The 112,330-nt window shown below is 37.9% G+C and overlaps 10 protein-coding genes and 1 long non-coding RNA gene across 15 annotated transcripts; 6 read left to right on the top strand and 5 right to left on the bottom strand.

Moving 5' to 3' along the window:
• Positions 1-1,293: 1,293 nt before the first annotated feature.
• On the top strand, positions 1,294-14,812 carry sesn4 (sestrin 4). Its single transcript, XM_058798545.1, has 8 exons — positions 1,294-1,536; positions 8,649-8,846; positions 8,923-9,351; positions 10,251-10,365; positions 10,570-10,694; positions 11,449-11,615; positions 11,788-11,932; positions 12,378-14,812. The coding sequence occupies exons 1-8, from the start codon at positions 1,471-1,473 to the stop codon at positions 12,465-12,467; spliced, it is 1,335 nt and encodes a 444-aa protein (XP_058654528.1). The 5' UTR covers positions 1,294-1,470; the 3' UTR covers positions 12,468-14,812.
• A 931-nt stretch (positions 14,813-15,743) lies between these two features.
• foxo4 (forkhead box O4) lies at positions 15,744-23,662 on the bottom strand. Its single transcript, XM_058797426.1, has 3 exons — positions 21,604-23,662; positions 19,459-20,928; positions 15,744-19,091 (listed from the first exon to the last, which is right to left on the bottom strand). Exons 1-2 carry the CDS (start codon positions 22,033-22,035, stop codon positions 19,483-19,485), a joined length of 1,878 nt encoding a protein of 625 aa, XP_058653409.1. The 5' UTR covers positions 22,036-23,662; the 3' UTR covers positions 15,744-19,091; positions 19,459-19,482.
• A 495-nt stretch (positions 23,663-24,157) lies between these two features.
• On the top strand, positions 24,158-32,016 carry si:ch211-126c2.4 (uncharacterized). Of its 3 annotated transcripts, none has more exons than XM_058797422.1 (8): positions 24,158-24,402; positions 26,154-28,107; positions 28,210-28,252; positions 29,385-29,540; positions 29,693-29,782; positions 31,275-31,337; positions 31,426-31,497; positions 31,606-32,015. In XM_058797422.1, exons 1-8 carry the CDS (start codon positions 24,290-24,292, stop codon positions 31,671-31,673), a joined length of 2,559 nt encoding a protein of 852 aa, XP_058653405.1. In that variant the 5' UTR covers positions 24,158-24,289; the 3' UTR covers positions 31,674-32,015. The 3 variants fall into 3 exon arrangements, with proteins under 3 accessions (XP_058653405.1, XP_058653406.1, XP_058653407.1); XM_058797424.1 differs by lacking the exon at positions 24,158-24,402 and adding an exon at positions 25,585-25,713 and having other exon boundaries at positions 31,606-32,014; XM_058797423.1 differs by lacking the exon at positions 29,693-29,782 and having other exon boundaries at positions 31,606-32,016.
• A 305-nt stretch (positions 32,017-32,321) lies between these two features.
• On the top strand, positions 32,322-43,421 carry slc7a3b (solute carrier family 7 member 3b). Its single transcript, XM_058797425.1, has 12 exons — positions 32,322-32,418; positions 35,864-36,273; positions 36,566-36,727; positions 37,074-37,245; positions 37,909-38,027; positions 38,110-38,332; positions 38,642-38,781; positions 38,883-38,985; positions 39,693-39,925; positions 40,065-40,231; positions 40,322-40,430; positions 40,770-43,421. The coding sequence occupies exons 2-12, from the start codon at positions 35,904-35,906 to the stop codon at positions 40,913-40,915; spliced, it is 1,944 nt and encodes a 647-aa protein (XP_058653408.1). The 5' UTR covers positions 32,322-32,418; positions 35,864-35,903; the 3' UTR covers positions 40,916-43,421.
• Positions 43,422-43,825: 404 nt separating this feature from the next.
• Positions 43,826-55,674, top strand: ubl3b (ubiquitin-like 3b). The gene is made up of 7 exons (XM_058798341.1): positions 43,826-44,134; positions 44,236-44,335; positions 44,732-44,885; positions 48,178-48,286; positions 49,012-49,098; positions 49,346-49,423; positions 54,054-55,674. The coding sequence occupies exons 3-7, from the start codon at positions 44,859-44,861 to the stop codon at positions 54,104-54,106; spliced, it is 354 nt and encodes a 117-aa protein (XP_058654324.1). The 5' UTR covers positions 43,826-44,134; positions 44,236-44,335; positions 44,732-44,858; the 3' UTR covers positions 54,107-55,674.
• Positions 55,675-63,707: 8,033 nt separating this feature from the next.
• LOC131553078 (uncharacterized) lies at positions 63,708-66,063 on the top strand. The gene is made up of 3 exons (XR_009274115.1): positions 63,708-63,831; positions 64,837-64,900; positions 65,053-66,063. It is a non-coding gene; the product is annotated as an uncharacterized LOC131553078 (long non-coding RNA).
• Positions 66,064-70,339: 4,276 nt separating this feature from the next.
• prss23 (serine protease 23) lies at positions 70,340-84,770 on the top strand. Of its 3 annotated transcripts, XM_058797442.1 has the most exons (3): positions 78,450-78,670; positions 78,760-78,813; positions 80,495-84,770. In XM_058797442.1, the coding sequence occupies exon 3, from the start codon at positions 80,507-80,509 to the stop codon at positions 81,635-81,637; it is 1,131 nt and encodes a 376-aa protein (XP_058653425.1). In that variant the 5' UTR covers positions 78,450-78,670; positions 78,760-78,813; positions 80,495-80,506; the 3' UTR covers positions 81,638-84,770. The 3 variants fall into 3 exon arrangements, with proteins under 3 accessions (XP_058653426.1, XP_058653425.1, XP_058653424.1); XM_058797443.1 differs by lacking the exons at positions 78,450-78,670; positions 78,760-78,813 and adding an exon at positions 70,340-70,382; XM_058797441.1 differs by lacking the exon at positions 78,760-78,813 and having other exon boundaries at positions 78,450-78,726.
• Positions 84,301-89,564, bottom strand: cfl1 (cofilin 1). Its single transcript, XM_058797444.1, has 4 exons — positions 89,406-89,564; positions 86,166-86,464; positions 85,912-85,988; positions 84,301-85,268 (listed from the first exon to the last, which is right to left on the bottom strand). The coding sequence occupies exons 1-4, from the start codon at positions 89,406-89,408 to the stop codon at positions 85,150-85,152; spliced, it is 498 nt and encodes a 165-aa protein (XP_058653427.1). The 5' UTR covers positions 89,409-89,564; the 3' UTR covers positions 84,301-85,149.
• A 1,141-nt stretch (positions 89,565-90,705) lies between these two features.
• Positions 90,706-103,461, bottom strand: atl3 (atlastin 3). The gene is made up of 14 exons (XM_058797439.1): positions 103,286-103,461; positions 101,983-102,210; positions 101,687-101,821; positions 98,094-98,198; positions 97,951-98,001; positions 96,227-96,283; positions 95,695-95,787; positions 95,445-95,583; positions 94,176-94,303; positions 94,036-94,092; positions 93,872-93,943; positions 92,695-92,886; positions 92,365-92,604; positions 90,706-92,267 (listed from the first exon to the last, which is right to left on the bottom strand). The coding sequence occupies exons 2-14, from the start codon at positions 102,184-102,186 to the stop codon at positions 92,199-92,201; spliced, it is 1,542 nt and encodes a 513-aa protein (XP_058653422.1). The 5' UTR covers positions 102,187-102,210; positions 103,286-103,461; the 3' UTR covers positions 90,706-92,198.
• Positions 103,462-104,605: 1,144 nt separating this feature from the next.
• si:ch211-145o7.3 (forkhead box protein N2) lies at positions 104,606-108,463 on the bottom strand. Its single transcript, XM_058798785.1, has 5 exons — positions 108,290-108,463; positions 107,207-107,813; positions 106,998-107,119; positions 106,807-106,862; positions 104,606-105,616 (listed from the first exon to the last, which is right to left on the bottom strand). The coding sequence occupies exons 2-5, from the start codon at positions 107,765-107,767 to the stop codon at positions 105,324-105,326; spliced, it is 1,032 nt and encodes a 343-aa protein (XP_058654768.1). The 5' UTR covers positions 107,768-107,813; positions 108,290-108,463; the 3' UTR covers positions 104,606-105,323.
• A 283-nt stretch (positions 108,464-108,746) lies between these two features.
• Positions 108,747-112,130, bottom strand: yif1a (Yip1 interacting factor homolog A (S. cerevisiae)). Its single transcript, XM_058798786.1, is given in 10 exon segments — positions 108,747-109,383; positions 109,469-109,562; positions 109,681-109,836; positions 110,111-110,168; positions 110,393-110,436; positions 110,438-110,469; positions 110,852-110,956; positions 111,129-111,370; positions 111,748-111,783; positions 112,083-112,130. Coding segments are annotated over 9 exon segments (921 nt in total). The 5' UTR covers positions 111,779-111,783; positions 112,083-112,130; the 3' UTR covers positions 108,747-109,224.
• Between the last annotated feature and the right edge of the window lie 200 nt (positions 112,131-112,330).

Raw genomic sequence — 112,330 nt, 5'->3', positions numbered from 1 at the left:
TAGATATGAAACTTCAAATCTATTTTAATTCAATATTTCACATATTCAGTATTAGCCAATGCAATCTTTGTTGCTGTAAATGAATAGCATGAGAAAGAACATAGAAATATAGCTGTTTACCTTTGAAAGATGTGGGGATTTATATTCACCGAATGACTAAATATGAGTTTAAAGCAGTGTTTTTAAAGTCCCGGTATATTTATAGAGGGTACGGCTGTTTTCAGGGAGGGAACAACCGGGAACATTGTCCTGGATTCTGTGACAAGGCGCCCACTTAGGTCCTGGATAAAGCCTACTCAGTTGGCACAGGGGACAGAGTTACACCCATGAAAGTTTGTCCTAGGCCCCTTGATTTTAAGCAATGGGCCTGCTGTATTCACAAGCTCCCAGAATTGTCTCTTTGTGCATTATTGTGCAATTTTCCAAATGCATGATTACTCAAGCATATTTCAGTTATGGTAAAATAATAATAATAATAATAAAAATATGTGTGTATTACATAATATCAACCCTAAATAGTATTACTAATCTCAAATACTAGTATGCATATTGAGACACAGGGATAGAGGATTCTTTTTCTCCCAATTACTAAAATAAAAATCTTTAATGTTCTTCAAATTAGTGCTTAGATTATGACAGTGCAGGATATATAGCTTCAAATGAGTTCATTTAAACAGCAGTAAGATTTTCATGTTTGTTGTTTTTTTGAATGTCTATGACATTTTTAGACATCTTTGGTCGAGTGAAATAAGGGCCAAATAATTCATTCAAAACAAGCTATAAGTTATCCTCAGACAGTGCAGTAATGTAGCCTAATCTGTGGTCATAAGCAAAACTTTACTGGCTCTAAACCTTTCTTTTCTTTATTCAGAATTGACCTTGACAAATATCTGGAAACTATACAAAGTTCTATTAATCCAATGAAAACTGTATCTTTATATTCTTCCTTTGTCTCTTTTTAAGATGTAATTGTATTGTGCTGTTGTTATTTGTCTCTATGTATATTCTTGTATATTTTTATTTTATTTCTATTTTGCTTTGTCTCAATGTTTACAATTGTTATTGTTGTTTTTCTTTATATTAATAATAATAAAAAAAAAGAGTAATCAGTTGTCAAGCTGCGTTGCGTTGCGTCATGAAAGTGGGCGGGCCTAACGTGTTTAACAGACAGGTACTTTTCCACCACATGACAACGCTCATTGGCTCGGATGTCGGACAAACGCAGCCGTCACAATAAAACACAGTTCTAAAATTTGATTGGCCTGCTCTGCACTCTTAGACCCGCCTTCCTGGCTCTCTGATTGGACGCCGTCGCTGTGGAAGTGTCAGTCAATAGTTTTTTCGCCCAGTGACACTGCAGCTCTATGTCCGGACATGTAGAGCTCATAGCGGCTTGGCCTTTGTTAGCGAGTCGCTGAGAAGACCCAAGAAAGCCAGAGGAGCCGCATTCATGCACATACAGGGAGGAAAATGATCATCTGCACGAAAAACATGGACTATCGCCTTGGAACCCAGTGCCAGTTTGTTCAAAATCAGGTAACATAAATGCCTGAAGTGAAGATAATAACTAAACCGTAGTTTTAGGTTATCTAGACTCTTGCTGGGAAGTTTCAAAGTTGACAGTTCATCTACTTAGCAAAAGCATCGACTCTTTAATGTCGTTCATTCATTCATGTTTAAAACATTATTTTTTAATACATATTCAAAAGTCCCTCTTTGAAAGAAAAAAAAACCTCACTGGTCGCCATAAGTAATATCCGTTATTTTCTAGCATACACGAATGTCATTCACATATATTTGCAGAATCAGTCCGCTTTTGTATTGTTACTCTGATCGCCACTTTTCAACCAATGACTATTTTCTTCGAGTTTTAAACGCTAATTATTTATTGTTCCTGAAATTACCTTCATTTTTGACAAGACAAAAGTGTTTTCACCATGCAAAGCTGCAGTCTTGCAGTTTAATTTTCTTGGATTTAACGTTTGTGCTGCAATTCATCTGTAATCTAAGGCAGCTTTGAACTCGCGTAACAATAGTGATAGTAGGACACATTTTGTCATTTTGTTTGGTATTTTATGGAATGAAAAGCGGTGCAAATCCATTGCATTCATGACAAAGAGTAAAGTCAGCTTAATAAGCCTCTTTGTCGTGCATATGCTTAGTTTATACTTCAATTTGGTTTAGATAGCCATTGTTTCGTGTTGCAACTATTATGTTGACTACTCATAAAGGTATGCATTTGTTGAATATTCCAAGTTTTAACAGTAAAAGCTTCACGAAGAATTAAGACTGCGGTCTGGAAGTCTTGAAAGCCTTTGGTGCAGATTAAGCCATGGTTATGGGTTTACCAATAATCTAAACCTACATGACAATACGATTTTCTAGGATGCTGGCATGTTGAAGTTTTGTAGGTTTGACGCTGACCGTCACGTCTGAGGTCTTTGTTGAGTTGTTTGTAAGATGAATCTCCTGTTTTATACACGAAGACAACCGATTTAGTATTTTTGGGTTGTATCGACATAGTAGCATTCATTTCTCGAACATTCAACGCGTTATTTTTTCCTGCTTTTTGTATTTATTTTCATGTTTAAGTATATTCTTTAAGCAAGTGATTGCGTATAAGCTTTTGTGAAAATGAAAATCTGTCATTAGTCTGTGTCGTAGTGTAATTTTTCGCAGTTCACGTCGGGCAAACACAAAGCCCTTTTGTAGTTACAACCGTAAACCGTGACACGACAATCTGCACGGGAAGATGTATTTAACATTTCTTCATGCTTGACTTTTTGGTCTTGTTGTGTGAGTGTTTTCTCTTTCTCCCGTTTGTGTGATGTGATGCTGATATACTGCCAATCAAAGTTGTTTTTCTCCCCATTCGCCTGCAGTATCTCCTGCAACCTGAGGGGGCGCTGTTGTGATGGCGCTGCTGCGCATACAGGAGAACAATAGAGGAATGTGTCATTTAAACATTTCTCAGAAATATGCTCTCATTTGCCAGCCCATTAAAAAAAAAAATCCCCTAGGCTTGTTAACATTATAAACTCGTTTTCTTTTTTTCCCCCTCAATTAACCACTGGTCCATTCGTAAAAAGATACTCTTCAGAATGAGGTCTGTAGGTGATAAGTATTATAATGGCAAAATATGTGTTTCAAAGCTCCCTGATGTGTTTCACATAGAGAACATTTTTAATATCCTGACTCCTGACTGTGCTGCTTTTGTAACCTTGTCGGAACAGGATGATGAAATTTAAACATGTTTTGCAATCCATAATCTAGTTTATATATAGATATATGTTTGAGGCATAGCTGAGCATGATTCACTTCCGAATATGAAGACCACAAAAGCACAAAGGTGACAAAATAACAGAAAACTGATTTCACCAGCAAACCAAATCTTGGACTTCCCAAGCGGAAATGTGATTCATCAGTAAACTACCTTCCCTTCACTATCTGTCATATGCAAGCTGCTGAATGTATGTCACACTGTCTGCTTATGTAAATGTCAGTCTTCCTGGTCGTCTGACTGCATCCATATGTGGCTTGCCGTGTTTGTGTGTGTGTGTGTGTGTGTGTGTTTGCTGCAGGCCTTGTTTCAGTCCAACCCCCAGTGAGGTGCAGCTGGCTGTTTTGTTCTTCCTGGCTTCCAGGTTGGCAAGCCAAAATAGTGTTTCCTTTGTAGAGAGGGAGAGAGATGGGTTTTGTGCAACAGCAGTTGGGGCATTTGCGCATGTCACATACTGAGCCCTCCAGGCCTTCTGAGAATGCAGATTGAATATCGCATCTTGCTCTTATTCTGGACTCAGGCCCTGAAATGAAGCCCCCCGTCAGTTTAGAGCCTCATGTTTAGACCGTCCTCAAATGACAAAAGATGAGCAGTGGGCTTATGTTTGTCTGTTTTATTTAAGTGGTGATATGTTACACAATTAAAGGGATCGTAAACCCATAAATAAAAATTCTGGTGTCACTTACTTAAAGAGTTTCAAAGATGTATGACTTGACTTTTCTTCTCCAGAACACAAAAGATGATATTTTAAAGAACGTTGGTAACCAGGCAGTTTTGGTGATCATTGACTTTCTTTGTATGAAGAAAGTCAGTTGTACAGTTTTTGAACAACGTGACAGAATAAAATTTTTGGGTAAACTAACCCTTTAAGGCCCTTATAGATATTTTTTTTGTATTTGACCAGCAAGAATAAACACATGAACTCATTCAAATCTAAACGCAAGTGTACATGCAAATATATTCAAATCTAAATGCTGTTTTGTTTGTTCGTGGAGCGATCTTGCACTTTTTTTGTGTCTATAACATATCACACAGATGCTGTTTTGTGTTGCGCCTTAACTTGTTTTAATCTAACAAATAACTGAATTATTATGTAAAGGACGTGTATGCTGTCATTGTTCACGGAAACAGGAATTATGGTTGCCGAAAGTGGCACCTTTACCCAATAAACAAGATTTCAGCTGAATTTAAGGGACTCGCCAAGAGGATATGAGACTGACTTCCTGTTTCGTGTTGACTGTTGGTAAAGACATGTCGCTGCATGTTGCTGGTGCTGATGAGGCATCCTGTATTGACAAAAAATATTGCCCCAAGTTTCAAAATAACCTTACGCTGTTGACCGTGAACTGTGCTGGTGTTGTGTATGAACTTTATGCACTAATTGACAAGTTTAACCAACATCTTTTGTTGATCGCAGCTTGATATATCCACAAAACCCTCAGTTGACAGCATCTGCTGCAGTGTTTCATTGAACCGTGCCTGTGTGGGTGTGTGAGCGTCTCTCAGCTTCTCATATGACTTGCATTAGTCTCTAATTTCCCTCTGAAGTTTCATTAGTAGTTAATTGCAAGTTGTTTTGTCTCGTTCCAGGGATACAGACTCCCCCTTGCGATTTTCTTCGGCTGCTGATACGGGCTATGAAATGAACACACTGTATTGAACCACGACAGCATGTTGAATATATCTGTATTTGCAGTTGCCTGTTTTTCTGGGTCACCGCTGAGGAGTTTTGGGCATTGCGACCAGGCTCGGAGACATGTGATCTGTTTACCAAGGAAAGTGCACTTGTACTTGCGTCCCAATGGAGAATAGTGTTTGAACTGTTGTTTGAGACTGACCTCAACATCTTAGTCTTGTTTAAATGACTTGTCCCTATGTGGCTTGTGCTTTATTGCCAATATGGCTCTTGGTTGACCGTATTTTCACTTCTACATTCTTAGAGTTTTTCCCAGTGCAAAATGCTTAGGTATCGAAACAATAGGTAGATCCCACTTCACGTACTCATGCACTATTCTATGCCATTTTATAGTAGAAATACTAGCTAGTAAATTTTACAAACAATAACAAAAAATTGGCAAGTAACATTGAGTTAAACATGAAATTTCTAGAAAGACTGCAATAGTATTTTCCTGTAAAAATGTATCCTGGTAATCTTTGTTTTAATTGAAAAAGCATTTTTTACAGTACACTGGAAATTCCAGAAAGAAAAAGTGCACTTAATGACTTCATGATGCACTTAATTAACCAAAAAAATGAAGTGTGTAATGGACTCCAGTGTTGGATGACAAAATAACTTTATAAAGTTCATATATTAGCAGTAGACTACGTAGTGTAGTGTGTCATTTGGGACACAGCAAATGTATGAAAGTTGTGTAGAAATAGATCTGGATAGGCATTTGATCTGGAGTATAAATGCCAGACTTTCTAGGTAACTGTAATGTTAGTCCATGATGCTTTGTATGGCATGTTTTGCTTGCACATGTTTCGCAAGCCTCAACTGAATTGAATGACAAGACACCTGTATCTCGGGCAGAAGCATATCACAGCTTTCAGCGCGCCTTGACACGGTTCTTTTTCCTTGATGGAAGAGAGTGTCTTTGTTCCTGTTTCAAGTTGCCTCTTAAAATTAGTCATCAACCAGATGTAGTGTCTTTTTTTTTTTTTTTAAGTGACTTTATATTAAATGTTAAGTTTCAGGCATTCGAATACCTCAGTAAACGGGTTAGGCTGACACATTTTCCAACAGAGGACAACCCACTGTCTGCACCTCAGTGCAAAAGTACTTTTCATCGGAAATGCATGTTAAATTGGATTAAGAAGCATTAAACATTAACTTCATTCCCTTTCATGAACATTTACTTGAGGAACCTGTCTGGAGAGATGTTTACAGTATGACATCCCGCAAGTAAAATGCTGTTTTCTTTGTTATTTCATGGTGTCCCTTGTGCAGGAATGACGTTTCTTTCTTATCTATGCATGTGCTATCTCAGCTGTCCTCTAGGACTATTTATAACCCTCTCTTTTCTGTCAGACACTGTATGAAGAGCTAGGACCGGACAAGCAGTCCATGGGCCTGGGTGTAATTTATTACCCACATATAAGATTCAGCACTGTAGAAAGTGAACATATTTTAAGTTGGCTCATTGCTATCAGTTTTTAAATGTGATTTTAAGTGGTATTTGGAGACCCAAAATGTATAGTGGCTCAAAGGGATTGTAGGCGCAGTACGTGCCGTGCTGTCAGTGTGAATCTTCAGTACTGTCAGGAAGAGTTATGATGGCCCAGAGCTGTTTTGGCCACGGCTCTCAGTTGTCCCCCGTAACTATGTAACAAGATTTCAGTCAATACGTGACCACGTTCAGTCAGAGCTCATCCTCTTCTCTCCCCCACCCCAGAAAGTGTAACTGACCCGTTCATCGCCATGACTAACTATAGCCAGATCCACGGAGCAGCGGTTTACTCGAAGGAAGTACGGAGGCCACCCTCTCACGGTCAAACACTACAACTGATCTCATATCACATACTAGAAATGAGAGCCAAGACAAGGGGTAGACAATAAATCGATATACATTGGGAAACAATCCACAATATCGATAAGAAACTTGAGCAAATTAATATTTAGCCTAGACGATCAGGTCAATATCACTTAAAAGTCTGCATGTTCTGTGTGAATGAGCGACACAGTTTTGTCATGGTGTTTTCAGCGTCTGTCGTCTCATTATATGAGGACAGTTCAAATCAACTTCATCTGCGGAGCTGCATGAGAGTCACTTCACCAACTTTTCGCCATTTCACTTGAGAAAAGCTATCGAATGCAAACTGAAACTCAGATCTTCATGACAAACTGACTGAAAAATAAAAGTTTGGTTTAACTTGAAGAAATTCAAGTTATATTACTATTGTATAATAAAATGTTTTACAGCTGTCGTAGTTCTATTGCTGTTAGTTGATCAAATCTACCACTATTGTGTCAAAATGTGTCGCTGACCTTTAAAATGGCCTTCAAATTGCATTGAACTTCAGTAATGTGACGCATTTCTGTGTGGAATTGTGAAATTGTATTGTTTCATCAACAGTAGATGAAGTAGAGATTGTAACCACAGTTTGGTGCACAATTCTAAAAACATTTTCTTTAGAATCATATACATTTACATTTAGTCATTTTGCAGACGCTTTTATCCAAAGCGACTTACAATTGGGGAATACATAAAGCGATTCATCTTGAAGAGGCAATCAGACAGACGAAGTGCTTGCAACACCAAGTCTCAGGCATTGTTCAAATAAGTACAAACTACCAAAGGAGGGAATAAGTAAAGAGAGTTTTTTTTTTTTTTTTTTTTTTATATATATAAAGTTTAGGATGAAGTCAAGTGCTGTCGAAAGAGATGAGTTTTCAGTTGTTGCTTGAAGATTGACAGGGATCCAGCATTCCGGATAGGGGTGGGAAGATCATTCCACCAGCCAGGAATGGTGAACGAGAATGTTCTGGAGAGTGATTTTGAGCCTCTCTGTGATGGTACCGCGAGGCGTATGCACTGATAAATGGCGGAATATGATTAATACATTTTTAAATGTATACTCTAGTCCAATAAAACCGTTTTTCACCAGCTCTGCTTCTGTTTGCTTCAGTTGCTCTCTCACTGCTCTCCAATTTCCTGTTTCTTCTTCTGCTCTCTCTCTGTGAGGCGCTTGAACAGGAGGAGAGTGGGCAGGATTTCCATAATCCCACAGTCAGACACAAAGCAGGCCAAAGGCGCAGGCACAAGGCCTCGGTTGGCCTTCACAGTCAGCATTTAAAAACATGAAGACATGAATCAGCAGATCTCCTCAACACCAGTCAAACAAGGACTTTGGGACAATGTATTTGCCATTTTCACATCGATTTCCTTTCCACAAATTGTCTAAAATAGTCTCCTATGCTAAATATGGACGATTGAAGCACAACTCCCAAGTTGTGCCTGTGATTATACATGGGTATGGTGTCCATTGCCATTTTTATAATCTGTATGTATTTTAAGCGTCTTGGGGAGTGAAAGTAGGAGATTGAGGTCGACAGACGTCCGTCTGGTCTGAAACAGCAGTGGGTCGCTGTTACTGTGGAATGTCTATTACTGTCCCTCGATACCCGCAGGACCCGTGGCAGACGGCGTGCTTGTTTGCTACTATTCCTTTACTACTTTATTTTTTTGTTGGGAACTATTTGAGGAATGCTGCAAATGCTAGTGAATGTTATTTTAAGGTGATTCCTTTGAGATTAACCTAAAAAAAACCACATTGAATCGGTGTTTTTCGTTCATGAAGTGCTTTTTTTTGTAATTTGTCTTTGGTTTGTCAATTTCTCATTCCTGTGTTTTATTCTTTTTGGCAGGTGATGGTGAATTCTGAGAAAGACCGTGCTTCTCTCTTGTGTATGAAGGCTCTGGCCAACAGGGGGCGTCTGGACTCGGTGTCTCAGCAGATGGCCTCTCACCCACAGTACCTGGAGAGTTTCCTGCGCACACAGCACTACATCCTTTATATGGATGGCCCATTGCCCCTGCACTACCGCCACTACATTGCCATCATGGTATGGACATGCTCTACAGTCAATCATAGGCTCATATAATATCTCCGGTTAACTGATAAATGTATTTGTGTTTCAGGCTGCGGCACAGCATCACTGTAGGTATCTGGTGTCTCTGCACTCGGCTCAGTTTCTGCGGGTTGGCGGAGACCCGTTATGGCTTCAGGGGTTGGAGGCTGCACCCCCGCGTCTACAGCACCTTGATCACATCAACAAGGTCCTGGCCCATCAGCCTTGGCTCACGGCACGCTCGCACATACAGGCTCTGCTCAAGACGGGTGAGCAGTGCTGGTCTCTGGCTGAGCTCGTCCAGGCCGTGGTTTTGCTGGCCCACTGTCACTCCCTTTGCAGTTTCGTTTTCGGTTCTGGTTCTGACTCAGACACCACTCCCACTCCCAGAGTGCATCACGGCACGCCCCCTGGCTACTGTCTCTGTGACGCTGCCAACGGCAACACTGCCTTATCGCCACCCAATGCTGGACCCACAGAGAAGGTGCCGCGGCGAAGGGTACGGATGATCATTCATTTCAGTTGGTAAACGAGGTTAGGTTTAGGTTTGTTTGGGTTTGAATAAAAAAAACAACAACTGGTAAATAAAAAAAAAAACCAGATAAAATTCATAATCTGTAATTGGTAGTAACATAAAGAGCAAATAAAAAGCCAACATATAGGCACATGAAGTAAACAGTGCAATTAAATGCACTATGTATATTTTTAAATTATTTTAAATTAAATATGTATATTTTTTACATTAAAAAAAAATGTAAAAAATATACATATTTAACTGCAGTATTATTCACTTTGGAGTAAGGAAGATTTAAAAAATAATAATAATAATAATACTTTTATTCAGCAAATCAGCATATTAGAATGATTTCTGAAGGATCATGTGACTGGAGTAATGATGCTGAAAATTCAGCTTTGCATCACAGGAATTAATTACATTTTAAAATATGTATGAAAAAAGAAAACTCATTTAAAATTTGGATATTTCACAATAATACTGTTTTACTGTGTTTTTGATGGGATAACAGCACCCATAGTGAGCATGAGACACTACTTTCATAAAATATAAAACAAATGGTAGTGTACAATAAAATTACTTGAATTATATCACAAAAACTACAAATGAATTCTACCAAAAACAAAAAAAAAAACATGCATCAAAAGCACAGTCTTCCTGCTCTTCTGTAATTTTTATAATAGGCTGGCTTTGATCATGATGATACCACTTGACACTATCAGCACTGTTATCAAGACTGCTATCATTATTTATTTTTAACTCAAATATCAGCTTGGCACTTAAGTAACAATATTTTTGACATCCCTAATACAGCACTGTGCAAGCCACGTGAAGTCGGTTGTAATACAGGCATAACCTGCATTGTCTTTTTTTTTTTTTTGTAGTCCTTAGACTCCAGCTGCGAAGTCGCTTGCCTTCGAGAACAAATACAAAAATCCCAGGAGGAGATCAAGGAAAGAAAAGGAGACCGACTCTATTCACAGACACTCCTACATGCAGGTATGATGTTCATCGGTCTAAAGCCAGTGTGTCGTGTAACCATGTTTCCCAATGCTGCTGTAAACAGGATGTGTAATTTTGGATTGGGATGAGTGTTTAGAGAGTTATTTTTACACAAGGGCATTTTCTTGTGTATATATCGCTCCCTCATGGACCCTCTTTCGTAACCTGCTTTTCGCTTTCTCAAATGCAACTCCATATCAGATGTGGAGGAGGAGGACGAAGCGATGTTGGACGCAGACCCCTCCCGCTTCGTCACAGACCCAGAATTCGGCTACCAGGAATTTGCCAGACGGGAGGAGGACCATTTCCAAGTATTCCGGGTGCAGGTGGGGACAGAGACTTTGCATTGGGTGTCACCTACCAAAAGTAGTAGCATAAAAGGGTACTAAGGTTCAGAATTAGAGCTCATGCCCTTCCTTCTTCAAGACTGTCAGCACTTAATGTTACTCTCAAAACGCTGTGCCTCTCAAATGCCAGTTTCATTCTAGTAGGCTTTCTACATTTGATTTTGAATGGGAGTTGTATGCAGCTCCTAGAGTTAAAAGCAGTTTGTTTTATCCCAACTTATATTGAAATAAATATTTATATTCATGAAGGATGCATTATATTGATCAAAAGTAAGATTACAGACTTCAGTATCATTATAAAAATAATTTTTAATAAATGCTATTCTTTTGAATTTTCAATTAATGAAAAACTTGATATTATATATCATTTTTTTTCTTGAGCAGCAAATCAGCATATTAGAATGATTTCTGAAGGATCGTGTGACACTGAAGACATCATAACATCACAGGAATCAATTACATTTTAAAATATATTCAAATAGAAAATAGTTATTTTATATTAAAATATTATTTCACAATATTACCGTTTTTACTGTATGTTTATCAAATAAATGCAGCCTTGGTGAGCATAAAAGACTTCTTTCAGAAACATGGAAATCTTACCAGTACCAAATTTTTGAAAGGTAGTTTATAAGCCATTGTAGAAATTGCAGGAATTATGCACTTTAGCAGTCTTTAAAACACCACAGTAATGTTTGTTATGAGTGCTATATTTATTCGTCTTTCTATGCAGGACTATTCATGGGAGGATCACGGCTTCTCGTTGGTGAACAGGCTCTACTCTGATATAGGGCACTTGTTAGACGAGCGATTCCGCAATGTGGCCTCCCTCCCTTTCCCTCACAGCCCCGATCTCAAACGAGCCATCTGGAACTACATTCATTGTATCTACGGCATCAGGTACCCTGGTTTTTCACACTTCTGCATTTTGGCACTAGTTTGCATTTTGAATGCAATAAACCCATGAAATTAAATCTAATGCCAAGTTTTCAACTCCACACTCACACATCGTCACTCAACGACAATAAAGGCAAAAAAAACGAAGCACTTACAATGACACTTTTGCCCTCAGATACGATGACTACGATTATGGGGAAGTCAACCGGTTACTGGAGCGTGGATTGAAACTTTATATTAAAGCTGTGGCCTGCTATCCTGACGCCAGCAAGACCCCTCTATGCCCACTGTCCTGGGCCACTGTCAAAGCTTCAGAGAAGGTAATTCCTTATCAAAACTTGCAGTGTACACTTCATTTAGCATCTACAAAGCCTAATGTATCGTATTTGATGTGTAAATTCTCTAAATTATCATCATGAACAACTGGAAAACATGTTGCACTCAGTCTACTTCATGCATTCTGTCATTTGACCTGATAGTTCATATTTTTTTAGCAAGTAAAAGGCCATTTAGTAAAACTGAGATGTTTTATCCTCCTGGAGTATGAGTTCCATATTATCCTATCATATGTATCAAATGATACTCAACAATAAACACATGCTTTTTTTAACCATTTCATTTGATAATTGTACGACTTTTGTTATTTTGTACTTGCCATGAAAATGCTACTGACATGGCGTTATAAAATGTACCATCTACTTAAAATGGCTATTCTGTATTTCATAAGCATTTTAAAACGAATCTTTCTGTCGTTTTGTCTTCTAGGTTCATGTAAATTTGTTAGTGATGGAGGCACGTCTGCAGGCCGAGCTGCTGTATGCGCTCAGAGCCATCACTCAATACATGATCGCATAGGACACGAGCGTTCAGCGAGGGACATGGTACAACGAAAGTCAAGGCAAAGAAATACAAGCAGAGATCTGTCTCTCCGTCTCTGTATTTGTTGTCTCTGAGTTTACCGGTGTGATGTAAGGTACTGCTGTGAAACGTTTCTTTGCCAAAGGTGAAACTTTAGAAGAAAAAAAAGGTGCAAAGCAATCGCTCTCACCCCTACTGTCATTTTGCATGTGTTTCTCCTACTTCATTTTGTTTCTGTATTTGTCCTTTTGTGCGCATACTCTTCTTTTTCTACCTTCTCTTTTTTTTTTTTTTCAGTATCTTTATCTCAGATGGTTAATGTGCAATTATTTTTATTCAGTTGTGGTTGTTGTTGTTACTAATATTTTTCCCGTTTGTTTGTTTTGTTTGTTTTTTGCTGTTGCAATTCAACTGAGTGAGAGAAAAAGTGTACAACTGTCCATTTCCAAGGTATCCAACTCTGGAAAGTTCATAGCCAATTTGAGTCACTGTTTACAGAAAATGAGTGATTGGACAAAGGCTCTTGCTTAACATGGCTTCCAGATATTTCATTTGAATGTGGAATAGTGAGACCAGAGCAAAATTTAACTAAGAGTAAGAGAAGGTTCAGCGGCTGTAACTTTCTTTTTAAATTAGCACTTTTAAGACAGTATCTATCTATAGAATATCTCAATAAGCTTTCGGCTGTGGCTTCGTTCTGCACACAGCAGGTTATCGAAGTACTGTTTTCACTCCTTTCTATCGATTATTAGCATTGATGTTTTCCGAAATCTTCCACACTCTCTTCTCTCTGCATGGGCGCTGTAAGTGATTTAAAATGGGTACATTTATAGGATCCATAATTATCATCCAATTCATCTCAGTAGGCATCTAAACCGCTTTACAATGTGAAGATCTAAATTTGACGGGTTCAAAGCAGTGAAAAGGAATCGCTTTTTCTAAACTACTTTTCTTTGTGGTAGCGTTCTCAGTGTTTCTCAGTTACTTATGAACTGGCCAAATCAACACAGTATGTATTTGAATTACATCATCTGCTAACTTGGAAGACAGTTTAAATATCATTTACAAGCAGGTCTTTAATTTTGAAGTAACTGGCCCACTGAAGTGATTCTGAAAGGACCAGCATTTAGCGTTTAGGTTAATGTTGTGCTGGCGTCTCCAGTGTAGACATTTGGATCAGCAACAATTAGGTTTTTTTTAAAAATATTTTACCATGTAAAAATAAAAAGTCACCTTGTGATGTGAGAGAGAAGGAGCTCAAATGAGAATAAGCTTAAAATGTGATTTTAATGTTGACACGCTGGTATAGATCAAATGAAGGACTTCTGACAGAACTATATAAGATATACAGAACTACGTAAAGGTTCGCAGTCAGCCTGTCGCTATCCTTCCCATGACTGACTGGCACAAAATTGTAATTTTCTTTCTTTTTTTTTTTTTTTTGGTTTTGCACTGAACCTTTTGCACAAAACCCTACAAGTGTGGTTGCAGCTGGCAGCTGTCATTGTTACAAACCGCTTGGAGAGGCGACGGCGGTCCCTCTGATGCCATGAATATATTCAATGTCCAGTTTTGTTGACTAGGCCAAATACCTGTACTGTGTTAAACTCTCATCGGTCTGGTTAATTATAGTTGGCAGAATGACTTGGGCAAAACCTATGGTTGGCTTTGTGTGTTTATTTTTAAACATCGCATTACTTTTGTTCCTGTTTAAGCGTCTTGTCATTTTGAGGGAGGGTTATGTCGTTGTTGTTGTCAGTTTTGCTCTTGTCTGAACTGTTTAGATTAAGAAACCAAGGTATGTAAATCAGCAGAAATGTGTACAGGAGCCGCAGTCTGTGCTGGACGCACGGTGCCTTTTGACTACTGATGGGTCACGGCTCATCAGTACGGCGGATCTGGACTCAGAGCTAAGCCTCATGCTACTGCATTAATTCAAGCTGAGAATGGAAGATGTTCATCATCCGGGCCGACCGACGGTAATGGACATCCGGAGACATTTGTCAGGAGCAGAATAGGACTGCAGAACGGCCGTTCTACCTTAAGCAGGACTGTCTTAAATGCTTGTTCTTCAATGATGGTTTGCCACGTCCCTGAAACGTGGAGGCTTCCAGACTGTCTCCACCACCTCAGCTGGAAGACATTAAGGACTGTGCCTCGGCGGAGGAGACTGAACGAGCATGGCTATTGCCAAAATGTTTATTTACCACGTAAATGTAGGAACTATAAAAATTTAAACTGACCAAAAGAAAAAAAAAAAAAGAAAAAAAACTTGAAAAAAACAGGCAAAAAAAGTTTTGAAATGTGAAATCTTATTTTTTCTATAAAGATATGCAATATCATCAGTGTGTCTTTGTTTTTATTTAGTCATTATGTGTGAAAATAAATGTTTTTGTAGTCTAGATTTAGTAAATTAACCTTAAGGTTGCAAATAATTCACTCATTTTTAAATGGTTATTGAGCACTTGGCATGTCAATAATTTGGGAATCCGTTTTTAATAATGGCGTTTGGAAGTACTAGTGCAATCCTGCCATCTAGTGGTACATCTCCCTTCGCATTTCTTTGAGGAAATCACGCCAGCAATTCGGACATTACATTAAAATATTTCAGGTTCACTACATTTCGGAGTATGCTCAAAAACAGAAATGTGAAGCTTATAAAAGCAAGTCCATGAACTAAAAGTCTGTGTGTTTTCTTCAAATGTGCCTCCTGGTGGTCTGTTGTCCTGCATAGTTTAGCTCTAACCTTTCTCAAACTCATCTGTCTTCAGGATTGCTAGGAAATTACAGACAGGTGAGTTTGAGAAAGTTTGGACCTAATTCTACGAGACGACAGACCTCCAGGGACAGCTGGTGGAGTTGCGTTGTACTTTTTGTTAGCTGTAGTAGTGTATTGTTAGTGTGATTCCAAAATATCGTTCCTCTGTGTCGTTATCGTTATAACTGTGCTGTGGCTTCCCTGTTCTTATGGAATTAGAACGATTATTAAAAGTATTAGTTTTTAAGATAGAAAACGAGGGACAAGTAAATCAGAGAACTAATTTCTACATGTTTGCTGTCGATAATTTTCCCTGAACCTGGAACACTTCATTTAGATTTAGCTAACTTAATATGACACGCAGTATGAATGGCTACTCTTGAGTATATAAACTTTTATATACAGCATTCTATATATAATGGTGTGAATCGTGCACTACTGCTTAAAATGAATGTCCTGCACCTCAGTTTATGTCAAATGAATGGACCAATGACAAAATCAGGTTAACAAAACGGTCTGCGTTAAACAGATTAGGTTTATTTCTATTATGCTGAACTGCTTTCAATGACCTCCGACTAACAAAACATGGGGGAACAAAATTAATTGATCCAAAAAAAAAAAAAAAAAAGCAATCAAGTACATATACAGTATATTGGCTATGCACAACTCGTCAGTTTTACATCCCCTCATATAACCCAAAACAAAGGAGAGAGAAAAACCCAACCCAGACCATAAACTAATGTTCTGTTATCAACTGGGATACTTAGCAAACTCTCTTGGAAAATTAAAGGAACTAAAGAATGACTATTAAAGGAAGAAGGCTAATATCAAACAAGAAAAGTGAGAGTGATTTGGAAAGAGGGAAGTTGTGGAATTCCTGCATTTCATGCAGAAGCCCTGTGATGCATGTCTGATGGGACAAATACAATATTCAATATCTGTACTTTCAGAAATGAAACAAGGCCAGGGTGTTAACCACGAAAATTCACTTTCAAATCAACACTCAAATGACACAGGAAAATGTCGAAGGTGACTGTCAGCCCTGAAGTTCTCTGAAAGATGTACCATGCAGGTATAACAATCACTAGACATTAAGGAGCTGCGTTACATGTACAAACATAAAAAAACATGAGAAAAGATGCCCCAAAAGACAAGCACATCGATGTAAACGGTTGATTGAAAATCATCAATCGCTATATCAAACATTACACCATTGGTGAGGTGCACAATATGTGGTGAGATGGCCAAGCCCCTCCCTCCCCATTCACAGCTTTTTTTAAAATATACAAAAACTGAGAGTTTGGGAATTAAAACATATAGGTAAATTTCTCATACTATGTTCTACATTAAGAAATTGTACTCCATATGTGTTGCATAAAATTATTAAAGGCCCTGATATCTACATATGCACCAATCAAATATGGCCCTCTTTAATTGTCATATTTAATATCTAGCACCGGTGAATAGGATTAAAATTATTTCTCTGTAAGGAGAGAGCACTTTGACAAGTAATCTAATGCGCTCAGACCACTACATTGATGTGATAAAGAGTTACTAATATCAAGCTTTCAAATTAAAGCCAAATTATACACCAAAAGAATGCTGGTTTTAAACTGCGCAAAAACCATCTGAACAAATAATTCAAAGTCAAACCTTCTATTACAGAAAAGGTACAAGTTGAAAAGAAAAGGGCTTTAAAACGGTATGGTTTTTCTCTGGAGCGACATGCTATAGTGTTCATTGGCAGTTTACAAAGTTTTGTAGGAACTCTACAAATGCATACATTAGATAAATCTCTCATAATAAACTGCAACATTAGATATATTTCTGCAATGTTAAAATATCTATGTGATGTTGGCTTGCATAAATGACGTTCATAATTTAGAAAAGGCCATGAGCATTGAAGTCATAACATGATTATCTTATTACTTCCTTCCAGAAGTTGTTTTAATTATTATTTTTCATAACCCTGAGAGTGAAACATTGCATTAATCATTTTCGGTTGGACCAGTCTTGCGTTTTGAGATGAAATCATTACCTAGACACTAAAAAAAGCAACCTAGCAAATCAAGATTTATATATATATATATATATATATATATATTTTCTGTTTAGCACAAACAATTATAGCAAATTTAAGCTTTTGATGAACTGTATTCTCTTTAATGTACTCATGCAATCAATCAAATTAGAATTTAGTTTACATAGATTTTTCAGAAAAGTTTTGTAAAGCTTATCCGCACTGCAATGCATCCGTCCATCCAACATGCAGTTCTTAGTGTTCCTTTGGTTATTGTATAAAATCTATATGCATTTCATCTTTTACAAAAATAAAAGATTACATAGAAAATGACCGTTAAAAATGATCTGAAATAGTTCTGCTCAGATTTTTTTTAAAAACTCATTAACAGCAAGTTTTCTTATTAGTCTGTTAATGACAGCGCCCCAATCTAAATTAGAATTATAGTTGACATACCCAACTGTTTTTGTTCTTTAATAACATTTTTTTTAATATATATATATATAAAATAAGAGTAGTGCTGTTTATGAAAAACTGAACAATGAGAAAATAGTTTTTCTTCTGTGCGTCTGTGGACACAGTCAAACATGCCAGAGGAACCATAACATCTCATCATTGTAGCCATGTTTCTTCAAGATTCGCTTCAAACTAACGTACAACTCCTAAAACCAACTTCCTTCTGTGCTTAATTGAAATGATTCAGCGTAACCTTGAATTTTGTTGTCAGTGTGTTGGAATCAAGTTTCGGGAGCATTAAACATATTTGCACGCACACAAATGTACACACACACACACCCTCCTGCGCACACACACACACACACACACAATCTTCAGATATTGCATTCTGCAAAAGGGCACAGAGTTTCCAACAATAACACTATACCATTTAACCTGTTGGCAGGATTAATAATGCATCAGAATGCCCTGTGGAAAATCACATTTCTTCATACTGTTGTTATCACTAACAAACACTTAAGAGCAGACAGTTAAATCATCATTCAGGTATCAGCCTCTTCAGCACATCACAAGAAAACACCTTCGTGAGAGCAGAGATCATAAAAGCCAAACTAATTGCACATTGAACACCACAGCGTCACCAAACCATCTTGAAACTTTGACGCTTCATACCGCTGAAAGCGAGCGAGCACATCTTAACAGTTCAGCCGTGCTCTGTGGTCAGTGAAACCGTCGCCACTCAACGTTGTTCTCAACTTAACATTCTTGTGGTGCCATGTTGTTTTCATGCTCAGAGGGGGCTGAGAGCAACAGCAACGTCAGGTCAGCTGTGAAAGTCACTCCATCGATCTCGGCTGCTCGGACTTTCTCCATTGCTGTTCAACAAACAAAAGTTCACATCAAGAAAAGCTGCAGAGTTTGATCTTCCTGGCCGAATGAGTTCCATTATCAGGTTGAAGAAGATCAAGGAGGAGTACCATCTCCATCTTACACTACGCATCACAGGCATACATGTAATAAACATGATTAGTTGTTTATTAGGTGTGCTTCTTTAGTCCAAGATTGGCCAAAAACTGCAACTTTCAAAAAAACTATATGTTGCACATATAAGACAAAAGAAAAGAGAAAATATTTGTTTCAAGACCATGTTCTCGGTGTCCAACAGCACACTCTTCAGTTGACATTGGCACTTGACATGTATGAGGTTTGATTTCTTCGTCTAATTGAGAATTCTGACACGAGACTTCTTGGCCAAGTGTGTTGTCCTTAGCCGAAGCAGTTTATGTATTTGAGGTACAATGGCAAATGCAGAGGCAAAAAGTTGAGAATATGTTCAGGCAATGTGCCACATCTGTTTTCAAAGTTGTCTTATGGATGGGGGACAATCCTGTAAATAAATAATGAGAAAAGGGATTAACACATTGGAACAAAATAAGGAACTGTTTCACATAAAGAATAATGTAAAACCATAACTGACACCATAAAAGAATAGTTCATTCAAAAGAGATAATCACTTACTCATCCTTATGTTGTTTCAAACATGTATTGCTGACTTGTGAAGAATATTTTAACCATTTTTGCCCTTAAAATGAAAGTCAGTGGGGTCCAAAACAACATTGGATCCCACTGACGTTCAATGTCAGAGCATTTTCGTAAAGTCTTCTTTCATGTTCACATGAAGAAAATAAGATGGGTTTGGAACAATTTGAGGGTGGGTAAAACGGTCTCTTTAAAACAAACCAAAATTAAAATACCTGTTCTCATCTTTAATAATGGAGTTAACTGGGCACCCAGTTGTGGGAGGAGCTCTGTGTGGTTGTTGGCCCAGTATAGCCCTGTCCACCCTGTATGATGGGGTCAAAATTGAAGTCAACCAGGTCTCCATCCATAAGATCACTGTTGATGATATATTCCACATCACAGTCCAGGTTTTCAGTGAACATGTCGATATCCAAGTCTGTAGGCAGACGGTCCTGGGAGGGCATGAAGCAGGGCGGTGTTGCAAACTGGCCTAGACCTTGCAGGCCTCCGTTCCCACCAGGTGACGGGATAGCTCCGTGCTGCAGAAGCCCAGCGCCTGGCACCTGATGCTGGGTCTTTACAGTTGCGAGCTGAGGCGGTTCCTGGCTCATGGCCGAGTGCATCATTCCAAAGCCCATCTGTGAGTGCTGGAGTTGGGGTTGAGGCTGGAGGTTCATCTGCCCCACTGCGCTTGTGTCAATGCCTTTGCTCAGCAACATCTGACCTGCCTTAGCTTGGCTGCTGGACATAGATCCCCCGAGCCCCAAAAGCCTGCCACCTCCTTGGCTCGGCATGAGAGGATCCATCTGGGTCATCATAACATCGCTGGGTGGGGGCGAATCGGAGGTCAGGAGCGCTTCGAGGCTAGAGGGCACGTGAGTGTTAAAACCACTGTGACCCGGACCGGGCAGAGGACTGAAGAGCGAGTTTCCGAAGCTTGACTGGCTTGTGCTGGATCCGGTGCTGGGTTGAACTGAGCTCTGCGGCCCTGGTGGAGTAGATCCCTGTGTAGCCTTCGTTGGCTGCAGCTGCCGAAATGAAGAAAAGCTGGACCCTCGAGGCAGCAGGGTGGATGCCGAGGGCAAAGGCTGAGGTGGGGCTGGAGGAGCTGTGCTTGGACTCGCACCACCTTGCGGCCCAGTCATTAAAGTGAGCCCATCAATCAAATCCAGCTCTTCCATTAGTGTCTCAGTTAGTGTTGGGGGAAGATTCCCTGTAGAATAGCCACCAAGAAGGCCGTCTTCAGGTAGGTCATCCTCGTCCTCCTGCCCCGTGGCAATGGGAGAAAGCCTCCCACTCAGCGTGCTGGCATTGGAGCTTGTACGTGGCCTAAAACTCGTCCACATGTCGGGGTCGTCCAGGCTGCCGCGAGAGGAAGGGCTGCTGCTGTTCACTCCCCATTTTCCGAACTGACCTGAAGGGCCGGGACTGTCCGCACCGCCAGCGCCGGAGGCACCCTCACCCTGCAGGGCACCTCCAGAGCCTCCGATCCCAGCCGCTCCAGCCTGCTTTTTAGTTTGCTTTGCTCGTATACGGCTTTTAAGCAATTTGCTGCTGTTGTCCATCGAGGCAGCCCGGCGGCGAGGGGCTTTGCCGGTTTTTCCCCCCTCGGGGTTGAGCATCCACCAAGAGCTCTTTCCAGTCGACTCATTGTGCACTCTCAGGAACTTGTTGTGGAGTGATAAATTGTGGCGAATGGAGTTCTAAATGGGATGACAAAAAAATAAGTCAAGTCTAAAAGTGATAAACAATGTTACTGCATAAGATTAAAAATATTACTATGAGGGTTTGAAATCAACACCCGAAAAATTAACCATGGCAGGCAATGCTGTGAACTCACAAGCCAGTTTGTTGTTTTTTTTTTCTTTTTTTTAATTCTCATTTGATAAATGCTGCATATCCAAGACCTTCATGTTTCGCCATTCCTGGTTTCTTGAAATTATATTTTTGGACATGAATTATCAGGAGGAGGAGAGGCTTCAAAGTGTAAAATATTTCAATCTGATAAGCAATATATATATTATTAGACCTTTATTTAACTAGGAAAGAAACTCACTGAGATTAAAAATCTGTTACGGGAGTGTCCTGGCCAAAATAGCCAGCCCAGTTATACAAATACAAATATAAAATAAAAAGCTCTGAGTTTGATAATGTGTTTTATTTCTAATAATTTTGTTTTGGCTAGTAGAAGTTCTGAATGGACAGTATCTTAATTTTAGTAGGCAAATTCTATTTTATTTCAGATTTCTTTTTCTTTCTTTTTTTTCTGAATGGCCAGTAATTAAAAATCTTTGCAGCCAAATTGGCAGGTGAGTGGAGAAGTTTATTTCAAACCCTGATTAGAATTATTATTAATTCTTAATCTTGTTTACACGTACCTTCCACCCAGCAGAACTGTTACTGTCTCCTTTGTCCTTAAAATACGGCACCGTTTTTACCATCCAATCGTAGATCTGAGCCAGAGTAAGTCGTTTTTCTGGCGAGTTTTCAATCGCCTGGCTGATCAGATCTGCGTAGGACTGATTACCCCAGGCATTACGCCTGGAAGAGCCTTTTCGAGGCGTGGCTCCGCCCACTCCAGCGATAGCCCCGCCCTCCGAGACGGCGACTTTCTCAGGCTCGGATATGATTGGCTGAGGCTCGTGTTTATCTTCCTCGGTGGGCGGAGTTCCAGCAGCAGACTCTGAGCCATCGGCCCCCCCGGCTTTGACAGCTGAGATGTCGGGTCTAGGCAGCGGCCATGTACATGACCTCGGTCTGCTCTGCGGCTCAAAATCTGGGTCAATCGGGGGTACGTTTTCTTCCTCCATTGTGCGATGCAATCCAGATAATTTCAGAGGAAGGCTGGATTTCAATGAACTAGTTTTGATGCGAAGTTTAAAAAAAACACGATTCAATAGACTGGGCGATGAAAAGTAAGAGTACGACTATTTATACCAAAAGTAAAATAATCTTGTTTTTTTTTCTTTAATATACTACACTACAGTATAAATTATCCGGACTAAATTTAACCACGACAGTCTGGCGCGTAACTGAGCACATCCGTAATAATCTGAACACACCAATATAGCGTCAGTTAATCCTCAGATTGGAGATTAAAGGGGCCAAATAATCTCCTTAATAGTAACTAACATAAACCTTCTGATTTACATAGAGCAAACGAGGATAGAAGGGGGTCTCTTTGTTTAAGAGAGAAAGAACAAAGGAAATTCACTACACATCAAAACAGCTGGATTGTCAAGAGCAACTACTGAGATAAACCACAGGATAAGAGCACGCGCTGCAGTGACAAGGGATGATCTATGAATTTTTCGTATATAATTAAACACTCTTTTACAGAAAAAAAAACTAATTGAGGCAGTTAAGTAGGTGAAATCGCAAAACCAATCATAACATGCGCTGTAATTGCTAAAATAACCACCTCCCACTGGTTCCTATTATAGCAGCGAATGGCTGATTGGCTTTCGCAATTAGACTTTAGACCAAGAAAGAAATAAAAAAAAACATAGGAGTAGACAATTTACAAACTACAAAAAGAGCAATAAACCACCTTGATATGAGCGCATCAAGTCGTACACTAGTCTTTCTTGTAAACTGAGTGTATTTCTATACTGTAAGAATACTGTCCTTGTAAACGAATTCAAGTGAATGGGAATTACTTGTTAGAGCTGCCTGTCAAAGTCAAACAAAGCCACGTTATTTTATTAATCGGGATTCATAATGAAGTTAAAAACACAAAAACGTAAGGTTTAAAACGAATTAAGTGCATCCCAGCTCAAATGCGTTAAGCACGATTGTTAAATCGCCAAAAGAAGCCGTACGTTAAAATTTAATTCATAAAGATCAAAATTTTACATTAAAAAAAAAAAAGACCTAGACAATATCTTACAGGAGTGCTCGATCATAACGGTTAGTTTTACGGGGTTTACCATACAATACAAATCTGTGTTATTGTCGTTCAAGTTTGCACGGTCCTCCACGCTGTGTGCTGGCGCGTGTCACCATCTGCCATGTTCCTCGAGACGCAGCTACACACGATGCTCGCGCCGAACGAACCCGTTCCGCAGACGGTTTCCCGTATCCCGCTACGGTCGATGTGTTCTCCGAAAAGACAAAAAGCCGTCGCCTGTCCGCTTCTTGAACTCGATCGCCGGCCACTCGGCCTCTGGGACGAAACTCGAAAGCGTAGTTTTACTACTGAGAGAGTAACTAGATGGCCACCTAGTTAGCCAACTCCGGTTTTTATGAGTTAATATCCCTCCGGTAAAAGTCGAAGAAACCCGCTTCTCTCCAATAACTTGGTGGTCTGTTGAAATGACTGCGAAATCGCTTCTCTTCTGCTGGTAATGGAGATAGACAAACAACTATTCCTCGTAGATCTTTCTTGTTTTGTTTTGTTTTGACTCGAGGCGAAGACTCCCTTCTGACGTCTGTTTACCACTGCCAGACAACGCGGCGTGCGCATGCGTCAAGCGGATTGATGGGAATTGCAGTCAGTCATGTGATAGGTTGTGCACCGTAAACACGACCGGAGGGAACCGGGACCCCGAAAAAAGACTGTGCACGCAAGATGTTATGTAATAGTTTCTAAAGATGTGTGTGTGTGTGTGTGTGTGTGAGAGTGAGTGAGTCCTGGCTGGGGCAAAATGGTTTTGTCATTTTAGGATCTCTAGATTGTTATGAAAGCGGGTGAAGATCCCTAATCCCTAAAGGATCTCCAATGAAGGAATGCTGTGTGCGAGATGTTCATGCTCCCCACATGCTTTCCCGAAGAAACTGCAATCTCGTTTTTTAATTAAGATCAAATGGATGAAAGCTATTTTTATGTTAGAAGATGTTTATGCCAGATTGTTACTGTAATGAAGAGTCTCGTTATCTGAAATCGCCGCGTGGTTAGATTTCTTAGGTAGTTTTCGAATTAAATTAAAGTTTATACATTAAATGCACATGCCATCTCAGCGGTGTTGTGTATGCTCATTTGAATTTAGTCATTTTAAAACTGAATTTCACTCGTAAATGCATTGTTGTTTCTAGATCAGCTGTTGCTCATATGCAAGTTTTTAAATGCATGTGTCAGTGTCTCGATACGGATCAGCCACGAGAACTACAATACCCACAGGACCTTCCAAGGCATTACCCCTCTTCCCAGAATTGCGGTGGGCGGTAGAGGACACAGAGTATGATGCAACTCTTCAGCCTTCAGTGTTAAAACGTGATTACGCAATTGCTGTCTAATTAAGTAGTTGTATTTATTTAGATATCATTTTAATTGATCACGTTTGTTCCCTTTGACTAAATACATAATCTACGTTAGTGTGTGTGTGTGTGTGTGTGTGTGTGTGTGTGTGTGTGTGTTCAATAAAAAAAGTTCTGTTAACCCTGTTAAATTGAAAATAAGAATTAGTTTTTCTTTTTCTTTTGTGATTTCATACCTCATGCATAAAAATCAGTACTAAAAGCCATTACTGCAGAATTGACAGAAACGTGAAATTAAATAATAGCAAATCATAGAGATTTCATATATAGAGAGAGAGAGAGCGGGAGTCACTACGTCGACATTACAATTTTTTCCTTAACTTGCCCTATGATATTGTCACATAAACATTAATCAGTCAAAGTGGAGTAAATTACTTCATAATTTTAACCTTTTCCAAACAGTCGTTTGATTATTTTCAATGTGTAAATGTTTCCAAGATAAATTAAATAAAATTCCTATTGCTTAATTAAGAATTAAGCAATGATTGGCCAGTTGTGATGTCCGCTATTTAATTTTATTTATTAAATGTTTGCTAAAACTGAATGTATACGGATATGATACGTTTTCTTAACATGTTCTGAAATAAAAATAACAATATTGATAACAACAAAAAAGATAAGTGCATTAACAATTGCTCTCACATTATATATACATTATGAAAGCACATTATAAAGGTAATATCAGTCAAAACAATGTAATATTCTTACGGATATCAAAGATACTGTAACAAGAATAGAGTAAAGTTTTTCTGTGATGTTAAAACTGAAAAGTCAGTAAATTTACATAACTAAGTTAATAAATAACGATTTCACTGATTAGGCTACAGTTATTTGTGGCAGCGATTTATTATAAATAAATATTACACTTCTATCGCCGGTTAAAGTGTCCTCCCAGCCTCTTAATTTTAAAGCGAAAGGAGATACATTGATTAAACTACATACTATTGATATTTCATATCCTTTTTTTTTTTTATGGTGGTCTACAAAAATTAAAGAGAATTTCATAATTTAAATGACTAATTATTGGCAAAGTTATAGTAACTAAGAAATAAGGAATAAATAAATAAATAATAGTGATTGTTGCCAGCACTGGGGGGCGCTGTGATATTTCTGACGCCACACAGATCTTCGCTCTGATTGGTCGAGGACTGAGCGCCTCGTCCAATGACTAGAATGTCTCCGTTTTCAAATCGACTCGGAAATAGCAAACATTCGGCCTGTCTAGAGATCTGGTAAGATGATGATAGAGCTTCCTAAATATTATGATCTTTTTATTTTTATTTTTTAGAATTTGTATCAAGTTTGTTTGTTCCTTTTCGGATGTTACTTATTACTAATTTTCCGTGTCAACGGTTATATTTGTGTTACCATAGCAAAACATTCGTTGCAGTTGTCAGTTACAAAGTGTTTCTTCTAGTATTTTTGTTCTGTTATGTAACGTTAATATTACTCATCCAGAAATGTTATCAGACATGTTACATATAACTTATCTTTATTGTTCTATGCTAAATGTGGTAGTAGTTAAGTGTTTAAATTTAGCCCAGTGTTCAAGTAATTCAACCTGGTTGCTTCCTTTTGTAACAAATGTGTCATCCTTTGTGAAATGTGTGATTGTCAGTAAGTAGGTTTCAGGAAGCTACATAATAATTCAAAGAATTTGTATTCCTTTCAGAGACCCGCCTGCTATTGAAATGGAGATCTTTTTAAGGCGGAAGCTTGCCCAGGCCAGTGGCAACATATTGAGCGGGTCATCTCTTCAAAAACCTGTTTCCTCTTACCAGCCTATCAAATTGCCAGATCTATGTTCTAGTTTCTATTCAATTTCAGATGAACCTTTTCCTCAAGTGTCTGGATTTCTTGATGACACCGTCGGCCCGTCATTTCTTTTAAATGAAACAGGAACTGTGTTGAATTCCCCTGCTTGCACGCCATCAGAAAATCAAGCAAAAAATAAGGATGAAGGAGTTTTAGCACAAAGAAAAGAAGCTACCAATGACTCTGGCCTTAATTGCTCTCTTGGAGCACACTGTCAGTCGGCAAATGGAAGCACGTCTACTAGATCGCCACAGAATGTGAAAGACATTACCAGTGCAACGGCGGGCAAAGCAGATGGCGACTGCATTGATGCCATGGTATCCGCTACGTATTTAGAGAAATCTGATTTAATTAGTGTAGAGTTGAAGAACAGCACTTTTGATGTGTCGCAAGACTCGAAAGAACAGTCTGACGCTGGTATTAATGCAACTGTTGATCTACACAACATCAGAGAGAAGAACTGCACTTTTGAGTCTCAAGAGCCAAAGGAGGGGTCTGACCCTAGATTTAATTCAACAGTGGATATTGATGTACCCAATATAAAGACTGAGGCTGGAAACACCACTGTTGAACTGGTCCAGTCACATGACCCTAAAGAGGGACCTGACGCTGGGGTTAATGCAACTCTGGATATTCCTAATCTAGACGGCACACAATCTAAAACTAATTCATGTGTTGATAACAGTATACCATTAAACACTACTACAGAACAGCCAAATGAAAAGCTTGAAGGAACTATAGACATTCAGCCACAAGAAAAACTGGGTGGTAGTTTTAACTCTACTGAGGTTAATACAATAAAAAACACAGAGGAAGCTCATTTAAACGTCAATGTAACTGTTGATATTGTGGAGCAAACAGCCAGTGCTCCTCTTCAACCCTCTGGTGAGGTTGAGCAATCAAGCTCAGCTCCTATAAAACCAGCTGAGATGATTAAACCTAATACAACCACTGATCTTACTCCCCCAGAAGTTCTAGTTTTGAAGGACGCCACTGTTGAAATGAAGCCCTCCAGTACAGAATTAGCTGACCAGGTTAATGATGCTTCTAACTCTGTTGGTGTCACTAAACCAACATCTAACAGCAGAGAAACAGAAGTTGAGATGAGCACCACAGCTTTTGTTTGGTCTGTCGACGCTCCCGATAATGCTCCTGAGCTTAAAGAGGAGGAGCATCACAAAAACACATCAAGTCCTGGTTTGGCAGACGCTGGGTCTACTCCCTTTACTGATGTGGGAAATATCAGCAGAAACAGTATTTTTTGTTTAGATGATACATTGGACATGAAGACGAGCTTCCTGGTTACATCCACACCTATCGTTTTTGGCAAAGAATCCAGATTTGAGATCATGAGAGACTTGAAGCCCAGAAAGAGGCTGTCTGTGATCAACAGTATCGAGGCCCAGTCGAATGATGAGCTGGTTAGTGCAAGTAATCACGATGGAACTGATGCTGTGCCGGCGACTGAGCGCTCGAGTCAGAGTCAGAAAGTCTCAGCAACATGCACTTTAAGTCACAGTACATCAGAACCAGCAAATGAGAATAAGCCTCCCACAAAACTTCCAATCAAAAGACAGATTCCTCAGCTTTCCTCTAAGCTGAGTTATCCCAAATCCAGTCTTCCTCCAAGGCCTCAGTTGTCAGTGAACTCCTCGGTAGCGGTCAAACCAAAGACTCTCCAAGGGCCGCCGACCCCGCATGAGCCTGACGCATCAACCACCACCCTGCTTGGCAACAGGAAGATGGTACAGATGAACAAGGGCAAGAACATCGCACCTGGCAAGAACATAGCATCAGCTAGCACTGTTAAGGTACGAAACTCAATGCTTTATGTTGCTATGAATTAGTCAGCTGGTTACAAACATTGGTCTTTAAATGTCTTTTTTATTTTTTTTATTATTTATTTAAAACAGACCTCTATGGTTTCTACTGTCACTGGATATAACTTCACTGCTGGTGAGTGGCTTATACACATTTGTACAAACTTCATACATGTACATAATTATATTATTGTTAAAAAGTTTGAGGTCAGTTATTTTTTTTTTTTTTTTTTTTTTTTTTAACTGATTCATAAAGGGTGCATTAATTAATCAAAAGTGACAGTAAAGACATTTTGTAATATTACAAAAGATTTCTGTTTGAAATAAATACTGTTCTTTTGAGCTTTTAATTCATTAAAAAGAATTTTGATATTAAGTTTCCATCATAAATATTATCATCATAAATAGATGAGTCCTTAGCCATCTTCAAGAATCGCCTAAAAACACGTGTAACCCTAGCACTCTCTATTCTAATTCTATTCTTTTAAAAAAACTTGCCCCATTTAGACTTGCACTCTATTCATTTACTAACTGCTAAACAGTGTTATTAAACACTAACTTCACACTAGCCTCTCTATTCTTTTTTTATACTTTTTGTATTCTATTTGTTTTCTTCTTTTTTTTATTGTATTTATTATACAATTATCAAAAAGCGAACAAAGGGCCCTCTAACACTTAGCTAGCTCTATTCTTTATTATATAATTAAAAAAAAAAAAAACCTTTGCTACATGTGCTGTGTTAGGCTAACTGAGACTTGTCATAGCACTTGCATATCATTGCTCTTTTGTTGGTTTTTGATTGCTTCCATTGTCCTCATTTGTAAGTCGCTTTGGATAAAAGCATCTGCTAAATGACTGAAAGGAAATGTAATGTAAATATTAAGTAGCACAACTGTTTTTAAACATTAATAATAAGAAGAAATGTTTCTTGAGCACCAAATCAGCACATTAGAATGATTTCTGAAGGATCATGTGAAACTGAAGTAATGGCTGCTGAAAATTCAGTGCTGCAATCGCAGGAATAGATTACATGTTAAAGTATATTAAAAATGAAAAAGCTTATACTTTAAATTATAATGATATTTCACAATATTACTGTTTTTACTAATATTTTTGATAGAGAATAAAAACAACAACTTTTGAACAGTAATGTACATAACTGTATGTTTGTTTGTTTTGTTTTTTTTATATTACTAATGTTATTATGATTTTATGTTATATAATGGTATTATAAATATCAATTATTTATTCTGCAACTGTGGTTGCAGTTGCAAAACCTTCAAGCTCTGGTATACAGCAAATGAAACCATCAGGACTACAGCCGCCAACCCGTAAAAGACTGGCTCTCAAGACACCTCAGACTACACGATCCTCTGTAGAAACCGTTCAGACTCAGCCTAGTAATAAATCCACAGGATTACCAGGTACTTTTCACTGATTTAGTTAATATCAGCTTTGCTGATTTCATATTTAATCGTTTTGTATTTACTAGGTATAAATGTTGCATTATTTAAATGAAGGGCTCTGATTTTATGTAATGCTTTGTCATTATTTCCTTTAATTTTATCTATGAAAGGTATGAGGACGAGGAATTCACTGCTTCCCAGTGTGGGCCAAAAGCACTTGAACAATGATGGTTTGCCTTCGGCAAAGAGAAAAAGAATTGGTGCGATCATTTGTCCTTTTTTATTTACTTTTGTCAATTACAGAGATGCAAACTGTACTAGTGAGACTTGATAGATAACAGAAATATCTCTAATACTTTCAGAAGGTCTACAACACCTTTTAACCGCAACATCTTTAATAAAGCCAAACAAGAGTACTAATGTAATGCTTATCTCTGGTGTATTTCCTCTTGTGGTGTAGGGTTACAAAATAATACAGCATTAACTATTAACAGCAGTTTAATGTATTTTGATACAGACTAATGGTTACGTTTTTTGATGTTGCTTTGTATAATACCACTTGGAGGTTTTAATTGTACCTTTTTAAAACTGAATATTGTGAATGGCAATGGAATGTTTTATTTAAAAATGAAAAGACGTACAAAAAGCTTTGGGTGTGTCAAAGCAACATTTAAAAACACAATCTGCAAAATGTGGAAAATAGCCACCCTTTGCCTTAAGCCACATAGACGGATCTCAACAGGATATCTCCCAGTATATCATTATTGGGAGAAAAAAAAATTCCATATTCTTGTCTGAAGCCATCAGGAAACTGGGCAAGAAAACTGAGTCATCAAACAGAGTTGTCTTGAACGTTTCTCATTTGCACGATAGCTCCCTGCCTGACTACAGTAGCTGTAATCTAGACTGATTGATATCCTTGTGAAGTGCGCAGTAATAGCCTTACTGAAAGGACTGGTGCATTTGGGAGCTTGTTGTCAATGCCTTTTTAATTCATGCTTATAAAGGAGTTGTGTGTGCATGTCTCCCCATTGAGTCTTTTAATTCGTTTTGAAATGGAGATTTGTAGTGCTGTTCAAACTCAATTATAGGATGGTACACATCCATGGCACCATTAGAATGCATTGTATTAATTATAGATGTGAAAAATGTATACAGCACAAAAATGCTCTTGTGACATTTAAATCGGTTGCATTAAACTGATCAAACATTGTACGGTTAAGGAATTATAAAGTGTTGCAAATGACTCTTTCTGTTTCATATAAGGTCTGTTATTCTGTTCATGAAAGGATCACATTGAACATTTTTCATGGATCTTCGGAGCAAACTGTTTTGTCCATCTCAAATGTGGATTTATTAGTCATTTAATAAAGGTGCCAAATGAGCACCTGGAGTCTGTTTCTCTAACTAGACCTTTGATGTACTCGACCTCTTTTGTCCACTTCTCTCAATCTCTCCATCCTGGTTTGGTTAAGTTTGCCAATTAAGAGCCACTTTCAACTGTGCTAATATGAGATGAAAGCTTTCTCTTGTACCACGCGATTAGGTGACACTTTTGAAAATGGTCTTCACTAGTAAAGGTAAAACCATGTATGGTAAAAAAAAAATGGCAGCATTTGTAGCCTTTAGACTTTTTTTCTCCAATAACAAAAATCTTGACTAGACAAGGCCTTTGTAGCAAATGTGTTTGAAATATTACGGCTTTTATTTCGAATCTGTGATCTAATGTATTTCTTGTGTTTGTATCTATAGCACCTGCTCTGTCTACAGTAGAGAGTGATGCTGTGCATGCAGCTGAAGAAGCACATCAACCAGGTGAATTTTGATGGTTGTCATCATAGATACCATGCAGTACATTTTCAAATTCAGTATCTTATATATTTTTATACCCCCACCCACCCAGGTTGTGTTAACTGCTTGCAACACCATGAAAAACTTGAGAGGGTCATTCAAGAACTAATGGGTTTGCGTTCAGGTATCTTAAGTTTTGAATTTTTCTCTGTTCACTTTACCTTCTTTGTTCATTTCATTATGAGATAATGTTGTGGTTTTGTTACATTTTGCTTACCCTTATCTTTTATAGAGTGTAAAAACTGGGGACCACTGCACGAAAAACTTGAGATGTGCGTAAAGGAGCTGAAGAGAATTTAAGTTGGTATTCAATGTGTTTACACAATTCATTTCTGGGATTTTTTTTTTTTTTTTTGTGCAATTTATTTAAATTTTTGTTTGCATATGTTATGCTAAATCTTAATCTGTTTGAGTTAATTCTACAGATGTGTATCAATATGCTACAAGTAATATTAAAAGTAGAATTGTATACCTCTGCCCGATTCTCTCTCTCTCTCTCTCCCACAATTAGAGAAAAGAAGTGACACGGAAAGTTATAATTGTGAAATTTCTATGCAGTTCTATGCATTTTTAATATGCTTTTAAAAAATGTGACACTGTTTAATAAAATGTAACTCGATCAAATACATAGTCTGCCTTAAGTGTCTCGCTTTTACCTAATAAATTACAATATGCTTTATGGTTTGTTTTGAGAGCGTAGGAGAATATTCATATTTTAAGTTTTCCTCTCTAAGACACTGTTCATTGTGTCGCAAAATGCAGCCAGAGCAAGAATTTCAGAAATGCAGGAAAAATCATGTCGTTCGCTCAAAACAATCTCGTCAGTGGCAACGTTTTCTACTACAACTGGCTTTGTTCTTGACGACAAAAAAAAAAAACCAACACCGAGGGGGAAACGACCTGTCCTTAAAAGGCTTTCCGGAAGAGTGTTGTATTGCATGTCTTGCTGTGCTACTCGGTTTCTAGACTGCTGCTCACTGCACGCCGCGCATCGTCTGTCCGTTTTATAACCAGCTGGATTTTCAATACATCGTCTCGGCAGAGGGTAACTACCTTTTAACGATTATCAGATATGATTGTTAGATACGAGACTCCTTTTTTAATCTGGAATATGATACGTTTCGTTTATTCGTTAACTAAACCATCTGAATTAGATTTTCTGTCGTAAGCGGAAATCCCATATGTTTATCATTATTACGTTCATCCTCGTGGCAGAAATGGCGCGTGTGCCTTTAGATGTGAAATGCGCGCTACTTTATTATTGTTATTATTTGTTTATTCAGCATATGTATATAAATAATTACGCAAACTCGGATTGATTTAAATGTAATTATCACATTAGCAAAATGCATTACAATTATACCATAATGCTTAAATATATGCCTATATGTATATATTTTTGCAAATGACAATAAGCATATGCTCTTGTGTAGGCAGATTTTCAGGGGCAGTTTTAAACAGCTTCATTTGAACATGGTTTAAAGTTAAATATGGGTTTAAAGTTAAGTTTCAATAAATCATGCAAAAACTGAACACATCAGTACATTGGAATGTGTCTCAGTGCATGTGGGTGTTTGACAATTATGTTTCTCAAAAAGAGCAGCATCATGAATAGGCTGCTGAATGACACTCGTATGCTGAGCTATAGGATAGTTTTATAAGATCTAAATGAAACTCCATTGTAGTAAATGTAGGTGTGTCATAACCTGGTGCATTCCATTTGAATAGTGATCTAGATACTATCAAACGATATGACAAGTTTTCATTTTTGATCTTCAGAAGAATGGCACTTGGCAACTTTGCTTCAAGAATGTGGGCTGCAATTGCTTTGAGGGATCATCTTTAAATACGGTATATTAATCTGGTTTTCAAACCGGTAAAAACAGTAGAGTGAAGCAGGTGCCAGGATATATATCCATTTGATAGACACTGGACCTGTGAATTCACAATGTCCGAACCTGTTTAAGTTGCCTAGCTTATTGCTTGAAATGATTTCTTTGTTTAATTGCTCAGAGAATAACTCGGAGTTACTGCATGACCAGCTGACATAGCTCTTTCCTTTAACAGGAAATGTTATTTAATGCTAGTATGATGTACTGGAACATAGTGAATAATATATCCTCTAAACAGTTTATTCAGTCATATCAGTGTCTGAGGCAGTGTTTTACTGATGATCATCAGTATTTTACGACAATCCACTATGTAACAGATTAATCAACATTTTTATAGACTAGACTTTGCGCTTGCTTTGTTCTAAAGTTAGTGTGTGGTTTTTTTTTTTAATGCTAGTAGTTTTATATAATACCCCTGGAAGGAAGTAAATGTTTTCCGTGTAATGATGTCATGGAGTTATGCAGAAAGAGAAGTCATTTACTGAGCAGTAGACAATAAAACTTTATTTTTAAGACGTCATCCTTGTTTCATTTTTATGCATGAGGATATGCTTTGAACACTAAGGTCAATGTTTTTCTGTTGTATAGTACGGACTACGCAGGTACAGGTTTACTTCTAGCGTGATCTAGTTGGTACCATAGACAGGATCTGATCAAACATGTATGACTACTCAAGCTGCTGGGCAGAAACCGCACAGGAAACCCTTTCCTGCGTGTGCTCTATTTCTTAGTGAAAAGTGTGCAACGGTGACACTGTTTGACATCAGCAGTTAATATTTGTATTATGTAAACTCTGTATTCAAATAGCATGTCTGACCTTTTTTTAAATATCCACCAATCTACATTCAGAGGATGTATGCTATTTTTTTTGGTTCCCTTTGACCTCAGATGTACTGCTTTTCCAATTTCACCTGCTTTGCTCTTTTCATCTAGCCAATGAATAGTGTTGAATCAGTTTGGTCTTGCCTGAAAATTGTTTCCATCCACACCAATGTCAGTGCTCTTTATCTGGGCTTTGGAGCTGTTGAACTTCATGAATTATGACTCCGTAATGAAAGGGCAAACCACTTAGATATTAATCTTATTAATTTTCCTGATGGGTTGAACTGCCCTGTGGTCATATGAGGTGTTCGTAAAGTGCTAAGTGATTGCTCTGTCTTTGTCTATGGGTGTGGTGGATAACAGCCGTCCTTTTATATGCCCTTTACATGAAATGACTTGTATAAAGAGCCGTTCACACCAGAAATGATAACTATAAAGTTTTAATGATCATTCTGATACTGTGATAATAAAGATATCTGCACCATATCTTCAGAATCACTTTCAGAACAGTTTCCAGATGAGCCAACAAAAAGCTTGAGCAGCCTAGTGAAAAAATACTCAAATGTATTTGAAATACATTTACTTTTTTATATGTTTACTTATTTATGTGCTTGATAAAAATCCCCTGCAAATGTACATTTGGTGTGCTACACCTTTGGAACAACTATTTTTGTGCCTAGTGCACTATATACTGAAGTGTATTTGGTTGTGCTAAGGTGGAACTATTGCAAGTATACTTCAGGTACACTTTAAATATCATGCATTTAAAAACTGATGTAATGCATAATCATACAGTCCTTATTAGTAATGACATTAAAACACATTTTAGGCATAATGTTAAGAAATGTGCATTGTGAAAAAGAAATACTCCAAATAAAGTTGAATTATTATTTTATATCAGTAAGTCTTAAGTGCTATGTCAGTAAAGACGTTAATGGATTTGAAGTATACTTAGTATGAAATACAACCCCAATTCCAGAGAAGTTGGGACATTTTGTAAAATGCAATAAAATCAAGAATCTGTGATTTTGTAAATTCTCTTTAACTTTTATTTAATTGACAAAAGTACAAAGAAAAGATTTCCAAAGTTTTCACTGACCAATGTAAATTTATTTTGCAACCCATTCCAAAAAAGTGGGGACAGAGGCATGTTTAACACTGTGTCACATCACATTTTAATTACAATGTTTAATTGTTTAGGAATTGAGGATACTAATTGTTAAAGTTCTGCAAGTAAAATATTTGTCCAATCTGGCTTGATACAAGACTTCAGATGCTCAGCAGTCTGTAATTGTTGTTGTCTGATTAAACATTATAATTAAAAGCACCGCTGATGTGACACAGAGTGAAACATGCCTCTGTCTCAAGTTTTTTGGAGTGTGTTGCAGCCATCAAAATCAAAATTTGTTAATATTTACAAAATGCATTTACATTGGTCAGTGAAAACTTTGGAAATCTTTTATTTACTTTAAATAAATTATGCCAAAGTTTTTTTCTTTAGTTTTTTCCCCCAGAACATTTAAAGCCATACACTTAAATAAACAGAACGTTATTCTACATTGGTGTGGATGCTAATATAGTTATTATTCTTAGTATGGACGGGCTGTAGGAGTTGTTTATTTTAAATAAGATATCTTGTCCTTTTGAGCTTTGTTTTTTTTTCTCTCGAAATGAACACCTAAATCAGGCCACTCATTTATTAACCTATTTAGCAAAAAAGGAAGGATTTTCTCACTATTTTTGTAGAAATTATTATTTTTTTCTCTTCTCCTTTAGTGCATTCAGCTTTATCCCAGTCTCCTCAACGTTATCTATCATGGCTGAGAATAAACTGGTCTCCTTTGGGAAGATGCTGCTGAGGCGTCGCATGCTGGACACTTCTCAGGATGAGACCCGCTTCGCTCGCTGCCTCACCACTCTTGACCTCATAGCCCTCGGGGTGGGGGCGACACTGGGCGCAGGTGTCTACGTCCTGGCTGGGGAAGTGGCCCGAGAGAAGGCTGGACCTGCCATCGTGCTTTCTTTCCTCATTGCAGCCTTGTCTTCTGTCCTCGCTGGCTTGTGCTACGCTGAATTTGGTGCACGTGTTCCCAAGACGGGATCTGCTTACCTGTACAGCTACGTGACAGTGGGTGAAATATGGGCCTTCATCACGGGATGGAACCTCATTCTGTCATACGTGATTGGTGAGCGTGCAAACTTTATCTTTAGAAACTAGTTTAATAATATGACTTTAATTTGGACTGAAAAATTTCTTTTGAATCCAAATTTACTAATTAATCATCAGCTCAGAATGCGAGCCCAAGAGTTTGACCAGTTATATGTGATTATGAATGAGCTGAAGTGGTTTTGAAACTGTATGAAGCGTTTACTCCTCTAGACCGAAGAGCCCTTGAGCGGCTGCTTAGGTTTAACGTAACAAGTGGACGTTCTGAAGTCTTTTGCGTCTACTCATATGTCCTTCTCTCCATTTCACAGGCACAGCTAGTGTGGCACGGGCTTGGAGCTCAACGTTTGACAATCTAGTGAACAAAACAGTCTCTAGCTTTTTCACTGATTGCATGTCGTTTCCAGACACTGGAAAAGTGTTAGCAGAGTATCCAGATGTGTTTGCTCTCATCCTGGTCATGTTGCTCACTGGTGAGAACCTTTTTCCTCCTTTGAATCACTCAGCTGTTATATGATGATGCCCAGTTACTTCTTAATTGGCACAAAGTGTTTCCAAAGCCAAGATTTGCCATTATTCCATTAAGCCGGTGGATCTCTGTTCCCCAATTCTGGACTCTACCTCTTATCCAACACCTGGCTTTTGTTGGAGAGCCAAAAAGATTCTTTGCTACGGTGAAGCAATTAAATTATTTTAAATGGTCCACTTTACCAATATACCCATTAGTCATAGGACTGCTGCTCACAATTTCTTTTCACCATTGCTATGCAAAAGACCATAATGGTGTGAATTTGCTACCTCTCACTTCCTACTCAACAGGACTATTGGCATTTGGAGTGAGTGAGTCTGCACTTGTCAACAAGATCTTCACAGGAATCAACCTGGTGGTTCTGACATTTGTCATTATATCGGGCTTTGTGAAAGGCGACACTGCCAACTGGAACCTCACTGTGGAGAACTACATTAACAGCACAAACAACTACAATGCAGAGTAAGTCACACTGCCTCAACTTTTAGATGCAGGCATAGCAATAGAAATTAAGAAAATATAATTTAGAGCATAAATTAAACACTCAATTGGGTCAGTAGCATATTTGCTGATTACAGGTATACAATTAAATTACAAGAAAGATAGATTTGATAAGATTAAATTGACAATTAAATAATGAAAGGTTACATAATGGTAAATAAATTAAATAAAATTAAAATATTTTATATTTAATGTCATATTTACATATATTTTAAAGATATTCTAAATAACAAAAAAGATTAAATTAATAAGATGTAAAATGTAGATGAAAAAATGGGGGGGGAAACATGTACATATGAATGTATTTTCATTGTAAATGTGAAACCTTTAACATCTTAGAAAAATTAAGATAATTTTAATAAGATGAAAAATGACAAAAATAATGAAAATTAAAAATCAATCGTGACAAATAAATGACAAATTAAAAATATGTATATGAATGTATACTCTGTAAATTTGAAGTTTGAAAACTTTCAAATCTTAGGAAAATTAATAAGCTAAAATGAATAAATAAGGTAATAAATTGTAAAAATCTTGAAATAAAATAAAAAATATGTACACGCATATATATGTATATATGAATTCATTGTAAATTTGAAGTTTGAAAACTTTTTCACATTTTAGGAAAATTGAAAAAGAATTTGGCTCGGGTGGTTTTGCACCATTTGGCTTGAGTGGAATCCTAACTGGCGCTGCTACTTGCTTCTATGCATTTGTGGGTTTTGACTGCATCGCAACCACAAGTAAGTTCAGAAAAAAAATTTCATCAAACCAGTATGTCCTACTTTCAAAACCAAACTCACCTCAGCTCTGGTGATGCCGTAGGTGAGGAAGCCAAAAACCCCAAGCGTTCCATCCCGATCGGCATAGTGGCCTCTCTGCTCATCTGCTTTTTTGCCTACTTCGGAGTGTCAGCAGCGCTCACACTCATGATGCCCTACTACAAGCTGGATGTTCAAAGTCCACTTCCAGAGGCCTTCCAATATGTGCAATGGGGCCCTGCTCGCTATATTGTAGCGGTGGGGTCTCTGTGCGCCCTTTCCACCAGGTACGTTTATTGACATTGACTTAAACTTATTTTATTATTATTGAGATACTGTTATAGGTTTGATAATATTTTGAATTTGATTTTATTTTTACATTATCTGCTTTCATGTCCATTTTAAATTTTAGTAATTTAGTGTTTTTTATTTATTTGTTTACTTTTTAATTTGGTTATTTTAGTACATTAAGTTAAACTAAATAAAAATGAGAAATGAAATTAAGTTGTTTTTTTATGGTTTAAATTTTAGTTAACTATAGTAACCATGCTTAAAATCAGCATGTGATGATTTTTTTTTGTTTTTATGTTCTTCAGCTTGTTAGGCTCCATGTTCCCTATGCCTCGTGTGATTTATGCCATGGCTGAGGATGGTCTGCTCTTTCGCTCCCTCTCCCGCATGCACAAGAAAACCAAAACACCTATGCTGGCCACCATTGTTTCTGGCATTGTAGCAGGTAAGACTGTGTTTTTATTCATGTAATGACTGTCAGTGGATGATGTAACTCTCTTAATAACTGTGACTAACTCTAGAATCTCGCTAATTTCCTCCCTGTAGCTCTGATGGCCTTTCTGTTCGATCTCGCCGCATTAGTGGACTTGATGTCAATCGGGACCCTGCTGGCATACACTCTAGTTGCTGTGTGTGTACTCATTCTCCGGTGAGTATATACACATACACTAACATTCAAAAGTCTGGGGATTTTTGGAAGAAATTAATACACTTTATTTTACGGTCACCTATTAGCATGCATATTACTAGAATATTAGCCATGTATTAGTGCTAATTAAGCACGTATTAATGCCTTATTCTGCATGACCTTATTCTACATCCCTAATCCTACCCAATACCTAAATTTAACAACTACCTTACTAACTAATAATAAGAAGCAAATTAAGAATTTATTGAGGGAAAAGTCGTAGTTAATAGTTAACAAGTGTTACCTATTCTAAAGTGTTACCATACTTTTATTCAGCAGGGTTGCAATAAATTGATCAAAAGCGACAGTAATTTATCATGTTACAAAATAAGTTTATTTCAAAATAAATGCTGTTCTTTTGAACTTTCTATTCATCAAAGAACCCTAAATGTATCACGATTTCACAAAAATATTTAGCAGCTCACCTGTTGTTAACACTGATAATCAGAAATGTTTCTTGAGCAGCAAATTAGAATGATTTCTGAAGGATCATGTGACACTGAAGACTAGTAATGATGCTGAATATTCAGCTTTGCATCACAGGAATTGTAAATTGTAAACTGTTTTTACGGTATATTTGATCAAATAAATGCAGCCTTGGTGAGCATGAGAGACAAATCTGGAATTTGATGCTTTTTAAAAATTTACTTTTTGTTTAAAATCTGCAGGTACCAGCCGGGCAGTCTTGGTTCCAGTGGTGCAAATGAGAAGCCGATGGAACTAGAGAGGCTGGAGGCTAAAGGAGGCATGGCAGATGTGGATAGCGGGGATGAGTACAGCCAGGAGCTGGAGACAACACCCCTTAAGGAGAGGTTTTCCATCAGGATGCTGGTGCAGCCCATCTGTGACGTACCCACCAAGACTTCGGGCATCATTGTTTACGCTGTAACTGGCACCATATGTAAGCATTTCCAAATCCAGTTTATGATTTTTTTCCTGCAACGTGTAGCTGTATAGTTGAGCCCAGGGAAATGTAAAATGATCATGTTGGTATTCATGTAGTGAACAGGCAGATAACATCCTTCTGTTTTTCTGTTCAGCCGTGCTGTTTACTCTGCTGTGTGTGGTGCTGGCGGTGTACGGAGAGCAGGTGGGAAAGGGCAGCGTGCTTTGTATCTCTTTGGTTGTTCTCCTGTCTGTTCTGTCTTCTGTCTGCATCTTCATCATCTGGAAACAGCCCCAGAGTAAAGAGGTTCTCACTTTCAAGGTACAGAATTAATTTATAAATCTTATGCTTTGTTAAAATGAGTGTCAGGTCTTTAGGTGGTTATAATAATCCTCTCTCTTTATTTTGTAGGTGCCTTTGCTCCCTATTCTGCCATTGGTCAGTATCTTTGTAAATATTTACCTCATGATGCAATTAGATGGACCTACATGGATTCGTTTCGCTGTATGGATGGTTATCGGTGAGTTATAGCAAATCGTTGTCATGCAAATGTATGTTAAATATATACTACCATTCAAAAGTTTGGGGTCAGTAAGAAAGAAACTAGTACTTTTAGAAGAATTCATTGAAGGGTTCATAAGTGACAGGAAATAAATGTATAATGTTACAAAAAAAATTATATTTCAATCAAATGCTGTTATTTTGAACTTTCTATTCATTAAAGAATCCTGAAAAAAAAAAAAAAAAGTATCATGTATCACCCCAAACATTTGTACAGTAGTGTAACTATACGCTATCATGAATGTTTTTTTGTAGTACTGTTCTTTAAATTTTGACTTCATGCCTTTGTCTCTTTTAGGTTTTATTATTTATTTTGCATATGGAATAAGGCACAGCTCTGAGGGTAAAAACAATTCCCCGGAAAAATTTGAGCCCATCCTTCAAGCAAAGAAACCAATCTACCTGACTGAAGATGACCGTGAACATGAGAGGGCCACACCTTAAGAACAGCGACTGGATTGGTATGGCAGCAACGTTACAACCGGTTTTGTAAAATGCTGCAGTTTCACTTTATAATGCACCTTATAATTCTTAAGTCTGCATCGAAAACTGACAAAAAATGGTTTTGCGCAACCATTTTTATTCAGTAGGTAAACTGTTATTTCTTGCTAATTGTTTACCTTGTGTCAATATGTGATGGTGCTGTAACGGTGTTACTTATTTATGTCTAGGCTTCATTATGACAAAAATTCAGTCTAGTCCTACATGTACTTTGTATGCACATGTTGTTTTCAGAGATGGGGCAGAACTGTTATGCTTGAAAAAATATTCATGAACAGGGAGTCTGCCTGTGGGTGGGTCGTTTAGGGTGACTCCTTCCTCTCACAATGAATGGGAATATGTTATTCAAAGGCTTTGTTTAGACAGGCAGCAATAATCTCATTGGGCGTACTCAACTCAAGGTTTTTTTTTTTCATCATTTATGATGCAACATCCTTCATGTCCACATTTACTCGTATAGCACACTGTCACATTTGCGATGTAGTAAAAGTGACTGATTGCACAATGATGTTCTCTCATGAGTTCAGCACTACAGTAAGATGTCAAGATTGGCTTGTACAAAGGCACAATTTATGCTTGTCTCCTCTTTTTCCACCCTGACAGGTGTACAAGTCTCTTTTCATTATGCTGGCACTTGTGTCATTACTATAGTGTCCAGTGTAGATATTGACTAGCCTCTACTGTAGGCAAACAGATCAGAAAATTCACATTTATAGACCAAATTAGATTTGTGTGCCGTGTGAACAAACCCAATATATTTTTACTGGACCAGAGAGAAATGAGAGCGTGTAAAATAACATGTGCAGTATTGTTTTGAACTCAAAACGTCCTTGTAGTACTTCATTTTATAAACTTGATATGATTGGAAAAAGTGATACATGAAAAATATTTTAAAAATTACCTTGGATTTTGTCAGTAGTTTTATAGTTGTAAAAGTATGTTCTTGTATATTTTTGTAAATTTATTGATGTATTTATGTACCAGTGGGAGGAAAATGTATTTATTGTTGTCACAGTAATATGTTTTACATATTTTTTTAGAAAGGATAATACATTCCAGCATAGTTTTCTCTATTGAGCTGTACGTATTTGGGATGGGAAAAAGAAAACCCTCATTGTCTTAAATGTGCTTAATAGCAAAAACAGAAATTAACTTATTGTCTATTTCTGGAAAGGGGTCTATGTTTTTACTTGCGTGACAAAATTTGTAATTTTTCATTTTGAACATCAGCATCTAAGTGCTCTTATTTTTCATGCAATTTTTTGCCATTTCAGTTATCTTTTTAAGATAACAGTTTATGCTGTTTTCATAATGTTTTTTGTAAAAACATTGCAATGTAAATGCTTTTTTCTTTAAGGAAAAGTAGATCTGAATGTAGAGATTATGGATCTTTGTGACTTTGGTGGCTTTTTCCATTTGCTGCTGGGTTATGGTGTATTTTAGTGACATGACCAGAGCAATGTATGGCTCTTTACACTAAACAGAGTTGTTTGTACAGTTTATTTTTCAAAAGTCATTACCATTTGCTGACAATATTGTGACTTTATAGCCTGTTTTACAATTAATGTTTGCACAATGCTGCTGTGTAGATGAGCTGGAACGGTTTCTTCCAGTTATTTGAAAATCATATCTGTTACAGAGTTGTTACGAGACAGTACTATTAACTTTGAACAGACACTGCCTTCTCCTTTTATAATACTGACCCTTATGAGTATTACTGATGAAGATGAAGGCTTTACATGGCTCAGTGCTGTGACTAGCTTTTCTAACTCTTTCGGAGGTATAGAGCTGTTCAGTTTGAGGTCCTAAAACCTGGTAAAGAATTTGAAAGGCATGTGGAATTCCTAATGGAATTTTTGATTTATGAGTAAAACAAGGTCTGTGGTTTACATTACTTGTTAGCACAGGTTCTTTAAATAATATTAAAGGAACAAATGTCAATATTAGTATATGTTCAGTTAGTTAACTAATGTTAATAAATGAAAACTTAGTTACCACACAATACCTAAATATATTTTAAAAAATATAACTTGCTTAAGCTTCCGGATTGGCTTGTAAAAAAAAAAAAACATCATGCTCTATTGATATGTATTGCTACTGTAATATAACAGACATTACTGTTTACTGTGTTATATGTCATTGTTTCATATTCATGTGTCTTTAAAGCTGAAGTGTGAAATTGCAAAAATAGTTCTGGTTTTCATAAAATGCTCCCAGATAGTCCCACCCCAAACTCACACCACCGGTTGAGCCAGAGTTTCTGGATTGGATGCTTAAACATGGATCTGCAGTATTTACACCTTTTGTGTAAATCAGAATGTAAATGGCCGGTGTTAGGATGAGATTAAAACAAATTACACACTTCAGCTTTCCTATGTAAATAGTCTACTTAATGTGCCTTTATTATTTGTGATATGCTGTTATCAAATAAATATACCAAGTATTGTCATTCAATTGTGCATAGATTTCTTTCAAAATGATTTTTAATTGAGGGTCTGTGAAAAGACAGAATTAAATTCCATAAGAATTTTCAAGAGATATTCCAATAAAAACTGTATTTATCATCCTAAATTTTGAGTTTGCTTACATAAGATGTTTAACCTATTGACATGATGCAGTTTAAACATTTATGTTTTTAAGTATTTTATGTTTATGAATTTTAGGGGGGGGGGAATCAAGCAAAATAAAAAAAAACTCATTCAGAATTTATACAAATGAAGTCCAACATTCCATCACACAGCCTGTGAAATGACTGCCGCTCTGCAAGGTGCGATCAAAATGGAGAATTGCGTCAAAACTACTAGTCCCAGAAAGCCTTGCGTGCCGTTTCCTGCATATATGGCCAGCTGACTTCCGGTGTCTTTAAATTCTCGGCCATTAATCTGCCTGAACGCTGCAAGTGAATTGAGCTACATCTGATCTGATTGAACGATGGATATACCTATCAGTTAGTGTTCGAGAAAAGCCCTGGACCGTCAGACGACCGCGCTGGATCTGATAGCCGCCCGTGACTCGGTCAAAACGGTCGTTTTAGTTCCTCTTTATTTTGCCGCAGTCAGAAATTATTCCAGCTCAAGGCCAGCGGTCGCGCGCACTGTCTTTCCGCTCCTACAGCGTTTAATATCTCTCGCCTCATAAATTAAACATATCTCTTGTTTGATGGTATGTTTGTCACCGTTTTGATGCTTTTTTGATTTTGGACTCGTTTGTATTTTTTCCTGATCGACAGTCGAGCTCATCCTGGTTTGGTGTCTGATTTGCAGCCAGATCTGGATTTCTAACACAGGTTCGGTCTCAACCTGATATATAATGCTGTTCCAGTAATACAAACACTAGTTTGGCTTGAAGTCAAGTAGAGCGAAGGTATGTGATGTTTATTTTTTTTCTCTCCTTCTTGCACTTCCCTATATATTGCCTGTCTACACTCAGTCTGCCTGTTTGTTTATTATCCATATAGAGTGTATTGTTCATAAAGGCTGCATATCCTTTAGGTGGTTCTTTAATGAATTGATCTGTTTACTTATACTGCAGTTTACCACCTAACAGTTAACCAACTTGCTAAACATTCACCAGTGTTTATAGGAATGTCTTGTCACCTCACCTACTGTTTGTTGTGATACTATTCCATTTCCACCTCTTAGTAAAGTCTGTCACCTAAAATGGTAATTACTTATCTAGTGTTAATGCATTGTTGATCACTGGGCTGTGTATGGCAAACAAATCTGTGTGGCGTGTTGTGAATGATTGACTTGGTGTTAGGCTGTGCGAGGCAGAGAAAGGCCAGAGGGAGAAGACATATACTGAGTCTTTGTGCCAGGGGTTGTGCTCCCCTCTTACTGCTGGTCACCCATCGATTCCTGGCTGCCTTCCACCTCTAATCACAGCCATGACCTCTCAGAGAGACCCTGACACCGTGAGTATATCAGTCTGGATCTCTCTTTATATGATGCATCATTGCACAAGTTGGTATTTTCAGATAAATCATCAAGTGTCATCACTTTTAGAGCGTGTTTAAATCTTAAAAGTACCATTCACTGATGAATGAGCATTGTCATCGTCTGCTTTTGCACTGTTGCTGCTCGAAACAGGATTGATTTTCATAATTTTTTCTGTGGAGTGCAAAAGGTGGTGTTTAGCACAATGTCCATGCTGCTCCTTTCCATGCTATGAAAGTGGATAGTGGCAATCACCGTTAAGCTCTGAAAAAGACGGCAAGTGGTCTGTATTATTCATCCGCTATTTTTCAAACCACCTGAAGCCTTTGATAGCTTTATCTGATGAAAAGACTGACATTTGCCTCATTATTCACTGAAAAGTTTCTGCCCTAGTTTTTGTTTACATCCTGCATGTTTTATACATACGGAGAGTAAACAGATGATGGCAGTTTTCAATTTAGGGTGAACTTTCTTTAATCTGCATTTATGGGGAGACATCATTGCCTTTTTGTGGCTATGAAACAGATTTTCAATTTAGGCCCAAAAATTATTAAACTTTGTTATTTTTGTTAACAAAAACCTAAAACTATCGGGGAAAATGTTGTTGTTTATTGAAGTAAACATTAGATGAAAAACCTACAAATGGCTAAAATTGAATGTAAAAATAATTCAATGTAAAAAAGTGAGTCTATGCTAAATATTTAATATTAAAAATAAAAGCCAGTTCAAAATATTAAAAAATACTGTAATTTAATGTAAATACGAAAATGTCCTGTTAGTGCTAATATGGGTTTACATTACATACAATCTGAACTCTTATTTGAGGCTGAGGTTATAAAACGAAGCATGCTCAAAGAGCTGCTGTTGCTTTGAGTTGTTGTTGTTGTTTGCTGAACCTGTTTGGTTCAGTGTTGGGTTTAGTGCCGTTATTTGAGGATGGGGGCAAATGGGGATGACTTTAGGCTCTTGGTTTGGGGATGAAAGCAACATGATTGAAGATATTGCAGAAAATATATAAGCCGTGAGATTATGGAGGTGTTTACGTACTGCTTCTGAGGCATTTAGGCAGCTTTGGTGTTTTGTATTTGTCAAGGCTTTAAGAACTGGGGCAGCAGGGAGTGCTTATTTGTTTGTTATGCACTCTTGTCTATATTACCCATCACAGATTTGCTGATAACACCCTTAAATCCACCCGAGGAGGATGGGAGAGGGCTTTCCATGCCTTTTTCGGGGGCTTGTTGTTTGTAAACAGAGTGCTGGAATGACGTTGTGGATTATGGTTTGACCTCTTTTGTTCTCACTGCAGGTCCCCAACTCCCCATAGGTGAAAGCCGAATATTTTCAAGTGCGTCTGAATGGGGGGTGGGGTGCCCTACATTGCAAATGCCCTCAGCACAGAAGCCTGATTTCACAATAGGTTAGGGCAGGGCATTGGGGGGCCCTTAGTAAGGATTTAGGTGGCACGTGGTGTGAGAGGATGAGCACAGATTTGTGGCGGGAAGAGGTCGTCCTTTTCCTGTCACGTTATTTGATTGCTGCCACTATTTGGGTCATGACCCGGGCTGCTGTCACGGTGGGGTGGAATGAAAACTTGAGCTCCCCTATTGCGAGCTGGATCCACATCATGTTTATATTACTATTTAGCATGTTTGACACAATCTGAATAATTCAATATTAATATAAGCAGTTTTCCAAACACATTTTAAGAGGAAACTGAGAGGAACTGTGGGCCTTTTTTCACTTCCACTTTCTCAGAAACATGTTGAAAGTTTCTCTGGTCCTGTGATTGGTTGCAGTGTCTCCATGAAGCTTGTTTTCCTTTGTTTTTGTGCTCTGTGTTGTATGTGGCTTTAAACACAGCAATGCCAGGACCAACTGGCTCACCTTCTTATGCCCCCCCCCCCCCCTTCTCCATCTGATTCTGAACGAAAGCATTAAGGCCCGGCCAAGCTCCACACACTGAGTGTGGGTGATGTAATGTTTAAATTGCAGTCATTGAAAACCATGAAAGGAGAAAAAGGATGTTTAAACCCTGGATTTAAAAAAAAATGAACAAGAGACTCTTTGGAATCTAAGCTACTGAGTTCCTGGTCTGATTTTATTTTTGGGCTGACATAGTAGGACTCTGTGTCTTTTCTGTTCAGACATCGAGTCTCATGATGCTACTTAGTTTCAAAGAGGATGCGGCCAAATTTTCTAATTTGTCTAACTCGAGTATGTCGGTCATTACTGCAAATCTGAATTTTTATTTATTGCTAATATGTTGAATATTGTTGCAACTGCAAAAATTGTCTATCTTGCTAAAATAGATTTAATCAAAATTGTGTGAATAATTTGTAATTATAGTCTCAGGAACCATCAGTAAGGTTATATGTTATTGTTTTTCAACAAAGGTATGTGTATGAATTTTTTTACTGTAGTTGCTGTTGTTAATGATTACGGATGGATGGATATTTAAAAAAAAAATTATATTATAAAATTAAAATACTACTACGATCAATAGTAATTAGAAAAATACTAAAAATAAAAAAGTTAAACACAAATACAATATTATTGTACTCATTTTAGTATAATTATATACTAATTTTTCTGATATAAAGAATATTTTTTGAGCCATTGAACATGTTGGCAGTAAAAATCAAAAATCATGTATCTCTCTTAGACGTATGAAAATTGTCATGAAGTGTGTGTTGGCCTGTGGCGGAGAGCTTTGTGGTGTTATTAATACTGACTGTAAAGGCATTGTGTCTGTCTGTTGCTTTTTTATTAGAACTCGTACATGGAGCAAATTTATTGTGCTAATCCACTGTGCTGCTCCCCTCCTCCTGCAAGGGGTTATGCATGGGCCATGTAAATTTAATAACTCAGTCCTGGGTTGTCTGGGACACCTGGGGTTATCGCATTAGGATGACAGGGTGCCTAGGAAAGGGAGGGGGGTGGGGGTGGGGGGTAGCATCATTACATGGAAACGAAAGGCACTAGCACTTCCTCTCTGCCCTACCTTGCGATTCCCCCCTCACCAGACCATTTCACGGGAAGCTTTAAAGTGTGTAGTAGCTACTTTCACCCTTAAAGCTGAACATAAGTTTAATTAGGAAGGAATGCCCGTTTCTCCAAAGGACTCTCCAGGTCGTCTCATGTTATGTGGGGTGAGCACAGATTGAAGGGTCATTAAGGTCTATTTGGTGGAAATGTCGCCGTGGGTTGTAGGGCACTACTTCACAGTTTAATGATTTCATTTGTTCCCTCTCTCCTTTCAACCGACTACAGGTGAATCTGCGGCTGATCCTTGTGAGTGGGAAGACACAGGATTTCACTTTCTCTCCAAATGACTCTGCCACAGACATTGCCCGGCATGTTTTTGAGAACTGGCCGGCAGGTATGAATTATAATTTTAAGTTTGGTTGAATTTGTAGTTAAATATTGTATTTTTATTTAACACACTTTATTTTTTGTTTTTTTTGTTTAAACTTATGTGGAGGTCCTCTGCAAAAACAGCTGTCCTAGTTGTAAAATATTGATGTTTACAGAATATTTATTTTTGAGCGAACAATTATTTTAAAATATCTACACTGCTGTTCAAATGTTTATGGTCAGTATGTTTGTTTTTTTCAGTAACGATGCATTAAATTGATGTGAAGATGTTTGTCTTTCAAATAAATTCTGTTGAACTTTCTATTTATTAAACAATCATAGTTTCCTCAAAAATATTAAGCATCACAACTAATTTCAATATTGTGTTTCTGAGTACCAAATCAGCATATTAGAATGATTTCTGAAGGATCATGTGACACTGAAGACTAGAGTAATGGCTGCTGATAATTAAGCTTTTGCCTTTGCAGGAATAAATTACAGTAGGATTCAATAAAAAACATTATATTTTTTTTACTGTGTTTTGATTAAATAATTGTAGAAGTTGCGAGAGCAATCTTACTGACCCTAAACGTTTGAATGGTAGTGTATTTCATCTGTGGTCTGGTCACATGCAGTCAAACACTGTGGTCAAATTATGATCTTAAGATGGTCAAAATATGACAATTTTTCTTCATAGTAAAGCATCATGAAAGCCTGTTTCTGTAATGAATGTGATGTATTGTTTTGCAGGCTGGGAGGAGGAGAGCGTGAGCAGCCCCAGTATCCTGAGGCTGATCTTCCAGGGCCGCTTCCTGCATGGCAATGTCACACTAGGAGGTGAGCACTAGACCTTGTCTGCATGTCTGTCACGGTCAACCCGCTTTGACAGTCTTATTGTTTCTGTCTCTCCGTCTGTCTGTTACTCGGCCTTGCTCTAGGCACTATTACACATTTTCGTGTACTAAAAAGGACAGTGAAAGTGGGAAGTTGTTAAAATATGCTGTAAGTCAGAAGCTGTGTTTTTACTGGGCAAAGTGGCCAAGTTGTACGTCAATATTCAGTATGCAACTTCTCTGTTGAATAGCTCTGAAGTTGCCCCCTGGCCGAACAACTGTCATGCACTTGGTTGCCAGAGAGACACTGCCAGAGCCGAACTCCCATGGTAAGTGCTGATATATTCCTCTGGCAAGCTCCCACTGCTCTAAACATGGCTGAATGTCCTTGGCTTGCCTATCCACAACCACTTTTTGTTTTAAAGACAAGGGCACAGCAGTTATTGGAGGACTGCTGCCAGGTGGCAGCTGGCTCCAATCTTCCAAACACATTAGAATAATTAAGAGGCATACAGTCATATTAGAGACTGATCACTGAGTTTTATCCAGTCACACACTGTAATACAAGATGTTGTATACAAGTTTCCTTATCGCTTCCTGTTTGATGAGTTGTGCTGACTTTATTGAAGCAAGCTTTGAATTCATGATGACTGTCATTATTTTTGAAATGTGGAAGCAAGTTACATGCTTTGTCTTCAAGAATATACAGTGGGTACGGAAAGTATTCAGACCCCCTTAAATGTTTCACTCTTTGTTATATTGCAGCCATTTGCTAAAATCATTTGTTCACTTTTTTTCCTCAATGTACACACAGCACCCCATATTGACAGAAAAACGCAGAATTGTTGACATTTTTGCAGATTTATTAAAGAAAAACTGAAATATCACATGGTCCTAAGTATTCAGACCCTTTGCTGTGACACTCATATATTTAACTCAGGTGCTGTCCATTTCTTCTGATCATCCTTGAGATGGTTCTACACCTTCATTTGAGTCCAGCTGTGTTTGATTATACTGATTGGACTTGATTAGGAAAGCCACACACCTGTCTATATAAGACCTAACAGCTCACAGTGCGTGTCAGAGCAAATGAGAATCATGAGGTCAAAGGAACTGCCTGAAGAGCTCAGAGACAGAATTGTGGCAAGGCACAGATCTGGCCAAGGTTACAAAAATTTCTGCTGCACTTAAGGTTCCTAAGAGCACAGTGGCCTCCATAATCCTTAAATGGAAGACATTTGGGACAACCAGAACCCTTCCTAGGGCTGGCCGTCCGGCCAAACTGAGCTATCGGGGGAGAAGAGCCTTGGTGAGAGACGTAAAGAAGAACCCAAAGATCACTGTGGCTGAGCTCCAGAGATGCAGTCGGGAGATGGGAGAAAGTTGTAGAAAGTCAACCATCACTGCAGCCCTCCACCAGTCGGGGCTTTATGGCAGAGTGGCCCGACGGAAGCCTCTCCTCAGTGCAAGACACATGAAAGCCCGCATGGAGTTTGCTAAAAAACACCTGAATAAGATTCTCTGGTCTGATGAGACCAAGATATAACTTTTTGGCCTTAATTCTAAGCGGTATGTGTGGAGAAAACCAGGCACTGCTCATCACCTGTCCAATACAGTCCCAACAGTGAAGCATGGTGGTGGCAGCATCATGCTGTGGGGTGTTTTTCAGCTGCAGGGACAGGACGACTGGTTGCAATCGAGGGAAAGATGAATGCGGCCAAGTACAGGGATATCCTGGACAAAACCTTCTCCAGAGTGCTCAGGACCTCAGACTGGGCCAAGGTTTACCTTCCAACAAGACAATGACCCTAAGCACACAGCTAAAATAACGAAGGAGTGGCTTCACAACAACTCCGTGACTGTTCTTGAATGGCCCAGCCAGAGCCCTGACTTAAACCCAATTGAGCATCTCTGGAGAGACCTAAAAATGGCTGTCCACCAACGTTTACCATCCAACCTGACAGAACTGGAGAGGATCTGCAAGGAGGAATGGCAGAGGATCCCCAAATCCAGGTGTGAAAAACTTGTTGCATCTTTCCCAAAAAGACTCATGGCTGTATTAGATCAAAAGGGTGCTTCTACTAAATACGGTCAGTAGGATCTGAATACTTAGGACCATGTGATATTTCAATTTCTTTTTTAATAAATCTGCAAAAATGTCAACAATTCTGTGTTTTTCTGTCAATATGGGGTGCTGTGTGTACATTGAGGAAAAAAAATGAACTTAAATGATTTTAGCAAATGGCTGCAATATAACAAAGAGTGAAAAATTTAAGGGGATCTGAATACTTTCCGTACCCACTGTATTATAGAAATGTTTCCTGGCACATGAGTCAGCATTCACGCTGTTGTTTTACAGTAGATAAAGTTAACACGCAGTGTGGTTTTAAGTTTCCATGATTTCATGTGAAGTCAACATGAAAACAGAATTGAGCATATTTACTTTCTTACTATACAGGTGCTGGTCATATAATTAGAATATCATCAAAAAGTTGATTTATTTCACTAATTCCATTCAAAAAGTGAAACTTGTATATTATATTCATTCATTACACACAGACTGATATATTTCAAATGTTTATTTCTTTTAATTTTGATTATAACTGACAACTAAGGAAAATCCAAAATTCAGTATCTCAGAAAATTACAATATTACTTAAGACCAATACAAAGAAAGGATTTTTAGAAATCTTGGCCAACTGAAAAGTATGAGCATGTACAGCACTCAATACTTAGTTGGGGCTCCTTTTGCCTGAATTACTGCAGCAATGTGGCGTGGCATGGAGTCGATCAGTCTGTGGCACTGCTCAGGTGTTATGAGAGCCCAGGTTGCTCTGATAGTGGCCTTCAGCTCTTCTGCATTGTTGGGTCTGGCATATCGCATCTTCCTCTTCACAATACCCCATAGATTTTCTATGGGGTTAAGGTCAGGCGAGTTTGCTGGCCAATTAAGAACAGGGATACCATGGTCCTTAAACCAGATACTGGTTGCTTTGGCACTGTGGGCAGGTGCCAAGTCCTGCTGGAAAATGAAATTAGCATCTTCATAAAGCTTGTCAGCAGAATGAAGCATGAAGTGCTCTAAAATTTCCTGGTAGATGGCTGCATTGACTGTGGACATCAGAAAACACAGTGGACCAACACCAGCAGATGACATGGCAGCCCAAATCATCACTGACTGTGGAAACTTCACACTGGACTTCAAGCAACATGGATTCTGTGCCTCTCCACTCTTCATCCAGACTCTGGGACCTTGGTTTCCAAATGAAATGCAAAATTTACTTTCATCTGAAAAGAGGACTTTGGACCACTGAGCAACAGTCCAGTTCTTTTTCTCCACAGCCCAGTTAAGATGCTTCTGACGTTGTCTCTGGTTCAGAAGTGGCTTGGTAGCCCTTTTCCTGAAGACGTCTGAGCGTGGTGACTCTAGATGCACTGACTCCAGCTTCAGTTCACTCCTTGTGAAGCTCTCCCAAGTGTTTGAATCAGCTTTGCTTGACCGTATTCTCAAGCTTGCAGTCATCCCTGTTGCTTGTGTACCTTTTCCTACCCAAATTCTTTCTTCCAGTCGACTTTGTATTTAATATGCTTTGATACAGCACTCTGTAAACAGCCACACCTTTCAGTAATGACCCTCTGTGACTTACCCTCTTTGTGGAGGGTGTCAATGTTCGTCTTCTGGATCATTGTCAAGTCAGCAGTCTTCTCCATTATTATGGTTTCAAAGAACAAGAGAGACCCAGAATTTATACTGTAGGGATGATCATTTATTGAAACTCAAATGTAAATATTCTAATATTTTGAGATACTGATTTTTGACTTTCATGAGCTGTAAGCTCTAATCGTCAAAATTAAAAGAAATAAACATTTGAAATATATCAGTCTGTGTGTAATGAATGAATATTTTCACTTTTTGAATGGAATTAGTGAAATCAACTTTTTGATGATGTTCTAATTATATGACCAGCACCTGTATACACTACTGTTCAAAAGTTTAGGGTCAGTGAGAAATATTACAGTTTCTGTTTTAATATATTTTAAAATGTAATTTATCTGTAAAGGTGAGGCTGAATTACTTCAGTTTTCAGTGTTACATTGATCCTTCAGAAATCACTCTAATATGCTGATTTGCTGCTCAGAAACTTATATATATATATATATATATATATATATATTTTTTTTTTTTTTTATAAAGATAAAGAGCGGCATTTATTTTAAATAACCCAACAAAAACACATCTTGCTGACCCAAACATTTTAACTCTAGCGTATGTCCTTGGTCTTACGGTGAATGATTCATCAGTGTGTCACATTATTCCAAAGAAACTAAAATTTGTTTGTCATTGTGATCTTTCAACTATTACTCCACCTTGGAAATGACATTTACTAATCCCTTACAGCTGATGTCACCTTGGCTGTGTGTTACCGTTGGTTACTGTTAACCCATGATAACCAACAGACAAATAGCTATTGAAGCATTGCTTCAAGCTTCTGTAGTAGGAAATGCAGCTTTCTGAAAAATGTATTAGGTAATGCAGTGATTTAATTGTCAGATGACCGCAATAATAACAAAGTGTTATCATTGAAATCAAAATGTTTTCAAGTGTAAAGAGCCTGATTAGTATAGAAAGCTCACTTTTCAGGATCCTGATGAATAAAAACAGTCCTGTATTGCATGTCTCATTCGATATTCTCTTTTACACTGATATGCCTCAAATTATAGAAGCAAATGTGCTCTGAATGCGGTTTGAATGTTGACTCTAATGCCACCCTCATTAATTACAGACTAGTTACACATAGCATGTCATTCAAAGAAGAAAACAGGCTATTTTCTCCTCCGTAAGTCATCATAGTGTACTCCCTTTCCCTCGCATTCTTCTCACTGAAGAGGAGGAGCTGTGATTGTGGTTTTGTCTTTTGATTTATTAGGTGTCACTCAATATTTGCTCTCTTCTCGTAGGCCAGAGGAACAGGGAGAAGACTACAGAGAGCAGCTGCTGTCTACTGCTGTAAAACTAAGACAAAAACCTTCCCCCACCACCTCCTCCTCGTCCTTCTGCTCCCCGCTCCCGTCTCTGCTCACCAACCCGTGGTGCATTCTGGATGATTACAGAAGAGCTCCAGGGAGAGTGCGACTAGGTTTTCGTTCAGTGTTTTTGCTCTGTAAAGTAGCTGGAGACTCTCTTGTGCCAAGTTTATCAAATCTCATATCTTTGCCTTCGTTCGGTTTTCTCGTTTCGTTTGGTTGCCAAATTTACTTGCTTAGTGAAGTGGCTGTTTGTTCACAGGCCTCCTGAAAATATTAAACTGTGCAAATATGAAATACCTGAATTATTGAAAGGAAATTATGTAAACGGATGTGTGAACAGGTTTTTAGGGGGACGTCCTGTACTCGAGAGACCACCTGCTCTCCCAACACCCAAGTGTCAAGAGTTTTCACTTGGATCACACGTCTGACTCAGACGAAGCTTAACATGCGTCATAATCTCAGACTTCTGATTGCACTTAACACGGATCCTTATCTGAAGTCACTATGTGTGTGTTGTAGTCTTAATCTTCCCGCCTGCCTCAAACAGAAGGAGTTTATGGAGAGATAGGTGTGATGACACAAGCGCCGGTCTGTTGCGGTGGACCGAGGGAGTCTGCTGTAGCGCTGGTGGATTTGATGTGCCATGGCCGCCTACGTTTCTTGCCTTTGTCCTAGGACCAATCGAGAGTAGATCTCAAAGTCGCCAGACTCCTCTTACTGACCAGTTGCGTCAACATCTGTGCATGACCCTAGTCTAGTGTTTCCTCGCCCTGGGTGTGTACCAGCCGCCTTTTAAAAACCATTCACCCCGTGTCTACTTGAATAGCGTTTTTAATTTTCCTCGTCTCCGCTGAAGAAGCATGAGGGAAGGTTGGCGATTTTGTGCTTGATGTGAAATGACACAAACTATTCTTCTTGCCCAGTCAGGATATACCATCTGTATCCTCTCCCATGCTCGTCTAACGTGCGTCCTGAGGGACAAAGCCCAGGTGCGAAGAATAAGGAAATCATCAGAAAGCCTCTGTCTGGAGCAAAGGGCTGGGCTAGTAAAAGCCCCCATTATAAGCGCTATGGATTCATGGACCCCCTGCTGCACTGCAGCGTTAGAGGTAAAGATGTGCGCCAGGAACGGCCACCCCTAATGGCCTCCCACTGGGCCGGAAAGAAAAAAATGAGTGTTTTATTTCCTAATGTTTGTATGCCGTCTGTTTTGTTTGCCTTTTGATTGTGAAAAATTAATATTATTAATAATGGAGTCCTTTTTATCTTGTCTGAGTACGGTTGAGTTTTTATTAGTACACATCAGATGGCTGACTCATGTTAATTGTGTGTAAGTGAGTGGATGAGGTTTTTTTTTTTTTTTGGAAAGAGAGTGCAGTTGTTGTGGGAAGAGTATCCACAGAAACTCTCCCAATCTTGTTTTGATTGGCCAATTACTGCAAGAGTGTTTATCATTGTCACTGCTATGAAAATTAGCTACAAATTAAATGTAAAAAAAATAAAAAATCCCTAAATCTTGTATTATAAATTAATAAAAACCTTTCAAATAATACTCTGGTGTTCCTGTGGATTTTAAGATTTGTATTATACATTTTATATATATATACACATATTTTTTTTCTTTTTTTTTTTGTAAATCATGAACCACAACCTTACAGTCATGAAAAATACACCATATAATCACACCTAAGTAAGATATAGTGTCTATGCAACCGCAGTACTATTTAGCATTGACAATTGCTAGTTTGCATTTCAGTGACTATCTTCTAGCATTGTACTGTATACATTATTTTTATATACAGTTTGTGTTTAGCGCTGCGTGAAATGACAAATAACGCTTTCTAAAACCTATTGTGGTGTTGAAAGACCTTCTCTCGTCCTTTATAAATTAATCAGCAGCTCTGTCTGTGTGTTGTGCTGTGGGGCGCCCTCTAGATGGCGATGTGGTTCCGGTTCTCTGAGGGGTTCTGTGACCTCACCACTGACTGCATGCTTCTAATATTTCTCTCATTACTAGGCCCATTTGAATTAATAAAAGTTAGTCCTTGTGTTGAACCAATTAGCATTTTCTTAAACACAGAATACATAAAGGAGCCAGCATAAACACTATTATTACTTACCATTGTATTCATTCTCTGGAAAGTCAATAGTCGTTTTGTTATGACCATCGATTTCCACTGACTGTTTGAAAGCAGGCTCAGTAGCGTGACCTATAACATTTCTTTTCTCTTTTAAGGATCGCAATGAGCCCTAATTTATTGTAGACCTTTTCTAGTTTAATAAAACTTTCCTTCTGTTTTTGAAAAGTCCTTTCATGACTTATTGTTGAGATGTGTCCAGGTTTCCAGTTGACGTTGGCAGAGAACCGAAGGAAGAAGAATTGTCCAGATCTTGCACTCCAGCACAAAGTCTTAATCACTTTATAGTGAACTGCTCGTGGTGCGAGCCTGTTTCTTTTTGTACTGGGCCATGCAATCATAATAAAGTTATTAGGAAAGCCAGAGAATGAACCACAGTATAACCTTATATCCGCTAAATATCTAATATCAAACATCTAGAAATGAAAAATATACATGCATACAGGTTCAAAAGTTTAGAGTATATGTAAGATGATTTTTTTGTGTTTTTGAAAGAAGTCTCTTCTGCTCACCAATCAAAAACACATTTAAAACCATAATATTGTGGCATATTTTTACAATTTAAAATGACTGTTTTCTATTTGAACATATAAAATGTAATTTATTCCTATGATGTCGAAGCTGAATTTTCAGCATCATTACTCCAGTCTTCAGTGTCACATGATCTTTCAGAAATCATTCTAATATGCTAATTTGCTGCTCAAGAAACATTTCTTATCAATGTTAAAAATTGTTGTGCTTAATATTTTTGTGTTAACCGTGATACATTTTTAACAACTTTTTATAAATCAAGTTTAAAAAAAAAAAAAAAAAAAAACTTTCTGAACCAAAATATTTGGAAGGTACTGTTGAAATTACTCATGAAAATTATTTGCTCCAAACCTCTACAAACAAAAGCTTCCAGTTTTTTGCAGTAGCCTATTTGTATTAAAAGAGATGTTTATTAAATATGTTCATTGGTTACATATTAGTGTAGGCTTAATTGTGACTAGCACCACTTTAGTCAGTCTGAATCTTGTCAGTCTTCTAAACCTTAGCTGTAATAATATACTTAACCCGCATGAGTTCGGGTCTCTGTTGCTTGTTATGTGTGAAGGGATGGATCAGATCCAGGGTTAACCTAAACAGTAAGCACCACTAATGGTTTAGCAGGAAGTCTCGTGGGGGATTGGAAAGAAGAGGCGAGAGTGATGGAACAGCTGCCTCACAACTTAAAACCTCTCTCTCTATCCTTCTGTTTGGTTTTAGGGATTCCCTGAGGTCAAACACAAATATGTATGGTCTGTGGAAGTGGTATGATCTATTTAACCCCCAGAGACCTTTCTCCAAGAAGCTCTATACATCATTCACTCTAAAACCCATCTTTCATGTGACCTCTACTTTATATGAGTGGAAAATGTACAATAAACACGCAGAATGATGGATGTGTCACGTTCAGCAGCAGTATAAGGGGACTGTTTTTGCTTTGTCTCCAGGTTCCAGAGTCCTAATTCTGCCTGTCCTGCTTCCAGACTGTCATTACAGCTGATATTAAAACCAGCTGTGAACAAAGTGAACTGGCTACTGTTAGCCTGGTCCAGAAGCGTTTCATGCTTTTCACAAATACTGGGGCACAGGCCCCCCAATCAAAATCATTTTTTCTGATAATGTTTTAGATATTTGTATATAAACTTTTACCTGCGTTGTTCGTTATTCACAAAGTGCATGCACAATAAAGAGCAGCTTCATCGCTGACACACTAGCGATAGTAGACATTTTGTCTCATACCATGGACAGTATATAAATGTGAGTGTTTGTTTTCTGTCTTACAGAGTATGGTGTGAGAAACCGCTCCAAACGATTCAGTCTGTGAGTGAACTGTCCGAATGACTCGGACTGAATCGCATATTCCACCCCTGTTTTGAGCAATAGCGATTCATTCGCGAATCACTAGTTCGGATTCTAAACAGCTGATAGAAAACAAACTTGACATGATTGATGAAATATTGCCAGGTCGGTATAAGGATATATTTATTTATTTATAAAATATATTTTATATATATTTTTAATCAAATGTAAATTCATGTCCCAGTCACATTTATTTATTTATTTATTTGGTTAAATAAACTTAAACTGTCAGAAGAGATAGAGAGAGGAATTAATTCTATTTTATATTTTTACATTAACAGTGTAATCAATATTCTATTTATTAAAGTCAAGTGTGAATCTCATCAAGTTAGTGTTTTGAATTTTTTTTTAAACTCAAGGCAGTAACAATTTAAACTATATATTTTATTTGTGAACTTATGTTCAGCTATTATTTTTAATAGTTAGCTTTTAACTATTTTTGAATTTTTCAGGTCATTAGTCCTCTAAGCTAGGTAAAGACAGACAAGGAGATTTACCTTAAATTTCACCAAGCTGATTACGCATTATAACTAATATGTCTTTGCATTGAAGCCATTATGTTGTTTATTCATACTGATGCGAACGCACACAAGAGGCGGGATTTATCGCATGAACCAATCGCAGCCCAGCATAACCAGTCATTACCCCCAATTAAACCCACCGGGCGCTTTAGAGGGTCTGTTAAAACTCAATGGGCTCAGGGGAGACACGCTCAGAGACACCCCCTGGTGTCATTGTTGGACAATGTTTCTTTAGAAAAAACAAGTGATTTATACACTTTTTAATGACAAATTTGGTAATATTTGCATTGTTTTATTTTTTTATATATATAACATTTATTCCACTAGGGCCTGTGCCACCCCTGGCCTGGACTCTGTGACCATCCGTCCAGATCATTTGCCCTGTGGTATTCTGTTGCTTATCAGAGTCGCAAGTAGTAGTGTGTCTGGGAGAGTATTATGTGTCAATCCAATTTCCCTGCCACAAAGAGGGCATGAGCATGTGTGCCAGAGCTGTCATTCTGCACGCATGCTTGCATCCTCTGCCAAGTCGCTGCTCAAGGCCTGAGAGAATAGCCAGCAGACACACATCTTGAATGTGCGAAACACTTTCGTGACTGCACTAAAGGTCATGCCCCTCAGCACTCACCCCAGCTCCTCCAGAAACCATTTTCTCAATTATAAGAATGACACGAGCGCATACGGCTGCGGTTTCACATAGGAAAATCTGTAAAATAAGACCCGTGAGTTGGAGCTGCCTGACTGGAGTGGGAGGGGAAACAGACACGCTTCTTTATTTTCATGGCAGGGCTGGAGGAGGCACCAGGGCTTTGTTACATCTCCCCTTTTATTTGCCTGTTTATTTTACCAGGTGGTCCCTTGAGTTCAATAACATGCCACTGTAAAATAGTAGGAGCAAGAGGGAGGGCTGGAGGGAGGGCTGTAGGGAGGGCCGTTTAATAACAATGTGAGCTCTGTACCTCGTGGCGATGGATGGAGAGTGAATAAGGGAGGCCAGCTCAAGAGGATTTGCAGACATGTGCCTCAAAGCATTCTGGGTGGAGAATTTCTCACACAGTCTTAGTACAGCAGTGTGATAAACATCAGCTGTTGTTGTTCGTTCTGTTAGCTGTCATGCAGCCATCTCGGTATTATCGTTTATCCTCTTTAGACAGTGTCCTCATGTGCTACAATTTCTATTTGATTTATTACGTTTTTTGGGTTGAAATGTGGAATTTGCACATAAAATGTAAAAAAGCTGAATGTTTGAATGACCGTAACATCCATTCAGCACAAATTACGAATGTATAGTTTTCTTTGCTATAATTTGGAACAGTCATTGGCAACATGGTGGTGAAAATCTTTTTTTTTTTTTTTTCCTATTAGAACTCAAAGCTAGTTTTGAAAGCTGGAAAACAGAAACCAAGTGTCAAGTTGTTGCATCTAAATTGTCAAAGTGGTTTTGGAGCCTTCAAGAGCCTCATGGCCTGGTTTTCTTTACGGCAGGCGTTCAGGGGGTCTCCATCACAGGAATGGCACCATTCCGGAATGTTTTTATGGGGGAAAATAAGCTATGGGCTTATAAACCAAACAAACATTATTTTCTCCTTGTTAAAAAGTTGAGAAAAATCTAATGAGACCTATTCGTCTTAACAAGAGAAGATCAGAGCACAAGTGCTCTTGCTTTGCTGCCAGGCAAATTATTCACAGATGATGTGTGAATGGGCAAGTTGTTTTTATTGAGGTTTTGGAACATTTTCTTCCAAATTGTCTTTCTTTGTGTAATGAGTAGGCATTAGGAGCACTGGCTTCTGTTCAAACTCCTCTGGATTCTTTTTCTTGGAGAAGCTGGTGCTAAAGATGTACGACCCTCAGTATAAAACTGATGAGAGGGAGACAAACGCTCAGCGAATAGCCTTTGGGATCACTATGGAGATTTCCAAGGGGGTCAGTCACATACAAGGGGAAGCTCAGACCACAGGGAATTTGTTTGGTTTTGAGCTTTTATACTGATTTCAGTTGACTGCTTTTGCCTCTCTTGTGATATTTTTAATTTGGCTAATGTGTATTTTATTTACAAACTGCTAAGTTTAGTGTCCACATTTGCAAGGCATTCAATTATATAAATCTGTGGCAACATTAAATTTTTTTAAATAATAAAACAATTAAGCAATATCACACAAGCAAGAATGCGAGTATGATTGTTTTTATTCAACAGTTCAATACACAAGAATACTAACTTACATTTTAGAGACAAAATCGCCAGTTACTTCGTCCCTTTTTGCTTAACCACAAAATCAACCATGGTGTTTTGTTCCTAAACAAATCAGTGTTGATTTAAGGAGCTGTTGAGTGAATAATTCAATGACTCACTCATTAAGACATTGGCTGCTTTTGAAACTGTGTACTTTCTGAGTAGGTATATCTTTTAATTAATAATTACTTTGCAACCATTAAAAAAGTATGTTCTGTGTATGCATGTATGTGGTATGAATGTAATCCAGATAACATTTGTCATGTTGTCATTGTCATGTGACTGACCTACCAGCAACAGTTGCGTCTCTTCACTACCATTATATTCTCTCTGGCCTCATGACCATCAGATTAGCTATATTCGCATCAGATTCAGCATTTCAAAATCTCAGAATAAGTCAACCAGGTACATTTTGTTTGCTGTTTAATGAATACTGTGAATTCTGATATACACATTTTGCATTGTGGAGAAGTACGCAATTTTGGATGCAGACAGTGACTTGTTTATTTCCTGAATGAATCAGAGTGTTTGAATGAATCAGTTTATTGAATGAGTCAATGACTCTTTATTGAAGGAGTTGATGTCGCCACCTACTGGCGTAACAAAGAGTCACTGCACAGACTGACTGTCTGTATTACAGACAAAAGGTCAGATTTAGAACTGATTAAAACAACAAGATTAAAGCCGTTAAAATGTATGTACTTGTGTACTGTTACAGCTCTATCTTCAGTGCAACTGCATGTGTCTAAGGATCCTTTGTATTTATCATCTCCAAGCTGCAAACAAAAAACATCCCCCCATCATCCATAACTCTTCATTAGGTTTTCTCTAAACAAAATATACAGACACATGCCTAAACCAAGCATCAGCTCAGTTGTTGCGTTTATCATAAGGTTTTTGTGTTGTGTGCTTGTTGCATTCCTCTCTCCTAATCTTTCTCAAGCATTTAAAGTGGATCCATCCAATCCATGAAAGCAGCTTGCCACACACAAACACATGCATATGACTTAATATGACGTCTTGCTTTTAGATACGTGTGGACTAATTCCATCTGTGTGTAGAATGATTTATGGTGGCCTGTTTGGAGCAGTACAGTCTGACTTGAGTGAGCTTGCCGAATTATTTCGCACATTGTATGGGATGTTTTTCAGGAACCAAGTGGACTGCCAACGTTAAGGTCCCTGGAGTCTGTCATGCCATTATGTCATTCAGCACTAAAAGTCCATGAGTGCCTGTATGTGACAGGGTTTTCAAGAGGCGTATGAAGGATTTCTTTTCTGTATGTTACTTAAGACATTAAAGCTCCTCAATGATTTCACCGATGATCTGCATTTCCAGTAAGTGTGAGATCTTTACGCTGTGCCGGCCAAAGAAATTGTGAACCAGCCGTGTGCTGAAATCTGTTTACTTAAATCACAGGAGGAGGTCACAAGACCGCTAAAGGTCGTCTAGAAGTCTAATCTCTATTTAATTCTGCAGCACAAACAATCCAAAAACATCGTATTTCATAGCATACATTTGAGATTAAAACAAAGATGCAGGATTTATTTCTGTTAGTTTATTTCCAGTCTTTCGGCAAATGATAAATTATTATAATCCATGATGGCTGGAATCGCTTTTTTTTTTTTTTTTTTTTTTTTTGCTAAAAAGGATTGATGTTTCCATGCTTCCCTGCTGTTCTACCACAGCACAATATCTCTCACAACACTGTGGCTTTAAGGTCAGTCATTAGGAAAAGAGCTGAAGGATTACAAAGTGCTGAGAGCTTTCTGGACTCGCTTAGGCATTCTGCTGCTCCACGGATGTTCTGTACCTGTAGCTCCAGCCAAAATGGGAAAAACATAGGTTGATCAAGAATAAAGGGAGAAATACAGCAAAAAAAAAAAAAAAAAAAACCATTAGCCTATATTCCACTGTTTTATAAAAAGGCAAAGATAAACACAGATATATAGATTCATCAATACACTGCCTTTCATTGACCTACAAAGATTACAATCTTGTATTCAGTTCTCTGGGCGACTTTCTGGCTTGAAACCAGACTCATCTGTGCTTCATATGCCCAACAGGCAATTTTGTACGAAATACACTATATGCATTGAGCAGATGATATTAATTCAGCCTCTCCCACCACTTTCTGTCACAACAACATCAGTGCTTTCAGCTAGTCTCCTTGTTTTTTTGTTCTTGGTATTTGTCATGCAGTTTCTATGTGCTCATCAAAGCCATAACTGATTCCTATTGAGTTTGATTTATATCCTGGTGTACAAAATGTGTACAAAACAGCTTTGTAATGCTCAGTCTTTGTACCCTTCCTGCACATTAATACTTGTGGTTAATGTTTTTTTAATATTTTGCCTTTGTATGCAATCTGCTTTTTCCCCACCATTAGTTTCATAATAGTTTTAACATTAGTTTATAAACATTTAAAGTAATTTACTTTCCCACTGGAAAGTAAATTATCCCAATATACCTTCATGATCTTCATGGTTATAACCAGTCATACTCAGAAGTGTGTATGCTAACTAAACATTACAAGAGACAAAACTGCACTAATGGGCCTACACAAGATTCTTAATTATGGGCCTTGAATTTGATTGGCTGCCTGGCGTTCTAAGCGTTCTGACCATGGTTCTGTCTTTTCACTGTGTGTGTTTGTATCACTCCGCTTTAGACCGTCTGTCAGTCTGGTCTGTTCATTATTAGTGGTGGGGATTTTCTGCAGGTTACATCGTTACACAAGTAGGTGATGTGGCGACAAGTGAATTTATGAGCGAGTCATTGAATCATACGCTTCGTTTTGAGTCATTTAGGAACGAAACGTCTCAAGCGAGTGTTGGTCGTTGTCGCAAAGGTCGATTCTGCATTGGCTTTATTTGGAACGTCGTTGGCTGAACAAAACAACAGGAAGATATCAATATTGTGTCTAAAATGTAAGTTTGTTTGTTGACATTTCCTATAAAAGTAACATCACACTCATTGGTCTGAATGTCAACACTCTGAATGGTGTTATATGGAGTGTGCACACAGAGACCGCTTATTCTACATCTGGGGTTTCTGTTGGGTGCTGTGAAACTTGTCCAGACCAGCCTCCTGACTGATGTGGAAAATTGAGCTCACTTTATCATTTACTGGCAGAACATTCACGACTCCATTAAAGGAGCATGTCAGAAGTTCATGTTCATCAGCTTCCAAGAAGATGAGAGAAGTGCATGGTTCAATCTAATGTTTCATGGAAGCTTTTTAGGGGAATTGCATGCCTAAAGTGAAGTGAAGGATATAGAATTCAACCTTCCCTTTATCCCTTTGTGTACAATGCACACACCTTAAAGGTGATGTGTGCAACCCCAGACAGGTGTTCAGTAGTTCTGCTAGGTGTTGGCTTCCATTACAATTGCCTGTTAAAAACCACAGAAGAAGCCCTTGTGTTATGGACACATAAAGAGTAGAGACGCCCTGCAATAAATCAACTCTGCTGCCGGGTCTCCCAAACTTTGCTTCAGGCTCCACTCTGCAGGTTTTACACTTTTTGAAGTTTGCTTGCTGTGCTGTTTTTTTTTTTTTACATCGTCAGCTTTGACTACAGTAGATTCATATCAGCTTGTTTTGATTATTTAAAACTAGGATAAAATATTTTAACTATTTTTGACTTCACAGTCAAATGAAGTGACTCAGTATTTTGGATTGGATACAGTTGAATACAACTTATTTGTCAGCATTTGTAGCATAATGTTGATCACCATAAAAAAGACTAATCTCTTCTTTAATGCAAAAAATTTGGTTATGGTGAGAAACTTACAATGAAAGTAAATTACCATTTTTTGGATCATTTACAAGCATGCTTACAATTTTATAAAAACACATTCATTCTTATATTAAAACCTGTTTTATCTCAATTTTAAAGCTGTTTAAATCATAATTTTTCACATTTGTTTTAGGGTTTTAAGGTTTACAGCTGTGCATTGAAGCCCGTTGATAAAATTGAAACTTTGCACAGAAAAGGTTAGAAAGTTATTTTCACTCAAATCGTATTTACACGAGAATATTGGCAAATTTTTTACAAATTACAAATCTTTTTTGTAATTAACAGCATTATATCACGAATATAATGGAATTTTCCTTTATTCTGACAAAAAACTTCTATTCCTCAGCAGTGGAGGAAGAAGTTGAGTTTGACAGCTTTCAGCGTCCTCTTCACTCAACACCCTGGAAAACTATGTACATAAATCTGCGACACCTTCACTGCAGATTGGCTTAGGAAGTCTTAAGATGGGATTGTACCTGTAAGGTCACTGGTTTACAATCTGCCCAGGTTGTGCCAGTCCCCCTGAGGCGATTGTTGTGGGTCATTTAGGAAGTATTGTGTAATAACGGCTGCTTCACATTTGGTCCTCACTGACAGTTAACGGTTTCAGAACTGGACTGGCTCCGTGACTCCGGATCTTCATCATAAATACAGACACTGCACTGGCAGCAATATAATATCTAAACTCCTGGAGATGATGCATTTATCTTCATCATTTCTCATATATGTGTGGAAGGATGAGCTGGATTTTGTTGGAGCTCCTAGTCTCTCCAGCATGCAAACTTTTGGCTCTGGGATTTCGATGTTGGGGATGTGCCGGGGAAGGAGGATGTATTAGCCTGTGCTTGGCAGAATATTAGGGAGACTAGGCTCTCTCCTGGGATACTGGATTTTGTGCTCAATCGGACAAAGGATAGAGGTTGAACAAGAGGACACGCAGCTGCAGCCCAGTCTCTGCATCATCTCATCTCAGTCTCTGAGTCCTCATGCTATTCATTAAAAAGCAGCAGGACTGATCTTAGAGTCTGAGCGCCGTTTACAGCTGCGCCTGCTCTTGAGCTGAAGTTTTGATACACAAGAGGATAACAGAAAGTCAGTGCAGGACATTTATTGCACGTCTTTGCATCATATAACTTTAACATTGCACAACAGAAACTGGATTTCTTATGTGTGGCCCATTTGTGCTGCTGTGAGTCTGCTGTTAATGACATATGGGGCGTTTAAAAATCCAACACCTCATGCACCACAGGGCCAGATTGCTGTTAAAACACTGAATCATGGGACTGTTTTCAGATCAAAGTTTCATACACCACAGCTGTAGAATCAAAATATATCGCTGTGAAGAATAAGTTTGAGAACAAACAGCCAGTTTCCATTATTTACTGAAAATCTTCCCATCTGTGAAGCTCTGAAGTGAAATATGACACGCAAGCATCAAGTTTGATGTCACAAAAGAACAAATAACATTTTTTTAATTTGCTTTTGTAATCTGACAGATGTGGTCTCTGCCATTATAAGAGCTTTTGCAAATTATCCTAGTGTTTCATTAAAAAACAACAACAACAGAAAACAGGTCAGACAGACATGAGGGTGAGTAAATAATGACTACATTTTCATGTGCAGATGATCTATAGCTATTTGAACCTAGAATGAACCCTAAACTTAAAAGAATAGTTCATTCAAAAATGAATCTCACATCAAATCCACAGAAATATTTGTTTAGAATTTTGACTGTTTTGGCTTGTAAACAGCTCTTGATCTGTGATTTGTCTCCTGATTCAGACTAAACAACATTTTCTTTGGAGAAAGCAATATTACTGATAGGGGACTCGTTTGAAGTTAAAAACGTCTTAATGATGGATTTTCACAGCTTTTCACTTCACGAGACATTAACTGATGGATTGGAGTCGTGTGGATTACTTGTGTATTATTATGTTGTTTTTATCAGCCGTTTGGGCTCTCATTCTGATGGCACCCATTCACTGCAGATGATCCATTGGTGAGCAAGTGATGCAATGCTAAAATCTATTCAGAATAAGAAACAAACTCATCTACATCTTGGATGACCTGATGGTGAGTACATTTTCAGCAAACATTCATTTTGGGGTGTACTATTCCTTTAAAATCTATTACAAGTGATACCTACTTTTATTCCACTCGAAGCACATTTTAGTCCACATGACAAAACATTTTTGCTGTGTAGAAAAGAGCTTACTCACTTCAGCTGTGAACTATGGCAAGGCCCTAGAGAGCTTTATTCCCATAGTCTCTGTATGCAAGTGTAACTGTCTTGTAACAGGCCCATTCTCTCTGTACTTTATGTACTGAATAGAGCACAGAGCTGGTGTCAAATGCGGATGCTCTGAGCAGATTAATGTGAGGATGGGATGTTGGTTTTGTTGCTGGTACAAACTCGCCGTCACAATCCATTCTTTTATAGCGCCGTCGCTCTGTTTTTATAAGCTTCTCTCAGATAGATTCCTGCTGTCATGGACAGGGATGATGTTTTCCCCTCATGTTTTCTTTGGCCAGACACTAAATGTTTGAGATCGTGCACGAATCTTCTGCTACACTGACATGCATTAACAGTGCTGTTGTGATGAGCCTGGTCTTGCTGGTGCTAATGCCCCAGAGGAGAGATGCTCGCTGTACAGCACTGGAATCCACATCAGACAGAAAGTAGTTGATAAAAAAAGGGCAGGGCTCTTTGAAATATATCGAAATACCAAAAGCGAGATTAGTAAAGCAGATTAAAACAAAATATGGAAGAGGCAGTGTATAATCTGAGAATATTATTTATGAGCTGTTTTTATTTTTTTTTATCACCAGTAGTGTGAGGTTGCTTTGACCCAGTCTTATGGCTGTTATTTATGAATAGATGCAGTAGAAAGGTTGTATGTTGATTTACAGCTCCGTCTCCATGCACCGTTATCCCAGCACTCTCCATACAGTCTGTTCTTCTTCAAGTAAAGGAGATAGACTCCAGTAATAAAAGCTGCCTGCCAAAACCTCAGTGAATTCCTGATGAAGGAAAGAATGCAGCAGGAAAAGAAGCCACATTTTCTTCCCTTCATCCGACTCACTGTTTTTTTTTCCTTTAAAAAAAAATGTAAAACTGTCCTATCCATTCTCCACAATTGTCTCTTTTTTTCCTGTTTCACAATTTTGGCAGGCATTGGTGTTCCAAATGCTTCAGGCTGGAAGAAAACATTGTAGCAGAACTGAATAGTTTTGCATCATTTTGAATGAAGCCTAATGAAACAAGTCTAACTAAATCGACTGAATGGATACTTTTTTTTTTTTTTACATTTCCATGTTTATGTATGTTATAAAAAAATAAGGATGGTGCTCTACAACACCTATTAGAGCTATAGGGAAAGTACAAGGGAAAGCACTTTTGTTTGTTTTCTTGTAAAGTGTCAAAGGGGAAATGTCTCATTACGCAGTATCAGAGACAAAACGCAGGCTGCAGTTTGTTTGGCTTGTGAAGTACGTCTGGTAATTAGTTTGAGCTGTGGTGAAGGAAAACTGCGGTCGTGCAGTGCAATGCACAGGGAGGCTCAAACGTGTCTCTGCGTTGGATTAGAAATCACATTTGAAACCTAGGAGATGAAAAGGTCTTTGTTCTGTTTGTTACTTTGTCGTCTTGCTTATGCATGAGTTTATGCGGTGTATATAGATATATACTCGTTCTGACAGCTTAGAAAGTAAATCTGTGGTTTATAAAGGAATATTTTCGAAAATTGAAATTGTGGCCACACACTCCGTTTTATATTTCAGGCAGGCCGTTATAATCATGAGCAGCGGTTTATATTGTAGTTTTCTTTTATGCATTAGGATGTGGCATTAGTCATTCTAGAACAATCCAGTTGCGGAGACAGATCCACATGAGTCTGCTGCCTCAAGAGGCCTTCAGCCTGCTCCTCCGGTCACTCCCAGTTGTCATGGTTGGTGTGTAAATTACTATTGTCATTCTTATCAAATCCCAGCACAACCCTCTTTGCTATTCAGCTGAGTTGAATAGCAAACTCTCTTTAAAGGGAAAGAGAATTCAGCATTTACTTAAAGGGATAGTTCACCCAAAAATGAAACGTTGGTCATTATTTGCAGACCTTCGAATTTATAACTAATCTAACTAATGAACTCATAAAAAATCATAAATTCTTCTAAGAGTTAAAAAGAAAAATGTAACAATTGCTTTTTAAAAGTTTATTATGTGGCAGAAACTATAGCTTCCATATGCTGTTTTAATGTGGAATAAAAAAAAAAAGTTTTAAAAAGTAATTCATGATAACCAACATGCCTAAATAAATAAATAGATTCACCAACTTGTGCTGTATGATTTCTGAAACCACATGATGTAAGGAAATTTTAATCATTTTTTCCTCATAATCTTAAAAAAAGTAAATAAAAAGAATTATAATAAATTAAAGTTCAGAACAACATGAGTAAATAATGACAAAATATTTATTTTTGGGTGAACATCAGTGATCCTGGCAGTCAGTGTTTGATAATCACCTGTGCTTACAGAGCAAATACACATGTGAGAGCCAAAGAAGCGGTGCTAAGCGGTTCACCGTGAGGTCCACCGTAAATATTTGGGATTGTTTATAGAGAGCCTCTGAGCTGATTTTTCTCTGTTTTTCAACTTGTGTTTTTTCTGCGGTCGTTTGTCTGTCATAACTGAACACAGGTTTAGACAGCTTGATTTCTGCTCTCTTCCCCCACATGGCCACAATAGCTCAGTGTTAAAGCAGTAAGGCCAACTGATTGCTTTTCGGTGTGTTATCAGTTCAAGGTATGTGGTCAGGAAAGCAGAAGACTCTGTATGTGAGAAGTTCACTAAAAACCTTTCATTTGGTTTAATATTTAACACATGAAGATGATATTTAATACAGGCATTTTATTCCACGTGGGAGTGTCATTTCATACATTTCTTTTAGTTCAGTTCTGTGCGACTGAATTATGTCTTCTTTAGATATTGCTCTGGGCATCTGAGTGAACTGAAACTGGCTTAGAGAACGACAGACTGAGATTCATTTATATTCTTTCTTTCTCTGTTTCCCTTTCTCCCATAATCCTCCCTCACTCTCCTTCTCATAGTCTGAACCATAAATGAACCCAAAGCTCTAAAGTGGAGGACTATTATCCAAAATATGTGCATTAATCTGCCATGATTACGGCAGAATTTTCTATTTGCTCAGCTGTTTGGGAAGCCCTTTCTCCAATCAGCTCACTGTGCTGATATAAAACCTTTCAGTGTTTCAGTGCAATATTTATGGCGTATATAAATGTTCTTGTTCGGAATGCCTTGAAAACAGCACGCAGTCGTGCAGGGCTGACGTGGAGCACTTTAAAGTGGCCATTACTATGGGAGTCCTTTCACGAGGTCAGGCGTCCAGATGAGTGTTGGAGTGTGTCTGTGGTAACATCTGCAAAGCAGTCACATCAGACTCTCTACAGCTGTCTCCGTCTGCCAGTCCTGACATTATGACTATTCACAGGCAGAAGACTGCTGGGAATCTCCAACATGACCAAATCAATTACTTAACTCCTCTCAGACGTAGATCAAGCTTAATGTTTAGCAGAAATCGCTTTTACCCATCTTCAATAATCATGTGTTTGTTTGTTTTCAGGTATGCTTGATAGTGGACAAAACAGTTGCCTAGTGTATATTTGGTAAGTTTGAATATACTTTACTGGAAATTACATTTGAGATGTTCAGTGGATGGACAGGTTGTCAGTGAATGAACATGAAAATCAGAAATGATCATTTACTTGTATATAATTTCAAACCATGCAAAAAAAGAGTGAAAGAAATGGCCAAAACAAGGAGACATTTTTCAAAGTATGCTTTGACTTGGAATATAATGTACAAGTCATCTGAACCACTTTTTAAATACTTTTAAAGGTGCTTTTTTTTAAATATCATTTTTCACTTTTATTTTTTATTTTGTGGAAAAGAGAAGATTGTACAGTCTGTGTAATATATTTCTTAATACAGGATGGAATGACACAGAGGAGATTAAATGATGACAAAATGTTCATTTTCGAGTGAACCATTGCTTTAAGTGGTGGGTGAAATGTGTTTTTTGTTCCACAGCTACTGTAATGGGAAAAAGAAACATTTATGTAAGATTGCAAGAAGTAAGACATTTCTGCTGCAGACAGCAGGTTGGTTCAGCAACATGTTTCTTATTCTTGGCTTCATATCTCACCATGAGAACAATCATTTTCCAGTATGGTAATAATGCCTTCATTTCCACCATGTGAGCACAGTGGATGTCACAGTGTTTCTCTTTCCGTGTTTTTGTTCCTAAATGGATAAATTAATCAAATCATGAAAAGTCATTCTCAGTTTTTAAACATTTAGTTAGGACTCTGGATCTCATCTTAGCACACGGCCTATAACAGTAACTATTAAATTACTTTTCTAATGACCAAAAATTAATTCCATCTTATCATTACAAAGTTGTTCAAGGATTAGGAAAAGTCCTTTATTAATAATGTTTTATTTCAGCAAAACAGAGCAACCCGGTGCTTGGAGCCAGTTACATGCTCCTTATAAATGTTTTTGCGATAAGAATATTTTGTTATGCATTCTTCGACTTGTTTTTGCAAATGATGTGTTTTTGTGTCGATTTTCCGCTCACTCCTCCAAGCTGCCAAGTTGGGAATGAGCTCATACTGTGGGGAAGTAGAGCTGCCTTTATACCCCTCTGGAGCTCCTGGGGAGAACAAGCCTGAGAGATGAGGAGGGGGAGGACAGAATGAGAGAGCGAGAGATAGAGTTTGTCAGAAGAGGTTAGAGGAGACGAAAGAAGAAGCTGTGTAGCACAGTAGTGGTCAGAGTCAAGGTGGACAGCTGTGTTGTGGGAGAGGAGAAGTCAGATTCATTGAAGGGGAACAGGGAACATTAAGACACAAAGGACAGTCGAGGACCTCGTTTGGTGTTTGACACATTGATGAGGTGCAATTAAAAAAGATGGATGATCAAAAAGACATGATGGAAGAGCAAAAAACAGGGTGTCCTTAAAAAGTCTTAAATTCAGTTCAGTTCATATCAATTTTAAGGCCATAAAAAGTTTTAAATGGTACAACAGTGTCTTAATTATGATTTCAAGAGGTGTTAAATTTGGGGACTGAAAGACAAGAATTGCGATATAGCGTAACAAAGGCTATGATTTCGTTGAATATATACGAGCACTGCATGTTTCAAAGTCAGGTGTTGTGCTGCTTTGTGTACAGCCGTTTCTGAGGAAGCCGCTATATTTCTGCAGTTCCGAAAGTGAATGAATTTGCATTTTCAATAACCCCTTCTGCTGTTTTTGTTCAGACCAATGCAAATTTTGAGTCTCATGCAGCAAACACACAGTTGTAAATGTGAACTGGTGGATCAACAAGAAGCTAATACAAGCATTTAAAAATAAATCTAAACAATTAAGACACTAAGATATGTTTATATTAAATCCACCTTATTATTCCGTAAGAGTGGGTGCTATATTAAATCCACTTCCAGTCATTTTTAGCTGTACAAAAGGCTTTTTTTGCAGCTTGATTTTGCAAACTTGTGTCTTGCCATATTATTTTAATGTATTATCTTAATTATGAACAGACTAGTGCAAACAGTTTTACCGTTTACTGCTTTTTGTTATTCTTCTCGTTATTTCCCAACAGCAGCTAATGACCTGGAAGTCTTGCACATTCACAGAAAACGGCTTACTTTTGTGTTCGAAAAATAGGGTGGATATATTATTATATTATTACATTATTATAATAATTGATAAATTTGACATCTCTTTTCTTAAAAATTATTTAAAGTCTGAAATGTGAAGTTTTATCAAACAAACAATATTATGGTTTAATAGGCCTGTGTTACCATTGACATTGCCCTACATTGTTTGTGCAGGTCTTAAAAAGTCTTAAATTTGTTTTTAAAAATCCTGCAAATACCCTAAAAAAAAGGTATATTGTTTAGGTTCATAGGTCTGATCTCATATGGTTAATGGAGGCGCTGCATTTCTATATCCATAACTGCTTAAGTGAAATTCTTAGTCCTACTGTAAAAAAATTATTAAGTTGTAAGTAAAGATGATCAGAGTACTCATCTACAGAGTTCTTGTTTAGTTCAGTGTTACATGCCATTTCTTTGTAATTATTAGTGAAATTTACTATCAGTTTCTAAGCTAACACCAAACATTTTTAGTGTATATTTTTAGAATTTTTGCCATTTTGTAATCATATATGTAGTTTTATTATCTCGTTGTAAGTGAGAAACTTTCTTGCATGTTTGTAAAAAATATTTAAATTTTTTTTAAATTAATTTTTCTTGTTGAAGAAATAGTCCATGCACACATTATGTGTCATTTTTCCCCATATTGGAGTCTGATTGGCAGTATGCTGTGAAAGCAAGTCAAGTACAATGACTATTGTTATGAAAAGCTTTTTCCGCTGTTGTGAGTCCAAATCACTGGGTCGAACCAAAAGTCAATTAATGGATTAAAGAGAACAGAGGGAGTCTCTGATCTTGTTAACAATACTTATTTGCTTGGATGGCTACTGTACACTGAGCCTCAGTTTAATGGGAATTAAGGGTTAGGAGAAAATGGGACTTCTGTACTACACCCTATAAAAGATTGGAAGCTGTGCACTAAACCACACCTATGTATGTAACTAAACCACACCTATGTATGTAAGACATCATACATACATTCACAGTGCATTTAATAGAGTGCCACCGAATAGGTCTGGCTCTTTATTCCTTCGCAGAGAAGAAAGCATGGCCCCTCAAAAAGGACTGTTATTGAATACTCTTCAAGCTATTGTGGCTTCTCAGCTTACAGTTCAAGACAAAAAGTCTGCTATCGGTTGTCCCCCATACACATTATCTGTGAATCACTTATAATTGAGATGGGAATCATAAAGAACTGAATGATTCTGGTTCCAACTGTGATGACTTAACAGTTCTGTGTTTTTTTTTCAGCAGTAAATTTCAGGAAAATAAAAGAACAAAAATAGGTGGTATATTAATTCCTTTATTTTTGTCTTTATCTTTCAATATACATTGGTATATTAACAGTGTGTCAATAAATACACTAATTGGGGCTCATTGGCCATAAATCATGCATCATTTCTTGGTTCATGGAGTTAGACATTATTGTTCAAATTGAGAATCTACTCCAATTGATTGATAGATGAGTGTTTGTGATTCACCAAAAAGTGTCTTTTGCTCGGAAATCAGACAGTGTTTTATTGACTAAAATAAGCAGCTCATAAAAGTTTTTCTAAATTCCCTGAAATCCCTGTATGTTTTGGCTAAAAATGATCATCATTAGCTCAGAAATCAGCTTCAGAGGTGCGAGATATATCGTAATTGTTGCTGTGTGATTTGACATTATCGAGTATATCGCAAAAACCAAACAAAAACACACCCAGAGAGTGTAACCTAACTTGATGCAGGTTAGACTGCACAAGCACGTTTAGAGTTCACGCTTTCACTGCGTGGTTTAGTCTATTAAAATACATTACAATTACCCCAAAATTCAAGATAAGGGGGCAAAAATTACCCCATACAACTTTCATGTTTTTCATATTCATATCAACTGATATAATTAATATCATATGAAGAGTGATGTTTTTTTTCCAAATATCAGCATGATTGCAAATGTGATATTGATTTGATGAACTGTTCAATAAACAAGAAGTTAATATTATGTGACTTATATTTTAGACACAAGTTCCTAATTTGCCGCCGCCACCTACTAAAGTATATTTTCCTTTTTTCCCCCCAAATCATTTCAAATATCAGCATTCAATGGTTTTTTAAATCATCAAAACATTATTGTAACTGCAGGTTAAATGCATTCATGTCCTGCATTAAAGAGTCTGTGTAAATGCATCTAAATACCACTTCAGATACAGATTCTGTGCCACCTCTGCATTGCAGACTTAACTGGCCCTGTGTCAGACTTCACTTGTCCTATTGTGCATTTCACGCTGAGTAGTAAAACAGGAGACACTTTTAGACTATTTTGATGCAGTCTTGATCTGCTGGAAATGAACTGTCACGCAAATCATTCAGTTACTGTATTATTATAATATAACTGGTTCTTGGTTCCCAAACCTACTTAATATATATGTGTTGTTTTTAGTCCGCTTCACTTTAATTTCTACTTGGTGACTTGAGCATTTTAACAGAAATTTTAAGGTATGTCAGACTCAGTCCACAACGGCACTAACTCAGAAATGCCACAATATCCTGCTTTAAGATATGCTTTGGTGGCTTTGAACTGAAGCATTATATCATAACAGCTGTATACAGTGGGGGAAAAAAATATTTGATCGCCTGCTGATTTTGTGCATTTGCCCACTAACAAAGAAATGATCAGTGTATCATTTTAATGGTAGGTTTATTTGAACAGTGAGAGACACAATAACAACAAAAAATTAAGAAAAACACATTTCAAAAAAGTTATAAATTGATTTGCATTTTAATGTCAAAGAAGTATTTGATCCCCTATCAATCAGCAAGATTTCTGGCTCCCAGGTGTCTTTTATACAGGTAAGGAGCTGAGATTAGGAGCACACTCTTAAAGGGAGTGTATAAACTGTATAAAAGACATCTGTCCACAGAAGCAATCAATCAATCAGATTCCAAACTCTCCACCATGGCCAAGACCAAAGAGCTGTCCAAGGATGTCAGGGACAAGATTGTAGGCTGGAATGGGCTACAAGACCATCGCCAAGCAGCTTTGTGAGAAGGAGACAACAGTTGGTGCGATTATTCGCAAATGGAAGATACACAAAATAACTGTCAATCTCCCTCGGACTGGGGCTCCATGCAAGATCTCACCTCGTGGAGTTTCAGTGATCATGAGAACGGTGAGGAATCAGCCCAGAACTACACGGGAGGATCTTGTCAATGATCTCAAGGCAGCTGGGACCATAGTCACCAAGAAAACTATTGGTAACACACTACGCCGTGAAGGACTGAAATCCTGCAGCACCCGCAAGGTCCCCCTGCTCAAGAAACCACATGTACAGCCCATCTGAAGTTTGCCAATGATTCAGAGGAGAACTGGGTGAAAGTGTTGTGGTCTGATGAGACCAAAATCCAGCTCTTTGGCATCAACTCAACTCGCCGTGTTTAGAGGAGGAGGAATGCTGCCTATGACCCCAAGAACACCATCCCCACGTCAAACATGGAGGTAGAAACATTATGCTTTGGGGGTGTTTTTCTGCTAAGGGGAGAGGACAACTGCACCGGATCAAAGCGACGATGGACGGGGCCATGTACCGTCAGGGCCAGGACATTGAAGCCAGCCAGGGCATTGAAAATGGGTCATGAATGGTTATTCCAGCATGACAATGACCCAAAACACACGGCCAAGGCAACAAAGGAGTGGCTCAAGAAGAAGCACATTAAGGTCCTGGAGTGGCCTAGTCAGTCTCCAGACCTTAATCCCATAGAAAATCTGTGGAGGGAGCTGAAGGTTCGAGTTGCCAAACGTCAGCCTCGAAACCTTAATGACTTGGAGAGGATCTGCAAAGAAAAGTGGGACAAAATCCTCCTGAGATGTGTGCAAACCTGGCGGCCAACTACAAGAAACATCTGACCTCTGTGATTGCCAACAAGGGTTTTGCCACCAAGTACTAAGTCATGTTTTGCGAAGATGTCAAATACTTATTTGATTCATTAAAATGCAAATCAATTTATAACTTTTTTGAAATGCATTTTTTTATTATTCTGTCTCTCACTGTTCAAATAAACCTACCATTAAAATTATAAACTGATCATTTCTTTGTCAAAGGGAAAACATACAATATGAGCAGGGGATTAAATAATTTTTTCCCCCACTGTATGTCTGTAAAGGAAACCCAATGTCCTCTTTGTTGACTTGTTTTGCATCCTTCAGTGGAAGAAATTCCCTTTTCCATTAACATGGAGCATCAAAGTTTCTCCTACTGCAAATTATCCAGTGCTGCTGTTGAAAAGGCTTTTCTGTTTGTCTAAAAAAAACTCTAAAGAAGAGAAGACAAGAATCAGTTGTTCTGAAAATAGACGGCCTGCTGAATAGAGAAAAGGACACAGCAGCACAGGACTTGAGCTGGAGCTGGAGGTGATAAAAGATCAGCTTTGGAGGAATGGACACACTTTCAAAGGCCCCTCCTCACGGCCCCACCTCCCTCCACGAGGCATGAAGCCAGGACAGGTCAAGAACAAGAGTCCCACTGTAAAGAGATCTGGGGATTGTCCAAGGTAGCAGATTCCTGTCGAGTGAATGAGCTTTAGGCTGCATTTCCAATGTCCTAACCCCTTATCGCTAACCGTGAAAGAGCATAGCAAATATCAGTGGCTTGTCAGCTAGAATGATATCCACTTCAGTCTCTGGTGGCTTGTGATGTTAAATAAGATATATGTCTGGAAGTGTCTGAAAGAAAACCTGGAGAAAGGGGGCAGGAAACAGACAATGTGAACCGCGTGTCGGTGCCAGCACACGTCAACAGAATCTCGCTCACCCACTGTGACACTCAATGTAGTACATGATACCATCAACGAACAGTGTTTTGCTACGGTATTAGACATTTACAGATTTCCAGAACCCCTACAAGACTTCAAACATTCCTTATCCTGGTGCAAAACCGCAGGTTGAGTGAACAGCCCCGGGGTATTGTGGAAAAATTCTCTTGTATTGTAAATGAAGCAGATATAGTAATACACTAATATGAACTGAAAGCCTCAAAATAAAAAATCTCCCAATTGTGCCTTTATTTCTTGAAATTTGACTTTGAATCTCATCATTTTGACTGTATATCTCACATTGTAACTTTTTCTTTTTTCAAATTTTATCTCACAATTATCTTTTTTACTCTGAGGCTGAAAGCTAGCATACTTTGGCACATGATTGTATGGCTTGTTTAGTTGAGCAAAAGTGATATGATTTGATACGCTTTTTGTTATGCAATTGAGCAACAAAGGCAATTGAAACTTTTTTTTCCCCTTTTGCCTAAACACACACACACATTGTTGGAGACTGTCTAAAGCTGTGTATTTTAGGCATTAAGGCTCCTTGTTTTGTGCAATGCATGTTAGAAATGGCAGTCTTTTGACCGAGAGCTTTCCAGAGTGTTTTGTGCAGGTTAGGGCTTGTGGTGCGAGTGCTTGAGGAAGATCAAGGTCAGAAGGTTATATTCAAGCTTGCACTATATGGCTCAAGATGCCATCACGACTGCAACACACCCAAGTATTTCTGGAATGTGTCCTGCTATAAGACCAACCCTGTAACAATCAGTCATTTTAACCCCTTTAACCCATAACAGGTAAGATTAGTTACACCTATAGGTAGCTTTAAGGAGTCACAATAAGCAATACATGATAAGAGTTACCTAAAACACACTTTGAGTGGCGTAGTACATGTAGTGTAATTTAACTGAAGCGAGAAGGAATGTGTATCCTCAAGACATGCTTGCCATGACTCTGGCCTACGTTTGATAGACAGCTTAATAACACCTGAAAGAATATTTTAATGTGTGCCAAGGCATGCCCAGAATAGCGTCTTTTAGCAGACATGCTTGTCATCACATTTAAAGAATTACGACTGAGAGCAGAAGGAAGTGCAGTACTGACGAAGTATCTGTTCACACATAGATGTTGCTTTTGGACGCACCATCTTTGCCTTTATCCCTGCGGCGGCGGCGGCGGCACTAGGACCACGCGGGGAGGCGCAGCATTATGCCTTGGTTATTGGGCTTGCACGACCTCAGTTTTGCACTACACCATTCAAGGAGGGCAAATGTGCTGTCTGATGTGATGAAATAAGGGCCGTTGAAAAGAATCAGTATTTGAAAAAAGACTAGGCGTTAAAAGGATTGTGTATGTTTTTGGCGGACCTGTCGCGCACTCCAGCACAAGTGGAGATGGGAGTAAACTTGGAGACTGGGATACCCGGTGAACTTCAAGGAGAAGAGTCTGTGATTTGGATTTAAACTCGCCTTGGTCATTATTAACACAGCTTGAAGTTAAGTATGTATTAACTGTATTATTTCTTTGTCACAGAGAGTGTGCGTAAAGCTGTGGCGCACGGGTCAAACACTGCTGCTCTTGTTGGCTGTACGTATTATTAAACTCTCGTTTTAATTGCAATGCCTCCAAATATTATAAGTTATAAAAACTACAATTCATTTAAAGCAGTTTTCCCATTATAAAATGCTCATTTTGTGTCGATTTGGAATACCTAGCTGTCTTTTGCGCAAGTGTATTGCAGTTGTTGGTTTGTACAGGCGCAATGGGAAAGTGAGGTAGGTAAACAGAGTTTGTTTTCCTTGAGTTTAACAACAGCGCAAGGCGTGGGTAGGGTTGGTTGGACATTCATTCATGATGTGAAAGACAACAAAAAAGACTAGATTGGGGGTTTCAGCACAAAGGGATGTTGTGGGAAACAGGTTGTGTCCAGGGAATTCCCCAGGTGTCACACATGGGTGTCCATGATGAATGGAGCAGATGATAATGTCCCTTTATATTAGCACTACTCAAGTAATTTGTATTATGTCTATGTCTATAGACTATTATGTGCGTCGTGCATTGATACTTTTTTCCCAGACTGTAACTTAAATTTGGCAATCATAAAATGAATAATGGTTATAATATAGGACAGAAGTTGGTAAACAAACTTTTTTTACAGACCAATGCACAGTGTGTAAGTGTGATGTCCAAAACCACTGGTATTATTAAACAGATTCTTTCATTTTCATTTTCTTTAATTGTTTGTCTTTTTTTTGAGCATATTGACCAAAATGCACTGCACTTCTCTATAGATGGCTAATCATGTCATTAAAACTCTTAAAAAATGAATGTTCCAAAAGTAAGTTTTCGCAGCGATGCCATAGAAGAACCATTTTGGGTTCCTGAAAGAATCCTTCAGTATGTTCTTTCCAAAGTATTCTATACAATTTTTGCCCACATTTTTACCCCAATGTACTTTCGATGCTAGTTATCGAAAGTCAAAACCAGCCTGCAAACTTGTTGACAGATTTCACTTTGAATTTTAGCTTCAGAATCCATCCATTTGGAGGATCTCTGAAACATGTTTGAAGTTTCGAGTAAATTTTAGAACAATGCTTTCATCCAAAATCACAAGCTGTAAAGTAGGTACTACATTTAGTTAACTTACTTCAGAATCATTGAAAAGTATATTCTATGTGGTATGAATATATATAGCATGAATGAAATTGGGACATACTACATCTGTCATGTTGTGACTGTCACGTAACCTACTAGCTTTAGTTGCGTTGCTTCACAACTCCTCTCTTGTGGCTTCAAGTGTTCGCTGAATTCATACTCCAGAGACTCTGTAGAAGTACTGTTTTTCTAATACTACTCTTAGCAAACTGTTTGTCACATACAATGTAGTATGGAAGTATTGGGACGCAGTGAATGATTTGTCATGTAATCATGTTTCTAGAAAAAAGGCACATGCTTCTGTGTAAATTTGTTGTGTTCAGAAAAACTTGAAGCGTGTTTTTCTCCGTAACCATTTGCAAAGACAAAAATGTATTATGCCTAGTGTTTGAAAATTGTGTCATGAAGTGTATTCCAGCCTTTAGTGTGAAAAATGTTAATAATCTGAAAAAGTACCTTTTGTTAAAGGTTCTGCATGGAACCATAAAAGCCAATAAAGAACCTCATTTTAGGAGTGAAAGCTCAGCATTAAATTTCTTTAGCCTTATATCTGCAAAATGGAGGATCTTGAGTTTTATTTCATGCTTGCATATATTTTTATATTTGCATTTAGGTTGCATAAGCCATGGTGCCTAACCGGAGATTGGGTCTGGCCCATCCTTGCTGTATTGGCCTGCTGTTCCTACTTCTCCTGCCCAGCTCGGTTTCAGTGAGAGAACCTCACCATCAGTCCCATGCCCACCTGCCCTCGCTGATACCTCACGCCACCCTGCCGCTGTCCCGCTCCCGCTTCAGCGCCAAAGCTCAGCTGGACCTCACTACCCACTGCAACCAGAGCTGCTTCCACAAAGGAGAAGACACCGATAAGGAGCACCTAGCCTTTGAAACTCTTTATGCAGATGGCTCGCGAACTTTAACCACTGTTGACCTGGAAGAAAACGACACTGAACTTCCCGTCAGACGACCCAAAGTAACCACTCCCAGGCATAAGCGGCTAAAGCGCCAGATCTACGGTTCAGACGGACGCTTTAACATCCGCGGTGACCACTTCCTTCTGGACTACCCGTTCTCCACCGCCGTCCGCATCTCCACCGGCTGCACTGGAGTTCTGGTGTCACAGCAGCATGTCCTGACCGCGGCCCACTGCGTGCATGATGGGAAGGATTACGTCAAGGGAGCGAGGAAACTCAGGGTGGGCTTTCTAATCCCTCCGTCTGTTAACGGTACAAAGCCGGGTCAGGCTCCCGTGAAGAAACCCTTGGTGCGCTGGGTGAGAGTTAAACGCACACGGGTTCCTAAAGGCTGGATTCAAGGCCCTCAAGACGTCAGCATGGATTTTGACTATGCACTTCTAGAGTTGCGTTGGCCTCACCGGCGTCCCTTCATGCGGCTGGCTGTGGCACCCTCCTCAGACAGTTTGGCTGGTAAACGCATCCACTTCTCTGGATTTGACAGCGACCGGCCTGGGGAGCTGGTGTACCGCTTTTGTCCTGTGGAGGACGAGTCCAACGATTTGATCTACCAGCACTGTGACGCCCGCCCTGGAGCGAGCGGCTCTGGTGTTTACGGACGTGTGTGGGACGAAACATTAGAGCGTTGGGAGCGCAAGGTCATTGGGATCTTCTCGGGCCACCAGTGGCTGGAAATCAATGGTGAGAATCGCGACTACAACGTGGCTGTTCGATTCACTCCGCTGAAGTTCGCTCAGATTTGTTACTGGGTTCATGGAAATAAGGTGGACTGCAGTCAGGACTGAAAATATGACGTAGAGGAATGGGACAATATCAAATCAGAGGACAAAATATGACGTGCCTGATGTTGAAAACTGCACTTTACAGTCCTTTTACGGGTGTGGCTACTGACGAAAGGAGGTCCATGGCTAGTAGATCGATACCCACAGACTTTGATCACTCATATGGGCTGAGCTGGAACTTTGTTTAACCACTATCTTTAGCTTTTGCTCACTATACTGACAATGTTACGCATAGATTTAGACTTAGACGGAGTCCTGCAACACAGTAGATTTATCTCGTCAAGTCTTTGCCAATGTTAAGTAGACATCTGATCTCAGTTATATGATTCTTTCTACAGCCTTGCTTTGTTCAGATTACACATTGTAGATGCTTCAGTCTGTTCTTTGCACTTTTAGAAAGTAGATTTGGGATGGAGACAGGTTTTCTTCTCATCTCATCACTTGGGGTTTGGTTAACGCTAGATTAACATACACAGTTTATTTGGTGACTAAAAGTAGACGCAAAAGGGCTTATGCTTTGTCGCCTATTCATCCCTGCACATCTGTTTGGTCTGCTAAGCTTACGGTTTCTATGTTTTCTGATTTATGATTACCACAATAACATAAAAATCAATGACTGTGAGATGTAGTATGGGTGTTAAATTGAGACAGTTTGTAAAACAGAGTTTTAAAGTATATATATTTCCCAGGTGAAAAACAAGTACACTTCCATAATGTACTTAAAGTGCTCTATTTTCGCGCACTAATTTTGTACTTAATATACTAAAAATGATTCTTAAGTACTTCTTAAGATAAACTTAAGAGCATCTAAGTGTACTCTACTCAACTGTGCTATTTTGAGACACCATGAATATAAAATGCACTTTTAACATACTATCTCTGCATTTAAAAAATGTAGTTACCACTTGTAGTACACTTGAACCCATCTTTCATACACTAGTATACTCAAGTGTACAATAGAGCACTTTAAGTACATTATGGAAGTGCACTTGTTTTTCACCTGGGTTAAAGCATGGATTCAAAATCTTCAGTTTGTTTGTTAATGTAATACATCTGGCACTATGTTCTGCAGTTATACACTCATTTCCAAGACAGATGAAGACCTCATATTGATAACATTACATGTTGAGATATAATTTTCCCTATAGTTATATGTTGGATTAATATAAAAACTGGACAAAAACTAAGAGAAAGGTTGTGGGGTAAATGTTGATTATAATTCTATTTTTTAAAAGCTTTTATTTTAATAAACCTAAATATGTCTGTTGTTTTTGCTGTCTTTTTCATTACAATGTTAGATCATGTAGGCTCTTAATGAGGACTTTTGTATTTTCTAAAGAAGTTAGTGGTAACATTAGATATGATTCTGGAAACATGCAACAGCATGTTTCCAGTATTATTCTTTTTTTTTTTTTTTTTTAAAGAAAGGAAAAAATGATAGAAAGAAAAGGGTAAATACAATTTTGGTGTCTGTACGTAAAATGCAACACTGGTACCCTCTGCTGGTAAATGCATATATAAAAAAAAGGTTTTCTTCACGGTACAGTTAACGCTTTGGGCTCGTGTTATTTGTAGTTTATTTATAATATGCTGATTCAGTGTTGCAGTAGCTACTGATAGCTTATGGTTTAATTCATAATCTCAAAAATACTGAAATACGCTGTGAAGAGTTCGGCACAGGAAGGTGGAAGCTTCTCTTTTCCAGCGGGGTCTTGAAATGAATCTCTACTGCCCTCCTGTGGTTGACATCTTCATAGAGTTTTTCACAACATGGCTGAGCAGCAGCAGTCCTTAGGTTCAGTCAGTAGCGATTATGCTGACGTTATTCAGTAGTATTGCAGTAGCTCAGTGCTTTAATATTTGACAAATTGTCCAGTAACTATTTTTTAAAAGAACAAATCGTCTAGCGTAACACACTTCATTTATTCATTGGTCAATCAAGCCGGTTCACAGTATTCCCATTTACTGAAATAAACGTTAATGTATATCATTTCTTGGTTGAATACTACTTCATTAACTCTCTACGTACTTCCATGAAGTGAATACTGGTACAGGGGTACGTTATTAATCGTGCATCAGTGTATAGACCTTACATGCATCTGCCCATTTAAGTTTTATCTATATGGCATTGAATTTACTCGAACAGTTTGTTTTAATGGAACTGCATTTTTATTTACTGCTTATAATGTAGTTGACATTCAACTGTTTTGATGCCATTACCTTTAAATCATAATTATATTTGTATCAAATGTAGTTTAATATATAAACAGCTTTTATTATTATTAGCTTGTAGTCTACTGAACTAATTTATCACAGGGCAGTGACAATATTATATTTACAGTTGTGTCCTAACACAGCCACCCATCAAATCCATAGGGAGGATGAGAAAGCAATCAGAGTCTTTGTTTGGATCCATTTGAAACTTTATGAATTTTGCAAACGATCACATTATTTCAGTGCATAAATCATGCTGAACACTGATAAAACAGCAACAAATGCAGAATATCCACACACAAATGTAAGCAAATATCTTTAGACCAATATAAAAGACTGATGTGTATTCTAAGAGCAAAATTAGGTTCACCTTGGGGCAAAGCAAAATATATCAGCCCTCGCACAGAGGACCTGCCAAACATGAAGAAACAAACCAGTTGTAACACAGCAGAGTTGTTTAGTGCTTTTTTTATTAGAGATAAGGAGACGATACAAAACATCCACCGACCAATATCCTTCAAAGCTCTGTACACAGGCTGCCCAAATATATCGCTCCATCTAAACTTAATACGTGTCCATCAATCCACTCAATCCAATTCATCAACAGACCGCTCATCCACTAGGTCCCAGATTTTACAGGTAGAAGGAATGTGTACAATTTCTTGACACCAGTGCCATAGTTTTGAATTACATTTGGAAATGTTTAAATCAGATGGAATCAATAAAACTATTTGTGAGCTCAAAATAAAAAAAAAAATAGGGAAAGGGAGAGTAAATTGTGTTCCCAGAATGGTCCGACAATGTCATGTGATTTTGGAGTAAATTTTGTACTACACCTAGTCTTCAACAACACATGCATACTTAGAAAAAATTAACTAGACGTTTGGCGCAAAAAAAAAAAAAAAAAAAAAAAAAAATTAAATCTTAAGAACAAACAGTATGTTGTATAGCTGAATTTTAACGACTGCTGTCTCACTCTTTCCTTTCAACAATCTAATGGAACCCAGAAAGAACGAAAACCTGCCAGTACACATTTACAGTTATATTACTTTGTTTTTATTATCATCATCCTTGGTTTTGTCTTTTAAAGATCTTTTTTTTTCTCTTATGTTTTTGATCATTGTATGTGTGAACTGGAATGACAGCCTACATCTTTCGTCATGTGTGGAGTTTGAAAACTGTCACTTTCGCCCAACCCTCCCCACCCGCATTAACCCACCCCGTGGCCCACAAACAGTCGTGCTGGCCCATCTGCCCCACCCACGTCGGAATGAACAGCTAACCCCTGAAATGTGTCAGCCTCAATCGCACAGAGGCTTGCCCTCCAGAGACACAACTGATGCTCCCCCGAGCTTCTCAGCAAGGGTCTTTCGGTCCTTGATATCTTCTAAACCGTTCACTTGCCACTCGTGCTTGATGCCTGTGAAACAAGAGAGAACAAAAGGTTACTCACAGATTTCACAATTACATAATTTATTATACACTTAAAATATTGCACGTGTAACCAGTTCACATTTCTAAACTTATTGTAGTATTATTCAGCTACTATTATAGTTAATTTAAATTTATTTTCCATTATAAACTGTTGTGCATTTGTTGTTTTGGTAACACTTTTTTAGGGTCTCTTAACTAGTTGCTTATTAGCATGCATATTACTAGAAAATTAGCCATTTATTGGTACTAATTAAGCACATATTAATGCCTTATTCTACATGACATTTTTACCCAATACCTAAACTTAACTACTATACTAACTATTAATAATCAGCAAATTAGGAATTTATTGAGGGAACAGTCTAAGTTAACAGCGAATAAGTGTTCCCTATTCTAAAGCGTTACCGTTGTTTTTTCTATAGATTTTGTTAAAGGAGTCTTTTTCAGTTGTAGATATTTTAGCATATCGAGCATAACCAAACGAAAGTTTGAAATGAAAATACATTTTATGGTTTTAGATTTATTAACCATAATTCATCATTTATATACAAGTAGAGAGTTGAGTGAGTTGTTTTTATAAAATTTAAATTATACGTGCAATTTATTATGTTTACATTTTTTAGCATTACCTGTGAACTTCTTCTTGATTGCGTCCTTGGAGCTGGCGTAGATCATCTTGCTTTTGAGTGGGGCACTTTCTGGGGCCCTGTGCAACAACAACAGGAGATCAGATCATCTGTTTATATCAGTGGCACCCGATACTGTTCCTGGAGATGTACCTTCCAGCAAAGCTCAGCTCTAAACCTGATCAAACAGCTGATGAAGACCTTCAGGAAGGTAGATCACCAAGAACAGCAACTAAAGGAACGCTCTTAAGACTTACCAGAAAATGAAGACCAGGTCCTCTTTCTTGGTCTCTTTAGTCTCATACGTGGCATCGTAGAGAGCGTAGCGACAGTCATTAGGAGGAAGCATCTTGACAAACTTAAGGTAGGGATCTCCTTCATCTCCCTGCAGGATCTCACTGCCCTCCTCCATGATGATATGCTTCTTGTCCTCACTCAGGCAGAAGAGAACGGCCTTCTTCCTCTTGCTCCTCTCTTCCTCGTTGGCATGAGCCTTGCGCACCTTCATGTCATTGAAGATCGTCAACACATTCTCATCCACTGTAACTCCGGAGGCCTGCGATAAACAAACACACACACACAGGATAAGGTCGCATGGAGGGCCCGATTGAATGGAGGGAAGTGAGTGAGCTGATGAGCAAGGATGCGTGAATGTGTGGGTGCAAAGTCAGAACGAACTGGATTTTTAAAACAAACGCCTTTGTCTGGTCTAGTTAAACTGGCTGCCCTCTAGACAAAACTGGACCTCGTTCGGCTGAATCCAAACTACTAGGCCGGCAGGTTTTTGCCACGTAAGATGGCAGTAAGTGTCTAAAAAAAACAAAACAAAAAAAACCCTGACATAGGAGAAGCAGGACCGCACACTTCGAGGGAAGTGGAATGAGACTCAAGACAAAAGAACTTAAATATCAATCTGGGTGAAAAAACAAAAAACATTGCAGGGATTTGGTTTTTATTCCCAGAAAAAGACCCTAAATAGTAGGTTTAAGGAAAGGAAAAAAAAAAAAAGGCGGATTTGAACAAGGCACTATTCTTACCCAGTCACATGACAGCTCAGATATACTCGAACATATCTGAACTAAGGGAAGGCTGGCCACTTCCTCATAAGAGCTGATGAGATTTGCACTGATAGTCTGATTTAAAACAGGAGCATCAAATACGTCTAAAATTACTCAATAGATGTAAATGCTATAAGTCACGTCATACAAAGCTGGTACACAGCTTCAGATCACGAAACAATGATTCTTCTGTGAAAAATCAAAATGGCCTCAGTCATACCATTCCCATAAACCTACTCAGGTCCTCTGATTTCCATTAGAAACATGGATCAGTGACTCACGCTGCAATGCCATAACCAGACATTCAACATTTCAGTTCTTAAGATTATACTGTGAGCAATGAGGAACGCCTTTAAAAAGGCTAGAAACCTGAACCTTGAGTTCTCTAGCACCGATCCAGCTTCTGAATAGCATATGAGCACATGTGGAAAAAAAAGGTGGACACAAGGAGCCTTGCGGGAAAGATGCTTAAATGGCCCACTTATAGGAAACGCACGTATAATGGGTGTAACCAGGTTTGCTTAAGGTGTGAATGAAAGGAAAGTGTTAAGATGCCTCATTACGTAACACGCTCACAAATAATGGAAAAAAAAAAATAGGGCACTGAAGGCCCAAAGGAGAATTAGGATTCCCACACCTTTTGACCAATGAACTACCACAACTTTTCCAGTCTTTATAATCATAGGATCTGTGTTTTGGCTAAAAAAAAACAAAAAAAAGTGTTAGGCAATACATAACCGTTTCTTTATAATGCAGTTTTTTTTTTTAAATTAAATATTTCAGCCATTTGTTTTAAAAGAGTAAATGCAAATTCTAGATCTTCTGCAAGAAAACAAGGCATTCACACCCTCATCTAGTGCCATAAAATATTAAAGTGCAAAATAAAGTCCAAAGTTTAAGTACAAGGACACTAATGCTGCTGGTAAATCATCCACCTTCACTGAGAAGTGAAACCACAGAGTGAGAAACGAGCAAGCGTTTGTGATACAGGAAATGTGTCGTCGTAGGTCCTCAAATGAAGAGCTTATACGTTAAAGAAAAAAAAAGAAACTCTTGTATAAGGCTTTGGTCACATGACTCTCACAAAAAGAGACTTTTGACGTCGCTTGTGGCCTATGACGTCGCATATTGTCCTCGCGACCGAGACTGGTTGCACCGGAACCGGCATTTCCTTCAGCCTCCACGCGGCATGAACACCATTTCCCCTCAATTTCACAAGTATTTTTTTTTTATGTCTACATACACAAGTCGACAAGAGCAGCAGCGACGGCTGAAACACTAAATAGGGAGCAAAGCACCTTCTTTCAAACACCCATAAATACTGCACGTCACGTGCAAGAGAAGCGTCATGCGCTTATTACAAAAGACAAAAATGCAAACAGCAATTACGAAGATAAACTCGTCGAGCGATGATTAAACGTCAGTTACGCGACGGTTCATCAAAGTTGCTTCCAACCAGGAAGAGTGTAGTCGTGCACACGCTGCTTGATGATACGCAAATGCACAAGTAACGGATTTTAAACTCGGTTTCCTTCCGCTCAGCTCAAGTATTTTTGTATTTGTTTCGCTTGAAAGCCAATTGCAATCGACCAAATACACGTTCCCAGTCGAGCTTTCTTTTTTTGGTCAAAGAAATAAACCAACACCATCTGTGCATCAAGAATTAGGGTGGGGCCACGATTGCAGTGTTCGTGCATGCGTTCCAAATATCCGCAAAATTACCGCGTTCTAAAGACGAAAAGCGCACTACATGCACGCGAGGATTCGGTCTTGAAAGGGAATAATCTACGTTTTTACACACGTCCGCAGCCCCGCCGGTGCGGCAAATGCGAGCGATGGTGTTTTTTGACGGATGGCCGTGCTCAGACAAAGGACAGAGTCGTGAAAGCGCTTCATCTGGCCGGCGAAAAACGCAGTTAAACACACACGCGGCTAACGGTTTATTCACAGCCTTTCCTAATTTTCCCGTGCGATGTGATCGTATGTGCAGCGATGGGGCCTGTAGGTAGTGTGTGATGAAAGGCAGCGAGGCCTTTCCTGGGCCTGGACTCACGGAAATAAAGGAGGCTGAGCGGGGAAATGGCGCCAGTTGTTTTTGGGTCTCGTTTTTGCCAATCTCATCACATCCGAGCAGCGGAAGGCCTCGCACCGTCAAACCATCGAGAACCGCGAGAATAATCGTGTTTGTTAATAAATATGGTTAAACAACGTTGCCAAGAGAACCAAGGAAAACCGGTTTGCGGTTTCTTAACATTCACGGCACTTATCATAGCCTGCAGCTATTAGTCGGCATAACGTTAGGGGTTAACTGACAGATTTGATTCACAGGTTATTTATTCACATTAAAATCTAACAAAGCACACAACCTAGCCAGTAAACTCTTCAAACACGCTGAAACTAGCTGTAAATTGTAATAGTATTGTTTAAATGTAGACGTACCATGGTTGTGTATCTTTACTAGTCGGCGTCTGGATGGGAATTGAATGAGCTGTGATGCAGTCCTTCGCTCTCGCGCACTTGATACAAGACTCGGGCGCGCCCTTTTGCGCGTGGACGTGCAGCGACGGGAACGCGCGTACATGTCACGCGCTTGTTGGGGTGTTATGGGAACTGGAGTTCTGGGCTCTATACAAACGCACTTGGGCATATTAAATGTGACCGTAAGTCGTTTGGGTCAAAATGATAAATTTTTCTTTTATGCCAATATCATTAGGATATTAAGTAAAGATCATGTTCCATGAAGATATTTCATACCGTAAATATATCAAAACTTAATTTATGCATTGCTAAGGACTTCATTTGAACAGCTTTGAAGGTGATTTTCTCAATATTTTAATTTTTTTTGCATCCTCAGATTCCAGATTTTCAAATAGTTGTATGTCGGCCAAATGGAAAGCTTATTTATTCAGCTTATTTTAGAAAAATTGACCCTTATGTCTGGTTTTGTGGTCCTGGGTCACAAATATATTCACTGTTGTTAGTAGTACACTGGCACAAACTTATGGTCGTTGAAAAGCATTTATATAAGGTTATGTGTATTTAAATAATTTATTTAAAAACAATTATTAAGAATTTATTTAAAAATATATAACTAGGAAATAACTATATATATATATATATATATATATATATATATATATATATATATAATTATATTAATTAAATTATTATATATAATTGACTATAAACACTTGACATTTTTAATGTACTCTTAAAATAATTATATATTTATATATTATATATATTATTCATTAAATGTCCTTTATAATATATAAATATATTATTATAGTCGAAATTTTAATTAAATATTTAAATACTACAACCAATATTTTACATACTGAACATTTAGACCTTTAGAGTCTTCTGCCCCATACATGGTAAAGTGACATGAAAGGTGTTATACTACTAAATTCTGCACCGAAACACGCACCACACTGATTGCAATATTCGTTAGCGGCTCGCAGGGCACGCTGCGGTCTGAGCCTAACCCTTTGTGTTTGTCTCTGCCCCTTTTTAAGGTTCGCTTAACTCGCTTCCAAATAAGGAAGCAAATGGTGACAGTCGTGAGCGCGCTTCAGCCGAAGCCGCGCACATCGGGCGGCTCGCGACTCCGATCGCCATATAAGGAAACAAGGACATTTCATTTCTATAGGAAAAATTCACACAGCACACGCTAGAGGGAGCGGTGTACAGCAGCAAAGAATGAAACTGCAAAGAAGGAAGAATGCGTACTGCTTACTAAAGAGCACAGAATATCCTTTATTCTCTACAGTTTGCAGTGAACAAATGATGTATAAATCAAAGGTTGCATTTACTCGCTTTTGTTCATTTGTAGACTGATGCAAATGAACGGATGTTCAAACGTGGCCACGACGCTCACTGAAATATTCTCTCCATTTAAATCAATGCTGACACCTAGTGTATAAACGTTGACTCTTCTTCACATTTCTGCCTTCAACTGTATACAAACAAGACCCATCAGTCTATGGCATGCGAATAGCTTTATTTTTGGGGTATATAAAGTGTATGTAACAGTAAAAGTGATATACAGGGACAGAGAATGATCCCTGGTAAGTTTAGGCAGGTCCACTCAATTGAAAAAGTGAATGTAACCCATTCAAAGCCTCCAACTGAGGCTCTGTTGGAATGCATCAAAGAAAAACGCCACAAATACACACTTTACTTTACAGACATTCCTTGCGGGACATATGCATAAATGTCTTTAAAAACCTGAATAAATGCTTTCAGGTACTCTAGATTCTCCAGGTATACTATTTAACCACCACATCACACAAGGAATGTTATGTGACAAAAATTAAAATGGAAAGTCATAAGACGCAACAGTGCTCAAATCAGTCCAATAACAGAATCAAAGCAGGCGTTTACTAATGATATGCAAATATGAACCCGATTACAGAATAGTGCACAATGACCAAGCTTTCCTCAAGACACTGTTGAATAGTTAATATCAGCTTTCCTATCAATACTTTAAGTCCAACTAAACGACAGTATCAGGATGGTTTTGAAAACCCAACAACATGCCAGGAGTTAAGAGGAAGTGAACAGAACCAATCCAGCACTCAAGAACATTGGGATGGAATAATATACGTTTGTTACCCCGATTATGAAACCCAATCCAAGTGAAATGGCTTATTGACAGAAACTCCCATATAAATCATACATGGATGTGTACAAGATGGAATGCATAGAAGGCCACAATTTGGTACAAAGAACACAGAACAAAGCTCTTGCAAAGTTCACATAATATAGTTACACTTTTAATACTAAACATTTTATCAAGCTCAAGCCTTAATGAAGTAATGGCAGTTCATGTGCAAAGGTATTCCTGGCTAAAGAGAACAAACAGATAACATGTCTACAGAGTGCAATACAAGTGCAATCTAAACGCTATACAACCCTGACCTGCTATGGAGGATGTCTTTGGCTGAACTGGAATGAACAACTGTAAACATATCAATGCAGTTCTGTGGAGAGTTTAGCCCTTGTGCTAAATCAATACCTGTCCCTGAAAAACCAGCTGCTGGTTTGTGATATTTGGTCTTGTGTTGATATTTAAAAATCTGCTTTAAGATATTCTGACAAAATGAGTCAGCCTGCATTAGAAGTAGAAATTTAAGTGCTATGTTTGGAGATATGCATTATTTGGTAACATTATTGGTCGCGTCTGTGCAGTTTACATCTCGTTCTGGCATCTTCGGTATGACTGAGAAGCTATCTTGTTTTCTTATGTTGTGCAGCCACCTGACCCTTGCTTCTTGTCTTGTTTAACACATCTGTGGCCTGAAAAAAAATTGAATTTAGACAGCATAAGTACATTTTTCATCTTTGTTTAAAATATATATTTTCATGTGTATAATTATTAAAGGAATATATGTACCTGCTCTAGTATTACTCCAGCAGCCTGGTCTATGGCTGAGCCTACTTCTCTGTACTGGCCAGAGTAACGGATAAAGGCCCAGGTCAGCATAGCAATCATGGCCAGGCCAACTACACAGTCACATGCAAAGGAAATAGTTTCCAGGCCAATGAAGAACAAAATTCCCGACAGCACATACAGGAGGCAGACCAGGACAAACAGCACTGCAGGTGTCCGGAAAGCACTAAAAAGATTCTTGGACTGAAAAGACAGGAAGTGTACATAAAATTAATAAAAAGTTTTGAAATGTTTTTCACACATTAATTTTTTCGATGCTTTTTCACTTGTTACCTCGTTGTGTTTGGTAAAGGACTCCCACAGATCTTTCAGCTCTGCTTCCAACTGTGCCTGATAACGGTGACAGAAATCCCGCCCACCCATCTTCTTAGTGCTGGAGAAGAGATGAAGGGCCTCCTGCAGGAAGAAACGGTGCTTCTCCTCCAGTGAGTCAGGAGCCACATAAGGCAGATCTCCACCACACACCTAACAGTGAGGGGGATGTGTGAAAAATAAATAAAAAGGACATTATATAAAAGGTTAAATGGATATTAAGTTTGGTAATCACACGCCAATGCAAATGTAAAAATACGCATTAGTTGGGTGATATGCTCCATAGCCATATCGTTAGCCTGTGAAATCCCAATACACGATACTATCACTAATTTTTTTTTAAATTATTTACTTCGTTTCATAGCCAGAAAGTGAACCAACTCCAGGGTAAGGCTAAAAGCAGCCTAATGTTAGTGTAGTGTAATCTATTAACTAAATATATAAAATATTTTTTATTGTGACGGAATTTTTTTTTTTTATGACGACATTTAATAGAAACATTGCAAGTTACTAATTATAATGCTCACATTTCCTCATTCAAATAGCAGCTACAGAAAACAACCAAAGAACATTTACATTATCAAAGAACATCATCACTGACTTAAGTCTAGCATGAGTTTATGCACTTTAAAAGCAGTGAAGCTATCTACACTGTATGATGAATAAATCTCTTACATCGCACATACATCTGCACTTTGTTTTTTATGATGAGAGAATTCAGTTAGCAAGTGTACTGAACAACAAAACTTCAGTGCGATGATACTGAACGCCTCTGATTGGCCATTGTATTCATATGCTCAACAGAATCGTGTGTGATTGGTTATAACGCGAAAAACTGTAAAAATGTAGAAAAAGAAATATGATGGAACAAATAAGCCCTAATATTAATTAGATAGTATTACTAGCCTGATAATAACAACAACATCAATAATAATAATCTCATCAAAGGCATCAGCCACAGGTGATATCAGACTATTGGAGATACACGCTACTATCGTCTATCGGCACAACCATAGTATTAGTATTAGTTTCATTCAGAAACAATATGTATTAACCTTTTGAAAGGAACTGTACATATTGTACATACAGTATGAGTGTGTAACACATTGTACATATAATGAGTGTGTAACAGCCTGACCTTCTCCATATTCTTGTAGTACTGGTCTTTTGATGACGCCACAGCCGCAAGATTATTGGCCTCTGCTGTAGCCTGAATGAGTCAAAACATGAATTCAACAACATGATAACAACTTGTGATAAGTCATAAATGAATACCAAATATCAGTAAAACTGCACTGTTACCTCTAGCATGGATTTAGGGTGTGGAAGGTCTTCTCCCTGATATATCTTGATATATGCCTGACAGAAAAAAAAAAAACTCATTTGAAACACTGCTCAACAAAATAGAGATCAAGATGATCATAAGCCAGGTGTGAGCTCACCTTGAAGTACTCCAGCAGGCCCCTGCAGGTCACCTTATTTCCATTGATCTCTTTCACAGCCAGCTCGTCAGTCTTCAGCAGGTTGGGAATGAGTTCACGCAACTGTTCCTTGAACTCTGGAGCCACATCTGAGAGTGCCAGAAGGAGTGATTGTTAGAGAGAGAGTTAGGACACAAATAACGTAAGAATGTTAGTATAAAATGAGAGATGTAAAAAAGAAAATGAAACCCACAATGAGGGACACAAAGAGGGATGCCGATGTCAGTATGTGGAGTGTTGACATATGATTTGCTCTATTATTTGGGGTCAGCAAGATTTTTTTCTCTAAATAATTTTTACTCAGCAAGGATGCATTAAATTGATAAAAGTTATTAAAACATTACAAATTTTTTTTTATTTTAATAAATTCTGTTCTTTTGAACTTTATATTCATCAAATAATCCTGAAAAAAATGTACAATGGTTTCCATAAAAATATTAAGCAGCACAACTGTTTTCAACTGTGATAAAAATGTTTCTTGAGCACCAAATGTGTGTATTACAATGATTTCAGAAGGAAATCACAGGATTAAATTACATTTCAAAATGGAAATAGGAAATATTTATTTTAAATTGTAATATTTCATATTACTGTTTTTACTCTATTTTAGTGAGCGTACGGTGAGAGATTTCAGTAAGACTTTACAATAAGGTTCCATTTGTTAACATTATTTAACTACATTAGTTAACACGAACTAACAATGAAAAATATTTCTAAAGCATTTATTAATCTCAGTTCATATTAATAGCAACATTCACCAATACATTCTTAAAATCCAAAGTTTCATCTGTTAATATTAATTAATGGACCCAAGCTAAAATTAACTAACAATGAAAAGTTGTACTTTTATTAATGTTAACAAAGATGAATAAATACTGTAACAAATGCATTGCTCATTGTTAGTTAATATTAGTTAATGCATTCATTTAATGTTAACTAATAAACCTTATTGCAACCAAGATTTCTTCCAAAACATCTTACCAACCCCAAACGTTCAGCAGTGTATATCATTTTTGTGAGGAACCAGCAGAATTAGGGATGAGCACTTTGATCAAAGTATTGTGAGATCACAAAATTAGTGTAAAAATGTTTTGAAGTTGAAAAAAAAAAAATAATAATAATAAATTCTGGTGTTTTTAAGATGGATCTCTGCTGGCACTATTAAATGCACTGGTAATTGTACCCATCCCAAGGTAATATGTGTAGTAAAACATGAATGAAGTCTAATACCACACAGCTGTCCCGTGAAAGCAGGGCTTGTTGCCACCTTCAGGCCAGGGTGTGGTAAGAGAAAACAGGAAATGGAGGTGAAACAGGAGTGAATGTGCTCTCTCACTGTCTGAAGCTCCTCATGCTGAGTCTGCTTCACCTGAACACCACCAGACAAACACATAAAAGAGATATCACTACAGACACACGCACACACACACACACACACAACTGAACATACCAAACATGAGTATCATTCTCAGACACTTACTTGCAGACGTTTGTCCAAGAAATCACTCCCTCCCTTAAACCCATATTTGTACTCGTACGGGAAGCTCCAGTCTCTGACCAGGAACATAAGTGACTGCGGGCAAGAAAGATTTGAGCTGGCATGAAGGAAATATGAAGGCATAAGCGTTTTCTTTAATACACATGCCCTCTGATTATATGTAAATATGGTTATATGTAAAATCTGTCCTGAGCTCTCAGACAAATGTTGACCATGGTACTACCCCAGTATTATTATTCTTGTTACAGATGTAAATATAATGGGACATAAATATGATTATCATCCAATATAAGATTACAAATACCATTATACTTCTATCTCAAACAATCACTGTAACATGGTGTCACCATATTTCTTTTTCCTGAGGTTATTGTGCTTATGAAGTCAAATGAATGCCAAGTAAAAACCACAAATTTGAAATACAAATTTGAGCACAGAGGGCACGTGTCACTACAGATACAGACATTTAAACAGAGGTGCCTACAATGTCAATATCAGCAAGGTGTGTTCATACCTGAAAAGGCTTTAGAAAGATTTCATCCATTGCCAGTCGGCCATACTCTGTAAACAGCTACACAAACAAACAAAAAGATTGACAGAAGTTATTAAAAGAATAAAACCACAATTTTAAACAAGAAAAAAAGAATGTGTGTGACCATGGACCACAAAACCAGTCATAAGGGTCAATTTTTCGGAATTGATATATACACATCATCTGAAAGCTGAATAAATAGGCTTTCCGTTGATGTATGGTTTGTTAGGATAGGACAATATTTGGCCGAGATACAACCATTTGAAAATCTGAAATCTGAAATATTGAAAGAAAAAAAGAAATTGCCTTTAAAGTTGTCCAAATGAAGTTCTTAGCCATGCATATTACTAATCAAAAATTAAGCTTTGATATATTAACGGTAGGAAATTTACAAAATATCTTCATGGAACATGATCTTTACTTAATATCCTAATGATTTTTGGCATAAAAGAAAAATCAAATAATTTTGACCCAAACAATGTATTTTTGGCTATTGCTATAAATATACCCCAGCGTCTTAAGACTGGTTTTGTGATCCAGGGTCACATATAATTGTGGTATACTGTACGGTCTGTACGGCACTGCATCAATAACTTAATGGCACAACCTCTCTCAAAGGGTTTTAGCATGCTGAGATCTTGTTCCACATAATACACAATAAGTGCAGAAATAAATTAGTTGAACTCGAAATGCCCTGCTGTGCACAATGTTTTCTGACAGCAATAATAGGTTAGCAATAATAGGTTATAGATATTTATTTGTTGAATATTAGTCAGTTACTAGCTGTTGCATTACAGCTCAGGTGGTTGTTTTTTAGTGATTCATGAGAACTCTGTGCTCCGCTCTTTGTTGTGTTTTGTCCAGCTCTTTTAAAAGAAAATGACTTTTTTTTTTTTTTTTGCATGTGAATGCCACTACAAAACGAATCTGATCAGGTTCTGATTATACAGGCCTGCCTAAACCGTGACTACTTGGGTAACTCGCTGACTAGTTAAGTATGAAAATATGTTGTTTTACACATACCTAATGTGAACAGTGTTATATGTACCCTAATATGTATTATATGTATCCTATAAGCTATATGTATCCTATCATCCACAGGTTTTGGGGCAGTAAGATCTTTTTTATATTTGAAAGAAACTAAATATTTTATTCAGCAAGGATGCATTAAATTGATCAAGTGATATTAAAAGCATTTATAATGATGTATATAAAGATTTCATATATTAAAAAAAAAACCAAACATTTCAAATTAATGCTGTTCTTTTAAACTTTTTATTCAAAGAATCCTGAAAATTATACATTAATGTTTCCACAAAAATCTTAAGCAGCATAACCATTTTGATAATAATAATAATAATAATATGTTTCTTGAGTACAAAATCAGCATATTAGAGGAGTTCTGAAGGATCATGTGACATTGAAGACTAGGAGTAATGATGCTGAAAATTCAGCTTTGCATTAAAATATTTCATAATATTACCAACCCAAACTTTTGAACATTAGTGTACATTTACATTAGATTTTACATTAGACTTACATTTTAAGTATAATAACTGTATTATATTAGTTTTTAAAATCAAGTTACATTTAACCCAATAATTTATCTGTGATCAATTTTCCGGATCGAAATTGCAGGACAATCTCAAGATAAATCAGTTCAGATTGAGACTGCTGTATTCTTGGCTGGTTGTGATTTGACTAACCTGAAGTTGCTGTAGATCATCTTCCTGAATATTCTGTGACAGGTTATAAATCTACAAAAAAAAATATATATAGGAATTATGATAAAATTCCAGTCTTCTTTCAACTCATTTGTGGCTAAATAGTAGAAATGCATGGTGGAAACCTGGACAGAGCTGGTCATGGTGCTGAGGGCAAAGATAGTAGCGCAATCTTTCACCGTGGACTGGGAATCAAATGCTCCTTGTGTGTCCATTAAGAGCACAGCAACCTACAGAGAAAAAAAAAAGAAGCTCTTTTTAATACAATGGTTCTTCAATCTCAAGAGACAGTGACCTGAAGTGATTCAAGATTGTGAAAAAGTAATTTGATGATTTCTGTCAAAACGTTACTAGCATTAAGCCAGATCACAGATGACAAAATTTGGACAGGAAGTGACAGAATTTCACCACAAACTTACTATGAATCTGAAATCAGTGCTTGTGCAAGAGCAGACTGCTTACTGGACATGAACCACCAGATAAGCTATCAGATAGTAAACTTCATAATGCAACTGTCATAAGGAATTTCTGGGGAACTGAAACGAGCTAATACTAATAATTCAGTTCTTCATTCAAACTCAGTTCTTTATTCACACCATTTCTGAAACATGCTCCACTAGTGACAGGAATTGTGAGGAATTTCACTTAATGATTCTCAGTACCTCAGAGGAAGCAACAAATAATTGATCCCAACTATGTTTGGTAATATTTATTAACGTTACATATATTACAACTAAATCTTAAAGTTTCTAATGCGTGTATTTAACTACACATGCATGTTCCTAAGCCGATTATGCTAATATTATACCGGTCATATAAACGCGGTAGCCAGTTTTCTTTTATCGGAGTAAGGTCATAAACTGTGTAAGCATAAACCGGTCGACACAGGTAGTTTTTTGCCTCATACCCGCTTTGTGTTGGTTTATTGAAGTGCGCATGTGTGATACGTGACAGGAGCGTAATCGTTAGTGCAGATTTAAGCGCATCTAGACAGAGCAAACATTTTGCAGTAAAGAAAGGAGGAAATATATCACAAAGGCAGACTGGAAGGAGCTGTAAGTTTCGCGCTGACATGTTGCAAGCTTCATTTAACATCACAACTGACAAACACCTGGAATACTCTGAGTCAGATATGCCAGTGATTATATTTTGATGTTACTAAAGGGAAATAACCTGATTTATTAATAAAGTCATCATTCCAACATACTATCTTTGTATTTAAAAAATATATTTAGCTACCACTTGTAGTACACTTGAGTGTACTAGTGAATGAAAGATGGGTTCAAGTGTACTACAAGTGGTAACTAAATACATTTTTTAAATACAAAAATAATATGTTAAAAGTGCATTTTAGTTCATATTCATGGTGTCTCAAAATAGCACAGTTGAGTACACTTAGATGACCTTAAGTTTATCTTAAGTACTACTAAAAGATCATTTTTAGTATATTAAGTACAAAATTAGTGCGTAAAAATAGAGCACTTTAAGTACATTATGGAAGTGCACTTGTTTTTCACCTGGGGATATTTGTGAGTTATCAGCTTACTGGTGTGCATGTAAACACGGTGTGCTCTTCGTCATATACAGAACCAGTCAGTAATACTGATCTCAAAAGCCTTAAATATAACATAACACTAGAACATTATTTACTTTTGAGTTAGATATGACCAAATGTATTAATCATTTTGACCGATTAATTAAAAATAACCAGGTCAGAATCATTCATTCAGACTACACTGGCCATCAAAGTACAATGAATTAGAAGCAGATATTACATATACAGTTACAAATAGCAACAATGGTTCTCATTCACTAATAACCGAGTGGATTATTTCGTATTTGTAGGTAACAAAAAAATAAATAAATAAACATCACCAAATATTTACACCTAATTCACAACACAAATTTGTTCTTAACCTCGTTTTAATGTTAGTGAAGTTTTCTAAATCAAATTAAATAAATTTCATTTTAACTTTACAATGGGTAAAATAAGTATTGAACACGTCACCATTTTTCTCAGTAAATGTATTTCTAAAGGTGCTGTTGACATGAAATTTTCACCAGATGCCGGTAACAACCCAAGTAATCCATACATACAAACAAAACAAAACAAATAAGTTCAGAAATTAAGTTGTGTGTAATAAAATGGAATGACACAGGGAAAAAGTATTGAACATATGAAGAAAGGGAGGTGCAAAAAGGCATGGAAAGCCAAGACACCAGCTGAAATCCATCAGTAATTAGAAAGCAATCCTACCCCTAGTCAGTAGAAATTAATATTAGCTTGTTCAGTCCCAACACCTGGATGATGAAGATGAAATAAGGGTGGACATTTCAGCAGGACAATGATCCCAAACACAGCCAAGGAAACTCTCAATTGGTTTCAGAGAAAGAATATAAAGCTGCTAGAATGCCCAGCCAATCACCTGAATCAGTTCATAGAAGAGGCCCACAGAACCTTCAAAATTTGAAGAATGGGCCAAAATCACACCTGAGCAACGCATGCGACTAGTTTCTCCTACAGGAGGCGTCTTGAAGCTGTCATTACCAACCAAGGCTTTTGTACAAAGTATTAAATAAGTTTCAGTAGTTCAATACTTTGTCCCTGGGTCATTCCATTTTATTACACATTACTTAATTTCTTGATTTCTATTTGTTTTGTTTTCTTTGCATGTATGGATTACTTGGGTTGTTACCGACATCTGGTGAAAATTATGTGTCAACAGCACCTTTAGAAATATATTTACTGAGAAAAATGGTGACGTGTTCAATACTTATTTTACCCGCTGTATATATTATAAATCATGTTAAGATGAAATATACATTTTCATCATAAAGGCCATCCAGAGTATGTGTTTTTTTGCATACCTGTGGTATTAGTGGTGTTCTTAATTTTTTTTTTGTGAAGTAAGAATAAATTTGAGGGTTCTTTGCAGTTTTTTTGTTTTGTTTGTTTTTTGACAGGCAACTGTCAAAGCAATCCCCTTTTACACAGATCTACGAAAACAATCTGATATGCATGACGTCACCGTTTTCACAAATTCATTTTTGTAGTTTACATGGTGACGATGATGATATTGTTTTTCACATACTTATTTACATTTCAAATTTGCACATAACATACCTGTACATACAAAATTGTCTGTTTTGCATATTGTGTTTTTGATATTCTGTATATTATTCTTTTTATACTCTGTGTCTTGACTTGTCACTGTCATTCTGTTGCATCGTGGAGCTTCTGTCACTAAAACAAATTCCTCATATTTCTTAACATACCTGGCAATAAAGCTCATTCTGATTCTGACTCTAAAAACTTACACTTTTCATAGGTTTCAAACCTATTTTCTCCAAAAATTCCGTTGATGTGTAAATGGATTGGCAAAACACATAAAAAAAAAGTTTTTTAATTGGTTTACTGCTAAAGATTTTGGTGAATCATAATATGTTTGTGAAAACTTGTGTTACACTCGCGTACGCATAGTTAGTAAATATTACCCATTATTCCAATGCATTATTTCTCTCTCAATACTGACTGCAAGTTCACAACTCTGATTGACTACAGTGTTTCTTCTGCATTAATGGAAGAACGCAGATGTTCAAAAACCATTAACAATCAAGAAAATCATTAGCTTCTGGTATATAAAAAAATGTAAGTAAAACCCTTTCTAAACAAGACCACATGACCACAGTGAGCTGTCTGCTGTTGGGTGCTTGTTACCTCACTTCCATCCTTCTTCCGCACAATGAAAACTTCACTCCATAGCTGGATGCCAGTGGTCTCTGGTTCTGATCCTCCTCTCCAGGAGAAACCTGTCAGAGGCTCATTCTCCTGCCCAAGCCAGTCCTGACCAGGCTGGAGAGGACAAAATAATAAGAGGTGAATTTACAATAGGAATAATTATGTCTGGCTATATTATATTAGAAAGTGTCAAATTAAAACTGGGCAAATTTTGCCTTCATATTCAATTATGTGGTGCATTACATGATCTGAATATTGAATGTTTTTCTTCTGACCTTCCTATACATGTATCGGAGCATCAAATCCAAAAAAAAACTTTTGCCCTTTCGGAAGGCACCGGCGACAGACACCACCACCACATCCTTATCTCGAACCTCAGGCTTCAACAGAATTTGACTGAGTGCTTTTGTGTCCAGGTCAAAGGAGTGATCCTCCTTGTTGACTGTCACGATCTGAACTGGCCCAGGATCGCCCCTCATCCTCTGTCCTAGATCACACGCTTACTATGGGCAACAATAAAAATGTTTCAGCTTACTGGCTGCAATAAAATAAGGTCACACATTCATATTTGAATGTATGCCACAATTAGTTTTGACCTTTGCAGCTAGCTGTTCGAAACTGCCTGGAAATATCAAAGACAGTGTGTTAAATCATATTTCTGGGAGGCATTATTGAGACAGTACTGGCCCTGTTGGCTGGCAAGGCAGGGTTTGTTGGGAAATTGCGATGTGGCAAGCCAGTTAAAAGGTTCAAGCATGCTCTTATCCACTGACAGACTTCAGCTTGAATGTGATTCATTGTTTCAATCATTTAGACTGCTTTCACTCGTGGGCAAATGAGTACAATCAACACTGCTGTGGAAAAGTCAAAGCCATTGACATCTGCATATAGTGGAAGAGTTAGTACACAAATGTGTGTATAAGTGAAACAACACACCCTGAGGAATAAAATACACAGGTGTAACCGATTTAAAAAAAAAAAAAAAAAAAAAAAGGTGAGGTATGGAACAGACAAACCTGCTGAAAAATGTCAGGAATCCCTTGCTGTTTCTCAAAAGAATATGTAATAATTACAGAGACTTGCAGTACTGCATGCTTTGCATGTAGTAATGAGAAACGTGGCAACTGCCACTAAGAAACTTCTGTCAAATATGATAAATGAATATATAAACTTGCTCATGTTAACCATTAAACGCATTCAGAGTGGCTTCAGATTGTGTTCGGGTCAAATTAAATAACAGTAAATATTCATGAGTAAATCTGAAACATTAGTGCAGGCACCTCCTCTCGTTGACTGGCTAGTTCCAGATCCTTTATGTAATATTTTTTTCCATATAAGAATCAGAAGTTGTTTGTTTGGCGACATCTTACAAGATGAACGTATATGATTACAATATAAAAACCAAACTTGCTGATAGTAAACTAGCTAGTTACTATCGCCTCGCCCCAGCATTGAGGAGTTTCAATCAAACCGAAAACATATTTGAGAAATGGACGAAACTAAAGTAAGCCATTTTAAAAGTGTCTCGGGCTAGTTTACATTTTACCGTCTTTGAAAGCAACCAATCATTTCCAGTACCTTAAGCTTCGTTTTTTACTGCAGACCTTCCACTGGCTCCGTTTCAGATCATGAACGTTTCAGTTTTAATAAACACAACTTTGTCCGTCAAAGAACGTCCCACCGCGCGTGTTGCTGGGAAATGTAGTTTTGTTGGAAACGAATTCGAATCACACTCCAACCGTCAGTAGGCCACAAAAACTACAACATCCAAGAGAACCCAGAACAGACACGCATGACGAGTGGCGTTTGTTGTTACGGTCCAATCAGAGGACGTAAATATTATTGAGCCTAGTGATTTATACGCGTGAAACAATATATTTTAATCTTCAATTTTAATCTAAATTAAATATTACCTCTCTAATTACATTGTGCGCACATTTACACCCGTTTTTGTTTCTCGGTGAGCTAACGCACTTAAAAACATTAACGTTAGCTCATGCCAACATGAAAACGTTACAAGCAATACTTCCCCCTTTTTTCAAAAAAAGTTTTGCCAGACATCCAGGGAGTGTCTTCTAGGTTTTTCATAATGAGTCACACTGGTATGGCAGCCTTCACTTTTGGTGTAGCCAGGACCAAGAACACCCATGAACACATCTCATTTACTACATTACACAACAGCTTTTGGTTTATGCAGAGCTTGAGCTAAATGTTTGTTAGAGCACATGCTCAAAATGAAATCCTAAAGCTATGAGAAAAAAAAAAATGTATTAATTTATAATTATTTGCTTCCTTTTAAATGTATGTTTTTGGCTGCAAATTGTTAAATTCATTCAAATTATTTATTAGGTAAGGGGAAGTGCAATACTATTACATTTAAAAAGATCACATATATAGAAGGTGTACTGAAAATCCGACCTGCTTCTCAGGTTGACCCACCCACACTACATCCTTTTAATTATATGGTTAAGGTTTAGGGTGGGGTTGTGGGTTAGTCGTACCTGACAATAGAGTCTACCTTTGGTGACAGCATATTCTGATAGGCTGACAAGGTGTTGCTCACTTTTACAGCTCATCTATTACAATAGTGTTGCATCTGGATAGTTTTATGCCTTATGTTGTTGTAGCTTCAAGTATGACAGTTTAAACTACTGGTAGGTCATCTCGAGTAGGTAGGTCAGATTTTCAGAACACTGGCCTTTTTCTTTCAAGCCACTGCAGAGCAACCATTATCTAAAGGTTAGGTTAAGGTTAAGATTCATTTTCATAAATGAAGCCATATGAGAAGACATTAATAGATTCACTAATTCACTCCTAATTGTCTTCTGGTTAAATCCGTCATCTACTAAGAGCTTGCAAATTAAAATTTATAATGTCATAGGTTAAATCAGGCAAAGATTTCAACATAACATTTTAGTACTTTATTGCTACATGAGTTACATATGAAGAGGATGGGGTCAGTGTGTCATTTAGTGTCAACCTGTTAAACATACTAAAATAAACACGTGAATAAAGCAAAATATGACATGCATCATACTACACAGAAAACGAATCACTACAGAATACTGTAGCATGACAATAATCAACAATCAAGAAATAAGGGTTAGATATTAATCTTTCCATCTACCCAATCTAACAGCTGGCAGTTTATCTCAATAATACTTGAACGTGTTCATAATTTTGAACAATTTCATACTGTAAAAAAACGTATTTTCTTCAAAAATCACATCAGAACTTTATCCCTCTAATTTGAATGTAGAACACAACAAACCTTTACAATAACCTTAATGGAAGGGACTTAAAATGGCATGGAAGTGCATGAAATATTGCCTTTCAACCATGACAGTAAACAATAAATATTTTGTTCTTCATGAAAGCATTTTTCAGATGCTTTATTACCTATTACACACTAATACCAAGGATACCCTCACAGTGCTGTTGTCAGTCCCTACAAATCTTTTTTCAAATCACTAAATTATTTGAAATTGCTTATGTTGCACCTTTCATAACAGTAAGTAAAAGTTCAGGCAGTTATAAAGTGCCAATAGTACATCAAGCCTAGAGCCCCGTCTCCCCATTAACCCTCCTTGCTTGTACACAGCACACAGGTAAGCTTTCAGTGGTTGCCTCCCGCGAGGTCAAGCAGTGACCCTGCAGCCTCCTGAGCCTCTGCATCAAGCTGCAGTATCTCAACCGTCTCCAGGTCCAACTCAGCGTCTCCTGGAAGAACCAGGTACTGATACTGCTGATACTGGTAATAGTGTAACTCAATGTAACCGCTGTCTGCCAGTGGATCTTTCTCTGAATCCTCGCTGACAACCTCTGTCAGTTCTACAGACTCCATGGGGACCAGCTCCTCGTGATCTGGTGTCAAAGAGCACGGCGGGTTTGAAGACAGAGAATCTAGATCTGAGGAACAGTGAAATAGAACAGTTTGTGATGGAATTAAGAGAAGTGTACCATACATAACCACAGAGTAACAGGTCTGGATTTAGTGTGACAGTCACTCTCTGCGACTCTCTTCTGTAGAAAACTCACAGCTGCATATTTTCTTTCATTCACAAAAACCCCCACTAATTCATAGTTACTGTACTACTGTATTATTAAAATTTAATTAGTACTGTATGGTGAAAAATCTTTGCAAATGAAGAGAGAAAACTGTCTGCTATCTAAGACTTCTTTTCTTAAGTGACCCTGTAGTAAACCAGCGGAGTAACCAGTAAACCAGCGGACGAGGACGATCATAATGTCAACGTGGCTATAGGTTGCTAAGGTAATATCCGGCCATTACCAAGACAACAGCTCACAAACATACCGTGTCTGGAAAAAGTGGATAAAGGCTAGCAAACAAAACAGTGCGTGCAAGAGAAACACCATATCACATAATACCATTTAAAAGTTTGGGGTCATTAAGAATGAATACTGTCATTTAGCAAGGACACAAATTGATTAAAAGTGAAATTAAAGACATTTATAATTACATAAAAGATGTATTATTATTTCAAAAAATACTGTTCTTTTAAACTTTCTACTCAAAGAATCCTAAAAAAAAATGCATCATGGCAGAACAACTGTTTTCAACATTGATGATAATACAAAATGTTTCTTGAACAGCAAATAGGCATATTAGAATGATTTCTGAAGGATCATGTGAGACTGAAGACTGAAGTAATGATGCTGAAAAATTCAGCTTTGCCATCACAGGAATAAATTACATTTTAAAATGCGTTAAAATAGAAAACAGTTCTTTTAAACTGTAATAATATTTCACAACATTACTGTTTAATCAAATAAACACAGCCTTAGTAAGCATGAGAGACTTTTGAACAGTAGTGTACAACAGGTCTGTTTCATGCTGCTATATTTAATATTTATTTATAGCTATGCTGTATTTATGGTATTCTAGATGTTTGGTCTGTTGTGTTATATGTGTAATTGATTGTTTGTTGGTATGACAAGATGAAACCAAAGCCCAATTTTAAGCCATGGCTGAACACTTAACTAAACTTTTCTAGGTATAACTATAATTTTTTACTTTATGTTAGAGCATACTCATTCCAGTATGTTAAATTTAAAAGTTGTGTTCAGTTGTGGCTTACCTGAAATTTCCATAGTCTCACTCAAGGTGTTCTGCCCATTATCAGCCACCTCCAACCTGTTCAGAATATGCATGCATCAGTATCCCAATGAACGAGTCATTTGCTCCTCTGACGTTGTGCATAATACATCGGATAATTGAATATTAAGCCTTATGAAGGTGGCGTATCATAAGAAAGCAAATCAAACTCACAAAACAGGCTTGTTCAGCAAGTTGCTGTTGGTACGATGACAATAATGAGTTTTTCTAAGAACTTCCAGAAGAGCTGGCCGATATTCTGGACAAACTCGCCATAATGAGCCCTTTCCAACGGACTGCAAAACAAAGCAGGAATATTTCATTAAACAACTAATCGGTACAGATTAAGAGTTCAGAAAGTTCTGACTAGAAATCTGACGCACTTGACTCTTGTCTCGATGTATTCGTTGGAAGCTCTTGCTCAAGGAGAGGTTGTGTCGGACCGAGTTCCTCCATCCACCGGGAGCCTCTCTATAATAGGGGAAGTTGTCGACAATCCACTCGTAAATACCTTTCACAGGGAGCCTCTTCTCAAGCGAATCTTCTATTGCCATGAAGATGAGACTGCTAAAAGAGTACGGCGGTTTGGCAGGGAAGGAAGGCAGCTGTTGGACAGGAATGGGATCTAATGTCTGGGGCAGTGTGGTGATTTTGGGCAGTGGTTGCAAAGGCAACAGGTTCCCTCTTTGATGCAGCCAGCTAAGGCAGGTCAGGTCATCCTGGTCAGATACTGTGGAGGGACTGAGGCAATGTGACCCTCCAGATGCCCAAGGGGTTGATGTAAAGTGAAGATAGGAAGATGGGGAGGTTGGGGAGGAAGGGAGGGACGCAGGCAGAACAGCGGCAGGCTGTGGAAGAGAGGGGGATCGAGACAGAGCTTCTGAGTCATTTTGGGGGGAATGTAAAGGAGAATGGGGTGGCAGTGCTTGTGTGTGTTTCTCCATCGGTCTCCCAGCTGCAAGATACAGGTCCACACATTCACCTGTTGAACTGTAGAAACACACAGACAGTGTAATATTAATGCATTGCACATATACTTTTTTTTTTTAAACAAGCACAAAAAGAAGTTTTCATAAATAAACAAACAACTAAATAAATAACTCGAATGTATTAAACCCAGGAAGGAGGCTGTATCATTACTTTTTCAATACTGAGCGCACAACGAGTAAATGATTGAGCAAGGTAGTCAACCGAGAAATAACATACCATTCAACTGGCGCAAAACAAACACGGGTATGATGGACAGCTTGCTGATAATTAATGCGAAATATGAATAAGAGAATTTTAAACAAATCGATTATTCTATCACCTGACAAACACAGAGAGCCAAGCCACATGGTCTATATACACCTGAGAAAATGGCGCAAGAATATTAAGTTACATTTAGAATAATTACCCAAGCATTCATGCTCGTGTGAAGCCTTTATGTCCAGACAAAAGAGCGATAGAACAGCAAAAAAACTTACCTAAACAAGTAGGAACGAATTTATAGCATCCAGTCTCCGAATCTGTTCTCTTAGAAGTTTCAAGTTTCTGTCAAAGTATTAAAATATCTGCAAAAGAAGCTGTTATGTCTCGCACTATCCTGTCCTGTCTGCGCTCTGTCCTTTCCCGCGTTTCCTTGGAAACCAGAAGGACGCTTTGCAGCCGGCGCGCCTCCTGCGACCCCTCCTTAAAGAGACACTCATGAAATTAGACGAGTTTGGCTTTATTTATTTTTTTACCTTCGTTTTGGTCGTTTTTACTTTTATATTTCATGGGAAAGCATCTTATGTTTATCTTTTGTAAGTGTTTACAGCAGCTGAACTCAAACGTAATAGCACGTACATTGCGCTTAATCTATCACGTCTTATTGTAGCCTATACATATCATAACATATCAAGCATTTGAAGATATAACAAGATATAAACAATTCTACACATCTTAAAAGTCTAAATCATGGGATTTATTTTGCTATAAAGAAGAAAACACTGCTGTTCATGCACAGAAAACCAGATAAAGAAAGGACACTTGAGTTGACCATGTGTTCACCAATTGCACATCACACAAGAATCACAGCACAGGGCAGATAAATCAGCATGCCTCTTAAAATGAAATCTGGATTTTGTGAAACCAAAGCAGCATGGCGAAGACACAAGAGCAGTCAAACGGTTATTTTCCCATTGTCAAAACAACGGCAGAAGAACATAATCCTGTAAAAAATATTAAATTATATTTTCAACAATTGCTCTGCAGATGACAATGCTGATGAAGCCAATATTGAAGATCAGACCACACAAATCCTCCGTGAAAAAAAACAACAACCATGGTAAGCCACTTTTCTGTAACAATACCAAAATTTGAAACCATCCCAGTCCAGCATTGTCATTTTAAAGTTCCTTCATAGTATAAATACTGTGGGTCATCTGACCAAATGAGCAGTGAGCCAGTAAATGATGATTGGCTGAAAGGCAGCTGATGCCAGGGTTATGTACAAGCGAAAGCGGGGCTTGGCACTCGCTCCGGCACCCATTGAGTCTCCTGAGAATGAAGACAGGATCTTCATTTTTAGAGAACGAACCTGAAAAAAATACATTAACTAAATTAATTGGAGAAATGTATTCAAAAGTAAATATGTAAGCACCAAATTTCTAAACAAAACTCACAATAAAAAACATGAGGGCACAAGAAGACCAAGCAAGAGCAACAAAGTAGCCGTCACTGCCAAAGAGCAGTCCACTCAACACTGTGAAAATCATCCTGAAAAATAGAAGAGAAAAAAACATCTTTAATGCTATATAAAACCACATGATCCAGTTACAGATGTGGCTCTTCCACAGACGTGTAAAATACATTATAATATCCAACCGAAACATACCCCACATATTTGTATCCACTGTAAGCAACAAGGTCAAACGTTGAGAGGTCTGTGTGAACTGTGAGCAAGTAAAGACTGAGCAACATAACAAGAACTTCAATGATGATCCAAACCAGAGCTGTGCTTGCACACAAACCTAGAACCTCTGGACTGAACCTGAACATGTAGAGAAAACATAACAATTATCAATCATGTCTCATATAAAACACTGTCAAAAAGATTACTTGAATGTGGCAGTGCTGAAGTTACTGATATGTATCCCATTTTGTAGGGTCACAGGAGGGTTATTATATATGTTATAGGCTAGTTTACTAATAGATTATTTTATTAAATGTATTTTTATATGAATCCCTTAGGATGTCCAAGCACTCCAACATCCATAAAGTGGAAACATCAGTGTGTTTCTCCAATAAAAACCACTATTACTCACCGTTTCTGGATTCCTAAAGCCATTCCAGCCAGTAAAATGTAAGTGACAAAAGCCATTGCTAGATGAAAACAAAACAGTGTGCTGATGAAATCATAAGTGCAGACAATGCAACAACTTTATAAATTCACATTCACTTAAGTGAGTTTGCATTCACATAATGCTTGCATAATGTTTGTTTTAGGGCATGAATTAACTCTCTAAACCTAGATATTTAATAATGTTTTAAGTATAGATCAATGATTTGCGTCTGGTTGCACAGAATGAATAATAAATATGAATTACTGGGTATGTAGAGATCTGGAGCATTGACATCGTGGCGTGGTGTGAGGAGTGTCTCTGTGGTAACGTACTTCCCAGTCCTGATGATATCATAGTATGCATGATAATATATATATATATATATATATATATATATATATATATATATATATATATATATATATATATATAAATATAATGGTATACAAAAAAAAAAAAAAGTTTATTTTAAACCAGTTCAAAGAAATGCAAGATAAGCCTTTTAAATTTAGCAATAAATGAGAATGCATCTGGGTGATGCAAGACAAGTTTATTTATAATACAGTAACAAGATATTAAAATTGTTTAAATGAACTTTTTACGCTATATTTAATGCATATTAAATATTTAGAGTTAAAAAAATGTCCAGTAAAGAAGCAATTGTAATTAAAATTAGAAATTTTAGAAATAATTATCTCTTTGATTCAGAAATAAATTTTTTACCTGATGCGTGTATGGGAACATGAGAAGCAACAGTTTCTTCATAACATATTTGGTATCAACTGCAAAGAAATACTTCAGCTTGTTCACCGACATGAATCGGTTAATCTGTAAGAGATGACAAGGAGAAAAATAAAAATCAATTACATAAATATTGATACTTAACATTTATCAGAAGCCAGATGCAACGCATGATTGACATCTATAGTTGGGTCAGTTCTTTCCACTTCATTGACATAACATACATCTGTGATACCTTAAGTTAAACATGGCATCTCACCTCTTTGTTCACAATATCCTTGCCTTGATTGGCAAGTGATGAGCCATACATCACAGCAGCACTGGCCACTGGATCAGCAAAGAGGCTGCCCACTCCAGGTTCTTGACCTCCTGCCGATACATCAGCCATATTATATCCTGAACTATAGTAGTTCTGGTTGTTCATAGGTGGGGGCCCAGAACTGGTGTCATCAAAAAGAAGCGGACCCCCACTGGGTGGAGATGCTCTGGCTCTGGGTTTTGCTGCATGGGGGCAAAAAAAAAAAAAAAAAAATCACTGATAAAGCAACATCACATTTAGAGAATTGCAGAGAGAAATGCATTTTTTTTTTTTTTTTAACTAGGATCGTAACACTTTTTCCAATTTCAATTTCTTCAACTATGACCTGTGATGTTAAAGCAACTAATTACAATGTGATGTGGCAAAGAGTTAAAGAGTTCACACAGCACGTCATCAAAACAAGATATCTAATTAGGTCTAATTACTTTACAATCTGCATTGTACTTTGGCGCCAGACTGCTCGTGATGTAATCAATTTAGGCTTTACTGATTTTAAAGTACAGCATGTTGTTGTCCACGTATCTCAAAGAGCAACGTTTTCAAGTTCTTTCATACGTACTTGCCCGGTATCCATGCTGCTGGAAATCCATCTTCTCTGCTGTTTTGAATTCCAAAAACAGTTTGATTAGCTTCAAATCTGCAATCCAACCGATTAAAGTCTGCCACTAATATGTTGCATCTGATGTCAGCATCTGACTACTAATAATACACTAGCTTGCTATGTAGCTAATCTGAAAGATGACTAACAAAACATGTCAGATTAATCTTGAATGCGGTACCAGAATTATTCTTAAAACACTTATTTTATCGCGGATACAAACGATCGATAATCACCTATAATTTAAATTTGAAATATTGTTTTCTAAATAAGTTCTGGTGTTAGCTTATACTCACAGGTACGCCTTCACCCTTACGCCCGCCTCGCCTTGCTTCTCATTGGCTGATGACAAATGTGCCTGCGTGGCAGAGATGAAAAATATCACAATTTCATTGGTTAAAACGACGGTTGCGTAGACCGAAGTTCTTACATTTTGATTGGCTGTAAGCAAGACCATAAAAAAAGAAAGTGGCGCTGCGTAGTACTAGGCAGAGCCATAGAGAGACTGGCTCTGGTACTAGGCAACCAAAGGGAAAATACATCG

Source organism: Onychostoma macrolepis, chromosome 14, assembly GCF_012432095.1.
Source record: "Onychostoma macrolepis isolate SWU-2019 chromosome 14, ASM1243209v1, whole genome shotgun sequence".
Lineage (NCBI taxonomy): Eukaryota > Metazoa > Chordata > Actinopteri > Cypriniformes > Cyprinidae > Onychostoma > Onychostoma macrolepis.
The sequence above is the reverse complement of the archived record's forward strand: the minus strand, read 5'-3'. Positions and strand labels throughout refer to the sequence as shown.

Coding starts and splice junctions, on each gene's coding strand:
- cfl1 (XM_058797444.1), bottom strand. Junction 85,989..86,165: donor GACCTGGTCTTCATTTTCTG/GTAAGTCTTAAG, acceptor GTTGTTGCACAG/GGCCCCAGAAAGTGCCCCAC. Junction 85,269..85,911: donor AATCAAGAAGAAGTTCACAG/GTAATGCTAAAA, acceptor CTTGTTTCACAG/GCATCAAGCACGAGTGGCAA.
- ubl3b (XM_058798341.1), top strand. CDS start 44,859: ATGACCTCTCAGAGAGACCCTGACACC. Junction 44,886..48,177: donor CTCAGAGAGACCCTGACACC/GTGAGTATATCA, acceptor AACCGACTACAG/GTGAATCTGCGGCTGATCCT. Junction 48,287..49,011: donor TTTTGAGAACTGGCCGGCAG/GTATGAATTATA, acceptor ATTGTTTTGCAG/GCTGGGAGGAGGAGAGCGTG.
- si:ch211-126c2.4 (XM_058797422.1), top strand. CDS start 24,290: ATGCATGTGTCAGTGTCTCGATACGGATCAGCCACGAGAACTACAATA. Junction 29,783..31,274: donor GGCAAAGAGAAAAAGAATTG/GTGCGATCATTT, acceptor TTGTATCTATAG/CACCTGCTCTGTCTACAGTA. Junction 31,498..31,605: donor ACTAATGGGTTTGCGTTCAG/GTATCTTAAGTT, acceptor TATCTTTTATAG/AGTGTAAAAACTGGGGACCA.
- atl3 (XM_058797439.1), bottom strand. CDS start 102,186: ATGAGGGGCGATCCTGGGCCAGTTCAGATCGTGACAGTCAACAAGGAG. Junction 92,887..93,871: donor ACTACAAGAATATGGAGAAG/GTCAGGCTGTTA, acceptor CCTCACTGTTAG/GTGTGTGGTGGAGATCTGCC. Junction 92,268..92,364: donor CTGGAGTAATACTAGAGCAG/GTACATATATTC, acceptor ATTTTTTTTCAG/GCCACAGATGTGTTAAACAA.
- si:ch211-145o7.3 (XM_058798785.1), bottom strand. CDS start 107,767: ATGGAGAAACACACACAAGCACTGCCACCCCATTCTCCTTTACATTCC. Junction 107,120..107,206: donor TACATCGAGACAAGAGTCAA/GTGCGTCAGATT, acceptor TTTGTTTTGCAG/TCCGTTGGAAAGGGCTCATT. Junction 106,863..106,997: donor TTGCTGAACAAGCCTGTTTT/GTGAGTTTGATT, acceptor TATTCTGAACAG/GTTGGAGGTGGCTGATAATG.
- slc7a3b (XM_058797425.1), top strand. CDS start 35,904: ATGGCTGAGAATAAACTGGTCTCCTTTGGGAAGATGCTGCTGAGGCGT. Junction 36,274..36,565: donor CATTCTGTCATACGTGATTG/GTGAGCGTGCAA, acceptor TCCATTTCACAG/GCACAGCTAGTGTGGCACGG. Junction 40,232..40,321: donor AAGAGGTTCTCACTTTCAAG/GTACAGAATTAA, acceptor TTTATTTTGTAG/GTGCCTTTGCTCCCTATTCT.
- prss23 (XM_058797443.1), top strand. CDS start 80,507: ATGGTGCCTAACCGGAGATTGGGTCTGGCCCATCCTTGCTGTATTGGC.
- foxo4 (XM_058797426.1), bottom strand. CDS start 22,035: ATGGAGGAAGAAAACGTACCCCCGATTGACCCAGATTTTGAGCCGCAG. Junction 20,929..21,603: donor ACAGTTCTGCTGGGTGGAAG/GTACGTGTAAAC, acceptor CATCCCATTTAG/AACTCCATTCGCCACAATTT.
- sesn4 (XM_058798545.1), top strand. CDS start 1,471: ATGATCATCTGCACGAAAAACATGGACTATCGCCTTGGAACCCAGTGC. Junction 1,537..8,648: donor GCCAGTTTGTTCAAAATCAG/GTAACATAAATG, acceptor TCTTTTTGGCAG/GTGATGGTGAATTCTGAGAA. Junction 10,695..11,448: donor TCCAAGTATTCCGGGTGCAG/GTGGGGACAGAG, acceptor CTTTCTATGCAG/GACTATTCATGGGAGGATCA.